At 42.6% G+C, this 144,179-nt stretch overlaps 1 protein-coding gene across 1 annotated transcript; it reads left to right on the top strand.

Moving 5' to 3' along the window:
• Window positions 1-28,729: 28,729 nt before the first annotated feature.
• Window positions 28,730-108,360, top strand: LOC117365117 (matrix metalloproteinase-21-like). Its single transcript, XM_033955096.1, has 9 exons — window positions 28,730-28,824; window positions 28,978-29,002; window positions 41,891-42,290; window positions 56,312-57,086; window positions 71,206-71,345; window positions 76,282-76,423; window positions 90,765-91,022; window positions 102,126-102,298; window positions 106,382-108,360. The coding sequence occupies exons 3-9, from the start codon at window positions 42,126-42,128 to the stop codon at window positions 106,706-106,708; spliced, it is 1,980 nt and encodes a 659-aa protein (XP_033810987.1). The 5' UTR covers window positions 28,730-28,824; window positions 28,978-29,002; window positions 41,891-42,125; the 3' UTR covers window positions 106,709-108,360.
• The last annotated feature ends 35,819 nt before the right edge of the window (window positions 108,361-144,179 follow it).

The following is a 144,179-nucleotide window of genomic DNA, read 5'->3' as shown; positions in this document are numbered from 1 at the left end:
AGGGAAATCTATCTGACCAAGTCAAAAACAGTCAAAACAGCAGTTAGGGAGGCCAAATTCCGAATGGAGGAGTCTTTAGCAAGGAACATAAAGAGAGGAGATAAATCCTTTTTCAGGTATATCAGTGACAGGAACAAGAACTCAGGTGGGATAGTACGCCTCAGGAAACCAGGGGGAGACTATGCAGAAACGGACTCGGAGAAAGCCCAACTGTTAAATGAATACTTCTGCTCAGTCTTCACCCGTGAGGCGCCGGGACTTGGTCCTCAGCTGCAGACAAGGGTTGACTCAGCTGATCCATTTAGTAATTTCGAGTTTACGCCCAGCAGTGTCTACTGCGAGCTGTCAAAGCTCAAGGTTAACAAGGCAATGGGGCCTGACAACCTACACCCCAGGGTGCTCAGGGAGTTGTGTGATGTCTTGGCGGAACCGCTATCCGCACTCTTCAATCTCTCCCTTAGTACAGGTGACGTCCCGTTGGACTGGAAAATGGCTAACGTCATCCCACTCCATAAGAAAGGCTCCAAGATGGAAACAGCAAACTACAGACCGGTGAGTCTCACATCAATAGTGAGCAAACTAATGGAAACTCTAATCAAATGCCAATTGGATACGATCATGAACGAGGAGAATCTACGTGATCCCCGTCAACATGGATTTACTAAGGGGAGATCCTGCCAATCCAACCTGATCGGCTTCTTTGACTGGGTGACGAGAAAGCTGGATATTGGGGAGTCCCTGGACATCGTATACCTGGACTTCAGCAAAGCATTCGATAGCGTACCACACCGCAGGTTGCTGAGCAAAATGAGTTCTATAGGATTGGGTGACACGCTGACGAAATGGATTGGGAACTGGCTTGAGGGTAGGCTTCAGAGGGTAATGGTGAATGGCACCCCCTCCGAAACGACGCAGGTGATCAGTGGAGTGCCACAGGGCTCCGTCCTGGGCCCGATCCTGTTCAACATCTACATAAGAGACTTGGCAGAAGGTCTCCGAGGTAAAATAACATTATTCGCTGATGACGCCAAACTAAGCAATGTAGTGGCCAAGAGTACAACAGACAAAAACTCAATGCCCGACAACATGATGCACGACCTACTACTACTGGAGCGCTGGTCTAGGTCCTGGCAACTCAGCTTCAATGCCAAAAAATGCAAAGTCATGCACCTAGGCAGCCATAATCCATGCAAGACTTACTCCCTAAATGGCGAGATCCTAACAAGAACTGAAGCAGAGCGTGACCTAGGGGTGATCGTCAGTGAGGACATGAAGGCTGCCAATCAAGTGGAGCAAGCTTCCTCCAAAGCAAGGCAAATCATAGGTTGCATACGCAGGGTGCCGCGTGCAGGAGAAGGAGGCAGCAGCGCTTGGTAGCCAGATCAAGCAGGGGAGAGCCTGAGAGACCGAGTTTGAAGTAGGAGAAGAAGGCAGGAAGAAGCACAGGGCTCGGGGAACCGGCGAGAATAAGCTCCGCCCACCCCCACCGCATCAGAGGCAGCGTCGGACTCCCCCTTGAAAAGGGGGGCGGAGTCAACGCGGCGAACTCTGCATCGGGTGCCGCGTGCAGGAGAAGGAGGCAGCAGCGCTTGGTAGCCAGATCAAGCAGGGGAGAGCCTGAGAGACCGAGTTTGAAGTAGGAGAAGAAGGCAGGAAGAAGCACAGGGCTCGGGGAACCGGCGAGAATAAGCTCCGCCCACCCCCACCGCATCAGAGGCAGCGTCGGACTCCCCCTTGAAAAGGGGGCGGAGTCAACGCGGCGAACTCTGCATCGGGTGCCGCGTGCAGGAGAAGGAGGCAGCAGCGCTTGGTAGCCAGATCAAGCAGGGGAGAGCCTGAGAGACCGAGTTTGAAGTAGGAGAAGAAGGCAGGAAGAAGCACAGGGCTCGGGGAACCGGCGAGAGTAAGCTCCGCCCACCCCCAGCACATAAAGGAAAGAAAGAGACAGACACAAAGGGCCAAGCCATTCACACAAGTATACCAAGGAGGCAGCAAGCAGGCAGAGGGAGAGAGGACACAAGCAACATAAGGAAGCAGCAGGCAAGGGACACAAGCACACACGAGGGAAGCAAGAAATGGAAGCCCAAGGAAGTCAGAAGGTGAGCTTTCCGGTCTTCTGTATCGGCTGCAATATGTATGACTACCTCCCTTCGGGGATCCAGGCATACATTTGCAATCGATGTATGGAGATGGATAGCTTGAAATGTCAGGTAAGACTATTGGAAGGAACAGTGATGGAGCTCGAAGACAGAATCCGAGCACAGGAGAAGATTCTAGTGGAATACAGCCCAAACGACGAGGTCAAGGAACTAGAAATGTTCATAGAGGAAGCTCATCAGCACCACGTAGAGATCCCAGGGCTGGAAAACTGTACTCAGGAAACCCATGTGAGGAAAGAAGACACCCATGCAAACACAGAAGAAACCGAAGACGAGGTAGGAGACAACCGCACACCAGGAGTAATAGTGAGAGCACAGGAAGACATCGCCCCACCCAAAGAACAGGAAAAAATTTCAAGAGTATCATTGGAGGAAGAAGACTGGCCCTACTCCAAGGACGTGGACCTACGCCCCCCAAGGAACTCCCGAATAAAGAAGATGGGGATCATCGTAGGCGACTCCATTATACGACATGTGGACAGCCACACCGCAGGAGGAAGAGAGGACAGAGTCGTCACCTGTCTGCCTGGAGCAAGAGTGAAGGATGTGACCAACAGGATCTCCAGGATCATAGATGGCGCAGGGGGAGAGGACACCGCTGTGCTTATCCACGTGGGAACAAATGATGTGAGGCGGGCGGAAGTATGACAGGGAAGAGCTGAAGGGCCAGCTCCGCTCACTCGGAAGACAACTGAAGATCAGGGAGGTGAAGGTGGCCTTCTCTGAGATCCTCCCAGTACCAAGAGCGGATGGAAAGAGACAAGGGGAATTGCAAGTAATCAACGCCTGGATGAGACGATGGTGCGAAGAAGAAGGCTTCGACTTCGTGCGCAACTGGACGGCGTTCTGGGGAAAAAGAAAGTACTACAGAAGGGACGGACTACACCTCAACAAGGAAGGAGCAAGAGTTTTGGCAGACAACATGAAGAAGGCAATCGAGAAGGCTTTAAACTGAAAGATAGGGGAAAGCCGACAGTCGACCACCGGTCGATGGCACGGATAGCGGGATGCCCCGAGGAAGAAGCCAAGGACTACTACTCCTACACAAGAGAAGACGACCTCACAGCCAATAAGGGAGAAAAAGCAGGAAGGGACAACTCAGACACAGGAGGGGATGACCACACAGCAAACAAGGGTGATAACACAGGAGCAGTAAAGGATACCGTAATTGAAACTATAGGAATGGCCAAGAGTAGAAGGTCCAAAAAGGTAACACGAAGGGAACTTAGATGTATGTATACGAATGCTAGAAGTCTAGGTAACAAAATGGGGGAACTAGAGACAATAGCAAGACATGACATATTGGATATCATTGGCATAACAGAAACATGGTGGAATGAAGAAAACAAATGGGACACAGTACTACAGGGATACAAACTGTATAGAAGAGATCGAGTAGGGCAGAAAGGTGGAGGTATTGCTCTATATGTTAAGGAGGAAATAGATTCTGCTGAAATGGTTACAACAGAAATGAAAGAGAAGCTTGAGTCACTCTGGATCAAAATTCCTGGTAAATATGGAGCAGACACGAAAATTGGCCTTTACTATCGTCCCCCAGGACAGGCGGAGGAAACTGACTCAGAAATGATGGAAGAAATCAAACAAGAATGCAAGACAGGCAATGTAATTATATTGGGAGACTTCAATTTCCCAGGGATAGACTGGAAACTAGCAACCTCCAACTGCGGCAAGGAGGCCAAGTTCCTGGAGGTGCTAGGGGATTGCTTCCTGGAACAAATGGTAAAAGAGCCGACAAGAGGCAACGCCACCTTGGACTTGGTCCTAAATGGCCTCACGGGACCGATAACAGAAGTGGAAGTCATGGTTCCACTGGGAACGAGTGATCACAATGTAATCAACTTTAAACTTAACATCGGAAAAGGGAAACATGCCAAAACCTTAACCACCACCTTAAACTTTAAAAAGGGTAAATACGATCGCATGAGAGCCATGGTAGAAAAACGACTCGAGAAGATGGTGGACAAACTTGAAACGGTAGATCAGGCATGGTCCCTACTGAAAAATACTATCACAGAAGCACAAGATCTCTACATTCCGAGGATTCCCAAAGATCGGAGAACAAAGAGCAAAAGAGAACCGGCATGGCTTACCATACAGGTGAAGGAAGCCATAAAAGAAAAGAAGGACTCTTTCAAAAAATGGAAATGCATAAAGACAACCGAAGCCTGGAACAAACATAAAGATGATCAGAAGAAATGTCACAAGGCGGTGAGGGATGCAAAACAGGAATATGAGGAAAAAATAGCCCAGGAGGCCAAAAACTTCAAGCCCTTCTTTAGATACGTGAAAGGGAAAAAACCTGCAAAAGAGGCAGTGGGACCCCTGGATGACCAGGGAAGAAAAGGGTACATCAAGGAAGATAAACAAATCGCAGACAAACTAAATTCCTTCTTTGCGTCCGTCTTTACGAAGGAGGACACCTCAACAATACCTGAAGCGGAGAAAGTGTTTGCAGGAGAAATAGAAGATAGCCTCACCACAGTTGAAGTGGACTTAGACCAGATATACTATCAGATCGACAAACTTAAAAGTGACAAATCCCCTGGACCGGATGGAATTCACCCGAGAGTCTTAAAGGAATTGAAGGTTGAAATCGGAGAGTTATTGCAAAAACTTGCAAACCTGACAATCAGAACTGGACAGATACCGGACGACTGGAGGATAGCGAACGTCACGCCAATTTTTAAAAAAGGATCGAGAGGGGAACCGGGCAACTATAGGCCTGTGAGTCTTACGTCTGTCACCGGCAAGATGGTTGAAGCACTGATCAAAGATAGCATAGTCCGGCACTTGGACGCACACGACTTGATGAAACCCAGTCAACATGGATTCAGGAAAGGGAAATCATGTTTGACGAATTTACTCCAATTTTTTGAGACCGTGAACGAGCAAATTGATAGTGGGAAGCCAGTGGACATAATATACTTGGACTTCCAGAAAGCGTTCGACAAAGTTCCACACGAAAGACTTCTCAGGAAACTACAAAGCCATGGCATAGAGGGAGATATACAAAGATGGATAGGAAAATGGCTGGAAAACCGAAAGCAGAGAGTGGGCATAAATGGGAAGTTCTCCGACTGGGAGAAAGTGACTAGTGGTGTACCCCAGGGCTCGGTACTTGGGCCGATCCTTTTTAATGTTTATATCAATGACCTGGAGGAAGGAACATCCAGTGAGATCATCAAGTTTGCAGACGATACAAAACTGTGCCGGGCAATAAGATCGCAGGAGGATAGAGAGGAACTCCAGAGCGACTTGTGTCGGTTAGAAACATGGGCGGAGAAATGGCAGATGAAGTTCAATGTGGAGAAATGCAAGGTAATGCATTTAGGCAATAAGAATAAGGAATACGAGTATACAATGTCAGGTGCAACTCTGGGGAAGAGTGAACAAGAAAAGGACCTGGGTGTACTGATAGATAGGACCCTGAAGCCGTCGGCACAATGCGCGGCAGCGGCAAAGAAGGCAAATAGAATGTTGGGCATGATAAAGAAAGGAATCTCGAGTAGATCGGAGAAAGTTATAATGCCGCTTTATAGGGCAATGGTCAGACCGCACTTGGAATACTGCGTTCAACATTGGTCTCCCTACCTAAAGAAGGATATAAAACTGCTGGAGAGGGTGCAGAGACGAGCAACAAAACTGGTGAAGGGTATGGAGAAACTGGAATACGAGGATAGACTTATAACACTAGGATTGTTCTCACTTGAGAAAAGGAGACTGCGTGGGGATATGATCGAGACCTTCAAAATACTGAAAGGAATCGACAAAATAGAGCAGAGAAGATTATTTACATTGTCCAATTTGACACGGACTAGAGGACATGAAATGAAGCTAAGGGGGGACAGATTCAGGACTAATGTCAGGAAGTTCTGCTTCACTCAGAGAGTGGTTGACACCTGGAATGCCCTCCCAGAGGAGATTATTGCGGAATCGACCGTCCTAGGCTTCAAGAGCAAACTAGATGCATATCTCCTTAAGAGAGGCATATAAAGATATGGTGGACTATAAATTACGCCAGGTGTACACCTGGCAGGGCCTCCGCGTGTGCGGATCGCCGGACTTGATGGACCGAAGGTCTGATCCGGAGATGGCAGTTCTTATGTTCTTATGTTCTTATGAGTTTCGTCAGCCGTAAGCCTGAAGTCATTATGCCATTGTATAGATCCATGGTGAGACCACACCTGGAGTACTGTGTGCAATTTTGGAGGCCGCATTACCGAAAAGATGTGCTGAGACTAGAGTCGGTGCAGAGAATGGCAACCCGGATGATCGCGGGTCTCAAGGATCTCCCTTACGAGGAAAGGCTGGATAAGTTACAGCTCTACTCACTCGAGGAACGCAGAGAGAGGGGAGACATGATCGAGACGTTCAAGTATCTCACGGGTCGCATCGAAGTGGAAGAAGATATCTTCCTTCTCATGGGTCCCACGGCAACCAGGGGGCACCCGTGGAAAATCAGGGGAGGGAAACTGCACAGTGACACCAGGAAATTCTTTTTCACTGAGAGAGTGGTTGATCGCTGGAATAATCTTCCACTTCAGGTCACTGAGGCCAGCAGCGTGCCTGATTTTAAGGCCAAATGGGATAGATACGTGGGATCTATTCACTGAGTTAGGTGGGGAAGGGTCATTGCGGTGGGCAGACTGGATGGGCCGTGGCCCTTATCTGCCGTCTATTTCTATGTTTCTATGTTTCTATGACTTTGCACACAGTACACCACAAGAGAAATAGAAAGAAATGCATTTCAGCATGTGCAGTATTTTTCACCCCTGCCCACTACGCTCATACACAACTTTTCTCCTTGTATCACCTCTCTCCAACACCATGCCACATCTCTCTCTCAATGCCTCCACTACTATGTCCAACATTCTTCCCTTCTTCCCACCATGCTGCCTGCGGCTAACCTGGAAGCCTTCCCTCTGAGCAACACTTTTCCTCTCCCAAAGTCTGATCCTAGTATTCTTCCCACCTTCTCCACCTCCTTGAGGCCCCTCTTGCATCACTTTCCATCCATCCCACTGTTCCCTCTCCACCACCACATCCAACATTTCTCCCTCTCAGTGACCTAGCAAGGGTAGGGAGCGCCCAGGGCAGAAGCATACTCCATGCCCTCTCTTCCGCCTTCCACTTAGCCATCTCGCTCCCCTCCAATCCATCCAGAATTCAGCTGCACAACTCATATTGCGGGAGAGCCGCTTTACTCATGTTACTCCTGTCCTAAAGTCACTTCATTGGCTTCCCATCCATTTCTGAATACAATTCAAACTCATGACATGACAATGAAGCCGACAGCACACTGCGCAGCAGCCGCTAAGAAGGCAAACAAGAATGCTAGGCATAATCAAGAAGGGTAATAATAATAATAATAATAATAATAATAACTTTATTCTTGTATACCGCAATACCACAAGCAGTTCAGAGCGGTTTACAGGGTAAGAGACTGTACATTTACAGCGAAGTTACATCGAAGTTACAGCATATTGGAAACAGTTACAGCATATTGGAAACAGTTCAGAGCGATTTATACAATGCAGGTGTAGAGAATTAATTAACAATTATATGGTACAACCAGAACAAAAGACGTTATCCTGCCATTGTATTGGGCGATGGTGCATCCGCATCTGGAGTACTGCGTCCAATATTGGTCGCAGTACCTTAAGAAGGACATGGCGTTACTCGAGAGGGTTCAGAGGAGAGCGACGCGTCTGATAAAGGGGATGGAAAACCTTTCATATGCTGAGAGATTGGAGAAACTGGGTCTCTTTTCCCTGGAGAAGAGGAGACTTAGAGAGGATATGATAGAGACTTATAAGATCATGAAGGGCATAGAGAGAGTAGAGAGGGACAGATTCTTCAAACTTTTGAATAATAAAAGAACAAGAGGGCATTCAGAAAAGTTGAAAGGGGACAGATTCAAAATGAATGCTTGGAAGTTCTTCTTTACCCAACATGTGGTGGACACCTGGAATGCACTTCCAGAGAGCGTAATAGGGCAGAGTACGGTACTGGGGTTCAAGAAAGGACTGGACAATTTCCTACTGGAAAAGGTGATAGAAGGGTACAGATAGAGGATTACTGTACAGGTCCTGGACCTGTTGGGCCGCCGCATGAGCGGACTGCTGGGCACGATGGACCTCATGTCTGACCCAACAGAGGCATTGCTTATGTTCCTCTTGCTGACCTACAAATTCAGTCACTCATCTTCCTCTCACTACCTCTCTTCACTTATCTCCTGCTATGATCCCCCCCCATGAGCTCTGCTCAGCTGATAAGTCCCTCCTATCTGTGCCCTTCTATTCAACTGCCAACTCCAGACTCTGTCCCTTCTGCCTTGTTGCACCTTAATTAAAACTGGAAAATAAAAGCATGCAAAGTGATACAAGGTGATTAACTTTGAAAATATTTGGGGTAAACGAAACAGGTGAATTGTGGAACAATCTGTAAATGGTAATCAAACTGAATAAAAATATAGACATTTTGTAAGCTGAAGTTCTCAGAAAAAGTAGCCCAAAGTTAGAGAGTAAAAAACATGCTGATATGCACAAAGCTAAAACAAAGGAAAAGCTTATGTTAAGAACTTTTAGGGGTGAATTTGTCTTTGGTATATGGAAAGATTGAAATAATAAGAACCCATATTGGGAGATGGAGCCCATTTTGACAATGCTTTTGGCCAATCTGTTCAAGTCTTCCAGCCTTGCTTGAACAGTACAAGATGGGTAGTATAGAGTCCTTAGGGATAAACAGATGGGAGGCTAAACTCAAGTAAGTTGAAAATACAGTTAAACAAAATATAAGGAATTGATTTAGTTATAGTGTGGAGATGCTGCTCATGCCGGTGAAGAGCCAAAGAGGTACGGGAAGGCGGAAAGTTGCCAGTGTCCCCACCATGATGGCCAACATTTCTCCCTCTCAGTGATGTAGCAAGGGTAGGGAGCGCCCGGGGCGGAAGCACACTTCCATGCCCCCTCTACCGACTTTCACTTAGCTATCTTGCTCCCCTCCAATCCTTCCAGAATTCAGCTGCATGACTCATATTCCGGGAGAGCCGCTTTACTCTGTTTCTCTTGTCCTAAAGTCACTTCATTGGTTTCCCATCCATTTCTGAATACAATTCAAACTCCTCTTACTGATCTACAAATGCACTTCCATGCCCCCTCTATCACACAAGCACCCCCTGCCTTCCGATCACCCCTCCCCCTCAAATAAAATCCTGGTGGACTGGGGAGCTTTGGATCAGAACCTGCCAGCTCAAGAACCCGCAACCCATGACACCGCTTACCCCATACCCACTCCCTCCTGCCTTGAAGGGCTACCTTTTCATAATGGGGCCCTTCCCCCATCCCGGTACATTCTGGATACACTGGAAGGGGCCTAAGGTACTGATTGAGGAGGAGTGTGGCGCAGTGGTTGGATCTACAGCCTCAGCACTCTGGGGTTGTGGGTTCAAACCCCGCGCTGCTCCTTGTGACCCTGGGCAAGTCACTTAATCCTCCATAACCCCAGGTACGTTAGATAGATTGTGAGCTCACCGGGACAGAGAGGGAAAATGCTTGAGTACCTGATTGTAAAAACCGCTTAGATAACCTCGATAGGCGGTATATAAAATCCTAATAAACTTAAACTTAAACTTATTGCCTTTGGCACCTAAGGTCACTCCCCTAGGGGTCAGAGGGAAGGAGAGGTGCCGGTGCCCCCACCAAGTTGGCACCTGGGGTAGTCTGGGGAAAATGAAGGTCGGCATCTACTACCGACCCCCAGGGCAGTCCAAAGAAATTGATGAAGAAATGATGGACGAGATTAAACACAACTTCAAGGGAGGCAACGCAGTTATCACAGGCGACTTCAATTATCCAGGGATAGATTGGAACCTAGGCACCTCCGGCTGCAGTAGGGAGACCAAGTTCCTGGATACTGTAGGCGATTGCTTCCTGGAACAACTCGTCAAGGAAAATACGAGAGGAAATGCAATTCTGGAGTTAATTCTAAATGGACTACGAAGACTGGCGCAAGGCATAGAAGTAGAAGGGATGCTGGAAAGCAGTGATCACAATATGATCAGCTTCGACCTGGATACAGGGGCAAAACATCGATCCAGGACGATGGCTACAGCACTGAACTTATGAAAAGGAAATTATGAAGCAATGAGACTCATAGTGGGGAAGAAGATTAAAAAGAGGATAAGCATTGTAAAATTGCTAGAGCAAGCATGGTCCCTTTATAAGGACACAATCATTGAAGCACAAAATCTATATATACCAGTTATCAACAAGGGATCCAAGAGAAAAAAGAACAAGGAACCAGCGTGGCTCACTGTAGCGGTGAAGGAAGCGATCAGAGACATGAAGACTTCGTTTAAGGAATGGAAAAGGTCAAAAATGGACGAAAACTAGAAAAAGTACAGACAACATCTAAGAAGGTGCCATAAGGCGGTAAGATGGGCCAAAAGAGACTATGAGGAAAAAATAGCCAAGGAGGCAAAAAACTTCAAGCCGCTCTTTCGATATATTAAGGGGAAATGACATGCGAAAGAAGCGGTGGGGCCGTTGGATGACCATGGAATATAGGGAGTGCTATAGAAGGAAAAAGCCATCACCGACAAACTAAACACATTTTTTGCATCTGTATTTACCGAACAGGATATACACAACATACCGGAAGCTGACAGGCTATGCACAGGAAACAGACGGGAAACTGACAGGGTTGACGGTCAGCCTAGAAGAGGTATGTAATGTAATGTAATGTAATTTATTTCTTATATACCGCTACATCCGTTAGGTTCTAAGCGGTTTACAGAAAATATACATTAAGATTAGAAATAAGAAAGGTACTTGAAAAATTCCCTTACTGTCCCGAAGACTCACAATCTAACTAAAGTACCTGGAGGGTAATAGAGAAGTGAAAAGTAGAGTTAGAGGAAAAATAAAAATAAAATAAACATTTTAACAAGACAGCATGGATCTAAATACTTTTGAAGGTAGAAGAGAGGAGAGAAAGGAATAGAAGCAGAAGGGGGAGCCGTTGAACAGTAGAATTCTGGAGAAATTTAAATGATAGAAATAGAACAAAACAGATTGATAGGTTTAAAATTGATAAATCTCCAGGACCAGATGGCATCCATTCGAGGGTAATCAAGGAACTGAAAGGGACTATAGCTGAACTCCTCCAACTAATAGTCAATCTGTCAATCAAATCGGGAAGGATTCCAGAAGACTAGAAAGTGGCGAATGTTAAACTACAGACCAGTGAGTCTGACCTCAGTACTAGGAAAGATGATAAAGGTGCTGATAAAGGACCGCATCATTGATCACCTAGACAGACACAATCTGATGAGGACCAGCCAGCACAGCTTCAGCAAAAGAAGATCTTGCTTGACAAACTTACTGCACTTCTTCGAGGGAGTACAAAGGCAGATAGACAAGGGTGATCCAGTTGACATTGTATATCTGGATTTTCAGAAGGCATTCGACAAGGTCCCGCATGAATGACTACTTTGAAAAATTGCAAGCCATGGAATCGAGGGTGAAATACTCACATGGATTAAAAATGGTTGGCAGATAGGAAACAGAGAGTGGGGGTAAATGGATAATACTCGTGGAAAAGTGTCACGAGTCGAGTGCTGCAGGGTTCGGTGCTTGGACCCGTGCTCTTCAACATATTTATAAACAACCTGGAAATTGGTACGACGAGCGAGGTGATTAAATTTGCGGACGATACAAAGTTATTCAGAGTAGTGAGGACGCAGGATAGCGAAGACCTGTTCGAGAAATGGGCCGCGACATGGCAAATGAGGTTTAACGTGGATAATGTGATGCATGTCGGTAACAAAAATCTTATACATGAATACAGGATGTCCGGTGCAGTACTTGGAGAGACCCCCCAGGAAAGAGACTTGGGGAGTACTGGTCGACAAGTCAATGAAGCCATCTGTGCAATGTGCGGCGGCGGCAAAAAGGGTGAACAGAATGGTAGGAATAATTAAGAAGGGGATCGCAAACAGATTGGAAAAGGTTATCATGCCGCTGAACTGAGTCATGGTATACCCCCACATGGAATACTGCGTCCAGCACTGGTCGCAGTACATGAAGAAGGACACAGTACTACTCGAGAGGATCCAGAGAAGAGCGACTAAAATGGTTAAGGGACTGGAAGAGTTGCCGTACAGTGAGAGATTAGAGAAACTGGGCCTCTTCTCCATTGAAAAGAGGAGACTGAGAGGGGACATGATCGAAACATTCAAGATAATGAAGGGAATAGACTTAGTAGATAAAGACAGGTTGTTCATTCTCTCCAAAGTAGGGCGAACGAGAGGGCACTCTCTGAAGTTAAAAGGGGATAGATTCCATACAAACGTAAGGAAGTTCTTCTTCACCAAGAGAGTGGTAGAAAACTGGAACACTCTTCCGGAGGCTGTTATAGGGGAAAACACCCTCCAGGGATCCAAGACAAAGTTGGACAAGTTCCTGCTGAACCAGAACGTACACAGGTAAGGCTAGACTCAGGGCATTGGTCTTTGACCTAAGGGCCGCCGCATGAGCGGACTGCTGGGCATGATGGACCACTGGTCTGACCCAGCAGTGGCAATTCTTATGTTCTTATGCCCCCGCCCCCTAACTACGCCACTACTCCCACATCGCTCTTCCCCATGCATCTGTGCTTCACTTCTCTCCCTCTACCATATCCAATGATTCTCTCTCCCTCACTATACCCACCAATTCTCTTTCTTCATTTTCCCATTTGCACCATCTCTTTCCCTCTCACTCAGACACTCATGCCCAACAATTCTCCCTTTCTATTCCCTTCCCCACCTCAGCATCTCTTTCCCTCATTCCCTCCATTCTTCCATCCTATGTTCCAATCTCATGCCCCCTCCCCTCATTCCTTCCTTCCTTCCTTCTTTCCATCCTTTGTCGGAAGTTTGTGTTCCCTCCTTTCCTTCTGTATTCCAATGTGCCCCTCATCATCCTTCCCGCTCTCTGTTCTGTGTCCCAAGTTTGTGTCTCACGCCCGGGGGTGTTTACCTGTTCTGACCAGCTCCCTCCTCCCAGCCGCACATCTCTTCACAAAGCTGCTGCCACGCTTCCTACACACGGCCTGTGGCTGTCCCGGAAGGCTAGATGGCCTAGAGGGTGTAGGAACTGCTGCTAGCAGCTTTGTGAGGAGAAATGTGGCTGGAAGGAGGGAGCCAGCTAGGACCTGGGAACTGCCTATAGTGTAAAAAATAAAATAAAGGTTTCTGTGTGGCCCAGTTTGGCACAGACCATGGTCCACTACTGGTCTGCGGCCCTGTGGTTGGGGACCCATGCCTTAAAGGCACCTCAGTAAAAAAATAAAATACCTCCTGCTGTTAGGGCTTAGTGACGCCTGGGTCACATAATCACCAAAAGTATACATAAGCATCACATTTAAATTTCAATTTGTATAATTCATACTCCTGAAGGATTTTTTTTCCCCCAAAATATTTAACTCCCCCCACCCTTTTTACGAAGCCACAGTAGAGGTTTCTACCATGGGCCAGAATGCTAAATGCTCTAATACTGCACCAATGCTCATAGGACTTCTATGAGCACTGGAGCAGCATCAAAGCATTTAGTTCTCCGGGTTGTGGTAGAAACCTCTACCATAGCATAGTAAAAGAGGGAGTTAACTAGCTTCAGGCATAAAAATAAAAAGTCAAGTAGAATGCAGAAGAAATGATAAGAAATAGATAAAAAGAAACCCCATCATACCCATCTTCAATCTAAAAGTTGCTTGAACAGCTGTAATCTTTAACTTTCTAACACATGATATCAACAGAACACATGACCATTAATGAAAACAAAATTCTAAAGATACTCTTTCAACCATCCTTCTCTCTTTCCAATATTTCTAATTATAGTATCCAAGCCCATTCATCTGAAAAAAACCCAAAAAACATAGTTAATCTTGGATGGAGGGAGAGAACATACTTCTGCTCCTATCTGGCAATCTTTCCACCTCATCTGTCATCGCCAAGGACCCAAGGGCTGTGCCTGTGTAGATAAAAATATTAAAGATAAAAATAAAAGCTGATAATATTTATAGAATACTTAATAAAAACAGCATATCAAAGCTCTAAATCCATGCCAAGCCACAAAGGATTATTTTGCAAGTACGGTGGGGGATGGAAACCAGTATGGAAGCCAGTAAAGGAGCTGTTGCAGTGCTTCAGACTACAGCAACACAAGGATTGAAATGCAGCAACAGAGATGTCTAGAGCAGTGGTTCCCAACCCTCTCCTGGAGGACCACTAGGCCAGTCGGGTTTTCAGGATAGCCCTCATGAATATGCATGAGAGAGATCTGCATATAGTGGAGGTGCCAAGCATGCAAATCTACACCATGCATATTCATTAGGATTATCCTGAAAACCCGACTGGCCTAGTGGTCCTCCAGGACAGGGTTGGGAACCACTGGTCTAGAGGGATCCCAGTACTGGAAGAACAGTGGATATTGCAGTTAAACATATACATGCTTTAGTAGCAAAGCTGTGTGGGGTGTTGGTACTTGAATACTTGGGAGGGGGGGGGACATAAATGATAGGTTTCATAAGCTTTAGTGAAGTGGTATGTTTTTGTAAGCTCACGTTCAAATAGCATGAGATCTTGCAATAATAATAATAATAATAATTTTAAAAAAGTACTGCTTGTCATCTTTCAGCTGCACTAACAGACTGATTTGCTGAACTAGTGCTACAAATGACACAGTGACAAAAGTCATCACTGTTCTCGTCCCTGCAGATAATTGCAGGAACATTTTGAACACGGTGCGCTGAAGTCCTGCATGGGATTGTTGGCATGTGATTGTCGGCGCACCAATGTCCCGTGTGCTTTCATTACGGAACCGGGCAGAATGGAATGGGACTGGTGGCAGAACAGGCTGGGGTCGGGGTGGAATGGGAGGGGCCACATTTCTCTCTTTTTCGAGGCAAAATATGGTAACCCTACATAATGGAAGATTTTGAGGGCCACAAGCAGCCCTGGGTCTGAATGTTGGAGACTACAGGCATTAGACTATATCTTCAAATCTACAAGCATTATTTCCCCCCCAGAAAAAAAAAAAAATAAATAAATAAAATAAAATTACCCAAACAGAAAGCATGTACAAAAGTCTGTACTTGTGACAGTTTTCAAAGGAAAAGTTTTGGGTGTACAAAGTACCCACAAACTCAGCACCAGGCCTGTAAATTGCCCACTTAGAGGTTTTAGCATTCAGTTTATCTATCTATGGCCCAGCTGTGTTTATGAGAAAAATGTTTAGGATATCTGACCCTTTGTGCTCAGTTTGGCAACTCGTTCACGTCTTATCAAGATTTTATATCAGTGTTTTGAAGCAACACATTGAACAGAGCTGTGAGGATTCAGTAGTTCTGCCACCAGCCAGACTGCTCCTACAGCACTGTAAACAGCTCCAAGTTTTCATATAAACACAATGGTGGTGCTCAGGATATAACACAAATTCATAAAAAAGAGAGTTCAAGATCACACTGCTGTCTACGCAAACCATGTTGGAGTGTAGTTACACCGGCTGCATCCCAGCTTTCAATATGCAGCCACATTTCTTGCAACTCACTTTGGGGTCCTTTTACTTTACTTTGCAGAAAATGCCTTTTACAGCTCAGGGTGGTTAACAATATGATAAACCAGATATTTCTGAGTATATTCAGTGCTAATATATTTATTTTTATTATTTATATACTACTTATAGCCTAAACAGTTTACATTCAGGTGCTCAAGCATTTTCCCTATCGGGCCCGGTGGGCTCTTGGAGAGGCACTTTCGATAGTACACCTAAGTCTGAATTTGGACATTTTGGGAAAGATATCCAGAAATCCAGAAGAGAAAAATGTCCATTCTCAAAACAGTAAGACATCTTTTTTTTTTTTTTTTTTTTAGAATGACCTATGTAGACGTTTTGGTCCTTAGTACGTCTATCTATTTTGGCCATTCTCAAATATAAAGATGTCCACATGAAAAATGCATAAAAGTAAGTTTGTTGGACGTTCAAGCAGTTAGCATTTTTAGCAAACTGTTCACAGATAGCTGAGCATTCATCAGCACAGCGAGATTAAAAGTCCCAGGTACAGATATCACTATAACTTGCTATAACTATACGTATTATATGGTGAGCCCTCCAAAACCCACCCAAAACTTACTGTACCCACCTGTACACCAGAACAATAGCACTTATGCCTGCAGGTGCCATCTTAATGTGGATACAGTAGGTTTTGGAGGGCTCATCATATAATAGAAGCAAGTTAAAGTGACATCTATATCTGGAACTTTTAATGTGAAATTCACTACAGTACTTCTTAGAAGAGCCCCTCTGCTCTCTGGGCTCAAATGTCTGTGTTAACATCTGAAGCTGCTTGGGCTGAGAACTTTTCAATATCTCCTGCTAATGCAGGCTAGAACAAACTGTTTTTTAAACATCTTTGTTTGGTGAGAGGGGGGTCGGTGACCACTGGGAGAATAAGGTCTAGCTCCAAACATAAAAAAAAAAAGCTAAAGACCTTTTGTTAAAGGTTTCATCATGCCTAACGAGCAACCAAAAAGACATCTAGAAAATTTGTTTTGAGAATGCCCACTTGGATGTTTTGACTAGTATGATATCTAGGCTGGTTTATGCTGTCTTTTGGATGTCTATCTTTTTTGAAAATGAGCCCCATAGTCTATCTAATGTACTTGGGACAGTGGTGGATTAAGTGACTTGCCCAGGGTCACAAGGAGCAGCACAGGATTTGAACTGAGGCTGTAGCTCTATCTACTACGCCACACTCTCCTCCTTAGTAATTAAATATAATCAACAATTAGATAATATCTATTTCAGAAATATGTAAGTAGCAATTTTCAAAATTTCGTATGATCTAATAGCCAAAAGGTTTCCAACCCTTTATTTATTCAATTTTCTATACCATTCTCCCAGGGGAGCTCAGAATGGTTTACATGAATTTATTCAGGCACTCAAGCATTTTTCCCTATCTGTCCCAGCGGGCTCACAAACTATCTAATGTACCTGGGGCAATGGGGGGATTAAGTGACTTGCCCAGGGTCATAAGGAGCAGCGTGGGTTTGAACCCACAACCTCAGGGTGCTGAGGCTGTAGTTTTAACCACTATGCCACACTCTCCCCCTTGAGGTATGTAAGATATATACCAGGGGGTAAGTGGCACCTCTTCAACATGCACCAAGCTGGCATCTCTTCGCCCTCCTTCCTTCTCTCCCTGGTTCCAGCAGCACTTCTCCTCTGTCCTCTTTCTTGCAGTCCACCTTTATCATTGATCTTGACAGTCGCAAGTGGCAGTGGCAGCATAGCAATTCAATCAGGCAACCCTGGGGCCCCGCAGGTCCAAACTCCACCACCTCTTATGCAACTTCCTGTTTCTGTGGAGCACTAACAAATTTAATTCATGCTAATGATTAGTGCGCGCTAAATGCTAAGACACCCATAAGAATATAATGGGCAGCTAAGCATTTAGAAGGCTTGGAGGAGATTAAATTACAACTTCTGGTGGAATTCTTTATGTCATATCTACAAAATGGAAAGGTTTATTGCATTACAATGGGGATATTTTAAGAAATTTCAGGATGTGTGGAAACCATTAACAAAATATTGTAAAGATTAATTGAAATTGTTTCCCTTATATTTATCAATTTAAGGTGTAGGTGCGGGGGAATTCTCTTAATACATGTTTTATATCATAATGGAATATATGGGTGGGAGGGATGGGAAAGGGGAAGGGATAAGAATTTATATGATGTACCAATGATTATTTGTAAGTGATGTACTTATTGTTAATGTGAATGAATATATTTAACACTTAATTTAATTTTGAAAATGAATAAAGAATTAAAAAAATAAAATAAAATAACCTAATCATTAGAGTGCATTAAATTAATTAGCACACCTTAGTAAAAGCACCTCTTTGTGCTGTGTGCTATTAATCATTATGGGGTCCTTTTTTACTAAACTGCGGGATGTGTGTTGGTGTCCCATGGTAATTTTGCCTCTCTGCACATGTACACTGCGTGCTACAAAAAGTATTTTAAATTTTCTTCTAAGGAGGCGTGTTAGGGCGTGGAGAGTGGGCATGACAGTGCTAATCAGTGCGTGAGGCATTGTTGTGCGCTAATTGATTAGTGTGGGGTTAGCACGTGGGCCCGTAGGGGCTGATTCTATAAAGGATGCCTAACTTACCCCCCTCCTTTACAAAGCCCCACTAGCATTTTTAGCGCCGGCTACGGTAGTAACATCTTGAATGCTCATAGGAATTTTATGAGCATTGGAGCCGCGGTGCTAAAACATTAGCGCAGCTTTGTAAAGGAGGGAGATAATTGGCAAGATACTCTTAATAGCCTCAATAATTGGGAAAAATTTTTTATTGGATAATAGGCACCAATCTGATTCTATAAAAGTAGGCTTCTATTGCATGGCGCTTTACAGCACCTCATGCCTAAATGGGCATTTCTATGAATGGAGTGTGACAGGTGCCACTAAGCACAATTCTCAAAAAAACTTAGGCACTGAGGAAGGGAGGAGAACTCCTGTGTAGTAGAAACCAGGTGAAGACCCCTGAGATTTCCCCCATTTAAGCAAAAAACAGGCCAATACAGCTAAAGACCTAAAATGGTTGCTGAAAAAGCAAAAAGACACTCTGACTAAGAAACTGTCAACTCTAAAAGACACTTCTGCTTTTCTTGAAAGTAGGCTCAAAAAGAAAGCACAGCTGGAGAGAAAAACAATTCTAGTGAAAAGGAGATCTTAGCTCTACAGTGACATGATAAGCTTATGAGAGCTTATCAAGAAGAAGGGCGATACTACACAAGAAACAAGGGACATAAAGATGCAAGAGCTATCCACAGAGCTGAAAAACCGTTAGGCCCAGGTGCTCTAAAGAGGAACTTGGTATATTAACAGGACATTTACGGGGAAGCAGTGGCATACCAAAGGGGGGAGGGGGGGATGTCCGCCCCGGGTGCAGCCTTAGGGGGGGGTGCACAGCCGGACAGGTCCGGAAAATTCCTGGGCTGCGATGGCACTGAGCGGCAACTGCACTCCCCCCTCCAAAACGATACTCAGTGGCATCGGTGCCCTCCCTGCCCCGCAACAGAACTCAAGTTCGGCCTCCTTCTCCCGGCATCAGCAGAACTTCAGATCGGCAACAGGTGCTCAGTCAAAAGCTTCCCCTGACTCAGCTTCCTGTTTCCGCCCAGACAGTTCAGTCAGGGGAAGCTTTTCACTGAGCACCTGTTGCCGATCTGAAGTTCTGCTGATGCCAGGAGAAGGAGGCCGAACTTGAGTGCTGTCATGGGGCAGGGGGGGCGCCAATGCCGCTGAGTGCCGTCGCGGAGGGAGGGCACCGATGCCGCTCAGTGCTGTCGTGGGGGGTGGCCTTGCCGATCTTGTTGCCAAAATTGGAAAGGTGAGGGAGAAAGATGGGCCTGTGGTGGATGGAGAGATTGAGAGAAGGGGACAGATGATGGAAGTGGGGGAAAGAGAGAGAAGGGGCAGATGATGGAAGTGGGGAGAAGAGGCAGATGATGGAAGTGGGGTGAGAGAAGAGGGCAGATGATGAAAGGAGGGGGGAAAGAGAGAGAAGGGGAAGATGATGGAAGTGGGGAGAAGGGTCAGATGATGGAAGTGCGAGAGAGAAGAGGGCAGATGATGAAAGGAGGGGGAAGAGAGAGAAGAGGAAGATGATGGAAGTGGAGAGAAGGGGAAGAGAGAAGAGGGCAGATGATGGAAGTGGGGGGGAAACAGAGAGAAGGGGCAGATGATGGAAATGGAGAGAAGGGGGAGAGAGAAAAGGGCAGATGAAGGAATTGGGGGAAAGAGAGAACATAAGAACATAAGCAATGCCTCTGCTGGGTCAGACCTGAGGTCCATTGTGACCAGCAGTCCGCTCACGCGGTGGCCCAACAAGTCCAGGACTTGTGCAATAATCCCCTTTTCCAGCAGGAAATTGTCCAATCCTTTCTTGAACCCCAGTACCGTACTCTGCCCTATTACGTCCTCTGGAAGCGCATTCCAGGTGTCCACCACACATTGGGTAAAAAAGAATTTCCTAGCATTCGTTTTGAATCTGTCCCCTTTCAACTTTTCTGAATGCCCTCTTGTTCTTTTATTTTTTGAAAGTTTGAAGAATCTGTCCCTCTCTACTCTCTCTATGCCCTTCATGATCTTGTAAGTCTATATCATGTCCCCTCTAAGTCTCCTCTTCTCCAGGGAAAAGAGTCCCAGTTTCTTCAATCTCTCAGCGTATGAAAGGTTTTCCATACCTTTTATCAGACGTGTTGCTCTCCTCTGAACTCTCTTGAGTAATGCCATATCCTTCCTAAGGGGCAGATGATGGAAGTGGGGATAGAGAAGAGGGCAGATGATGGAAGGAGGGGAGAAAGAGAGAGAAGGGGCAGATGATGGAAGTGGGGAGAGAGAAGAGGGCAGATGATAGAAGGAGGGGGAAAGAGAGAGAAGGGGTAGATGATGGAAGTGGAGAGAAGGGTGAGAAAGAAGAGAGCAGATGATAGAAGTGGGGGAAAGAGAGAAGGGGCAGATGATGGAAGTGGAGAGAAGGGAGAGAGAGAAGAGGACAGAGGATGGAAGGAGGGGATAAATAAAAGGAGGGCACATGATGGGGGAAAGGATTGAGTTAGGGAAATATCGGAGGGGGTGAGGGAAAGAGGTGGCGAGTTGTAGGTAGACAGTAAAAAAGGAAATTGATGAGGGTAGTAAGAACGTAATCTAGATAGATGCAGAAAATAAATTGAAAAGGATAATGAGGGAAGAAAGGGATTGCAGAAGAGAGATGTGGGAGAGGGAAGGAGAGGAGAGAGATGCCAGACCAATGGGGGTGAAAGGAGAGATGGAAGGGGGAGGCATACAGTTTCTGGAAGGGGCATAGAAGGAGAGAAGATGCCATATAGGGGCAGAGAGATGGCAGACAGTGGATGAAAAGAAGAGAGTAACAAGAAGATGAGGAAAACAGAAAACAGAGAAGACAAAGGTAGAACAAAAATTTTCTATTTATTTGTTGCTTTAGGAGACATGTGTCACTGTTTCTGTGGTGTTGCATTGTATGCAGAGTCCAGCTTCTTGCTGGTTCAATTTAACCTTTGTCAATGTATTTCTATTTTATCCCCCCTTTTACAAAACTGTGGAGTGTTTTTTAGCACCAGCCGTGGTGGTAGCAGCTCTGATGCTCAGAATTCTATGAGCGTCTGAGCTGTTACCACCGTGGCTAAAATCCACACTATAGTTTTGTAAAAGAGGGAGGGGTTAGTTTGTGATGACATATTCCATACTAGGCGAAGATATTTTCTGTGTTCTGTGTGTTCAAAAGACATGGTTTTCTGTTACGATTGACAGTGTAGGATTGATCTGTACTAGTCTGGCTTGTTTAGTTTTACAATGGGTGTATTGATGTTGTATTGCTCACTGCATATGTAAGATGCTGCCTTTTCCTAGGTACTCATGTGTGACATGTGGCTTGTTACTAAAAATCATGTGTTTCATACAGATGGGGGGGTGCCAAAAAATGATGGGCCCCGGATGTCACATATGCTAGGTACGCCACTGCGGGGAAGTAAGGGAGAAGTAGATGAAAAAAAGCGTGATACAGGATCACTCAATTATGTTAACCAATCCATAGATTAATAAATGAGATAATGAATATGATTAACCAATGAAAGTGTGAAATGTAACATGCACCAACATGGGCTAGAGCTGTCAGAATCATATAAAAGAAAGCTCTTTGAACCAAGGAGTCAGAACTCATCGGAAGTTCTCCATCAGTCTGGCCAGTCTGGTGTATGCTCTATCACTCTGTATGCTGTGTGATTTGTTCCTGTAAGCTATTGCTATTTGATTATTAAATTCATATTATTTGAACCAGGATAGAGAGAGTTGAGTGGTCTGTCTGTGAAGGCCTTCATTGGGGGGCTCTTCAGCACCTGAAATGTAGGCCTTTAAAACCCTCACCTATATTTCAGGCACCTAAGGTTTTACATAGGTGTCGCTAACCGCAATTCTGTAAATGGTGCCTAAGTATGATTGATATGTGGCAAGCACCATTTTTCTAGGCGCCAGCTGATATAGGCACAATTTATAGAATCAGCTCAATACTGCCTACAAAATAGTTGTTGGTAGGGGCTCATGTGATAACATTTTTTAATGGCCGTGCACTGATGGCAAAATCAGTGCATGGCCATTAATACAGAAAATGGGAAAATGTGCTATTTTCAGGCCATGACACAAGTGAACTTAGAACAAACAAAACAAAGTGGGATCAGGCAATGAACACTCCAAGAGCAAAAAAATTAAAACATCTTGTTTATTTCATAAAAGGACGAATATCAACTGTGGACCCAACATCCTTTATAGGAATCAAATAAGTACAAAGGAGAGAAGGGGCACAGGATAGACAGTTTATGGAAGGAACATAGAAAAAGGGAAGATGCCATATGGAACGGGGAGAGGGCAAACTGGATGGAAGGGGCAGAGAGAGAGGGCAGACAGTGGATGGAAGGGGCTGATGCTGCATGGAAGACAGAGAGAGGACAGATACTGGCTAGAAAGAAGAGAGTGAAGACAAGATGATTAAAGCAGAAACGACAAAAGGTAGAAAAAAGATTTTTTGTTGCTTTAGAATAAAATAGTATTGTAGTTGTATTGCTAAAACTTTCATAAACAGAAAATATGGTAATATTTTTATTGAACTAATTTTAATACTTTTTTTTTTTTTACTAACTTTTAGAGACCAAAACCCTCTTTCTCAGGTCAGGACAGTATAATGTAACAGCAGAATACTATATTGACCTGAAGAAGGAGGCTATGGCCTCTGAAAGTTAATTGAAAAATGAATTAATCCAATAAAATGGTATATTCTTATTTTCAATTTTTGTTTTATATCTATTTGTTAATTTGTAAAGTGGTGATTGTCAGTATTTTCAAATTTACACCTGCTATATTTTTTATTTTGAAGAGTATTAGTGGGTTATGTGTCATTGTTTCTGTGGTGTTTCACTGTATGCAGTTTGGCTTCTTGGCAGTTCAGTTTAACCTTTATCTACATATTTCTATTTTTAGATTGTGATTACTTATTCCATACTGGGTGAGGGTGTATCTGTGTTCTGTGTGTATGAAAGACATGGTTTTCTGTTAGTGTTGACTAGCCTTGTTTGGCGAAATACATTGGGCATGGTTCTTGGGAGCACCTTGAATAAATCTGACTTGAATCTCCTTATTTTCTGCCGATCTTCTTTTGTTTCATGTTGGATTCTTTGGTGGACTGCTTGCCTTGTTACAAGTTAACATATATGGAGTAGAACGTACTAGAGGAGTTACAAATTTGGTTGTCTATTACATAGTTATGGGTTACAGCTGGTCGACATAGAGTGAGACAGTTGAGAGGCGTTGTAAACTTGGTTATTAATATAGACTTATATTTCGGATAGTATTACTGCTTGACATTATATTTGAACACTTTTATATATGTATGGAAAGGGTTCAGGGAGTTAAAGTCCTGGGTAAGTAGGTGGGAAGGGAGATTTGTTCATAGATGTTTGGGGGTTGCAATGATGAAAAACTGTGCACTGGTTTGCTAATCTTTGTTTTGAATTTAAAAAAAAGAAAAGAAATAGAAGTGAATAAGAAAACAAATAAATGGGGCGGGGCAGGGCCAGGGGGCCCCAGTATACTTTTGTGCCTAGGGGCCCTCAAAGAATTAGAACATAAGAAATGGCTTCGCCGGATCAGACTCTAGGTCCATCCAATCCGGCGACCCGCACCCGCGGAGGCCAAGCTAGGTGTTCTCTGCTGAGAAACCTTGTTTACTCGTATCCCCCAATGTGATTTGCAAGAAGGTGTGCATCCAACTTGCTCTTGAATCCCAGAATGTTGGTCTCCATCACGACCTCCTCAGGGAGAGCGTTCCAAGCGTCCACCACTCGTTGTGCGAAACAGAACTTCCTAATATTTGTCCTGGGCCTTGTGCCCCTCAGTTTCAGCCCATGACCTGCCCTGGAGGGAGGGGGCTGGGGTGACCTGATATCCTCTTATGCAGGTCCTGGAATATATTCAGCCTAGGTCTGCCTAAGTATCTTAGGCAGGTCCCAGCAGAATATCAGCTGGAATCTGCATAAGAGCAAGAGACCAGCTCAAGTCTGCATAGCCATGAGTATTCAGTGCTGGTACCCACACCATCAGTTCTTTAAAAAATGTTGACCGCTGCTGGCTGACCAGTTAATAGTTAAAGTGCTGGTAAGTCTTTTTTTAATAACAGGAAAAGACCTAAAAAATGACTAAATTGAAGGTTATCAAAAAATGATATTGTGTTACTCTTTAATCATAAGCCAAACCCTCCAGTTTATTACTTTTTCACAGTGAATATTGAAAACATTCTTCTGGTATTGTATGATGTCATCAACAATCCAACTTGCTTACCTTAAAAATGCAAATTCAACTTATCTCATTGAACATGTTTCAAAAAAGATTTAAAGTTGATATTTTCCAACTTCATGCTGACAGCATTTTGCCGAAACACATAGATCAAGGGTGTCAAACTCAATCACATTAAGAAGCCAAAATCCAAAACACAGGCTAAGTCGTGGGCCAGACCCCGCCCAATATCCGCCCTAGACCCCACCCCCATAATAGTACTAATTGTAACACCATTTTTTCCATTCATTTTCATATATATACACAGCAAAACATAAAAAGGAGGCAAATGAGATGTCAAAAATCAACCAAAACTTTTTAAAAGGATAACCTAAAAACAATGAAAAACTAAAAGTATATTCTGCAATCTATAAAAACATATGTATCAACAAATGGCAAACAAGTCAATGTATAATGATTGAAGCTGTAATATAAAAAAGCAAATAATATGACCTGTGGTATGAAAGGCACCTATACAAAAACGGAAGCACCCAAGTGAAAATGAATGCATTAGAGCAGGAAAACAACTAAAAGCATGGGACGTATACAGGCAAGACGGGAGAAAACGAAACCAACAGTGAGCCAGCAGATATAATGAAGTTGAAAGGCAACATGTAGTGCATATAAAGTAGCATATAACTGAAGCACAAAGTTGTGTAATAGTAAAACAGCTGTACACCGGGAGAGAACAAAATACCTGCCGTTGATGACGACAATATAAAACAGCAGATGGGAGCTGCAGTGTGCACAAAGCTGTGGGCGGCAGCTCCTCGCGCGTCCTGTGCCTGAACCGGAAGCCTTATATCTGATGTCGCAACATCAGAGGGAATGCTTATGGATGAGGCGCGGGACACGTGAGGGGCCGCCGCCCACGGCTTTGTGCAAACTGTGGCAGTGAGGAGGGAGCCGGCCAGAAGATAACACCGGGGGCATCGCATAGCAGGCCGCATAAAATGGCCAGCCGGGCCGGATATGGCCCGCGGGCCTTGAGTTTGACACCTGTGACATAGATGATAATTTTATAACTGGTCACCAGGCTGGTCAAGCAAAAAAAAAAAGGGTCTTTTGCAGGTCCTGGATGAATATCAGCTGGGACCCACACAATCCCTGGTTGGAGCATGAAAGATGACATAGCAAATCATCAAGCAATTTATCAGAGCTCAGTTAATCCATTAACTGGAGCTCCATTTCTTACTGTCCTGGTCAGGGTTGTAAAAACAGGCAGGAAAAATGCTTACATATCTCAGCCCCTCTTCAGCCTCCTACTTGAATCAGAATGTACCGTAATTCTCACATAAGTGGAAGGCACTGTTGCTATAATTCAAAAACATTTTCAGGTCATGTAGGGACATGCTTCATCCTTATTCTACCTTTCTCTCTGTACAGTTTTTTTTAAAAAATAACAGTCTTTCATTATGGCATGAACAGGTACCCTGTATTTCTCCTGTTTCTATGACGTTAAATATTTGAAATGTCGTCTGTAAGAATGTGAATTCATTAATACACATTCACAGGCTCCTTTACAAAACTGCAGAGTGCACTAATGTGTGCTGACAGCAACAACAACAAAAAAAAGGCATCCTGCGGTAATTTCGGGATGTGCTAAAAAAAACAAAATTCATGTTTCCATGCTGGGAGCATGTCTGGGGGTGGGGAGTAGTCATTTTCTACAATAATTGGTGACCATATTGCCACATGCTAACCAATTAGCAAGTGAACTCTTTCCTATGCTAGAGTGCATAAGGAGAGGTATGGCCAGTAGGAAAAAGGAGGTATTGATACCCCTGTATAAGACTCTGGTGAGACCTCATTTAGAATATTGTGTACAGTTCTGGAGGTCGCACCTACAAAAAGATATAATAAGGATCGAGTCGGTCCAGAGGCAGGCTACTAAAATGGTGCGTAGTCTTCGTCATAAGGCGTATGGGGACAGACTTAAAGATCTCAATCTGTATACTTTGGAGGAAAGACAGGATGAGGGGAGACACAGTCTCTGTCTCTACCACCTCTTCTTGGAGACTGTTCCACACATCTACCATCCTTTCTGTAAAAAAGTATTTCCTTAGATTACTCCGGAGCCTATCACCTCTTTACTTCATCCTATGCCCTCTCATTGCAGAGTTTCCTTTCAAATGAAAGAGATTTGACTCATGTGTATTTATATTACATAGGTATTTAAACGTCTCTATCATATCTCCCCTCTCCCGCCTTTCCTCCTAAGTATACAGGGGGCGTGAAACCTCCCGGAAATTCACCATCGAATATTGTCTCCTGGAAATTCTCCATCGGATATTCATCCATCAGTCTCCCAGAAATTCACCATTGGATAGTGACTCAGTATGGACATAGAACCATGAATCAATGAAAGGTTTATGAGTGGGGAAAAGGTTTGAAGCAGGAAGAACAGGTGTAACTGATGAAGGTCACTCATCAACATCGTGCACACAAAAGCACATTGACAGGGCGGATGCCTTGATTAGAGAAGAACAATAGATAACGGTGTCTCAATTGGCTACAAATTTGGATATGAGCTATGAATCTGATTTGCCATAATGTATGATGTCTTGGGATACAGGAAAGGCTGCGTTTGATGGGTTCTCAAACAGCTTACTGATCTGCACAAGCAACAGCGTGTGAAGGTTGCAACCCAGTTCCTGAGACGGTATGAAGAAGATCCAAGTATTCTGGAGAGAATTGTTGCCAGTTACAAGATATGGGTGCATCACTGCGACCCAGAAAGCACAAGACAAAGCATGATGAAGTAAAGGAAGTGGTACTCACCTGGCCCATAGAAGGGGGCCATAGATGCCTGAACAATCAAAGCCTTAGGCCCCTCCCCAGAAGCCAATCTGGGCCTTAGGACCCTCCTGGTACATCCCAGGGAGTGGCCTAAGGCCTTGATCGGCTTAGGCACCTATGGTCCCTCCCAGGGGGCACCCCTCCTGCCTCTATATTTTTGTTCTGGGGGTTCATCGAGGGGGCCTTAACTTTTTTTATGGGGCAGATATTGTGCATGTGTAACATACACACACACACACACAAAATACAGCAGACCTGTCAGTAATCTTGGGCCCTTAACAGCTGTCGCTAAATTTAAGGCATGCTCTAGTGATGTTATGGGCATAGATCTGAGGGCTTGTTTTAATATTAATGACCTCATTTTAATATTAATAAGGTTATTTGCATGGCAGAGTCAGAGAACATGGGAGCGCACAGAAATGCATGCAGTGAGCCATTATGTACATCGGGTTAGCAAATTAGGTTGCCACTAAACCAGTTAACCAATTTAGTGACAATAGTTAGATGATCAGAGAGTTTAGTTCATCCAGGACTTATTCAGTTATATTCTTTGAATATTCAGTTAAAGGTAACCCGATAAATTATCCAGTTATCTTTAATTAGCTATCTTAACCCCCCTTTTTCTAAACCGCAATTGCGGTTATTAGCACAGGGAGCCGCACTGAATGTTCCGTGCTGCTTCCGACGCTCATAGGAACTCTATGAACATTGGAAGCAGCACGGAGCATTCAGCGTGGCTCCCTGCACTAATAACCGCTATCGCGGTTTAGTAAAAATGGGGGGGGGGGGGGTTAGGGCTGAATATAGACCTCAAAGAAATCTGTTTAACAGGCAGAGAAGTCCTGCAAATTCTGGTTTTTAAAATGTTAAAAGGCATTGGCTTAGGAAATATCTTTTTCACGTACTTTTAAGTTGACAGTGCAGCTTCCTATAGTTTCTTTATACCCCATCAAGGCAAGTATGATGACGAGGCTATGTGGGGCAATTTTTTAGCAGAATATTTTCAACTATTTCAGAGGCAAAGGTCAGAAATCCCTGTAGCACAGTAATGTCACTTTAACCATCTCACAAATTTTAACACATCAGTTCTTAAAGTGATCCACCTTATTGGCAGGTATATAAGAAAAATATTTTGAGGTTCAATTAATTAAGCCATGCAGGTGTCCATTCAGTATTATAAAGCTTAAGCAAAAGGCAGTTCCCCCTGTTCCCTTGCCGATTGGCTTGATACAAGCTCCCTCCCCTATGAGTCAGTGTAAAATGTATTTGCCAGAGCTGAATTCCCAGTAAATGAGTTCCACTGCTAAACTTCTCTAGGACAGGGGCTGAAATCCATTCCAGCCTTCAGCGCAGGTAGAGGGACCACGTGAGGACGCAGCAGCACTTAGGGGAAGGTAAGCTTAATGGAACTGAGGAAATAAACCCCCCGAAGCTGTCATTTTCTCACTGCTTCACTCATTTAAACTTTCCCTGCTGGTATTGTATGTATTTCTGGCAACCCATCTTTACATATTATTATATATTCTTTTGTCTTTTTTTTTTTGTAGATCTGCTAAGAATTGAAAGAAACTGGTAAGAGAAACCTGGTCTTTCTGTGGTTAATGTACGGTGACCTTTTTGTTCATTAAATGTGTACATGAGTTGTAAGTGACATCTTTTTCTTGGACTTAAATCATCTGTGACTGGCTTAAGTCTCTACATCCAGTTCTGTTGGTACTGTATTAAGTAGTGGCATTCTAGGATAAAAAGTCTGCCTCCTGTTGTACCTCTTCCTTCTCTCATTCTCTTTCTTGTTCTCTCTCATTCTTCTCTTCTGTCCCAGTCTCCTGTTTCTCCTATTCTCTTTTTTTTTGTTGTTGTTCCTTTTTCAGTTCCTTTTTAAAATCTTGTCTCTTTTATCACTGTACCATTTCCCCCATTTCTGTCACACTCTTGTTTGCTCACACTTTCTCTTTTTTGTGTGTTTCTTTCTTTTCCACTCTCTTTTCACTCAGATTCTGGTAACATTCAGATTCAGGAAACCTTGTATGCATACTTGTAGATATGCTGGAAAGGATGTTAAGTGGCAAAAATATTAGTACTAACAATATGATAAAATTGTACATTAGAAAAATGGTAATAATAACAAGGACAATTCCAGAATTCTGGTGATGTTCCATATTGGTAATCAGTCAACTTCTCTCATTGTCTTTCACACATATACTCTTGATCATCTCTCTCTTTCTTTCTCCATATCGGTCTAGCCCAGGGGTAGGCAATTCCGGTCCTCGAGAGCCAGAGCCAGGTCAGGTTTTCAAGATATCCACAATGAATATGTATGAGATGAATTTGCATGCACTGCCTCCTTGAGATCTCATGCATATTTATTGTGGATATTTTGAAAACCTGACCTGGCTCCGGCTCTCGAGGACCGGAATTGCCTATCCCTGGTCTAGCCCTTTCTTTCCATTTTTTTTCTCTCTCCTCTTTTTCACTCCTCCATTAGTCTGTACCTCAGATCTTCCTTTGTTACACTTGTCTATGTTTTTGGCTTTCATTTTTTTCTTTCACCTAGTTGTTGTTGATGATTTTTGTTTTTGTTATTTTGGGGGTTTCACATCTGCTAGTGGATCCCAGAATCCTGCATGGTTTTCATCCTTGTTCCCCTGTTCTCTATCTTACCAATATGGCATTTTTTCTTAATCCTTTGATTGAGTCCATTAGTTGCAAGCACTGGAGTATGATTATCTTATCTCTGTTCATGATATACATCTTCGGTTTTATAGGCTTTCGAGCTAGTCAAATAATTTTGTTTTTGACATGAGGGAAGCAGATGGTTGGCATCAGCATGCATATCAGTGACTGGTGTGCGATCTAGAAAGCTAAACAATTTTAATATGCTCCTTAGTTTGTCTATGTAGGAGGATTTGAAAACAAACAGTGGAAAGATCCCCTGTGCCAGGAGAGAGCAAATAGCCATCAATCCATCTCTGAAACAGAAAGATAGAATGGAACTGGCAAACAGTCGGCATAGCTAAGCACTTGTGAAATCCTCTCTTTTCTTTCACGAGTTGTCTTGCATTGCTAAACTTCTCTTTCAATGTGAAACATTGCAAAAAAAAAAATTGAGTATATCCAGCTCAGGGATAGTGCTGCATGGTGCTATCACGGGGATGTGGGTTCAATTCCCAAGTCTGGTATCTGCTCCTCAGGGACAGAATGGGTTTCAGAAGAATCCGGGATTGAGTGAGTCTAAGGGCTCCTTTTACTAAGCTAGCGGTTTTAGCATGTGCTTAGCACGCGCTACAATGCCGCGTGCACTAGATTCTAATGCCTACATAGAACTGGCTTCAGTTTTTCTGCATAGCGCAGGGGTTAGCGTGCGCTAATCTTCAGCGCGTGCTAAAAATGCTACCGCAGCTTAGTTAAAGGCCTAAGTCATTTCATAGTGGTGTAAAGCCCAGTTACTTGGCTCAGTATGTATCTACTGGGAACTATGATTTAAGATCTCTGGCTGTGGATTGTGGTATAATGCCTGGGAGAAAAAAGGAGAAAGTTTTCTGTATAATCATGAAGACTTATGATACCATTACTCCAGCAGAGACTGGAAGTGCAAAGCCACAGGTGCTACGATATGTCCTGAGGGGGTTTTCCGAGGGTTTTATATGGAAAATTGTATTGAGCACCTCTTGTTCCTGAGACATCTGATCTTGGTTGTGTTTGTGACCTTTGCTCTCTGTATGCCCGGTAGGGCGTTTTTTTCTGGATTGATGGATGTCCCTTTACTCTGTTATGTTATGTGTGTACTGGTTTGCTCAATAAAGAAATATATATAAAAAAAAAAAAAGAAGAAAACCTCAGACTGTTCCATCTCTCGCTCACTATGACACAATGAATGGAGAAATGGCATTTCAACTCCCTCTTCTCATTAAACTCAGTATTCAATGAGCCAGCAAATAGGTAAATTTTCTAGATAACTCTACCCAGACATTCAGAGAGGCTGATTTCAGATAAATCTGCTGCTGAAAATATTCCCATAAAGCAAGGATGTCAAAGTCCCTCCTTGAGGGCCGCAATCCAGTCGGGTTTTTAGGATTTCCTCAATGAATATGCATGAGATCTATTAGCATACAATGAAAGCAGTGCATGCAAATAGATCTCATGAATATTCATTGGGGAAATCCTGAAAACCCGACTGGATTGCAGCCCTCGAGGAGGGACTTTGACACCCCTGCCATAGAGCTATCCAGATAACTTTTACACTTTTAACTTTCTCAGGCCATCACTAAATATCAGAATAGACCAGATGGGCTTAACTTTATTACGGTTCCAGAGCAGGCTTTTACATTTGTCTGGGAGTGTACACATGCATACACTGCTATCACATTACACATACTTTTTTGTGATATACTCATAAGTGTAGACATTCCAGGAAGTGGAAAAAAGCAAAGCTGGGACAGCATGGGTACTTATGTGTGTATATTAAAAGCAGTGCATTTTTTCTAGCTAAAAAGGTGCTAGTACTCAAATACCAGGTCATTCTTTGGGAGCAGGGTGGTCACAGATTGACCCATCCCACAGTAGCTAGCCCCCCACCCCCCCTCCAACCAGCCTCAGAATCCATGAAAAGGCAGCACTGAATGCACTGAACCGGAGCTTTTTTATCAACAATGGAAAAGGTGCTGGAACTCAGTACCCCTGAGAACCCCTTCGATAAAAGCCCTTGTTATAAAACATGTCTGCCCATTTTAACCAGAACACAATGCACAGTTGAGCAAGTGTTAACTTTTTTGTATCACACAATACAAAGGAAAGAACAACCCCCACATGTAGGATATGACAACGAAAAAGAAGTAGGGACAGGACACAGAGGACAATCAATTTATTAAAACATCATATATTCATATCATATATATATGTCCTGTACATAAAATACGACAGGCATCTAATATAATAAAACCCTAAGCGTGCATGCGCGCACTTACCCACGTGCTTCCGTGATCTCTGATCCATGATCAGTAGGTCCTTGGCGGCAGGAGTGCGTATGCGCGCTTACCAGTGCCAGCGGCTGGAAGAGAAATTGTAAAGCGCCGGCCTCCCTGCTCTATAGGTCCTCCATCCAGTCCACCAAAGCGGCCCGAGCAAAATGGCCTGGCAGGATTTGAATTTCATTTTGTCAGCCCATGTCGGCGCTTTCCCCCTCCGACTGCAGTTCCTGTTTCCGGTTTGGGGGAAGCGGGTGTGCGGCCAGAAGAATGGCCGGAGCAGGATTTGGATTTCATTTTGTCAGCCCACGTTGGCGCCTTCCTGCCTCCAATTGCGGTTCCTGTTTCCGGTTTGGGGGAAAAGGGCATGCGGCCGGAAGAATGGCTGGTGGGCATATGCCCTGAATGAAGAATTGGCGCCCTGGAGACTAGGTAGCTCACAAAAAAAAAATTAGGAAAAAGCGCTGGTAATTTTGTACTTTTACAGAATCTATCCCCCCCTAATATACTCCAGCAGACCCTACAAGCATTCAAGGCTGCCTGTCTGTACAGCAGGAGCAGGAGAGAGAGAGATGGCCTTGGGGAAGGATGGAGGGGACAGGAAAGGGAAATATGGCAAAAGGGGTGCAATAGGGTCAGAGAGGGTGTACCGCTACTGCTTTGGGACACTGAGGGAGGAAAGGTTGGTACATCAGGACCGCCTCGGGTAAGTAATGGGGGTCCAGGAGGCCAGATGGAGGGCCATGGGTGGGGTCAGGATATAGGTGAGGCTATTCTAGCACCCGTTACTGTAACACTAGTAAAAATATAAATGTAATGTAATGTAATGTAATTTATTTCTTATATACCGCTACATCGGTTAGGTTCTAAGCGGTTTGAAGAAAATATACATTAAGATTATAAATGAGAAGTAAGAAGGTACTTAAAAAATTCCCTTACTGTCCCGAAGGCTCACAATCTAACTAAAGTACCTGGAAATTAATAAAGAAGAGAAAATAAAGATGGTTGAAAAAAGAAAAATTCTATGTGAACTTATAGGATGGAAATTAAACTGACAGTGAAGAACTGTATGAAAAATACATATGGAATGCAGTTAGAGAGGGTAGGTTACAATCTATTTATGGTATTTGTTTAATTGGAAGGTGTTAAGGTGGGTCATTTGGGGGAAGGTTATCTGAAGGTAGGTGAATCTTCTGGAGGTAAAAGAGGAGGGGTTAAGATATTTGGATGAATTTTTTGAAAAGCAGGGTTTTGATTTCTTTTCTGAATGTTTTGAAGTTGTCTGATATTGTCATAAGATTGGAGATGGAATGGTTGATTTTTGCTGCTTGTGTTGCCAGAAGGTTGTCAAACATTTTCTTGCGTTGTGTGCCTTTGAGTGGGGGGAAGGCGAAAAGGTTCGAGGTTCTTCTGTGTCTTGAGGTGGAGATTTGGTTTAAGTGGTTGTTTAGATAGGAGGGGGAAGAGCCGTGTAATGCTTTGAATATCAGGTAGTGGAATTTGAATTGGATTCGTGCTTGTATGGGTAACCAGTGAGAGTCTAAGAAGGCAGTTGTTATGTGATCATATTTTTTGAGTGAGTAGATCAATCTGAGGGCGGTGTTTTGTATGGTCTGGAGTTGTTTTATCATAGTGGCTGGACAAGGAAGATATAGGGAGTTGCAATAATCCAGCAGACCTAAGACTAGGGATTGGAAGATTAGTCTAAATTGTGCTTGGTCAAAGAATTTTCTGATTTTACGGAGATTTCTCATGGTTAGAAAAGCTTTCTGGGTTGTTTTGTTGATTTGGGGCTGTATTGTGCAACATCTGTCTATCGTAACTCCTAGTAGTTTTAGTTCGGGTTGTATTGGGTATTTGGTATTTTTGATTTTCAGTTCAGTGATGGTAGAAGTTTGGGCTTTTTCGAGCAAAAGGAATTTTGTTTTTTCAGAATTTAGTTTTAGTTTGTGATCCATCATCCATTTTTCTACTGTGTCTAAGGTTGTTTCTAGCTTTGTTGTGGTGGTGGTCTCTGATGGGTCGAAGGGGAGGATTATGGTGATGTCATCAGCATAGCTGAAAGATGTGACATCTAGGGTATCTAAAGTGGCTCCTAGGGAGGAGATAAAGAGGTTGAAGAGCGTAGGTGAGAGAGGTGATCCTTGTGGAACTCCGCAGGGATTTGTCCATGTATAAATGTATAAACTGGAACTCTTTTTCGTTGTCATTAACTTTTTTGTGACAGAATTTGTATGCTGTTGGTGATGAATCTCGGTGTCTATGTTCAGAAAGTGCAGAACACACATAGCCCCAGATTCTATAAAGGTCCCCAAAAGAATTAATGGGTGCAAATGATTTAATTACTGGCGCTAACAAGCACTTAACAACCCTCTTATTCGACAAATTTATCTGATCCTTCAATTCCGCCAATCTTTTACCTTTTCTTATATGCTCCGTCTTCTTTCCCTACCACCCCATTCATTCAGCTGTCTTCCACACCTTCCCAAATCTAACTGATGTAACCTCGCTATCCTTACAGCATCTCTTGTTGTTCTTGTTGTATACCGTCTTGAACTGAAAGGTATGATGGGATATAAATAAATAAAGCTATTAAAGCTGTCTTTTCTTGATTTTAACTGGAATTGCGGTTCAAATGATCACAACAAACTGGAAAAATCATGACAGGTTAAATTATACATTTTGGTGGACAAATGTATGTAATACATATAAATATGAGAGAATGAACGCAGAATGTTTAGGGTTTAGTGTTTTATTTATCAAAATATGGAGTCCATTGGCTTTATTTGCTGTTTCACATTAAAAAATAATATGTTCCCTTCTGAGTTTTTTCATTACACATCTGGGATGGGATGGGGGGGAGTAGGGTAGGGAAAGGTAATGAAAATATAGATATTAATTCTTCATATTAAAGATTTTTGAGATAGTGTATTCTTTGTTATATTTTGTTATTTTCAATCTAAATAGTCACACTACTGTAACTAAATAAAATAATAAAAATGTAAAAAAAATAAATAAAGCTAATATTATTAATAATAATTGGCATTAATTATGATTTGGGCGCCAATCTGGTGCCTAAGTTGAACAGAAAAGAAAGCATGGCTATGGGAGGGGTTGGGGAATGGGCGGGTCAGGGGTGCTCATAAAAGATGCACCCGGTGTTATAGAATAGCACTAGCCAGATTGGCACACAAATCACAATTAGTGCCAATTAAGTGTTTGCTAGTGCCAATAATTAAATCATTGGAGCCCATTAACTAATTTGTGCACCAGAATTTACAACAGGTTTCAGTGGGCATTAAGGGCATGACCCTGTAAATGGTGCCTAACGGTGCCTAAGTTGCGGGCACCTCTCTGCACGGTTGTCAATCAACTGCATGGCGCCATTTATAGAATCACAACTAGCAGCGCCTAGGCAGAGTTAGGTGTTGCCTGGTGTCCTATATCAGGTATATCAGGCCAGGTTTTATTCTCCACTCCTAATCACACTTACTTTTCAGGTAGGCGTCGGAGAGCGCCTCGACTTAGGCATTGCTAGGTGCCATGCAGATATTCACACAAGACCGATCAACTAAAAAATGTTTTTTTAATGAGTTGCTAATGGTATGATCAATTCCCATACCATTTAACTCATTAAAATCCAATTAAGTTGTGCATGAATTTTCGTTAGGCGTCACTAGACAGTTGCAATTAGGGCACCTTGCAGTGTCCAATGTAGGAACTGTTTAAAGAATCAGGTCCTTAGTCCTCATGCCCAAAATAGAAACCAAATTCAGATCCCACTTCAATGCCACTGCTTTTAAAATTTTAGTCCAGACACTACTTCTGAGTATACTGGACTATTGCAGTATTGTATATTTAACAAGTACCAAGAAAAATGTGGATAGATTGACCCTGGTTCAGAATACAGCAGTAAGAATGATTGATGGTCTGAAGAAGTATGACCACGTTACTCCCTATTATTGTGAGCTGCATTGTCTTCCGGTGGAAGCCCAGGTGATCTTTAAATTGGGATGTATATATTATAAAGTTGCTTTTGGTGTTGCCCCATTATATCTTGTCAACAGATTTGTTATTCTGACGCATGAGAATAGTAGAAATTCTCATGCCCTAGTTACGTTCCCTTCAGTTAAGGGTTGTAAAAGTAAGAAACACCATGGGCACTGTCTTTCCTACCAAGCGGTTTACTATGACAAAGATTTCCGTCCATTATTGATTACATCTACATCTTATGAACATTTCAGAAAACTCTTGAAGACTTCTTTTTTCCAAATTCTTGATTAATTAGATTTCTGTATATCATATTATTCCTGTATTTTCTCATAGCATAATCTTTTGTTAACCGAATTGAACTTATGGCTATGCGGTCTAGAAATTTGCCATTATGTTATGTTATGTTATAAACACCAGATTTGGCACTCAAAGGCTAATCTATAGCATGCTCATCCTGGAGCACCCTACAGAAAATCATTGTGTGCCGAATTATTAAGTCAGCTAGGTTGTGGCTGAAAATTAGCTTGACTTGGCTTTCCAATGGCACAATTCTGCAACTGGGCACTCCCATTTAAGTGCTCTCAAGGATGCATGATAATAACTTATTTTATAATGGCACCCAGGCACCCATGTTCCATTATCTATCTGCAGTTATGCCAATCATAGACGTCATAACTGGAGGCCTCTAAATGTGGCAGGGGTGTGCATAACTTACAGTATTATATGTTATATCCGTAAACGTGAGCCTTATCTATCCTGCCCACTCTCCACCCACATATATGCCTCCTAATTCTATTTATATAGTGCTCAAAATAGTTTGCAAAATTTGGGCACGCACCCAAACTGTGCATGCTATTTAACTGCTTAATGAGCCAACTAGTGCTGATAATTTGGTGCTATCAATTATTGGTGATAATTAACAATAATTAGAATTTACATGTGCATCTTTATATTTGCAATTCTATTTTAAAAAATGTGCATGTAAACTTTTCCATATGGCTCCTAAAAGGGGGGTGGCCAAGGGAAGGCATGGGTGGGTCAGCTGCATTTCTAGGTTTTGCATACAGTGTTATAGAATTCAGAGGATCAGCACCTAATTTAGGCATGGAGATTTACACCAGGGTTCAGTTGGTGTAAATCCTGGGTAGAGATCCTGGCGCTAGGTGCTCCTCTATAAACAGCACCCAACTTTATAGAATAGCACTTAGCTTGCTTTTATGGGACCCAAAATTTGGATCCATTTACAGAATTGAGTCCATGGTGTGTGAAGGAGTAGCCTAATAGCTAGAGCAGCGGGCTGAGAACCTGGGGAGCTGGGTTTGATTTCTACTGCAGCTACTACTGACATTGGGCAAGTCAGTTACCATTGCCTCTGGTACAAAAATTTAGATTATGAGCTCACTAGGGAAAGAGAAACTACCTGTATACACTGTGTAAGCCACTTTGGTTTTATCATAAAAAAGCAGTATAACAAATCCCATTACCCTTCCCCTTATATGCTCCCCTTGCATTTCTGTGCTATGTGAATTAAGTGTACCATTACAGAACAGCACTTAAGCAGCTTGCTCACACCTTTGTGAATAAGTATACACTTTCCCCTCCCGATTCACGGTTATAGGACTCGCGATTTCTATTATTCGCGATTTCCTGAAACCGGAATCACCACCACCTCCTTCCCACCTCCAGGACCTCCCCAGACCTTACCTGGTGGTCTAGCGGTCTTTCGGGGCAGGAACAATCTTCCTACGCTCCTGCCCCATGCAGATCACTCATACAAAATGGCTGCCGTGAGTTCCCGTCGTAGTCTCGAGAGACTAAGGGAACTCACAGCAGCCATTTTGTATGAGTGATCTGCACAGGGCAGGAGAGTAGAAAGATCGCTCCTGCTCTGAAAGACCGCTAGACCACCAGGTAAGATCTGGGGTGCTGGGGGAAGGCGGCAGGGAGGCGGGGGGGGGGGGGGGCATGGGCAGGGGGTAGCCGGCCCAAAAGTTATTCGTGAATTTTCAATATTCGCGGCCGGTTCTGCCCCTAAGCCCCGCGAATATTGAAGGAGGAGTGAACATTCACACATGTAAATATTAGTATTCTAACAATTTCTGCACACAAGGGGCAATGTAAATGCAGGGTCCAAGTTATAGAATTGACCCCTAAATCTTTGACAGCTAATGTGAGCCTCTAGTACCCGTTTAAAAATCCGCCTTTTAGTAGCCAAGGCCCCTTTCTCGCTCAAGGGATGGGAAAGCTACTTGTCTTTTCTTTTAAAGCAGACATGTCTCCTGGAAAAAAAGAATTTGATTTAAAAAGAAAATAATTTAAAAGGAGAGCCAAGCTAGTTAAATAGTAACAGAATTTAAATGGAAGAAAGAATTTGACTGCCTTGTTCAATCTTGCTTGACATGTTCTGGTTGGTTAAGCCTTGATTTCCAAGACATTTTTAGCATTGTTCCCCCCACCCCTCTTTTTTGACTAAATCTTTGTTTCTTTGCTACAGAATGTTTGTTCCTTATAACATTACTTCTTGGATATACCAGATCTAAGTTGATGTTTACTTAAACAATAGGAAAAAAAACCTTGAATTTATAGGATTAAGATTCAAAATAATGTAACTGGTCAGAAATGACTGCTAGCCAGTTAAATTGCTTGTTCAGGGCTCAACAATCATTTTCAGTGGCAGTTATCCAGTTAGGGGGGATATTCTATAAATGGTGCCAAAATTCAGGCAGTGGTAGGCGCCTTACCAGCGCTTAAGTTGAGAAACCCCATTAAAATAGTGAAAAATGGTAACAATAAAGTGCTTACTGTCAGTGGCGTAGCAAGGGTGTGAGGCACCCAGGGCAGTGGTGCCCTTCTCCCACCCTCTTCTCTGCCCCCCCCACCTCCACACACTCCTTCCCCATCCTTCCTGCCACATGCGCATCACTTCCCTCCATCCTTCCCTCTGTAACAGTCCTGGCATGCAGCGTCAACTCTTCCTCTGATGTCACTTTCTAGGCGTGGATACAGGAAATGATGTCAGAGGAAGAGGAAACACTGGTGCAACAGCAGGTTGGAGGTTGCTGCTTGCACCAGGAACATTACAGAGGTACGGGGAAGGGAAGCGGTGCGCAAATGCATCAGTGGGGGGAGGAGAGGTGGAGTGGGGGACAGAGAGGAGGATGGATACCTGCGCCCTCATCAAGACAGCACCAGGAGCGGACTGCCCCCTCCTACTATGCCACTGCCTACTGGTGCCTAAATAAAAGGCAGCAGAATCACACCTATGTAGGCGCTATATGGTGCATAAAACCACTATGGGCATAAAACACAGCATAGAAGACACAGAACAGGCATGTGTGGCAGACATGGTATGAGGGGTCGTAGCATGGTAGACAGTGTGGCAGACGTAATATGGTAAATATGGCATATAGTATAGTAGGACAAAGATGGTGAATAGTATGGCAGAGTATGGAAGAACATTGTTTGAGAAAACATGGCCAGATATCAGATGAAACACATGGCATTTTAGATTTGAGAAATGGAGGGTTGGGCACTTTGTCCCATATTCAGTGGCACTTTACTGGATAGCACCACTGAATGTCAGATCTAAATGGATGGAGAGGGGCATTCCAAGGGCAGAGTCCCTGGATTCAAGCAATTGGGCAGAGCACTTAGAAGAGAGGGTCATGAGCAGCCTATGGTCACTTATTTGACAGCCAACAAAGTCATAATAAAACACAAGAAAGACTCATGCATTGGTTCTTGAGACCTAGGATCTATAAAGAGGACCAGAAGTACTTCCTCTACTGCCATGAATGTCAGTTCGCCATCCCCAAAACATGCCTTAAATATCTTTCACTTTTATCAAGAAGCTCTGCAAAGCATTACCATGGACCTCATGGATCCACTAACTAAGTCAGGATAATACATAGTATTCTAACCAGTGGTTCTTTAAATCTGTCCTGGGGGACCCCCAACTAGTTGGGTTTTCAAGATATCCCTAATGAATATGTATGAGGCAGATTTGCATAATTCAGAGGTGACAGGTATGCAAATCTCCCTCATGCATAGAGAGGCATTTTCAATAGTGCATCTAAGTCTGACTTTGGACATTTCCCGTAAGATATTCAAAGGTTTGGGGTGAGGAAACATCCATTTTTAAAACTGCTAGACGTCCAAATATATATATATATATATATATATATTTTGGGGGGGGGCTATTTGGATGTCTTGGTCCTTAGGACATCTAACTTTTTTTGGCCTTTTCTGAATACAAAAACGTCCATATTCTAAATGTCAAACCAAGCCAATTTGGACATGGGAGAGACCAGCATCTTAATGGACTGGCCACACAGACATCCCAACAGGGCAGTGAGGCACCCTTAGAGGGCACCTCTGTGAACTTCCCATAAAGGGTGCCAGATACATATTTCACCAGAACCCCCCTTTTAGTGTATGATGAGCCAAAACTTCCCCAAAACCTACAGTATCTACCTGTCTACCACCCCAATAGTCCTTAGCTGCAGGTGTCACCTATATTGCAGTACAATAGGTTTTGGTTGTGTTTTGGTGGGCTTACAGTTTCCACAATAAATGTAGTGGTTATAGTGGCTATTGGACTTGCTACTCCTCTCTATGGTTTAATAGCCCACCCACCAGGCTACTTAAGACCCCTGTGTGTAGGTCTGCTAGGCTGTCCTATACCAGGTGCTGCTGTTCTGGAGGCAAGTTTGTACTTTTGTATTCTGATCTTTGTGTCATGTGAGGGAGTCAGTGAGCAGTGGGGAAGTGTGTGGGGGTCTTTATTTTATCTCTGCAGTGGTTATCTGGCCACTTTGGGATTCCTTTTTAACACATACCCTTTTAAAACAGGTCTAACTCAAAACGTATAAGTTCCATCCAGGACGTCTGCCAAAACATTTGATTATCCCTGCAGGATGTCTAAGTCTAAACCTGCCCAGAGCCTGTGCCTACCCAAACGCCACCCATAACACTTCTTCCAACAGACCCCTAAGAGTTCTGGATGCACAGTGGGAGAAATGTCTCACTAGATGTCAAGGAAAGGGGTTTTTGATTATCGTCCTGTCAATTAGGATGGTGAAGTGCCAGCTTAGGCATGTTTTTGGATGTCTTGATGTTTTGATTATGAGCCCGTATTCATTAGGGGTATCTTGAAAACCTGACTAACTGGGGGTCCCCCAGGACAGGTTTAAGAACCACTGTGCTAGACTATGCATTTTGCTACCCGAGGCTATTCCTTTATGTTAAATGGATAGTAAAACCATTATCAGGTCTTCCTGAGAGCTCATATGCCACCAGAAATCCTTACTAGTGAATTAAATCACTATATAATAACCTGCCAGATTTAACACAACTTAGTACAGAGGCCCCTTAGTGATATTATTGTGTCAGTATTGCATATTTCACATTTATTAAAATTGTATTTTAGAAAATAGCCAGTTTAGGCTGGTTGAGTATTAGAAAATGAGGTCAATATTAACTGTACGCAAATTCTTCCTTATAGGCTAATAAACAACTGAAACTGACAACACTATTCTCCTGACCATCCTACTCTTTCTCACATCGAGAAACAGAGACAGACGGAGGCTAGTAGCATCTCTTCAAATAACGAAAGGACAGAAGGGGCCCAGGCTATCCTCCAAGCCCCTTGTTTTCCTGAAGACGACTGTGTTTTTCCATCATTTAATTTTTTCCATTTAAGGTGGCCTGTTGACATTTTGGTTGAATTCAGAAGTAGAATGATCCTCCACAGCGGGATCATGACAGTTTTCCTGCTCAGCCACCTGCTCATCTCTTGGCATTTGACAGAAGGCGAGAAGGTCTACCATAATCGAGATCGCTCGAATATCCAACAAAGGCCCAAGAAGCAGGTGGAGATTGTTGTCACCCCTAAATTTGCCCTGGTGAGTTCATCAACACAAAGCTCCTAAAAGGGATTTCATCTTCCTTTAACTAGGATCCCTCGTGTGATTTTTTATGTGGTGGCTTCTGTTTTATAGGCGTGTTTTGATCACCCTCTGGAAGCAAAAAATAAAATGATTTATTAAGGATTTAGAGTAAACTAGCTGATGCCCCGGCGTTGCATGGGTATTTCATTATAGCAATAACACTGTAAATGGATTCAAATAAAGATACTTTATAGTGGTGAATGAAATTATTGTTTTACAGCTTAATAAAAAGTACAATATTCAAATTATAATGTGAAATATTTGACAAAATGATTACAATACAACTAACGCAAAACGTGATTATAAACAACATTTTTAGTGTCACCTCCAGGAGCAAGAACATATAAATTCTTGGGTGAAGAGACCCCCAGAACATATCACCCCAGGTAGTGAGGGATCAGCATACCAAGTTTCGTTCTAATCGGTCAAGCCGTTTTTGAATTACTGTGAGAATGGCAGCTTTTTACTTTTTTTCCATTGACATGAATGGGTGAAATCTGATGTTCTGTTTGTAGCTCCGCCCACGTGTGCAGGTGGGCCGCGAGACCCCCAGAACATATCACCCCAGGTAGTTGGAATTACTGTGAGAATGGCAGCTTTTTACATTTTTTCCATTGACATGAATGGGTGAAATCTGATTTTCTGTTTGTAGCTCTGCCCACGTGTGCAGGTGGGCCACGAGACCCCCAGAACATATCACCCCAGGTAGCGAGGGATCTGCATACCAAGGTTCGTTCAAATCGGTCAAGCCGTTTTTGAATTACTGTGAGAATGGAAGCTTTTTAAATTTTTTCCATTGACATGAATGGGTGAAATCTGATGCTCTGTTTGTAGCTCCGCCCACGTGTGCAGGTGGGCCGCGAGACCCCCAGAACATATCACCCCAGGTAGTGAGGGATCTGCATACCAAGTTTCGTTCAAATCGGTCAAGCCGTTTTTGAATTACTGTGAGAATGGCAGCTTTTTACTTTTTTTCCATTGACATGAATGGGTGAAATCTGATGTTCTGTTTGTAGCTCCGGCCACGTGTGCAGGTGGGCCGCGAGACCCCCAGAACATATCACCCCAGGTAGTTGGAATTACTGTGAGAATGGCAGCTTTTTACATTTTTTCCATTGACATGAATGGGTGAAATCTGATTTTCTGTTTGTAGCTCCGCCCACGTGTGCAGGTGGGCCGCGAGACCCCCAGAACATATCACCCCAGGTAGTGAGGGATCTGCATACCAAGTTTCGTTCAAATCGGTCAAGCCGTTTTTGAATTACTGTGAGAATGGCAGCTTTTTACATTTTTTCCATTGACATGAATGGGTGAAATCTGATTTTATGTTTGTAGCTCCTCCCACGTGTGCAGGTGGGCCGCGAGACCCCCAGAACATATCATCCCAGGTAGTGAGGGATCTGCATACCAAGTTTCGTTCAAATCGGTCAAGCCGTTTTTGCGTGATCGCGGCACATACACACACACACACATACATACATACCTCCGATTTTATATATATAGATTGTATAAAGTTCTTGATCTCCACTCGATCACCTCCCGCCTTTCTCCCCAAAATTCCCTAAATGCTATTATTTTTAAGAAAGTTATAAGCTATGGGGTTGACATTCAAATGGAGTTTAAGAAAGCAAGAGAGGCTCCTACCTGCTTAACCCCAGTCAACAGGTTTTTCAATTGTACACAGTGCACTTATTTTGCAGTGTGAGTACTGTACCTCTGTCCAGATAGTTCTGGGAAGGTCTGTGGGTAGAGTCAGCAGCCAGCAGTTATGCAGGCATATACTTCTGCCTCAAAAACAAACTGGACAGAAAGGACCACACAAAAGGCAATCCTATCTTTGTCCTATTAACTAAGCTCCAAGACCACAGCTGACAAAGATATTCAGAATCTGTCTGTAGCAGTCAGCAGTTTAAAAACATTGCCCCCATGTGGAGCTTTATATGCATTAAGCCAGTGTTTTTCAACCGGTGTTCCGCGGCACACTAGTGTGCCGCGAGATGTTGCCTGATGTGCCGCAGGGCCGCCGGGCCCGGAGCTGACAGGGGGCCCGAGGCAGGGGCGCCAGTAGCTCGCCAAGGCAAAGTGAGTCGATCACCCAGGACTCACTTTGTCTTGGCGATCTAATCTATCGAGCCGATAAGTCTTCTTCTCCCCGACGTCAATTCTGTAGTTGGAGAGGAAGTTCGGGCCAGCCAATCGCTGCCTGGCTGGGCGGAACTTCCTCTCCGATTGCACAATTGACGTCAGGGAGAGCATGCGTCCGCGTCGGCTTTGGGGCCTGTTATCCATTGGTGGGTCCTGTTCCCCGATGGCAGCGGCAGTGGCAGTGGCTTGGGGAACGGCAGGGAGAAAGAAAGAAAGGGGGCAGGCAGGGAAACAGAAGGAAAGAAGAGAAAAAGAAAGAAAGGTCAGGGAGAGAGGAAGAAAAAGTTGGGGGAGGGAATGAGGTGTGGAGGAGAGAAAGCATACAGGCTGATAGAAGGGAAGAAAGATTGGATGCACAGTCAGAAGAAGAAAGTGCAACCAGAAATCACCAGACAAGGTAGGAAAAATGATTTTATTTTAAATTTAGCAAAGTGGAGGCAGTATTACCACAGTTTTCAAAGGAATTTGCCCAAATAACTTAATAGTTAACTGGGTAAATTCCCAGAGATGAAAACTTCCCTTCACTTACTATGCACAGTTCTGAATTTATATCTGCTGTCTATATTTTACAATATGGTCACCTTTTACTAAACCGCAATAGTGGTTTTTAGCGCAGGGAGCCTATGAGCGTCAAGAGCAGCGCTGGACATTCAGCGCAGCTCCCTGCGCTAAAAACTGCTATTGTGGTTTAATAAAAAGGATGGAGGGTATATTTGTCTATTTTTGTATGCTATAAAAACCAAATACAGAGAGAGACTGAGAGCTGTTGACGAAGAGCTACGTGTGTGTCTTTCTTCGATTCCAGCCAGAATATCAGCTTTGTGTTCAGCCAAACAGGCCCAGGTTTCGCACTGAATAAAGTATTTTATAATTTTTATAATTTTTATTTCGTAATAAAGTAATTATAAAATACTTTCTTTGTGTTTATTTGATTCCTATTCAAGAGAATTACTTTATATATAGTCAATATAAGCAGAGAGTTAAATTTTTTAACATTTTCTAATGGTGGTGTGCCTCGTGATTTTTTTCATGAAACAAGTGTGCCTTTGCCCAAAAAAGGTTGAAAAACACTGCATTAAGCAATCAGATTTTATGTTTATAGTTTTACTCTCTGTGAGCTCTGACTAAGGGACATTTTCTCTTTAAATTAATTAACAGTGATAGATTTTTTTTAAACATCTTGGGGGGGGGGGGAGAAGGGGGTGAACACTGCTCAGAGGTTAGTTCTACCCTTAACTTAGATGATAACAAAAAAAATTTTCAAATCCCATAATTTGTTTAGATAGATATAATATGGATCTTTTCTTGGATTTTTTAAAGCTTTTTCTCAATTGTAAGGTGATAATTACAGATGTTTTAATTTAAATAATTTTGATGCGCATTCTAGCTTTTTAATATGTGCCAATCAATTTTAAACATATTAATTTATAGGTTAATGGGCACAAAATCGATTTTGCATGCACAAAGGGAGTAATTCTGTAAGTGGGCATCCCTTGCAGGTGCTTCAATGTTATGTAGTAGGAACTGATTTCATAATGACATCTGATCAACCAGATTCTATTATAGAATGCTTGGGTAATCCAGCATTGGCATGCCAAAAATCTAGGCCTTGCAGTTACACCAGCTAAAGACCTGCTGTAACTGTGAATGCCTAAATGCAGCAATGGCACATGCACCCAGTGGCGTAATGAGGACAAGAAGCACCCGGGGCAATGGCGCCCCTACCCCGCCTTCATCTTTGCCTCCCCCAGGTCCTTCCCTGATCCACCTTGCTGTATTCACCCCCCTTCCCTTCCCCTGTACCTCTAGTTGTTCACCGTTGCGAGCAACAAGAACTTAAACATGCTCCTTGCAACCCCATCATCTCTCCTGCTGATGTTCACTTCCTATGTGCGGCACCCGGAAGTGACATCAGTGGGAGAAATATCACAGTTGCAAGGAGCATGCGGCGGTGAACATCTAGAGGTACGGGGGGAGGGGGGCATGCGTGAGGCGAGGGAAGGAGTGGGAAGAGGCAGGAGTGGAGAGGAAGAGGGGAACCAGCACCCCCACCAACATGGCACCTGGGGCAGACCGCCTCCCCGACCCCCCTTACTACACCACTGCATGTATAATAGCTTACTGTCTTCTGTAAGTGGTGCCTGTGCCCCTCCCATTCTCTTTACATTTATTGCTCTTCCTCTGCAGTTCATCACTATGCCACTTAGGCAGGCCCTTGCAGAATAGCACTTAGTTGCTTTGCAGTCACTTGTACAGATTAAGGGGGAAATTCTATAAGTGGTGCCAGAAAATCAGTGCCAGAAAAAATTGTTACTAAGGGCCAGATTCTATAAATGGCATCCTAATTGCAGCCGCCTAGCGACACCTAAGTTCAGGATCTGCGCCTAATTTTTATATTTTTAATTGTCTCAATCCACGTGGTAATTGACCGCACTGGTTTTCAGCCAATAAAAGAAAAAAAAAAAATTAAAACAATTTAAGAGTTCATTGCCGAACTTTTAGGACGCCTAGTGACGCCTAATTGGAGGTACCCTTCCACGCCTAAGGACGCCTAAGGACACCTATGTTAAAAAAGTAGGTGTAGTTATAGGCCTGGTTGACTTAGTTGTCATTAAGGGTTCCTTTACTAAGGTGCGCTAGCGGTTTTAGCATGCGCGTAGCGCATGCTACAATACCACACGCGCTAAATGCTAATGTCTTCATAGAGCTTGCGTTAGTATTTTTCATTTAGCGCGTGGTTAGCGCGCACTAAAAATGCTAGCGCACCTTAGTAAAAGGAGCCCTAAGTGTCCGACATAGGCGTTGCCTAATTAGATGAGTGAAAATCACTAAGCACTTTTCCATAAGGGGTGCTTAGGTTGAGCACTCATTATAGAATAGCGCTTAGTGCCTATTACTGCACCCAAAGTTGGGTGCCGGTATTTATGCCAGCTGGAACCTGGTATAAATGCCAGCACCCAACTCATAGCCACACACACAAATATGTCCTACTGTACCAACTTAAATGCTCTTTTTAAGGACTTCTCAGATGTGACCATTGTCAGTAAAAGTTCATACAGACAAACCTGGTCAATTATCACTTCCTCCTACGTCCAAAAAGCATTGTGAGTTCATCTTAGCCAAGTACATTTTGTTTATCAAAAATTAGTTTTATAATTCTTGTGTTTTAAACTGAAATATTCAAAAATAGCAGAACTTAACTTATTTCAGCATGGAAGAGCCATTTGCCGACATAGCTATGTTTCGAATACTGCGTCAGGGCAAACAAACTCCTGAAAAAAAGAAAAGAAAAATGCCACCTTAACAAAAATGCAAGGCACTAAGCATGCTCCTATAATATGGAAATGAAGATCTTAAAAAGTATATCACTTGATTAAACTCACAAAAATCCCCCTCACTGTTATCTTCAGCTCTGAGTTAATCTCCTCAGCTCCTTCAAAAGAACTAGCATTTGGATGTGAAAATGGTACTATTCTGTAAAACCACATACAATTTTTCCAGAACCTTCCTACCCCTATCCCTACCCTGGCCATGGCTCCTGTTGAGGTGTGCGCTAGGGGATTCAGGTACCCAGACTTATACAATGCAATAAACAAGCAACGTAATACACACTATTTATTTCATTCAATAAACTTTACATTTAGGAAGAATTTGTGCTCAGAGACATGGAGGAAAAGGGGGAATAAAATTCCCCCCAAAACCTTTTTCCTCCATGTCTCTGAGCACAAATTCTTCCTAAATGTAAAGTTTATTAAATGAAATGAATTGTGTGTATTACTCTGGGAAGTACGTTGTTTGTTTATTGCATTATTGAGTTTTCACACTTCCATATTAAGAAGTATTTAGTATTTCTTCCTTTTGTTGTGTTTGACTCAGTCTCATACAATAGCACACAGACAGATGTGTATGAAAATTGGCAATAATTGGGATTAACTGCATTAATTAATCAACATCAATTAATTGCTTGGTAATGGCTCGTTAATTTATTTGCATGCACATCTTCTCTCTGTGCTGAAATTTGGCAAAACAATTCTATTAACAAAGAAAGGCACATGCAAATTAGGCATCCTTCTCTGCCTATGCAAATTAAGTAATGCCTCTCCCCCAACACTCTCAATCTAAGGGCTCCTTTTACGAAGGTGCGCTAGCGTTTTTAGCGCACGCACCGGCTTAGCTTGCGCTAGCCGAAAAACTACCGCCTGCTCAAGAGGAGGCGGTAGCGGCTAGCGCACGTGGCAATTTAGCGCACACTTGGTGTCGCCATGAAATTTTCCGCCCCTGAGTTTGAGCAGGTGCCCTCTTGTGGCCGAGGGTCCCTTGAGAAAGAAAATATCATCTTCCACTTCGACACGTCCCGTGAGGTACTTAAATGTTTCGATCATGTCTCCCCTCTCCCTACGTTCCTCGAGAGTGTAGAGCTGCAATTTGTTCAGTCTCTCTTCATACGAGAGACCCTTGGGCCCCGAGATCATCCTGGTGGCCGTCCGCTGAACCGATTCAATTCTGCGCACATCTTTACTGTAATGTGGCCTCCAGAATTGCACACAGTACTCCAGATGAGGTCTCACCATGGCCCTGTACAACGGCTGACGAAACTTCTATTGATACAACCCAATATCTGCCTTGCCTTGGATGAAGCCTTCTCCACTTGATTGGCAGTTTTCATGTCTGCACTGATGATTTCTCCTAAATCTCGTTCTGCTGAAGTCCTAGTTAAAGTTTCTCCGTTCAAGAAGGTTGTCCTGCATGGATTTCCGCTTCTGAGATGCATGACCTTACATTTCTTAGCATTGAAGCCTAGCTGCCAGGTTGAGGACCAACTTTCCAATGTAAGCAGGTCCTGCGCCATATAATTCTGTAAACTGCATTCACTTACTATATTACATAGTTTGGCGTCATCGGCGAATAGTGTTATTTTACCTTGAAGCCCTTGAGTCAGATCCCCTATGAATATGTTGAAAAGGAGTCAACCTCCTCTCAATAGTTTTCCAATTAAAGAAAGAAAGAAAAAACCCCCAGAACTATCTAAGCTTTCCTTTGTTAAAACCCTTTTTCTGCACATGGAACATAAGCAAGAAAAAGGGAGGAAGGCCATCACCTACTTGCTTTCACAACCAGTTGCCTCCGCAGCTGGCCTTTTGGGGAAGGTGTGGCTCACTGATAGAGCTGCTGCCTCTGCACCCAGAGGTTGTGCGATCAAATCCCAGTGATGCTCCTTGAGACCCTGGGAAAGTCACTTAATCCTCCAGTGCCCACCGCTTTGAATGTCAGCTTTGAATGCCCAACCCATAAAAAGGCAGTGTACAAGTCCCCATTCCTTTTCCCACACAATTTTCACCAAAGACAAAAAACAAAACTAGTTTATACTTCCCAAGTCTGTACTCCATTTCTTCTTGGTTGTCCAAGTCAGTGATAGCCATAGGTTCATCCTCTTCGGCCTCCTCAAACCATCTCTGACTCTTCTGAAAGCTCTACCATTTCTTCCTTCCACCTGGGGTAAGAACCCTTAAAAGCACTGTTTGCTGACAATCTCCCTGATTGGTTCCCCCTTTCAAGGTTTTCCATTGGACAAAAAAGTTTTACACAACCCCTCCCTAAGTTCTATGGGACCTCCCAGATGCTTCCCTTTTGTCTGTTCTGAAGGAAGTTTCTTCCCTTCCCCCTTCCCCAGGGTAAACAAACGTACTTCATTTTTTTTCAGTGCTTCCCGTGGATTATATGGGCTCATCCTCTTTTCTAAAGCCTTATATCTCCTAGGCCTATTGTATTAACCTGGCCTCCCTATATATTCTAAGGATTTTGGTATAGGTGGACTTCTTACCTCCCTGTCCTTGAGCTGGGGTCCCTTTTCTCTGGCACAATATTTATATGTGCATGTCTGTGACACAGAAACACTGTGCCCAGTTACAGAATTCCCCTATAAATTCCTAATACATGCTAACGAACCTAATGCAGGCTAATGAATGCACATTCTTAGGAGAAGTCATAGGCATCATTCGCTGGCCGTGCCAGGGGCAAGACTTAAGATTCACATTAGCCAGATTCCAGAGGCAGTTGCATTTATGGCATCTGATTAAATGAAGGCTTATGGAGCCAAGACCAAAACAAGCCAACTGAGCTGGAAACCCAAAACAAAACTTCTGGTAAAATATTGTAACATCCTCTCTCAAACACTATTTTGACTCTTACAGGGAAATTATATGAGGTGTATAAAGATAGGCAATTAACTTAGGCCCCCTTTTATGAAGCCGCTTTAGGCTCTTTTTAATCACCAGTCATGGCGATATTAACTCTGATGCTTTAATAAACTCATAACTGAAAAAAAAAATAATTGAATGATAGGTGCCTGTCTTAGGCATGATTCTACAAAAGACTGGCGCCTATCGCATGGCACCTAACAGTGGCAAACTCCAAAGTAGCTGTATTTAGGGGTGGAGAAATACTTAGGCGCCGATAAGCCCCATTTTCTAAAGGACTTAGGTGCCTATAATGTAGGCCTTTAAATGCCTGCCCTATATTACAGGTGTCTAAGTTTTAAGTTAGCCATGATTTTGTAATAGGTGCCTAAGGGCTCCTTTTACTAAGCTACGATAGCGTTTTTAGCATGCGCAGAATTTTAGCGTGTGCTAAACCCACACTACGCAGCTAGAACTAACGCCAGCTCAATGCTGTCATTAGCGTTTAGTGCGCACGGCAATTTAGCACGCGCTAAGCATGTGCTAAAACCGCTAGCGCAGCATGGTAAAAGGAGCCCTAAGTGTGATTGACAAGAGATAGGTGCTTCTATTATAAGTGCCTATCTTTTTAAACACTTTATACAGAATTTTCCTTTTACTGTCTACGTGCTACGTAAATTATCTAAATGCTTCACATATCTAATTGCTTTATAATCATGAAAAAACATTATTTATTGCTCTGTGTAATAGAATAGTCTGTTCTTCTGTCAGAGGAGTTATACAAAACTAGATGACTTCTGAGATAACAGTTTCTTTAGTGGGAGAGCCTGCGAACTTCACTAAGCTAATTTTCCAGGCTGAACCTAGTATATTAAACATTGACAATCAAAAGCCTCATTCACAGTCTCCTTCATTTATTTTTACTTACTGAGACATTTTTGTCTCCTGCTAATTCACTTTCTAGTGGCTGCTGTCCAATTGTCTTTTCTCCTTTCTTCTGTCTTCTCCTATCTTGTTCTATTTCCTTCCAACATCTATCTCTGTCAGACTGATCATTCCCTTTTAACTTTTTACTCCCTTTTCTTTAGAGAATGACAAGGTGATAAAATTCATCACTATTCCCATTCATGCGGATAACCGTGGGAAACCTTCTCCATGTCATTTCTTAAGGAGAAAGGGTAGAATCAGATATGAATGGGCACCACCACTGACCCTCAAGCCTTGCATTGAAGAATGCTGATGTAGAAAGACTGAGGTTGAGGTAGACACTAAAGGATGACATGGGATTGCTTCCTGAGGTTATCCACAGGAACGGGAACGTTTTTCTTTACTACCTCTGTCCACTCAGATTTCACTCTTTTTTCATGTTTTACCTTCTTTTTACTTTGTAGCTACCTATCAACTTTCCCTCTCCTTCTTCCTTACCCTAGCTCTCCCATTTCCTATCTCATTCCTTCCCCAGTCTCCTCTTCCCTTCCATCTTTCATCCACTCCACATTACTACATTTCTACCCTCTGTACTTACTATTCTCCTCTCATCTTAAATTTGGCAGCTATGAAGTAATGCTAAGAAATGCAAGGTCATGCATCTGGGCTGCAGAAACCCTAGGGAACAGTATAGATTAGGGAGTGAAGAAATTTTGTGCATGAAAGAGGAGCGAGACTTGGGTGTGATATTATGTGATGATCTTAAGGTGGTCAAACAGGTTGAAAAGATGACGGCAAAAGATAGAAGGATGCTTGGATGTATAGGGAGAGGAATGGCCAGTAGAAAAAAAAGGAGGCATTAATGCCCCTGAATAAGACTCTGGTAAGACCTCATTTAGAATATTGTGTACAATTCTGAAGACTGCACTTCAAAAAGATATAAACCAGAAGGAGTTGGTCCAGAGGAAGGCTGCTACAATGGTTGGTGGTCTTCATCATAAGACATATGGGGATAGACTTAGACTTAAAGATCTTAGTATGTATACTTTGGAGGAAAGGTGGGAGAGGGGGAGATATGATAGATACATTTAAATATCTATATGGCATAAATACGGATGAGGTGAGTCTCTTTCAACTGAAAGGAAATTGCAGAATGCGAGGGCATAGAATAAAGTTAAGAGCTGATAGACTCAGGAGTAATCTAAGGAAATACTTTATTTGTACGGAAAGAGTGGTGGATGTGTAGAATACAGGTTGTAGAGACAAAGACTGTGTCTGACTTCAAGAAAGCATGGGACATGCCCGTGAGATCTCTTAGGGAGAGGAGATAGTGGATGCTACTTATGGGCAGACTGATAGTTGGCCTTTATCTGCCATCATGTTTCTATGTCTATCTCTTTTGTTCTACTTCCCCCCCTCCCCCCAGCCTCTCCCACATGGTTCTAGCATTTTTAGCATATCTCCTTTCTCTCTTCCTTTATTATTGTAGCCCAGCATTTCCTCCCTTAACCTTAACCCTTGTTGCATAGCATCCTTCCTCTCTCTCCTTCATCCTTGTAACTTGATATCTATTTGTCCATTCCTTCCCCTCTCCCCAGCATCTTCCTATCTTATCTCTCTTCATTCCCACTCACAGCATTTTTCTTTCCCTCTCCCCTCCCCCATGCTTTAGCATATCTCTCTTCCCTCCCTCCTTGCCCCTATGGTTCCACATCTCTCCCTCTCTCTTCTCTCCATTCATCTAATTCTCAATTATCTCGCTCTCCTTTCCCTCCACCCTAAATTCAGCATCACTACACCTACGCTAATCCCTTCCTCCCATAGTCCAGCATATCTTTCTCCTTCCCCTTCATCCATTAAAAGCCCATTAATTTCTCCTATATTCTCTTCTCATCCCCATGCACATGGTCTGGCATGGTCTCTCTCTCTTTCTCAAATCCTCCCCTCTTTTATCCTGCTATATCTTAAAACACATCTTTCCTCACAGGGGTCACCAGCAATGGCAGCAATTCTTTTATACTTATTTATTTATTTACTTTGATTTCTATCCCATTCTCCCGGGAGCTCAAAACAGGTTACAAGAGCACATTCATAGTAAATTACAAGACATTCACAGCAGCAAGAACATGTAAGGATGTAGAAAGGCATTCACAGCAGTTGCAGATGAAATTACAGAAGTTTGAGAAAAAAATTTGTTGCAGAAAAGGAGTGCATAGGAAAGAAAGAATGGTAGTCTGTTGGTTAGAGCTGTTTAGTTGAAGAGGAAAGTCTTCACTGCTTTTCAGAAGGCCATCAACAAGTCTTACAATCTTATCTGAGCAGGCAGTTGGTTCCATAGTTGGAGGTTAACGTGGTTATACAAGCGTTTACATGCCGTTTCCAGTTGGAGAGATCTTCCTGGGTGATGCATAGTCATCTCTCAGCTTTGGAGTGGAGAGAGCGGCTGAGGATGTACTAATGTAGTTTTGTACGCCATTACAAGGGCTTTGAATGTACAGTTTTTGTTGACAAGTAGTCGGTGTTCTGCATGAAGGGCTGGGGAGATGGGGGTCATGGTAGCTGAGATAGTATAGGAGATAGATTGTGGAGTTTTGGACTTGCTGGAGGCATTTGAGTTCTTTGGTGGTTATTCCATTGAATATGGAGTTACAGTAGTCTATCCTGGAAAGTACGCTGGCATAGAGGAGCTGGGACAGGTCAGGTTTAGAGATGTATGGTTTGATCCTTGTTAGTTGGCACAGATAGTGGAAGGAGGTGGATACACCTGCGAGACGTGGGCTGAGAGGGACAGGTGGCCATCCAGTATTACCCCAAGGCTGCACACTTGTTCCTTTGCTGTTAGGAATATAGAATCCCAAGATAGTGTTGGGCAGGTGAGGCTGGTGTTTTTGCTTTCTGATCCAAAGGAGTTCAGTTTTGGCAACATTCAGCTGGTGTTTGTTGTCTGTCATCCAGTTTTTCATGTCAGAGAGGCAGTGTTGGAGTTTGGTGAGTTGGGCAGATCTGTTTTCACCTAGCGGGAGGAGTAGTTGAATGTCATCTGCATAGGAGTGGATTTTGATGTTATATTTCTAGACAATATCACTAACTGGTATGATGTACAGGTTAAATAGGAGCGGGGACAGCAGGGCACCCCGGAGGACTCCATATTTAATGGGTTTGGCATTAGATTTGGTTGGGCCTAGCAGTACTGTTTGCGTTCTCTACTATAGGAAGAAGGTGAACCATTGAAGAGCAGAGTCCTTGATTCCTAGGTCAGTGAGTCTGTGCAGTAGAAGTTGCTGATCATTGGTGTCAAAGGCATGAAGGTCCAGTAGTACTAGCCTGGTGCCAGCCCTAGATCTTTCCCTCTGCCATGTTCTGCTTAGGTGGAAACTGGAAGTTGTGTCAGAGAGGAAACCACATGCAGATGGAAAGTGCCAAATCCAGCCATTGGTAGCATAATGGAATTGCTGCCACTGCAGTTGAACTCTGTGAAGATAGTGTATGTTTTAAGGTAGACTAGAGAGGGGAAGGGGAGGAGATGTTGGACAAAAGGCAAAGGAGAAGAGATGCTAGACCATGGTGGCTCCTATAGCTGTAGGGCCCAGGGCAGCTGCCCTGTTTGCTCCTCCTTCCCAACTCTAGCCATGATGCTTATTGAGCATTTTTATGGCATTGGCACAAATTATGGCCATCAAAAAGAAACCCATAGACTCAGTAATCTAAAAGGAATATGTCACAGTTTCCTGCAAGGGACCATGGAAATGACTTGGAGTCTATTTTACAAATGAAAATCAGCCCCTACTTTCCTTTAGAGTAGAGAATGACATGGAACTGGATACCCATGGTTAACCGCAAGGTGGGGACAGGAACAGAGCCTGCGTGGATGGGGACAGAGCCCAAGGGATGGGTTGGGGATGGGGACAAGGACATATTTTGTCCCCATGTCATTCTCTAAAAACTTGAGACTACATTTAATATGTACAAACTTAATACATCTTTGATAATTAGCAACTGAATTAAATGATTAAAGAACTGAAGAAGCTGCTTTTAGATTTAAATGAACTACACTTCCCCCTCCATATTTGCAGGTTTAGGATTCACAGATTCAGTTATTCATGAATCTCTACCACCTCACCTCCCTTTTGGGCCTCCTACCTGACTCCCTTCCACCTCATGGTTCCCTCCACAGATTACTTTTAAAGCCATGGTGGTCTAGCGGTGAAGCAGGGCAGGAATGATCTTCCTAAGCTCCTGCCCTGTGAAGATCCGCTATTAAAAATGGCTCCCTCAAGTTTCTGCATCAGTCTCATGAGTTCCCGCAGTCATGCAAGACCAACACAGGAACTTGAAGCAGCCATTTTTGATAGCGTATCTGGACAGGGCAGGAGTATAGGGAGATCACATCTGCCCTGCTTCAGTGCTAGACCACCAAGGCTTTAAAGGTAAGCTGTGGAGGGGACCATGGGGTGGGAGGGGGTAAGGGTGGAGGCCCAAAAGTTATTTGCAATTTTTTTTTAATATTCACGAGACAGCTGTGGTCTCAACCCCCGCAAATATGAAGGGAGACCTGTAGTGTTAAATGACAGCAAATGAATTTGTATCTTGAGAATTCTGATAAAAATCTCCAGCTGGAGGGGGAAGGGGAAATAGGCTGGATTTTTTATATCACCAATGCATTTCATTCATCTCTAGTTGTGCTTTCATGAAAAGCAAACATATAATTAAAGATACTTTCTCACACAGAGATACCTCTGGAAGTATGGTTGGATAGAGCCTATGAAATGGGAGTCCTTTCGATATGAGGGTGTGATACAACCTGAAAAGAAAGATGTGGCCCCTACAGATGCTTCTACTGTGCTCACAGAAGGCCAGTCTAAGAATGGGTATGTTGAAAAATCTCAAGCTGCAGAACCCACTGAAAGCCCACAGTTTATCAGTGCCCTAAAACGCTTTCAAGAAGCCAAGGGACTCCCTATTACTGGCATCTTGGATGAGGCCACCAAAAAGATCATGATCACGCCCCGCTGTGGAGTTCCTGACCACAAAGTTCCTGAGACAAAAGAAGGGACCAGCATGCCAAATGCCAATGGGAACAGTAAAAATGTCAACAGTAACAGCACTGGGAATACAACTGACATTTCCAATTTTTCTGATAACACCATCATGAGCACCATAGCACAAAGTAACATAACTGACAGCACAGGAGTAACCAATTCCACAAATGCTACTAGCAGAGGGCAAATAGCACAGGGACGTTTACTCCAGAGACTGGTGGAGCACACACGGAAGAAAAGAAGTGATTCCTTGCGAAATTACACCAAAACAGTGGCATTCCCCAAGCCCAAAGTAAAATGGCGCCTGCTGGGGGAAGGATACAGTGAATGGTTACCCACTGATCAACAGAGGAATATCTTGAAATGGGCCTTCCGTATGTGGAGTGAGGTAGTGCCACTGATCTTTGAAGAGGACATCATCTCCCCAGCGCATGAGATCGATATTAAACTAGGCTTTGGAACAGGTAAGTCACAACTAATTTGAAAAACAAAAGACATGGGGTGGAGGGTGGAATTCTATACATTTGATGCTGGGAAAAAAATCAGTGCTAAGCGCAATTTAATACAGGGCACACGCCCTTTATAGAATCATTTATAGTGCCGAGTCCAATGCCTAACTTTGGGGACCAGACTCATGCCTTCTGAAAGCTGGTGTAAATGTTGGCACCCAAGCAAGGCATGCTGAAGCAGTAATCTATAACAATGTGCTTAACTTTTGGATACCTTCCTGACATGTATGTGACCACGCCCCCTTTTGAGTTACGCATAGAAACATCCCTGACATGTCTGTGGCCCTGCCCCCTTTTGAGTTATGCACTATTAGAGTTAGGTGTCATGCCTTATAGAATAATGCGTAACTGCATTCATATGCAAACTTTAATGGGTGCCAATTAACATCAATAATTGGTTGTTAGCACCAGTTTATTAAAATTAATTGGCTTGCTTAGCCAATTAACTTGCATGTGCATCTTGGAGCATGCCCAAATTTTGGTTCACAAATCTAGGTGCCATATACAGAATCTGGAGGATATAGGACAATTCTGTAACTAAGAGGCCACAGTTAAATGCCCCTTGCTTGCATAAATGCAGAGAAAAGTGAGCACTTACACCCCTAAGTGCCCTAATCACTAATATAATGGGTACATGTAGGCTATAGCACATAAATACTGATTCATAAGTCATGGCAACTATTCCTTTTTTCTCTCTCAAAAATGCACCAACATTGAAAATCTAATATATATACATTTGAAAGTGTGTGACATGGACTTCTTAATGTTGCCAACAGATGAGAGATGAGTGCAGCGTTCTCTGGTAGGGGAGAAACAACAAACAGGATATTTAAAATTATCATTTTAGTATGGCATACAGTGTACAACATGAACAACAAAGTACAAGTACAAACTGTTTAACTGTTAATATCTTTCAAAGTAGTCTCCCAGGTTGTCCATGTCCATGTTTTGCAAACATGTGCAGATCTTTGATAGTATGTAGCTTTGCAGGCGGCCAATCATATGTGGCGAGTCTAGGTGAGGCCAGAGCAGGATTAATTAATCGAGGGCCCCTAGGTACACGTCCACTGGGCCCCCTGCCCCACCCCACCATGCTCCGCCCCCATTTATTTACCCATTTTCTTATTTACTTCTTTATTTCCACTTTATTTCTGCTATTTTAAAATTCAAAACAAACAACAAAGATGACCCTACCAGTGCCAGTGTACAGTTTTTCTTCTATGCAACTTCCAAACATCTCGGAACAAATCTCCTCTTCTTTCCTAGAGGAAGAGATCTTCATCTGGCAGGGCTTTGGGAAGCCCACCAATTTATATTTTGCATTTGGGTAGGAGGCATGGGGCATGGCGGGAAGAAAATTTAGTGCACGTCATTTTATTGGACTAATACATTTCTCAATTAGCTTTCAGAGGTTAAAACCTCTTTCTTCAGTAATGAGCTGATTGGAGCACTGTTTAGTCAGAAAAAAAGGGTAGCTTTTTAGCAAGAAACCTAAAGCTGTGTTTTTTTCATAAGTTCTGCTTCAGTTAATGGATGTTTTCCTCTAATTAGCAAATAACATTTCTGTCTGTCCATAAAAATAAAAGGTTTTGCATGCAATATATTTGTTTTGATGTGCCCTGTTTATGTTGTGGCTTACTAAATGTATTTTGAGCTTAATAAAGCAAAAATAAAAACCCAGAAAACTATTTAGCAGATCACATTAAGGATGTCCAAACTGTGCCTAAGTTCCATCCATAGAACTCATGTCTATCTGAAACCCAAACTACGCTCAAAAGTAGACCTCCTTTACAATGCCTAAAGGACCTACTTTTACAATTGCTATGCAGCTTGCTAGCACATTATGTGGCACAGTGGTTAAACCTACAACTTTCTACCCTATTGTTGCTGGTTCAAATCCCTGTCACTCTCTCTGATAGAAGAGAAATAAATAAAAGCATTAAACAGATCCAACTCCCAGTATCACAATTATAATGAAAAACACCATAAAAATGACATTCTAATAACATCATAATAATAAAATATTATAACATTAAGGACATTTTTTGGACGTCTAACTCTCGCCGAAAACCCAATTCTCTAAAGGATGTCTCACAATTTGGATCTCTAAACAGTGCTGAGTGTCGCTGAGTGCGATTCTACAAAGGACACCTATCTTGGACATCCAAACTGCACCTAACTTTAGACGCACTTTGCAGAATCTTTTATCAAAGTTACATTAGTTTCTTGGAGATCTTTAACCTTGGCCTCCAGAGAGTCCAGCTTAGTTGTGAGTTGAACCAGCTCTTGAGAATTGATTTCTACTGTACTTTTAAAATTATGGTAGATAACTCCCACCCCCACCCCCAATTTTTTTTTTTTTTTTTACCACAGAACATAGAGAAGAATTATGGAGCTGCATAGCATTCCATAAATTGTCCGAAGTGACTATGTATTTATTCAATTTTCTATACCATTCTCCCAAGGGAGCTCAGAACGGTTTACATGAATTTATTTAGACTATTCCTGGCTTTTGCAGCCATTGCACACACAGCACTGAGGACCCAAAATCTCTTCAGGAAGAGGAACTATTCACAGTTGGCTGCAATTGCTGGTTAAGCTTTGCTTCATTTCTTTGTATCTGGGGGTAAGATACTGCAAGTGGAGATCCCTCCAACAGAGAGAGGGAGCTTGCAGAGAAATTCCTTCTCCCTCTCCCATTTCTCTAGGAGAGACTCTCGACGGTAGAGGAACTACCCCCTGCAGGGGACTCAGAGGCCCTGCTCCCACTGCCCCCAGAGATGTTCACTGCTGGCATAGTCACAGGTGAAGTCCTTGCTGTGGTTGTTGGAGCACAAAACAACTGTAACGTCATCTGCCTCAGCAAGTGATTCAAAGCCGGCATCGTAGGGAATTGTCATACTGTTCCCTTCCTCTTCCTAATGCTTGATATATTAATGTAATAAAATTATGAATTTACAAATGAGCATAAAGAGTATAAACATATATGTTTGCCAGGCTTATTGGCTTCTACAATACTTTATGATGAGGTGATCAGTAAACAATTGGCTAAAACAAAACATATTGTATAAAGCAGTGTTTCGCAAATTTTGTCAAGCTGTGGCACACTTAACTTAGTGTCCACGGCTCCAGGCATCCAGAAGTGCACGGATGTCGACACAATGGCATCATGCACATGTGTGACATCATCATGTTGACATCTGTGCATGCACAAAGGCCCTCCAGACAGGCACCGCCAGTGGGGTTGCTGGAAGGGAAGATGCGCGGAGAGAAGGAGAGGCATTATGAAAATCAAATGGAAGAACACCACATTGATTTCATAATGGAACAATAACACTTTTAAAATCAATAACATCGCCTTGAATTGGCCTATTTGGAAAAAATGTGATATCTGAACACTGCAAGATCTTTTATGTAATAATCGATGGTTGGCTTTTGAAGAAGTACGTGATAAATGTAATCTACCAGCCAATCAATATATTAATTGACTTCAATTAAAACTTGTTGTGTGTGCTTCAATTCTGGAACTTCTAAAATTGAAATCAATACCTGATCTCCTTCAAAATATTTAGAGGTGTTGCCTCTAAATGGTACACTTTATTGAGGCAAATTTCACCTGTGTCTATATCACTAATGATGAGTGCATGGCATCCGGCTTTAGACATTTCCGCTGTTGATGAGCTTTGGCAGAAAGTGTGGACCAGAGTATTCAGATCTATTAGATTGGCTCCAGTCCTTAAATCAATATACTTTCTACTATATCGATCCCACTGGACGCTGCATAAACTTGCTAAATTTTCCAAAGAAGGCTCTAACCTATGCAGGAATTTGAAGGTACATTGCCACACATGTTATACCAATGCTCACATATTAAATTGTATTGGGATAAAGTCTAGAACACGGAGAGGGTAGTGGATGCCTGGAATGCGCTCCCAAGAGAGGTGGTGGAGAGTAAAACTGTGACGAGTTCAAAGAAGCGTGGGATGAACACAGAGGATTTAGAATCAGAAAATAATCTAATATAATAAAATGGTAAGCCGCGCATGCGCACTTCCTAAGCGTGCATCCGTTTTCTGTGAGCTGTAGCGACCCATAGGAAGTGCGCATACGCGGCTTACGGTCTGGCCTCACACGAGACAAGACAACTGCGCGCCCTTCTCTGCTCTCCACCTGCAGAGCTGCGGCTGCCGCCTGCTAGCACACCCTGCCCTCTCCAAGCCGGGACCGCAGCCAGCCAACGATCGCCTGCACAGCGCGGAACAAGTCGACGACTCCCCCCTCCCGCACCAACCGCTGCCGCTCCTGTTTGAAGCGGCCTGATGAGGTTCGCGGCCGGCTGTAGCGAACCTCGCAGGCCGCTCTCCACATGAAGCACGTTCCCTCTGACGTGATCGTGTCAGAAGGAACATGCTACCATATGGAGAGCGGCCTGCGAGGTTCAAAACAGCCGCCCATGAACCTAAGCAGGCCGCTTTGAACAGGAACAGGAGCGGCAGCCGCGGCATTCCCCCCTCCTTTCAGCGGCCAGCAAACAACATGGAGGACTGCTTCCGGGAGGAATCGGCTTCCAGCCTCATATCTCAGGCCTGACCCGCGACTCAAAGGGGAGAGGATATGCTGGATGGAGGGAGCAAGACAGATACTGGTTAGAAGACTGAAAATAAAGGGGGAAGAGAGAGAAAGAGAAGATGCTGGAAGGGAGGAGTTAGCAAAAAAAAAACCAAAAAAGAAAAAAAACCTCCCAAAAAAACAAACAACTGGATAAATAGAAGCAGATAGAGATGCAGAAAAATAAATGGAGGAAAAATGAAAGATAAGGTTAAAGTCTGAGATGGATGTAGGAGAGGAAGTGAAGACAGGAATGAGAGAAGAGCCAGATAGATTGCAAACCCTGGTAAGAAAATTGAGAGAAGAGAGCAGAAACTGGGATAAATATGAATAAAATGGCCAGACAATAAAAGAAGAAAAAAATAATTTTATTTTTAATTTCATTAACAGAAAATGCAGTTTTACTGTAAATTTGCACTGCTTTCTTTTTATATTCCAAAGTGTATAGTGTTTTTTCTCTTTCTCTGGTGTTGAACTGCATATTGCTGGACAGAGGGAGCAGGAAGAGGTGCTGATGGACAAGGGGGGGATGAAGGGAGGCCTACTGCTGGACAGGGGGAGCAGGAACAGGTGCTGATGGACGAGGGAGCAGGAAGAGGGGTGAGGTAAAATAAAGGGAGAAGGGCTGCTGTTGGATAAGGTGAGCAGTGATGGGGTGGGGGAGGACACAGGGGAGGTAAAAGGAAGGGAGAATGAACAGGGGGAGCAGACAAGAGGTGGTGGTGGACAGCCAAGGAAAAAAAAAAAAGAAAGATAGAAATACAGAAAGCGGCTAAGGACAGATAAAAAAAAATAAAGACAGACACACACACACATATTCTAGCACCCGTTAATTTAACGGGCTATAAGACTAGTATTAAATATTGAACTAAGGCCAGTACTGGGCAGACTTGCATGATCTGTGTCTGTATATGGCCGTTTGGTGGAGGATGGGCTGGGGAGGGCTTCAATGGCTGGGAGGGTGTAGATGGGCTGGAGTAAGTCTTAACAGAGATTTCGGCAGTTGGAACCCAAGCACAGTATCGGGTAAAGCTTTGGATTCTTGCCCAGAAATAGCTAAGAAGAAAAAATTAAAAAATTTAAATTGAATCAGGTTGGGCAGACTGGATGGACCATTCAGGTCTTTATCTGCCGTCATCTACTATGTTACTATGTTACCATAGCCACCATTCTAAATATTAATGAACCCTTACATCTTAAAATTATTATTCTTGGACAACATGGTCTCACATACTCTATGCCCGAGCCCAATGCTTGTTTATTTAACATCTTATTATTCTTGGCTATTAAAAACATCTTGCACTGTTGGAAGGGCTTATCTAAGGTAGAATACATTGTATGGTGGAACATTGTATACATAACCAACAAATCTGAAAGTGTAATAGCTGAAAAACATAATTCTATTAGTTCTTTTCTCAAAGTATGGAGACCTGTTCAACTTTATTATGACTTGGACCGTTGACATAAATTATCTCAATGTAATATCAATGTAATATTTATAAAATATAGAGAGAGCCACTTCTTGTCAGTTAATTAAGTCGCTTGGGATGCTCAGTGGGAACTCTCTTCTATGCTTTACACATATACTCTAATCTGAAATTATATGTACTGTCCCTGCTGGATTTGGTTGACATGAGACACTGGTTGTATTGGCTTATAATTACTACTATCTTCCCGCTTATTAACTGTGATATGTACAACTAGTCTGTTTCATGTTTGAGTTATCTATTGTATATTTGCATATATGTATATTTGCATATTTATAATAAAAATAAAAATAAACTAATTCCTACATATTTAATGAAAGCTAAAAAAAACAAACAAATACAAAACAGTACATATACTTCTCCCTCTGTATTCGCAGTTTCAGCAATCGCGGTTTGGACTATTCACGGTTTTTAGCTTGCTGGCTCCTCCCCCCAAGTTACGTCAGCTTGCATAGAGAAATCACTGATTCCAAGTGTTTACAGAGAAAATTGCTGATTCCCAGTACTTTCTTCACCATGTTTTGCCTCTCCTTCAGGAACAGGCCAGGTCTCCCACCATGTTATTCGCGGTTTCACCATATTTACGATGGTTTTTAATAGAAAACAGCGAATACTATATGAAAAAGTTATTTGTGGTTTTTCTGTATTCGTGGGTCTGTTAATCCCCTATCACAGCGAATACGGAGGGAGAAATGTACCCTGTTCTCATTCTAAATGCTCTCAATCTAAATGCATTGTATCAGTGTCAGTGGAGAGTATGCAACACAACAGAAGAAAGATTTAGAGACTTATTTTGAAATCTTATGTTAAGATGGTATCTGTTTGTACGCAAATGTAAAATTATAAAAAGAGAATGAATACTTATACTTACTTATAAGCGTAAATATCTTTCTCTAGATCTAATAGTCTTGGTTCAACTACCACTTTAATAAAGCAATGAACAGAAGATAGCTGCATGACGAGAAAACATTAGGAAATCAAAACGCTGTGGGAAGTGGGTCTCGGCACAAAGACAATATATAATTCCTACCCAAAAGGAAATTTATAAAATTTGAACTAGATTTAAAATGAATCATAGATATGCTTTAAAAAAAAAAAAAAAACTTCACTCCTGAAATATGTGTACAGAAAGGCTAAGTTACCTAGTTCTAAGCTGGAGATTTTGGGATAGTCCAGGATCATCTCATCCTGGTGCATTGTCTTGCAGCACTGATTTCACTGGGTAGGATGAAGCACTACAAATCACATACTGCTTTGGAATATAAGTTCAAAGCCAGGACTGGCCAAAACGTTTTGAGCCTGGAACAAAGTAACTTGGCAGTTCTGATGTACAGTATATCAAAAACCCATTGAACATGCTGCACTTACTAAGCAAGACCCTTAAAAGCTACTTTTTGTGCTGATACCTGTTCTTAAAACCATCATGTACAAGAGTGAACTAACCAAGGAGCTAAAATTTTTGAAATTTTAAAATTTAGAAAATAAACTTTGTAATTATGTTATTCAAAAAGCTTCACCTTTAAGCTGTAGCTCACAGAGAACTGCTGAAGAGCTGTGTCCACAGAAAACAGTGTACATGCTCACTAAAGGCCTCTTTCATGAAGACAATCAGAGCAGGTCGCTATGGTAACTGCCCCAAAGCCCATGAGATTTAAAGGGCTCCTGGGCTTTTGCCGCATGGCACTCACTAGTGCAGCTTCATAATTTGACTATAAGGACTTCTTTTGGAAATGTAAACATGATGATCTTTATTCTGATTTGGACCTGGTGCAATTTTGAAACTGTAAATTTATTCAATTCAATTTTCTATACCGTTCTCCCAGGGGAGCTCAGAATGGTTTACATGCATTTATTCAGGTACTCAAGCAGTTTTCCCTCTCTGTCTCAGCGGGCTCACAATCTATCTAAGGTACCTGGGGAAATGGGGAGGATTAAGTAACTTGCCCAGAGTCACTAGGAGCAGCGTGGGCTTAAACCTACAACCTCAGGGTGCTGAGGCTGTAGCTTTGACCACTGCGCCACACTCTCCCCTACAATGATCAGGTTAAGAAGCTATGTGATAAACTTGGACAAAAAAGATGCATTCTTGATCCTTTTCCTTCTTATATTTTTTGAAATATTCAGGCATTTAAATATTCAGGTATTTAAAGTTTGGTTAACATCTTTTATAAACTACATCCTGGATAATGGTTGCTTTTCAAATAGCATGGGACATATTGCTCTAATGCCATTGCTGAAAAGTGTGGATTTAGACCCAGATATTCCATCTTATTACAACCCTATCACTGTTAACAAAGATGATAGAGACCATTATTTCTAGACAACTTTCTAGTTATTTCGATAAATTCTCAATACTTTTGCCATTTCAACATGGCGTTAGATATAATTTTAGTACAGAAACTCTGTTACTATCTCTAATTCCAAGATCCAAAGTTTACTATCACAAAATCGTTTTGCTATTCTGTTGTAGTTTGATCTTTCTGCAGCTTTTGATGTTGTTCATCAAGAAACATTAATCCAACTACTTTCAGACATAGATTTAGATCAAAAAGTATTGAGCTGGTTTGTAAGATTTCTAACTTTGCATTCATAAAAAGTTAATATTGGAGGTAAAACCTTAGCAACATGGAAGCCTGTCTGTGGTGTTCCACAGAGCTCTCCATTGTCCCTTCTTTATAACGTCTATATGACCACCATAAAGAAATATGTCAACTGCTTTTGAGACAATATTCATATATGCTGATGACATCTTCATCTTATTAGAAGTAGACCCAATGCTGATCAACTTTGAATCAAATATTAACTCTTGTATTTCCAGATTACAAACCTGGGCTACATCTGTTCAAATGAAGCTTAATGCAGCAAAAATGAAATTATTGTGGTTTGGCCCAAAAATTGATCTTTTACCTTCTTTGATAATTACTGCACTGATTGAACCAATTGAACCAATTAAAACAATTAAGTTAGGCGGCAGTATGGCAACTATCGCCACCTAACTAATGGCGCCATTTTAAGAATTTGTTTCCAAATGCTTACTGCATAAAAAATCTTAAAATATTACTAGATACACCTACTTTGTCTAAATACGAAAATAATTAATGCAGTTATGTCTGTTTAATTGAAATCGGTGGAGCCCAAGTTCTGTAGTAACTAATCAAACCATGAAATTCCATGAGATAAATATAAATTATAAGGTATTAAGTATGTTTGTATAAAAAGAAGAAAAGACACAAAAAAGAAAAAATAAGTAAAATTGAGAAGAAAAGCAAGAAGAAAAATCCTCTATAATAAAACCCTAAGCGCACATGCACAACGCCGAGTTCCCTGACAGCGTGATGTGTGCCTCCATGCCAAATTTTATTTCAGGTGCGTGGGGCAGCTTACGACGGCTTGCAGCACGTGCAGCGATTTCATCGGTGGTGGTGGTTTGACTCCTGCGCTGCTGGGACGCCTCTTCTCACCCCTGGACCAGCAAACGCAGAAGCCGCGGGGCATTTGCTAGGCCGGCCCACTTCAAAAATGCGAGATGGGCCGGCCTAGCAAAAGCTCCGAGGCTGCCCGGGCTAGTGGATGCTGGACAGGGGGAGCAGGGAAAGGAGAAGGCTTACTGCTGGACAGGGGGATCAGGTAAGAGGTGCTGCTGGACAGGGGGAGCAGGGAAGAAGTGCTGAAGGAGAGGGGGGAGGTAAAACGAAGGGAGAAGGGGTGCTGCTGGATAGGGGGAGCAGGGAAGGGATTCTGCTGGACAGGGGCGGAGATAAAAGGAAGGGAGAAGGCCTATTGCTGGACAGAGGAGCAGGAAAGAGGTGCTGCTGGACAGGGGGGAGGTAAAACGAAGGGAGAAGGGCTGCTGCTGGACAGGGGGAGCAGGGAAGATGTGCTACTGGACAGGGGGGGTAAAAATAAGGGAGAAGGGCTACTGCTGGACAGGGGGAGCAGGCAAGGGGTGGTGGTGGACAGTAGAGGAAAGAGAGAAAAAGAAAGAAAGAAAGACAGACACAAACATCTATTCTAACACCAGTTAATGTAACGGGCTTAAAGACTAGTAGAAAAATAAAATTAAGATCAATAACTTGTTCAAAAAGAAAAGATTCCTCATGCTCAGCTGTAATTAAGTGCCTCTGAAATGACCGATTAGCCTCAAACAAGCAATTTAACTGGCGAGTTAAATTGTTTTGAATATTGGCCACTTTGGCTTATTTACACATGTGAGTGTGAGGGGCTGGTGAAGTATTATAAATCATATTGTTGGATTTATAGAAACCAGACATGCTTCTTAACTGCCCTTAATGAAATTTAAATTAATTTGCTATAAGATCCTAGAATCTGTAAGAAGCATGCTGGATGGTTTAAGGCTATGCTTTCAATTTAAATCTTTCTTTTATTGAATTTTGAATACACAACACTTAAAACCCACACACAATTACATAAAGCTGTCAACTACTGTTGCATCTCATTTGAACAAATATAATATCCCCAAATAAACATATCATATAAATTCACTAGTGTTTAAGCCCGTTAGATTAACGGGTGCTAGATGACCGCCTCTCCTGCTTTTGAACCTGGGCAGGGGCAGAGGCAGAGCCGGGGCGGGAGGGAGTGACGGTGGGAGAGCAATTTCAAAGCCTCAGAAGCGGCGGCTCCTTGACCAATCCGTGCTTACAACGTCCCCACACTCGCGGTCTGGCTGGCTCCCCCACCAAAGCCCTTCGCAGTGGCAGCCCCTCCCGCATCCATCCCCGCGTCCCAAGCCTCTCCGAAGGCCAGCTCCCACGAAAATGGTACCCCTCTGTCCAAAGCCACGGCGGCAGCCTCCCTCAAGACACATTTCAAATCTGACATATTGTAATCACAAAACAGAAAATAAAATTATTTTTCTTACCTTTTGTTGTCTGGTCATTATTCATATCATGTAGGGGTCCCAGGCTATGGTTGGCTTTTGATAACTCGCTTGCCAGGGCCCCTTCTTTCTTCTTCCCTCCCTCCATCCCGGCAGCTGAAGACAGGCACCTCCCCCCAGTGGTCTGAGACAGGAGGGAGCAGTTAGGAGAGGTCTGAGGGCAAAGAGGGGCTCAACAGCGCCCAACCACCTTTCCTTCCCTCCCTCCATGAGGTGCAGTGAATCCACCAATGTTAAAAGGAGCCGCGTTGAAATCGGAGGCCTGCCACTGCCGTAGCACGTTTCCCTCTGCCTTGGTCCCGCCCCTTCTCTGACATATTGGACCGCGACAGAGGGAACGTGTTACGGTGGCGGCAGGGCTCCAATTTCAAAGCAGCTGCTTTTAACATAGACGGAGCTGAACTGACCTGATGGAGGAAGGGAAGGAACGGTGGGGCAAATTTCGGCAACGGCAGGAATTGTTTGGCGGGCCAAGCACCGGTTTCTTTAGGCAGCCCCGGTTGTTTACTTGGATTCAATGTGAGCCGGTTGAGGAAGGCCGCCGCAGCCTCGGGGGACAACAATGGCGCTTATGCTCAAGCCCCCGCCGCAGCTCCTCTCTGGATCCTGGTGCGGTTCGAGAGAGGAGTTCGAGAGAGAGAGAGTGGCGGCGGCTTGAGCATAAGCGCGATTGTTGTCCCCCTACCTAGCGGCGAGGCTGCGGCGGCCTTCCTCTCACGGCTGGCGGCCGGCGAACCCTAATGCTGACATTGAATCCAAGTAAACAACCGGGGCTGCCTAAAGAAACATGGTAATCATATTCTGTTCTGAAAGCCCCCGCCGCAGCTCCTAGGCGGTTGAGGGGGGAAGGTTGTGGTCGGAGTTGCTAGGCTGCAGCGGATGTGTGAGTTGCGAGTGTGGGGCCTGTAGCGGCGCGAGGTGGAGAGCAGGCTGTGGTGACGTAGTAGGCGCGCATGCGCACTCGTGTTTCCGCGACGGGACCAGGGAACACGATTTTTTTAGTGCGCATGCGCGTCCTACCATTTTATTATATTAGATGTGGGTTGTAGAAGGTTTAAGGAGTCTGAGTAGTGGGATATATATAGAGGGTGTCAGTTTGAGGGGAGGGGGTTGGGGAGAGTCTGTTTGGGAGAGGAGTATGTTTAAGGTGTGAGGGCAATGTGTGTAGAGGGAGTATGTTTGTATTTTAAACCCTGGAATTATTCACTGACAACCACGATGCACTTAAGAGTGTTTATGATTTGCATTTATTTCTATGCCATCACTACCAATTCAAAATAGAAGTTATTGTGCAAATTCATTCAGCTGAGTGTTGTGTCCTGTGGATTAATTTGAAGGATTTGATGAATTCTATACCCATACAAAGGGGTCCATACTCTCTCCCATCTTATGTAATATCTACTTTAAGCCTCTGACTGAGCTGCTTTGGTCAGTGAATACAAAATTCTATATCTATGCCGATTAAACCAGTTCTACCCACAACTTTTAAATTGGGCAAATAACTAAGTTTCCAAGTTTCCAAGTTTATTAGTTTTTAATATCCCGATCATAAAACAAATATCTGACCGGTTAACAGTAACTGACTTCAAAATATTTTATGGGAAGTATGAACTTCCGCTGAAGTCACAGGTCATGGGACATGAGGAGGGACGTGATTTCCTGCCAGATGGCCGGAGAGTGATTGGCTGTGAGAGGGGAAGCAGGGCATGATGGGTGGGGATATATAGTCTTCATGCCTCCGAGGAACAGTATGCTTCCCGGTCCCTCAGAGACAACTTTCCCTCCCACCCTCCCCTTGTGATTATCGGGTTCACTTGGGAGATTCAGGGTTTTAGGGTTGTTGCAGCAGTGGTAATCTCGAGTTACAAGGTTTTGGCTCATCAAAAGATGAGCAGGTATTTGGTAGTCAGCTCAGTTGAGTGGCGATGCCGAGGGTCAGGTGAAATGGGGGCATAGAGGTCCATGCCTACACCCTAGGCTCATCAAGGGATGAGCACTTAAGGGAAATGAGCTCAGGTGAGCGAATCTGCCTTGATACAGGTGGCACAGAATGGGGCATGGAGGTCCATGCCACCCCTTAGGCTCTTGCTGATGTGGCAGAGTCAGGGGTATACAATTTTGAGTTCTTGTCAAATTGCAATGTTTTGTAGCTCAGGAGCTGAAGCAATTGTTGATTGCTTATTGGTTGTCCCCAATAAATAAAGCTGCGGCCTGGTTTTACCATCAATAAAGTGTCTGTGGTTTATTTATTGTCCACATTATTGTTGTGAATATATGAACTTTGGTAAGCATGTATAGCGAAGGGCTTTGTGATACGGGGTGTAAGGAGCAACAACTTGGCCATTCCAGATCCATATGTTAACTGTACATTGTGATATCCACCAGCAAGGAGTAGCACCCACACTCTGGAATTTATTCCCAGAAGGGCTACGTCTAACTCCAGACTACCTCTACTTCAGGAAGCAGGTGAAAGCCTGGCTTTTCATCCAAGCCTTTAATACATAGAGTGACTGACTATACACTCATTCTGCACTAGGACTAGATCACCACACATATTAACTAAATCATTATACTTTGTTTAACTGTATAAACAACTTGACTTGAGTTTAACCTCTCATTTGTTTATCCCAACTCACTCAGTACCACCCATTTTGTCCCCATCTAGGCATTTGATCCCTTGGCTATAGGATAATTTGTATTATAGAAAAGCATTAGCGTTATATCTATTTATTTTAATGTTCTGATTTTTTATTAGATGTTTCCTAAGTATTATGTCTCCCTTTTAGTATGTATTATATCTCTCTAATTTGAATTTCAATTCTGTTAATAAGTATATTTTTGAAACTATTTCCCGGTAGTCCTTTTATTAAGTTTAAATTTACTGATTTTAACTGTTCCTCATTCACTCTATTTATGTTTATATTTGGTCTTTTTACTACGGTTATGCTGTTAACATAATTATAAGCTTTAAGTTGAATTATACCTGCTGTACACCACCTTGGGTGAATCTCTTCATAGCGGCGGTTAATATATCTCAATAAATAATTAATGAAACTGTGGGTTTCTCTTCTTCCTTTAGGCCGTCACCTGGGCTGTTCACAGGTCTTTGATGGAATGGGGCAGGAGTTTGCTCATGCCTGGCACCTGGGAGACATTCATTTTGACGACGATGAACACTTTGTGCCTCCCAACAGTGAAGAGGGCATCAGTCTCCTTAAGGTTGGTGAAAACCAAACGCAGTTTTACATTACATTATCCAAAATTTTTATTTTACCCATACCAATCCACGGCAGATTACACTGAAATAATCTTTCTAGGAATTACAAGACTAATTTACAAATTAAAACCAGTCTTTAAATTTACCTCATACTGAACCAATCCCCCCTTTTACAAAACTACAAAAGCGTTTTTTAGTGCAAGCTGGCATGCTGAATGCTTTGCGCTGCTCCTGACGCTCCTAGGGCGATGGCCTTTGCTAAAAAACACTTTCACGGTTTTGTAAAAGGGGGGCAAAAGAAGCACCTTAAAATTCAGTTTTTTAGATAACATGTTTCCTGAACAGCATAGACTTAGGGCTCCTTTTACAAAGCCACACTAGGGCTTTAATGCGCAGAATAGCGCCCGCTAAATTGCTGTGCGCGCTAGCCACTACCACCTCCTTTTGAGCAGGCAGTAGATTTTCAGCTAGCAAGCGCTAATCCGGTTCATGCGCTAAAACCGCTAGCGCACCTTTGTAAAAGGAAACCTTAATAAAAGACCAAAAAGTATTATAATTCACCAACTTAGATGCCTGATAGCAGAAATTGGCTGAAAATATCCTATTAGAGTTTATATTTTTACAAAAAGGAAATGTCAATTTTAGCTTGAGTTTCATATTTTAAATGTAACGTTTTAATCAGTCCTAACATGTAAGGTGGAGCCATACGAGGAGGTGCTGAAAAATTCTCAGCCCAACCAACCAACTTCCTAGATTCTGAGTGTTATTTTGCCACAGTAGCTGGAAAAAGTGTTATCTTATTTCATTATGTGCCAATCTGCAGAAATTAAATTCTATGTTTTGACATTGCTTTAGATCATTGATTGAACCATATCCACGTCATTCTCTTCTTGGATGGGCTATGAAATTTTCAGCACCACCTCATAGTGTGAAGAGTTTCAGTCTTTGGTAACCAGAGATGAGATTGTGATGTCATGATGCTTCATTCCACCAATAAGAGCCAATCTGACAGTGATGTCACAATGGCTTGATTGTCCTATACTTGGCTCACTTTTATTACATATGATGGGGTGTTGAAAAGTTCTCAGCCCAACTAACCAACTTCCTAAATTCTAAGCTTTATGTTGCCACTGTAGCTAAAAAAAAGTGTTATCTTATTTCGTTACATGCCAATTTGCAGAAATGAAATTCTATATTTTGACATTCTCGTTTTTGTTAGGCTGAGAACTTTATAGCACCCACTTGTACAATGAATTAGCTTTTTTAAAAAAACAAGACTATATAATTTTAAATGGATTCTGGATTCTATTGGCAGCAATGGAGCTTTATGTAGCATAGTGTGACTCTGTCAAACTTACCAAGTGAGCAAACCAGCCGAATGGCTATACAGTATTTTGTAACATTTGTGGCCTTCTCATCAAGTAACAGCCCAAATAAGCAATATTGCAATAATCTATTACGGATAACAATAATGCCTGAACAACAATTTAAAATTTATCCAACTGAAAATATTTCCTACCTCGTTGAATATTACGCATAACCCCAACACAACTTTTTCCAAGGTTGAAAACCTGAGATACCATGGTAATATTCTGGTGATGCCCAAATTTTTCAATAAAGTCTCCAATTCATAGCTCAGGTTATTTATCGAGAAGTACCATGTATTAACTTTTCCATTTCTAATATATAGCCATTTCTTGAATAGCTACTCTCTTACTCTATAACAGGTTGCCCAAATTTAGGCACTAGGGTCCGGATTCTCTAAACAGTGCCGGTTTTTTTTAGGCGCCAGTAGGTACTCAAACTAAGCAAAAAATGCCACTTAAATGCCATTTTAAACTGATTTTCAAGGCATCTACTGGAACTGTGCCCAATGCCACTGTAGGTGTGGCTAATGCCAGCAGTGGCATTAGGTACTGTAAAACACCTACCTAGGCGTGATTCACATTAAAGGTAGGGACTGGAAATGTCGGCCTGGAAAACCCTGGACTACATTTCCAGTGCCTATCTTTGCCAGAGGTGTGGATTCTCTAAATGGCACCGTTGCATGATTGACACATGATCGTCGGCTACTTTTAAGGCAGCCGCCAACAATGGCACTGGTTAGAGAATCCAGGCCCAACTGTGCACACAAGTTATAGAATGCTAGCTCTTAAACACATAACCATAACAGTTATGCACATAAATACGTACCTTGCACTCAGTGGTATTCTGTAACATACACGCACAACTGCCTTAGCATGTAAATGCAAGAAGGCATTTACAAGGGGAGAAGCCTGGGCATGGCCAACATTTCTGAGCTTAACTTACAGAATACTGTACATTATGGGCCTCTTCTATCAAAATGCGCTAGCAGTTTTTAGTACAGAGAGCTGCACTGAATGGCCAGTGCTGCTCCCGATTCGAGCAGCGCAGGCCATGTAGCACGGCTCACCGCGCTACAAACTGCTGGCGCAGCTTGATAGAAGAGGCCCAATGTTTGTAACTGTTGCATTTAGGTGTGAACATTTCTTTCTGCTTTTGACATGATGTAAACTCATCAACTAGGCCATAACGCTAAGTTCCTCACCAAAGCATCAAAACCACTTCGCCGTCCTCGTCCAATCTACCATCCTTTCCAGATTGGACTATTGCAATTCTATCTACTTAAGCCTAACAAAGAAAAGCCTCCATAGACTCCAACTAATCCAGAATACCGCTGCTAAGCTTATCTTCTCAAAAAGTAAATTTGACCATGTCTCACCACTCCTGTCCAAGCTCCACTGGCTTCCTGTAATCTCCAGGGTCCACTTTAAATGTGCATGCTTAACCTTCAAGATTCTGCACGACATCCTCCCTCCTTTTATTCCATTATCCTGGAATTCCTCAAATCCAAATTCCACTAGATCCGCCCATAAACTAAAATTATCCTTCCCCTCTTTAAAAAGCATATCCCATGTTGGTAAACTAGGATCTTCCCTCCCCTTCAGAATCACGGAGCTCTGGAATAATCTTACCTCCCCACTTTGTAACTTGAGCTCCCTTCAACTATTCCGTAAGCATCTGAAAACTTGGCTATTCTCTAAAATGTAACTTTTCTTTCCCTCTCTGGTACACTAAGCCCTCTAAACCTCGCTTCATACTTATTTCTATAATTCCATTGGAGTTCCGTTTCTTTCCCAATTCCTGTAACCGTGCCAAGCTCCACGTTGCGGAGAAGATGCGGTATATAAACCCAAGGTTTAGTTGAGTTGAGTTTAGTTAATTAGAGTATTTCGGATGTTTATGTCTACTATAGTTAAATAGTGTAGCTCTGAGGTTTATATCTACTAAAGCATGTATGGGTAATTAATATATCTCAGCTGTTTATTTCTACTATAACATGTATAGTCACCGACTGTATCTCACATGTTCTCTATTTACCATAACCCAGTCATTCTACCACTAGCTTTACGAATACGTTTTGTTCATATTTGTCTTGACTATACTGTACTGTGTATGTACTCCTGTAACCTATTCTGGGTTCTTTTGGGAGGATGGGCTAAATAAATAAATACACTTCTCCCTTGGAATTCGCGGGGGTTAGGGGCAGAACCGGACCGCGAAGTGTGAAAAATTGCGAATAACTTTGTGCCGGCTCTGACCCACCCCCGGACCTTACCTGGTGGTCTAGCGGGCTTTCAGGGCAGGAGCGATCTTCCTATGCTCCTGCCCTGTGCAGATCACCAATAGGAAATGGCTGCCGTGAGTTTCCGTAGTCTCTCGAGACTACGACAGGAGCTCACGGCAGCTATTTCCTATTGGCGATCTGCAAGGGGCAGGAGTGTAGGAAGATTGCTCCTGCCCTGAAAGCCCGCTAGACCACCAGGTAAGGCCTTGATGCTGGGGGGAAGTTGGGAGGGAAGTGGGGAAGGTCCGAAATAAAGTTGTTGGGTTCTTTTCCACCTTAAAAAAAAATTGCGCATAACCAAATCCGCAGATGCTGAAACCGCGGATTCGGAGGGGGAAGTGTAAAATGCCTAAATTTAGGTGCGCTGTTACAGACTTATGCTAGTATTGTGTAAGCACACTTATAGAATAGGTTCACAGCCTGTGTAACTTCAGAACTTAAAGTTGTGGCACCCAGTTATAGAATTACCCTCTATTATCTGCATTTTTTCATCACTTTTGGCTTCCCATTGTCGACGCCTCAAATTCCTGCCTTTCTGAAACCTGCTCTACTTACTATTGCTTACTGTCAGTTGAGGCAGAAAGATCCAAAAGTGATAACATCATGCAGCTGCAGCGGAGGTTTCCTGAAAATGCCCTACCCTCCATATCCTAAGCATGACAGTGAGAGGCTTATGGCTTTGATATGCATATATCCAGGATTCAGCAACACCATGTCACTGTTGGGCATTTCTGGGACTCTCTTAACCCAGAGGCTGTGATATCCGCTTCTGCCCATCAATATGGTTTAGGAATAACAAGCTGATATGCTAAAGTATGTAGAGAGCAAAGTTATTCATACAGCCATACCCCTCATTGCAAGTAGCTTTGCAAAAAAAAGAAAGAAAGAAAGAAATATCAAATACTGTATATACTAATTAACGAGAAGGAAGAGAAAAGGGCAAAGAAGAGTCAAAGACAAATTAAGAGAATAATGAAAATAAGATGAGAGGAAAACAAGAAAGTTAAAAGGAACTGAAGAGAGGAGAAGGCAAAGAGCAATAGAATGGATGAAACTAGAAAAAGAGTAGAAATTGACCATGTCGAGACTGTACTGTAATATAGATGAGGCTGGAAAAGATTTGAGCCCTGACATTGAATGGGAAATAAGCCATAGAGAACCAGTCCCTATGAATGACTGGACTTAGATGCATGATTCTGTCACGAAGAGCAGTCTTCTTAATCTGGAGCTTTGAGAGGATTAAGTGGCATGACATAGACTTTAATTATTGCTCTGTTTTGTACACTCAGGTAGCACTTCATGAAATTGGACATGTCTTGGGGTTGAGCCACATGAACCAAATGGGCTCCGTTATGCAGCCCAACTATATCCCAGCAAACACAAAGGAGGAACTGGATTGGATGGATAGGAAGGCCATTCAGAAGATTTACGGTAAGAAGACAGGACTACAGTCCAATTCTTTCTCTTTAGCTTCACACATTTTTACAACAGATCAATGCAAAGCTTAGTGGTAAGGAATCTGGTGGGAGGCTGCTTGAGTGTCAGCCACATATCATCAGATGCACCATTCCACATTAACTCAGAAAAAAGAACGCAGAACGCAGAAAAAAGAGTGTATCCAAGCCTTAAAGACTTTAGTTGAATTCATCATCAGCATAAAAACTTCCAATAAACAATATTGAAAGAGTCTTAAATTCTCATATTCTATGTTAAAATGTGCAGCACTGCGTACGCCTTTCAGCGCTATAGAAATAATAAATAGTAGTAGTAGTATAGTACTTATATTGAAATATTTTATCATAACTATAACTATATATATATTTTTTTTTATTTTTTTTTTAACATATCTGAAAAATTCTTCCCTCTCAGTGGCTTAACTGCAATCCATATGTCTTGAAGGTCTGAGGTCTCAGCTTTCAAAAACTGCCCATGTCCAATGAAAAATAACAAAACCGAAATTGCATAACGGTCAAAATCCAACAAGTGGTCAGCTTCGTATGGCTAGAAGCAGAACTGCCCCAAAGATATATGATGCTCTAGTCAAACCTTTGCTGTGCCCCCATTCCTAATGGGCACCAGCCCATGGTGAACAACACCCCCCCCCACCTCCCGCCACTGTGAAACCTCACCCATCCCCTGCCTTCCTCCATTAATTTTTTGAAAATTAGTATGAAATTAATAAATTACAATATAACAAATTTATGACTGAGCCCAGGATCTCATCCCCTCTCTCCCTCCCTATCTGATCACTCTCTCTCTTTCTATCTGTCCTCTACATTTATAGTTTGGCATCTCCGTGTCCCCTTATTCTTATCCTCCCCCAACAGTGTAGCTTCTCCCTCTTTCTTTCCTTCTTCTCCTTCCCACCCATGGTCACATCTCTCTATCTCTCCCTTCTTTTCCCCCTAGTCAGTACCTTCCCACTCACTCTTTCCAACTTCTTGTTAGAATCCTCCTGTCTGTACCCCTCACTCATCTTTATTTTCCCTCTCCTCTCTATCCAGCATCTATATTTCTCCTTCCCTCCCCCCCTCCCTCAAACACACACACACACACACACACACACACACTCCAGGAGTCCAATATCTCTCCCTTTCTTCCCTCCTTCCCATTGTCCATCATCCTTCCCTCCTCTCCCCTCCTTCCTGCCCATGGACAGGCATCTCTTCTTTTTCTCTTATGCGGAGGGGGGGTACCATAGCAGGAGGGAATGGACATCCCTCCTTCCATTTTTTTATTGCTTGGGGATGGGGTTGGCATGACAGGAGGGAGTGGGCATCCCTTCTGCCATTTTGGCTGCCGTGGGGTGGGGGTGGGGGTTGGTTCCTGGTTCTAGTGGCAGTTTGTCAGGGGGTACATTGGGGAGGGCCATGATCAACGGGGGTAGAGTGTTTTTTTTTTCTTTTTTTGGGGGGGCAGATATTGTTCAGTTGTTGGAAAAATAATGGAAGTTTTGCTGAAAGGATAGTGTACTTCCTTGAATCTAAAGGGTTACAGGATCTGAGGCAACATGGCTTTACAAAAGGTAAATCATGCCAAACGAACCTGATTGAATTTTTTGATTGGGTGACCAGAGAGCTGGATCGAGGACATATGCTAGATGTAATTTACTTGGATTTCAGCAAAGCCTTTGATATAGGAGGCTGTTGAACAAACTTGAAGGGCTGAAGTTAGGACCCAAAGTGGTGAACTGGGTAAGAAACTGGCTGTCGGATAGACGCCAGAGGGTGGTGGTTAATGGAAGTCGCTCGAAGGAAGGAAAGGTGAGTAGTGGAGTCCCTCAGGGATCAGTGCTGGGGCCAATCCTGTTCAATATGTTTGTGAGTGACATTGCTGAAGGGTTAGAAGGAAAAGTGTGCATTTTTGCAGATGATACCAAGATTTGTAACAGAGTAGACACCGAAGAGGGAGTGGAAAATATGAAAAAGGATCTGCAAAAGTTAGAGGAATGGTCTAATGCCTGGCAACTAAAATTCAATGCAAAGAAATGCAGAGTAATGCATTTGGGGATTAATAATAAAAAGGAACCGTATATGCTGGGAGGAGTGAAGCTGATATGCACGGACGGGGAGAGGGACCTTGGGGTGATAGTGTCCGAAGATCTAAAGGCGAAAAAACAGTGTGACAAGGCAGTGGCTGCTGCCAGAAGGATTCTGGGCTGTATAAAGAGAGGCGTAGTCAGTAGAAGGAAGAAGGTGTTGATGCCCCTGTACAGGTCATTGGTAAGGCTCCACTTGGAGTATTGTGTTCAATTTTGGAGACCGTATCTGGCGAAGGACATAAGAAGACTTGAGGCGGTCCAGAGGAGGGCGACGAAAATGATAGGAGGCTTGCGCCAGAAGACGTATGAGGAGAGACTAGAAGCCCTGAATATGTATACCCTAGAGGAAAGGAGAGACATGGGAGATATGATTCAGACATTCAAATACTTGAAGGGTATTAATGTAGAACAAAATCTTTTTCAGAGAAAGGAAAATGGTAAAACCAGAGGACATAATTTGAGGTTGAGGGGTGGTAGATTCAAAGGCAATGTTAGGAAATTCTACTTTAAGGAGAGGGTGGTGGATGCCTGGAATGCGCTCCCGAGAGAGGTGGTGGAGAGTAAAACTGTGACTGAGTTCAAAGAAGCGTGGGATGAACACAAAGGATCTATAATCAGAAAATAAGATTAAATATTGAACAAAGGCCAGTACTGGGCAGACTTGCACGGTCTGTGTCTGTATATAGCCGTTTGGTGGAGGATGGGCTAGGGAGGGCTTCAATGGCTGGGAGGGTTTAGATGGGCTAGAGTAAGTCTTAACAGAGATTTCGGCAGTTGGAACCAAACCACAGTACAGGGTAAAGCTTTGGATTCTTGCCCAGAAATAGCTAAGAAGAAAAAATTTAAAAATTTAAATTGAATTAGGTTGGGCAGACTGGATGGACCATTCGGGTCTTTATCTGCCGTCATCTACTATGTTACTATGTTATGTTTAACATGTACAACATCTGGTCCTATTAAAAAAAAGGGCTAAAGGCTCTGTCCTGGGCCCTCTCCTCTTTTCCATATATACCCGCTCTCTTGGTACGCTGATTTCTTCTCATGGTTTTCAATATCACCTCTATGCTGATGACTCCCAGATATACCTCTCCATGCCGGATGCTATGGGAGTTCAGGCCCGAATTTCAGCCTGCCGGTCCGACATTGCCGCTTGGATGTCTCGCCGTCATCTCAATCTGAATATGGCTAAAACTGAACTCCTTATCTTTTGACTTAAACTCACCTCCCTCCTCCCACTGTTCTCTATTTAGGTGGATAACACTATCCTCTTCCCTGTCTTGTCGGCTCGCAACCTTGGGGTGATCTTTGACTCCTCTCTCTCCTTCTCTTCTAAGATCCAACAAACCGCTTCCTTCTCTATAATATTACCAAAATCCGTCCTCTTCTCTCTGAACATATGACCAAAACCCTTGTCCATCCTCTCGTCACCTTGTGCTTAGACTACTGCAACATACTTCTCACAGGCCTCCCACGTGTCCATCTCTCACCTCTTCAATCCATTCAAAATTCTGCTATGCAACTCAGGGGTCGGTGCTGGGACTGTTGCTGTTCAATATATTCATTAATGACCTGGAAACAGGGATGAAGTGCGAAGTTATAAAATTCGCGGACGACACAAAACTCTCCAGTAGAACTATTGAGGAATGCAAGGATCTACAAAGTGATCTGAACAAGCTGGGGGAGTGGGCAAATAGATGGCAGATGAGCTTCAATGTAGAGAAATGTAAAGTCTTGCACATAGGGAAAGGGAACCCGATTTACAGCTATACGATGGGAGGGAGGGTATTGGGGGAAAGCAACCTTAAAAAAGACTTGGGGGTATTGGTAGATACAATGATGAAGCCAGCGGCACAATGTGCAGTGGCCTCAAAAAAGGCGAACAGAATGTTGGGTGTTATCAAAAGAGGTATCACTACCAGAATGAGGGAAGTTATCCTGCCGCTGTATCGAGAGATGGTGCGCCCGCATCTGGAGTACTGCGTCCAATACTAGTTGCCGCACCTTAAGAAGGTTATAGTGATGCTCGAGAGGGTCCAGAGAAGAGCAACAAAAATGATTAAGGGCATGGAAAACCTTGCATATATCGAAAGGCTGGAGAGGCTGGGGCTCTTTACCCTGGAAAAGCGGAGACTTAGAGGGGACATGAGAGATACCTATAAAATCATGAAAGGTATAGATAAGGTAGAGAGGGACAGATTCTTCAGGCTAGCAGGGACATCAAAAACAAGAGGGCACTCAGAAAAACTGAAAGGAGACAGATTCAAGACGAATGCTCGGAAGTACTTCTTCACTCAGAGGGTGGTGGACACCTGGAATGCGCTTCCAGGAGAGGTGATAGCACAAAGTACAATAATGGGTTTCAAAAAGTGCTTGGATGACTTCTTAAAGGAGAAAGGGATTACAGGGTATAGATAGAGGGGTACTGTACAATGTACTTCAGGATTAGGGCATAAACAAGTCAAGTGGAGGGAACTTACAGGTCAAGGACCTGGAAGGCCGCCGCGGGAGCGGACTGCAGGGCGCGATGGACCCCTGGTCTGACCCGGCAGAGGCAATATTTATGTTCTTATGTTATATTCCGTGAGAGCCACTATTCTTACATTACTCCTCTCCTCAAGTCACTTCATTGGCTCCCTGTCCATCTCCGAATACAATTTAAACTCCTCTTGCTGACTTACAAGTGCATTCGCTCTGAAACCCCCCAATATCTCTCTTCACTTATCTCCCCCTATGCTCCTCCCCGTGATCTCCGTTCATCGGGCAAGCCCCTCTTTTCTGTACCCTTCTCTTTCACTGCCAACTCCAGACTCTTTCCCTTCTTTCTTGCAGGGCCGTATGCCTGGAACAGGCTGCCTAAATCAATACATCATGCTCCCTCCATAGCAGGGTTCAGATCCAAGCTAAAAGCCCACTTTTTTGAATCTGTTTCAACTCCTAACTCCCACTCACTGCTGTCAGATACCTATACCCACTGTATCATTTCCTTTACCATAATCTTCCCAACCCCAAAATGTCCTGTCTAAATTAGATTGTAAGCTTTTCTGAGCAGGGACCATCTATTGTATGTTAAAATGTACAGCGCTGCTTATGCCTTTCAGCACTTTAGAGATACAGTGGTACCTTGGTTTACGAGCATAATTCATTCCAGAAGCATGCTTGTAAACCAAAATACTCATATATCAAAGCAAGTTTCCCCATAGGAATTAAGGGAAACTCACTTGATACGTTCCTACCCCTCTCCCCCCCCCCCCGAGGCCAGTGGCGCAGCTCTACACCCCCCTCCCCACGAAAACCAGCATTGCTCCCCCCGAAACCCCCCCGAAGCCCCCCGTGTGATCTGCCCCCCCCCCCCATGATCTGGCACCCTCTCCCCTGTGATCCGGCATCCCCCTGCTCGCGTCGCCCTCCCCGCTGCGATCTGATATCCCCCAGCACCCACCCGAACATGCTGCTTACCCCCATCTGGCCACCGGCACCGGCACCAACGCACAGGACATGCCGGTGCCGGTGCCCGAAGATCTGCGTCCTTTTCTTTGCTGGGCCTTGAGCATCTGCGCATGCTCAAGGCCTGCGAGTTCACGCTCTCTCCGAGATCTACTATTGAGCCAGACATGGGGGAAAGCACTGCTTGCCCTGGAATCTGTAGCTCTCCTTCCTAACCTCATAATTATGTTGTTTTGTGGTTTTATGATTTTATTGTAAACTTGTTACCAAATTCTAGATTGTAAGCAGCCCAGAATGTTTACCATTGGCGCGGGATAGTAAGATTTTTTTTTTTTGTAAGTGTTTATTTATAACAAAGAACCTCAAATTTTAATAAACTTGGAAACTTAGAATGTTGCTATTATTTGGGTGTCTGCCAGGTACTTGTGATATGAATTGGCCACTGTGGAAACAGGATACTGGGCACTGGTCTAACCCAGTATGGCAATTCTTAAGTAATTCAAAGCAATTTTGTGTTGTTGCATGATACTTTGTGAAAATGAAGAGTACACTAAAACTGCCCAGTGTAACTAATTAAAAGTAATATTAATATTAATATTGGGTGTTTCATATAACTTTTAGTGATCGTGTACGACTCAACACCACATTAAGCTCTTAAATTAAAAATTCCTATTAAGTGGTTTGGTATGGACTGGAGATGAGTGAAGACTGTGCCTTGCAGTAATTGTGAAGGTCATTACCACATGCAACCGCAAACATATCCTCATTTCTGACCATACCATTAGCATTTCTCTGCATGAATTGTGCAGCTGCCTTTCCCAAGGTGTTGAGGATGCCTCCAAGTTAACAGAGGTTTGACTGTATCTTGGCTGCAGCTGTTAAAATGCATTAATTGCAAAGCCTTCGTGCAAGTTAATATATAGGCCCTAAGAACCTCACACTTGCTGAACTTCAGAATTTGTTCTTTTGCTTACAAAATAATCAGACATTGACAGACACCAGATGTTGGCCAGGAGACCACGAGATCAGCTGAACAATTCACTTTTACTGGCCTATAGATAACCCCTGTAGCTCAGCCTGAGAGTTGCTATCTTGAAATGCAATGGATGACAGCTTGAAACGTAGGGAGATTTCAAGGAAGGTGAAAAGTCAGTAGTACTCAAAATCGTTATTCAAAAGGAGGGAATTAGGAGGTCAGTATTGAAATCCAAATCCTCCTCCTCCCACTAACACTGTCTGTAACACTGGCCAAGTCACTTTGGTTGCAATTGTACAAAAGGGCACACCTTCATTTAGATGCCCCATTGCAGCATGGGGAGCACCTATTCTACTATATAATAGCTTTAAGGCACCACAGTTCCGTTCTAGAATGTTACCTTAAACTTGCATTGACATGTTATCTGTAGTCACAACCATTTAATCCTGGTCTAAGGCTGGCATAAATAGGTGTGCCTAAGAGTGTCATGCAATGTGCGAAGCTTATAGTATCCTGTAAATTGTGTACATATGTTGGAGACACGCCCATGTGTACGCCCCTTGCAGTACTCGTAGGGCTTCTTTATTTGCAACTATAGCTCCTACAATTTGGAACTTGTTACCTTCACATTTAAGGTCTGAGAAAAATTTAGATAAATTTAAGGGAAATCTTAAATGTTTCCTCTTTAAAGAAGCATATGAATGCTAAAGGATCTCTGGGTCCACCCTACCGATTTCTGTAGTAATCACACTCAATACTGATATGATTTCTCCCATTGCCCTCTTGTTTTTAACCTTAATTGTACTCTTTTCTTTTTAAAATTGTATTTCCCCCTACTATCCTTTTTTTCCATGTAAGTTACATCTTGTCATTAATAAGTATGTTAATTGTTCCCCATTTTAAATTTTTATTAAACGCTTAGAATTTTGATTAGCATTTTATCAAATTTTAATAAACTTGAAACTTATACAATGCACGTAAGTGCTGCTTTTCTGTGCGCTTAGGCACGCAAACCCCCCCTAGTCTATAAAAATTGCCACAAATTGTGTGCACAATTTTGGTTGTCCAAATTGTGTGTGCAATTTAATTGAATAACAAGTTAATTAGCACTGATAATTAGCATTTAAACATGGAGTAATTGGTGTTAATTAGAATTAATTAAGGGTTAATGGCTTGATTCTATATAGTGTAACAAAGTTATGTGCACAAATTTACACACACAACTTAACAAACTGATCAATGCTGGTAATTGGCAATTAATATGTAATAATTGGCATTAATTGGCACTAATTAGATGCTACACACATAGCTTTGTAAGTGTATTTTATAAAGTGGCGTGAATCACTTCTAGTGCACGAATCTCAAAGGGGGACATGACCAGGGGAGGATCAAGGGCATTCCTAAAAGTTAGGCGCACTTCCCTCAAAGGGAAGTCGTCCCATTCCTTTTATCATTTTCATTGCCCATCTCTGTACCTTTTCTAATTCCGCTATATCTCTTTTAAGATACGGTGACCAGAATTGCACAGAACATCAAGGTGGAATCATAACATACAAGTTTCAAGTTTATTAGGTTTTTATATACCGCCTATCAAGATTATCTAAGCAGTTTTACAATCAGGTACTCAAGCATTTTCCCTATCTGTCCCAGTGGGCTCACTATTTATCTAACGTACCTGGGATTATGGAGGACTGAGTGACTTGCCCTGGGTCACAAGGAGCAGCATGGGGTTTGGGGTAGTTCCAACCACTACACCACACACTCATCTTTGTTTTCCATTCATTTCCTGATAATTCCTATCATTCTATTTAGCCGCCACTGCACATTGAGCTGAGGGTTTCAACTAGGGTTACCAGACGTCCAGAAAAACCTGGCCATGTCCTCTTTTTAGAGGACTGTCCGGGTTCCTGAACGGACTTTCCAAACCCCAGCAGTTTGTCCGGGTTTTGGAAAGCCACGATGAGCTCCAGCTGCATCTGGAGGGCCTCTGAGCATGCGCGGATGACCAGAACTCAGGGAAGAAGACAAGGCTTTGAGGAGGTGGAGCATGGGCAGAACAGGGTGGTACTTGAGGCAGAACTGAGCGGGGCTGGAGGCGGAACAAGGCAGTGATGGGGGCAGAAAGGGGTGGGGGCCATGCATCCGGGTTTATAAGGCTCCAAATATGGTAACCTTAGTTTCAACGAATCTATCCTCAATGATGACAACTATTTTAGGTGGGTCTTTACTATTAATTGATGGCATTCTTTTCTTTTCTTCTTCTTCTTTGTTTTTTATATATTGGACACTGCTTATGCATCCTTGTATAGTGAAATGACAGATTATAAAAAAAAAAATAATAAACCTGTAAATCTGTAGTTTAGCTTCCTCTTTCTCACATGCACCAATTTGCAATTGCTAACATTAAACATCATCTGCCAGTTTGATGCCCAGTCTCCCAGTCTCACAAGATCCTCTTGCAATTTTTCACAATCTTCTTGTGATTTAACAACTGGGTATGCATGTTCAGTTTAACCATATAATTCACCAAGCGTTGCAGTTCTGTTGGCATCTCTGAATAAAAAGTTATCTTAGCCTGCTATATCTGCATCAGAAAGAACTACATAAAGTTAACCAGATAGCTGCTGAATATTACTTTCCTCCAGCTTACTCAGTGACATAGCTATGGCTTGGCACCCATTATTGGCTCAGGACCGCCCAACGACAGCATCACACTGTCCCTTCCTCTTCCTCCTATCTCTGAACCCTGACCCTCCCTGGTGTACCTTACAGGCACCAACACCAATTCATTTTTGCTGCTGGCGCCACCCCTCAGACTTCTCTCTGCCATGTCCTGATGGACAGGAAACAGGAAGTGACATCAGCAAGGGTTGGATGGCAGAGGAAAACCTAAGGGTCCAACGATGGCAGTGAAAGTGAATTGCTGCTGGCTCCAAGGATGCCTGTAAGGTACACCAGGGAGGGATGGGGTTCGAAGATAGGAGGACAGAGGCCAGGAGACTGCAGAATTGAGAGAGTAGTGATGTTGGATGTGTGGTAGATATAAAAACCTATATTTTTTTCATATATGTAGGGGGGAAGGGTGGAAGGGCCCATCCAAGTTAATTTGGATTTAATCTCACAACCTCTAGGTGGAGAGGCAGCAGTTCTAATTTTAAAACCAATAGGAGGAAATATTTTTTTCACTCAGAGAATAGTTGGGCTCTGGGACGTATTGCCAGAGGTTGTGGTAAAAGCAGATAGCGTAGTTGGTTTTAAGAAAGGTTTGGACAAGTTCCTGGAGGAAAAGTCCATAGTCTGTTATTGAGAAATACATGGGGGAAGCCACTGCTTGCCCTGGATCGGTAGCATGGATTATTGCTACTCCTTGGGTTTTGGCCAAGTACTAGTGATCTGGATTGGCCACCATGAGAACAGGCTACTGGGCTTGATGGACCACTGGTCTGACCCAGTAAGGCTATATGTTCTTATGAGCCACACCTTCCCACCTATATGATACAGCTGTTTGATTCTTTGCAAGCTGATGAAACATAATTGAAGTTTTCATGGTAATATTCCATAATAATTCAAATAAATAGAAACAAGCATATTGATATATTACCATTAAAAATATCACAAACAATTACAAAGTTTCCTATAGTATGACAGTCTATTCCGGAGTTCCACTTTGTTCGTGATTTGCAATCCAGGTTTTCTGATATTAGATTTATAGCACAATTAATTAGATCATTACTTTGCTCAACCTGTAATATACTCCTTTTTTTTTTTACATTGTGATTTGCCTTCATTATGTTAATTGTGGTTAATGAAAGTATATAAAATTTACAATAGATCTGTATGATAGTTTGTTACTGCTGCCAGTGGGGGTTACTACATAAATTTTGTGGGCCCGATATTCAGCTGGCTTCGCTTTTGCTGTCCACCAACAGCTTTAAACCTGAATATTCAATCCTGGGCTGTTTCAAGCGACTGGCTTTGAAAATCCAAGGTATTTTTTAACCGCCGGAAAGTTAACCAGTTATGCCAATATTCAGCTCTAATTGGTTAACCTTTTAGTGGTTAAAAATGGGACAGCTTTCTATGTGGTCCCATTTGACAGCTAAACTCAACCCATTGTCTCCCACTGAATATCCATGCCAGTGGTGTAGTAAGGGGGGGAGGGGTGGTCCATCCCAGGCGTCATGTTGGTAGGGGCGCTGGCACCCCTCCTCCTCTCTGCCCACCCACCTCTTCCCATTCCTCCCCTCACCCCTCCCTCCTCTCCCCTTCCCTTCCCCCACACCTCTAGTTGTTCACTGCCGCGAGCAACAATTTCAACGGGCTCGTCGCGACTGTGTTGTCTTTCTTGCCGAGGTCACTTCTGGGTGCTGCACTTAGGAAGTGCCATCAGAGGGAGAGCCAACAAGGTCGCGCAAAAAGCACATTGAAGTTCTTATTGCTCACAGTGGTGAACAACTAGAGGTACAGGGGAAGGGAAAGGGGCACTTGTGCACAGCAAGGGGGATCGGGGAAGGTGCGGAGGCAGAGAGGAGGGCGGGGAGGTGCACCTCTCACCCTCTCTATGCCACTGATCCATGCTTAGACACTAAAATGCTATTTAACTAGCCAGGAGCTGTTCCTGACCAGTTACATAGTTTTGAATATCAGCTAGACCAGACATGGGCAATTCCGGTCCTCGAGGGCCGGAATCCAGTCAGGTTTTCAGGATTTCCTCAATGAATATGCATGAGATCTATTTGCATGCACTGCTTTCAATGCATATTCATTGAGGAAATCCTGAAAACCCGATTGGATTCCGGCCCTCGAGAACCGGAGTTGCCCATGTCAGAGCTAGACCTTTCTCAATTGCAAGGGACAGGGAGCTTGCCTGTCTCTCACTATTGAAATATGATAGTGAAGCATTACCCCCAACTGGCAGGACTATGAGTAGAAGAGTCCTGCTTAGCAAAGAGCAGGGGTCAGCAGCCCATGACTCGCGAGCCACATGTGGATCTTCTCAGAAAGACAGACGCCATCGCCCCTGCCAATCATTTTACCTCCTACGTTGAGCTCCCACAATCTCTGTACCTCCCGCACTTCTTTGCTTCAATGGTTCGGCGGCAGCAAGTCCTACAGCTGCCTGCCACTAACCTGAAAGCCTCCTCCTCCTCCTCTGCTGTGTCCTGCCCGAACTGAAAGAGAGTTTCAATTTATTTAATTTATAACTTTTTATTGAAGGAATCAAATAAATATGCAATAATATGATACAAAGAGATATTCATTACAATTAAATTCCATCCATAAATTACAATTAATATTTCTATACATATTTTTATCATTCCTCCAAAATATATTTCCATATACCTAATCCATTCCTTTCTATATCCCCCTTGATCCCTTCCTCTTCAGTTTCAGTTTATTTATTTTATAAATGTATATACCGCCTGTTACCAAGCGGTTTTCAATTATCATTATGAAGAACATCTTCCTTTACATCTTCATGACTAACTGCTAAGATATATTACATAAATGCATTAACAAATAACTGTATTTTCAGCAACGTCTTGAAATTTACACGATCAGCACAGTTGCAAGTTCCCAGTTAATGCATTCCAAATTTTCACTCCAGCTACTGGAGCATAGTGCACTCCCAATTCCCTAGTCACTGTCACTGCGATAGAGCTAACATAATTGCTTGAACCATAAGGTGTATGGGGACAGACTTAAAGATCTCAATCTGTATACTTTGGAGGAAAGGTGGGAGAGGGGAGATATGATAAAGACGTTTAAAATACCTACCTAATATAAATGCCCATGAGTCAAGTCTCTTTCACTGGAAAGGAAACTGTGGAATGAGAGGGTATAGGATGAAGTTAAGAGGTGATAGGCTCCGAAATAATCTAAGGAAATACTTTTTTACAGAAAGGGTGGTAGATGCATGGAACAGTCTCCTAGAAGAGGTGGTGGAGACAGAGACTGTGTCTGAATTTAAAAGGGCCTGGGATAGGCACGTGGGATCTCTCAGAGAGAGAAAGAGATAATGGTTATTGTGGATGGGCAGACTAGATGGGCCATTTGGCCTTTATTTGCCATCGTGTTTCTATGTTCCTATGTAACCTAAAGCTACAGACATAAATTCAGACTTAAGTTAATATGCTATATCAGCAATTATCTTGAAACCAAAGAGTCACAGAGTCCACAGACTAATAAACCCAAAAAATTAGTATATTAAGAGGTCCGAAAGGGGTATCAGACAGCCCTACAAACCAATGAAGTTTGAGGGAGATACACTCTTCATATACCCCACGGTACCTCCTCCTCTGTGTTAATTCTTTTTCTGTTTTATTTAATTTTATCTTATTATCTTTTTATCTTTTTCTTTGTTACTTTGTTATTTATTTGACATTATTACTGCTGGAGCTATATTATAAATACTTAGCTTTCAGCCTTGATGTCATTCCCCTGAACGCCAACGCGTTTCATGTTCTTTGTCAAGGCGACATGGGGAAAGCTGAAACCCAGAAAAACATCATAATTAGCATTCCACTAAAGAATTTTTTACTACTAAAATCATAACTCTCCTATTGCTTCAATATCTTAGCTTACCTACTAAGGTGAACATACTCTGCATACCGCCGCTAAGCTTATCAAAAGACAAGCCGCGGCGTCCAAACTCTGGACTTAAAAACCCCCGCCTGAATGACGACATATCCGGGAGGAACTCATCAGATCATACTAAAAACTGATTAGCCTGCATTTAAAGAGACAGCACGAAGTTAAAGGTCCGATTGAGCTAGCCAATCGGAAGACTCATTAAGCCCCTTAGGGGACATAGTGTCTAAAGTGAACATCCACCGGAGTTCACATCGATTTAACCTCCGGGCAGTGTTCCCACCCTCCCACCCTACAATAATACGATCTAGAACACGCCACTTCAAGTCCTTTAATGTGTGGCCACAACTTATCCAGTGACGGACAAGCGGGGAGGATTCATTACGAGTATAAACTCTGGATTTGTGCTCTGTAAGACGAACCCGTATAGGACGGGTCGTTCTGCCTACGTATAGCTTGGGGCAGGGGCACTGAATTACATATATAACATTATCAGAGTTACAGGTGGTATTATGTTTGATTTTAAATATCTCCCCCGTTCTAGGATGGGTCCAATTTTGGACGCCGCGGCTTGTCTTTTGATAAGCTTAGCGGCGGTATGCAGAGTATGTTCACCTTAGTAGGTAAGCTAAGATATTGAAGCAATAGGAGAGTTATGATTTTAGTAGTAAAAAATTCTTTAGTGGAATGCTAATTATGATGTTTTTCTGGGTTTCAGCTTTCCCCATGTCGCCTTGACAAAGAACACGAAACGCGTTGGCGTTCAGGGGAATGACATCAAGGCTGAAAGCTAAGTATTTATAATATAGCTCCAGCAGTAATAATGTCAAATAAGTAACAAAGTAACAAAGAAAAAGATAATAAGATAAAATTAAATAAAACAGAAAAAGAATTAACACGGAGGAGGAGGTACCGTGGGGTATATGAAGAGTGTATCTCCCTCAAACTTCATTGGTTTGTAGGGCTGTCTGATACCCCTTTCGGACCTCTTAATATACTCATTTTTTGGGTTTATTAGTCTGTGGACTCTGTGACTCTTTGGTTTCAAGATATTTCAAGCTATTATTAAGAGGAATTGGTTTGTTAGTTATCATCAATTAAGCATTTAATTGCTGTTATAAAATTTGTACATAGTTCATTGAGGTTCTTGAGCTAGCAGTTCTTTTCTCATATTTGTTGTTCAATTCAAATATCATTCTTGTCCTGGCCGGGGGAAGCAGGAAAGTGCGAGGGTCGCTTCAACACTGTGTTCGACTGGGTGCGGAAAGAGACGAAAGAGAATGGAATTCTGGTATATAGTTTCTACACCTACTTCTTCCGAAGCAGTTGGTACTGGATGTATGAAAACCAAAACAACAGAACCCGCTATGGTGATCCCAACCTGCTTTCCGATGGTTGGCGTGGCATTCCACAGTCGGACATTGATGCCTTTATCCAAATACAGACATGGAACAAAGATTATACCTTCTTCTTTAAAGGTTAGTGCTGGTGAAAAGAGCATTAGCATGTAATGTCTTGTAAAGGGTGCATGTTTCTGTTTCAGAGATTCCTGCAAATGCAAGAAAAATACAGCGTGTCACTTGCCTCCTTTGTTGGAGCCTTTCTAGTAGAGAAGGAACTCTGATTTTAGTATGAATTTGACCTGTTTTTATATCGTTAGTCCCTACAACTCTTTCTGTTACCTTGGTTACCTCAGCGCACTGTCTGTCCCACACGTAGAGCTCCTTTAACAAACATGCGTTAGGGCCTTAAAGCGTGGAATAGCGCGCGCTAAAATGCCCCACGCGCTAGCTGCTACCGTCTCCTCTTGAGCAGGTGGTAGTTTTTCAGGTAGCGCGTGCTAATCCGGTGCGTGCGTTAAAAACGCTAGCGCACCTTTGTAAAAGGAGCCCTTAGATGTGCTGTCTCGACGTCACAAGAGAAAGAAGTCATTTTTCTTTATATATTCAATTCCTCAGAACTTACACTTAGTAACCTATAGCTAAAATGGCATCATTTGAGTATGCACCCTACAGTCTAAACACATGATAGATTGAATAACATAAACTCAAACATATATGCAGTGGCGTACCTAGGGGGGGGCGGGGGGGGCGGGCCGCCCCGGGTACCAGCCCTGAGGGGGTGTTCCCGGCCTTGCCGCTCAGTCCCCCCCCACGCCCGAAGGACCGCTCGCCCCACTGACCTTCCAGCACACCTATGAAGCAGCCCGCAGCAGGATCGCGACGTCAGCAATCCCTCAGCTGCTTGGGCGCTGCTTCCTCTGACGTCAGAGGAGGGGGCGGGACCGCGACGCAGGAAGCAGCTCCTAAGTAGCGCAAATATAGCTGACGTCGCGATCCTGCTGCGGCTGCTTCATAGGTAGTGCGGGGAGGCCAGGGGGGCGAATGGTCCTTCGGGGTGGGTCGGGGATCTGACCCAGTTCTAATACCTCTCCGTCTCCGTGCCGACCGACCCCCTCAAGGACCGACCCTTGGAAACATGTTTTCAGGCTTGGAATCCAGTTAAAAGGCAATAGACGCTCTGTCTATACCTGGGACCAAACTGAAAGAAATTTGTCCAGCCCTGGCAAGTTCAAACCCAACTCAAACCAAATTCTGCACTCCTGGGGAAGGGGGAGGTTTTGCTTCTGAGAAAGTGCTCCTTAGTACATCAGAATCTCTGTCTGCTTCTTGGCACCAGCACTGGAGAAATAATGAGACGCCCTACTTTCTTTCTGCATGTGAAGCCATCTGGAGGGGGGGGGGGGTGTTTGTGAGTACCAGAAGGCACTGCGAGGAAGGAACGGGGTATATTAGTAGATCTGTGTGTGATGGAGGGCACTAGGGCCAGCAGGAGTGAGGTACATAGTTAGAGCTGTAGAGGGGGGGGGGGAGAAGGAGGGTGTCCCTATTGCAAGGGAGGAGTGAGGTTTTCCCTCGCCTTTTCTTCAGTCCTAAAGTTCACATTTTCTGGCTTTGGCTGCCTTCAGCAGTCATGCGACCGGGTAACAAAGCCCCCCTGACCCTGCACGCTGTCTGATTCGGCTGCTGTTGAACAGTTTGCGTGCCGGAACCCTTCTCAGGCTGAGTGGAATTTGGGTTATGAGCTGCAGGGAGTGGTTGTGAATTTCTCCGTGAGAACCTTGTGCATCCTCCTCCAGCTTGAGTCCGCACTAGACGCCCGCACTAGACGTCCCCACGTAGACGTCCGCACTAGACGCCCGCACTAGACGTCCCCACTAGACGCCCGCACTAGACGTCCCCACTAGACGTCCGCAATAGACGTCCCCACTAGACGTCCGCAATAGACGTCCCCACTAGACGTCCGCAATAGACGTCCCCACTAGACGCCCGCACTAGACGTCCCCACTAGACGTCCCCACTAGACGTCCCCACTAGACGTCCGCACTAGACGTCCGCAATAGACGTCCCCACTAGACGTCCGCAATAGACGTCCGCACTAGACGTCCCCACTAGACGTCCGCAATAGACGTCCGCAATAGACGTCCCCACTAGACGTCCGCAATAGACGTCCGCACTAGACGTCCCCACTAGACGTCCGCAATAGACGTCCGCACTAGACGTCCCCACTAGACGTCCGCACTAGACGCCCGCACTAGACGTCCCCACTAGACGTCCCCACTAGACGTCCCCACTAGACGTCCCCACGTAGACGCCCGCACTAGACGTCCCCACTAGACGTCCGCACTAGACGTCCCCACGTAGACGTCCGCACTAGACGCCCGCACTAGACCTTTAAGGGGGGACAGGCCTACAAGGGGGTGGGACAGGCAGACCTTTAAGGGGGGATAGGCCTTCAAGGGGGGACAAGCAGGCAGGCCTTCAAGGGGGGGTCAGGCCTTCAAGGGGGGGGACAGGCCTTCGGGGGTGCAGGCCTTCGGGGTGGGTGCAGGCCTTCGGGGTGGGTGCAGGCATTCGGGGTGGGTGCAGGCCTTCGGGATGGGTGCAGGCCTTCAGGGAGGGACAGACCTTCGGGTGGGGGGTACAATCCTTCGGGGGGGGTGCAGGCCTTCAGGGGTGGGGTTTAGGCCTTCAGAGGGGGACAGACCTTCGGGTGGGAGGTAAAGTCCTTCGGGGGGTGCAGGTCTTCAGGGGTGGGGTGTAGCCCTTCGGAGGGGGGACAGACCTTCGGGGGAGGGGGGTCCTGGTGTAAAAGTACACAGAGGGAGAGAGGGAAGGGGGGGTTCAAAGATACATGCATATGCCAGACTTTGGGGGTTAGAAATAATGGGTCTAAAAACAGAGGAGTGGGAGAGAGATGGTGCATAATGGGATTTAGGGAGGGAAGGAACAGAAAGGGAGAGAACTTGGAAACAGGGGATGGTGTGGAGGGGGGATAGAGATACTGGATAGGAGGATAGTTGGGAACAGAAAGGGAGAGATGGTGGATCCTGGGGTGGTGGGGAGTTGAGAAAAGGTGAATCTGTGGATGGAGACAAAAAAAAGGAAAGATGCCAGATCTCCGGGAGAGGGAAGGGAAACGGAAGGGGAGAACAGAGATGGCAGACGGATGGTTAGCACGGAGAAAGGAGACCCTGGCAAGCAAGACAACAAGAGCCTGGGACCAACAAGATTTGAATATTGATCAGAGAACAAAAGGTAGAAAAAATAATTTTATTTTCTGTTTTGTGATTACAATATGTTAGATTTGAAAAGTGTACATGAGACAGCTTGAAATGGGAACTTTTCTATTTTTGTGAATGGCAAGGCTGAGTTCAGTTAAAATATATGCTTTATAAGAAAATATAATAATGTGTTTTATAAAGTTTATAAGCATTGCTGGCATACTCGGTGAGGTGTTCCTAGTGTTGGTGGTGGTGGTAGCATGTCAGTGTGTTGAGAGGAAGAGGTAGTCTGGGAAATTCTGCTGAGCAAACTCTGGGCCCATTTCCACCCCCAGTTAGTCCACTCCACTCAACTGGTTCACACACTGAGTGGGTCTTTGGGTGTTATTTCTGGGTAGTTGTTTTAGAATCTCTTCCAGTGGTTTGTCAGTATCTCCTTCTGGTCCAAGGAAGGAAACTTTGTCAACCTTAGCATTGACCTTCAGAATATGTTTGTAACAGCGCTGCTTGTGTGGCATTAGGCTATGTAGTGATCGAAAGAAAAAAACAGACCTTTGCACATTTTTGCACTATATGGTGGGTGTATGAGGAGATTCATTTCCTGCACAGTTAAGTCCATGTGAAGTTACCTTGTGCTGTATTTGACATCTAGCAAGGTCTCTGTTTGGAAGGAAAGATCTAAGCTTAAAAATGAAGTGGCCAGAAGTTATGTTAAAAGTAGATAGCGTAGCTGGTTTTAAGAAAGGTTTGGACAAATTCCTGGAGGAAAAGTCCATTGTCTGTTATTAAGACATGGGGGAAGCGTCTGCTTGCCCTGGATTGGTGCACTCAGTTGTTCCCACTTGGAGAACCTATTGACTTTTACTGCTTTTCTGTGTGGCTTTAACATTTTTGCTATTCAGTATACCTAAACTATTATTCAGTAGAAAAAATTTGTTTGTTCAATCAAATCCTGTGTGGACATTGGACTTCTATGAGTGAATGTTCTGCTTGATTGAACAAACTAAATTTTTTCTACTGAATAATAGTCTAGGTACAATGAAAGTAAATAGCAAAAATGTTTGAGTAGATAATTAAGGAAATCTTTTTCATATTGCTTGCTTATGGACTGGGAAAAAAGACTGTTCAAGCAAATGTCTCCAGAACTGCTTTAATGGAAAAATGTGATTTTTTTTTTTTAAAGTACTTTGTGAAATTTATTGTTGTTGTGAAATTTATTGTTATACTTTGTTTAAACTTAAAAAGCGGTGTCATTAACAGTGAATCTAATCGAAAAATCGATTCAACAGGGTGAATCGGATCGAATGAAATATTTTTCTCTGAATCAGGCAGCACTATGAGAATGGGCTACTGGGCATGATGGACCATTGGTGTGACCCAGTTAGGCTATTCTTATGTTATGTTCTCATCTGTAGGGGCCTTTGTTTTCACTTCTTATTTTAATGTATTTTTTTCCTGGGAACTTATCAGTGTTTTTTTATAATGGGAACAAAAATGGAAGAGAATTAATGTGTGTGGAATGGGGGGGGTAACTAATTTCTTCAGCTAAATAATTCAATCCACTTCAAACAGACATAGGAGAACTCACGCACCATTCACACACCCTCCAACCAAAAACGTCAAAAGAAAAAAACTGTTCGACAACCTCCTAGCCATTCGAGCTGCAACACTTGACCCCCAACTCTACAACCTATTGACCTCGACCACAAACTACAAAACCTTAAAAAAAGAAATAAAAACCCTTCTATTAAAAAAACACATAAAACCAAACTAACATAATCAGAACTGTCCCAAGCATCACCTGCAACTACTCCATATGTACTTCTGATGTCATGACAATTCAGACATAATTTATGTTATGTTATGTTTGGAATAATGGTTACATAAATGAGGTTCAATAAAAGAAAATTTTCTGTGGGAGCATTTGTTGGAACTTCTGTTATCCTGATTTCTTCTATCTGTGGGCTTTCTTTAGCTAACCTACTTATCTGGGGCTTTCCACTTCTGCAGCTGCCCTTTTCACGGTCCACTTTGCGCTTGCACTCTCTGGGGAGGGGGGGTTGGGTCTGGGCTTGGTGGGGTAGGTGTGTCTGGTAGTTTTGTCTGGGTGGTGGCTGGGTGTTTCTTGGGTGCTTGTTGTGCGGATTGGTGTGTCTGGTGAGCGGTCTGGGTGTTGTTGCTTGTGGGGGTTTTTTTCATTATAAAATATGGCTGAGGGTCTAGTCCGGCTTATTATTCTTGTGGGTTCTGGGGTGGGATTTGTTTGCTTGCCCCAAGTTTTGGCCTTTTGTTGTGTATTGCTATGCCTCTCATTGGCAATTTTCTCTTGGGAGAGGCTTGTTCATGCTTGTTGTTGCTGTTACTCTCATTCTGTGTTCTTTTTGATAATGTATAAGTTTCTGTACAGACCATGGTTGCTTGTCTGGACCTTTTGCCATTCTCAATAAAAATACTTTGAAAAAAAAAAAGAAAATTTTCACTGCCTGTTTCTATTCTGACCATTTATTCCATTTCATGGTTATTGCAAAAAAAAAAAAAAAATAAAATAAATTTTACATGAGGGGGGGGGGGGGGGTGTCAAAAAATGATGGGCCCCGGGTGCCACATACCCTAGGTACGCCACTGCATATATGTAATCCCACTAAAAACATAATGTAATCCCACTAAAAGGTATCTAGAATGGATAAGGAGGTAAGAGTCTCAGAAACCCACTTGAGATTGAATAACATCCCAGGGAGCAGATGTACCTGTACTGGCTTAAACTCCATAGTATATCTTTGAAATTTGATCTCTAGAAGGGTGTCTGTAAGTGAGCATCTCCACTTACAGTACCCCCCTCCCTCCCCCCCCCCCCCCCCCCACACACATACGCCACAGTGACAGCCAATGCTATTACGGCATCCTGGTGCCCAGATTCTGTTATCGAATAGTAGACTGTGCACAGCTGCACTAATTGTGTCCAGCTCGTGCTTTGCCCACCCCCTTGTGTTTATATGCACAATTAGAGAATACTGCTCAGAAGCCCAGCTGGCAATTTTGCAGGTAAGTGCACAGTTATCTACAAAAGTGCTAGTATTTTGTAATTTATGCCCACACGGGGCATGTAAACACAGGCACCCAGTTACAGAATTGCTCTTCATGGGGGTCATTTTATAATAGGGCAGGAAGGCACTTTTTTGCCTGCCTTGTAAAGACACATGAGGATCCAGTTTACATAGAATTGAGAAGTCCAGGTCGGAACTCTGCTGACACCAAACCTTTTCTAAAATGCCTGCAGGATTGCCTCTCTGTTTTCTGGCATGCGCAGCAGGAGCAGTCCTTTTAGAAATATGCAAGTTAATAAAATGAACAGCATGAACCTAGCAGCTTCCGCATGGAAAGGCTGGAAGTAGCACCCCTCCCAAATGCAGCTGCCCTATTTTACCAATCTGCATGTGGAAGTGTTGACAATGAAAGAGTGAGGCTGCAGTTTTCATTTGGTTTCATTATGTAGGGAGCCAGACTTCCTCTATGAAAAAAGAGAACACCTGGTCCTGCACCGTTACGCCCCAGCCCCTCCCCATTATGCCTCCAGCTCCACCCATTCCACTTCCCACCCTGCTTCCCCATGACCCTCCCTGAGCTTTGGACTGCGTCTGCGTGGACATTGAAATGATGACATCACGCGCATGCATATGACATCATTGTGTCAACATCTGCACATGTGCAGATGTCCTCCAGATGCGGCTCTAAGGTTGGGGGCTTCCAAAACTCGGACAAACTTGTGGGTTTTGGAAATATCTCCAGGCACCCAGACAGCCCTCTAAAAAGAGGACATGTCTGGGTTTTCCCAGATGTCTGATAATCCTGTCATTATGGGAACAGAAATAAACAACAGGGAATTCAGAAGAATGACTCTATTAATCCCTCATGTAAAGCTCTAGTTAAAATAACCACTGTTGTAAAATCTGTGTGTGTCTCTCAGCTGGTGTAAACCTGACAAGAGATATTTTGGCCCAGAACTATTCCTTTATTAGAATGGGTAATATAGATTTTTTACCCTATCCTTGCTCCACCCAAATCACGCTCAACATTGAAATCTCTCCAGGTGTAAATAATGTGATCTATGAATGCAAATGCTGCTATTTACACATGGAGCGGCTTCTAAAATACATGACATAAGTGTCTATGAGTCTGTATGATACTAGTCCAATTCAGGGGTGTAGCCAGAACTTGTTTTAGGGGGGAACCCAGGAATGGATGGGTAAACCAAACATTTCCTGTCAGTTGACTCCTCCCCTTGCTGATGTCAATGCCAAATCCTGCTTTTTCTGGCTGGGATGCTGAGCAAGGGACATTGACGCCATTTGTGAAAGCTTCAGGTTTGAAAATAATTCTACATGCAAAATGACACCAGCGCAAGGTTTTAAAATTATAACCAGGATTTATTGAATTATCGGTTCTATTTTTCCATTATTAGATCAAAAGAACAGCATAATTGCTTACGTTGCGCTCATGGGAGATCATTATTGTGGCCAAAGGCTGGCCTTCTCACAATGGTCTCGTTTTTCTATCTCATTACATTCTATTAGGGAAAATGCTTGAGTACTTGATTGTAAACCGCTTAGATAACCTTGATAGGCGGTATATAAAATCCTAATAAACTTAAAAAAACTTAAAACTTAAACTTATTATATAACTTTTGGTTTAGTGACATCATCAAGTTTGACGACCAATAACATTTCTATGGGTGGTCTTAAAGTTTAGACAAAGAAACATTCCTCCATGTTTAAAAGTTATACAAAGTTTTCAGAAAATTACTTTTGATTTCTGAATTAACATTATAACATTCAAGAGAATCTATAATTATTAACATGGTGCTGAGAAATTCTCAGCCGTAAAGGAAAAAACTCTTCCTAAGCTGACAGATTCAAATTGCATGGCCTTACACAGAAACCTTACTCTGGAGGAAGGGGGGGGGGTAAATCCCCCTCTCCTCTCCCTGAAGCGTGGGCTTCCAATGCCCCCCTTCTTCCTATTCTTGAGACTGACTCTAATTACTTCCAGATGTTGTGCTCAGGATTTTTCCTTAGTGTTTCTTCTTATAAACCATTTATATCACCACATATCACATTCAGGGGCCCCAAACATTCATAATTTCATTCATATCTTGGCCATTCATACTTCATACATTTTATATCTCAGTTTGGAATATGGAGTCTAATATGCTCTTCCTAACTGGCCTAAGCACATCTGTTATCAATTAGAACCACGAGGCTAAGGCGGGAAGCTGAACAAAGAACAGAAACTATTCACTGGCACAAGATGGTGGCCGAAGACAGGACAGTTATAGTACACACAAAGAACCTAAACTGGACTCCATGTAATCATGTAATCATGATTTCCACCATGATTTAGCTCAACAGCAAAGTACACAAGAAAACACCATTCTTTTCCTTATATTAATCTTTAGTGTGTTTTTTCTTCTGGCCTTAGCTACATTATATTTAAATGTTTTATTCACCTGTTTTTCGTACACTTCTATTTGGGCGTGGTCCTTAACTAACACAGATGTTTGTCTAACTAGAATTACCCAGAATCATACGAAAAACTGGCGCTACAAAAATACTGCACTATCATGCTTCTGACATCCATTCCAATATCGTCCCATAAACAGCGCTAGCCACGAGCCACGACAATGCTCATGTGCCACCAGCAATAGAATCTCTGCTGGAACCAGAGACATACCAGGGGCAGGGCAGGAGGGGCGGTCTGCCCCAAGTGCATGCCCTAAGGGGGTGCACAGCTGAAATACCAAGTCTGGAACCTCCCACCCTACTCTGCCGCTGCTGCTTTCCTGAAACAGCAGCGGCAATAAATTTGAAATTCAGTTATCATGGGATCTTGCTGCACCTCCCTGTGGCTACCGATCCACCCCCTCCAATGTCACTTACTTGTTCCGGAGCAAAGTCGGCAGTCGTGGGGAGTTTTGGAAATCTCCCACCCTACTCTGCCGCTGCTGCTTTCCTGAAACAGCAGCGGCAATAAATTTGAAATTCAGTTATCATGGGATCTTGCTGCACCTCCCTGTGGCTGCCGATCCACCCCCTCCAATGTCACTTACTTGTTCCGGAGCAAAGTCGGCAGTCGTGGGGAGTTTTGGAAATCTCCCACCCTACTCTGCCGCTGCTGCTTTCCTGAAACAGCAGCGGCAATAAATTTGAAATTCAGTTATCATGGGATCTTGCTGCACCTCCCTGTGGCTGCCGATCCACCCCCTCCAATATCACTTACTTGTTCCGGAGCAAAGTCGGCAGTCGTGGGGAGGTGTAGCAAGGTCCCGCAATGACTGTGACTGCTGGCTCTGCTCCAGAACAAGTAAGTGACGTCGGAGGGGTGGACAGCAGCTGCAGTCATTCCGTGTCCTTGCTGCACCTACCCACGGCTGTCGGTCCACCCCCCTCTGATGCCACCTACTTGTTCCATTGCAGAGCCGGCAGCCAGGGAGATGCAGTAAGGTCCCGGGATGACTACATTTAAAAGTTTTACTGCCGCTGCTGCTGGTTCGAGAAACAAATAGCAGTGGTGGTGAGGTGAGGGGGCAAGATACTGGATGGCTTTGGGATGGAGGGAGATAGAAAGGAGCAGGATACTTATATGGAAGGGTGATGAAGGGAGAAGGAAGTGGGGTGGAGAGAGAGAGAAGGGAGCAGTATACTGGTATGGTGGAGGAAGAGAAAGGGGACAGATGCTGATTGAATTGGTGTGCAGGGAAAGGGGAGGGAGACATAATGGGGAAGGATACTGGATAGATTTGGGTTAGAGGGAAAGAAAGGGGGCAGATGCTGATGGAAGTGGGGAAAGGGAGAGACAAGGGGCAGATGGTGATTGAAGAGGGGTGGATGGAGAGAGAAAAAGGGCAGACATTGGATATTAGTGCAGGAAGGGAGGAGCGAAAGAGGGGTGTAGGCACTGAATGGAGTGGAGAGAGGGGGCAGGTGTTGGATGGAAGTGGACAGAAAGAGGAGAAGATGTTGGATGGAAGGGGTAGAGAAAGAGGGCACATGATGGAAGGAGGGGATAAATAGGGCACATGATGAGGTGAAGAGGACTGAGTTAGTGAAATACTGAAGAGGGTGAGAGAAAGAGATAGCAAGCTGTAGATAGACAATGAAAGGGAAATTGATGACAGAGTAATAAGAACTTAATCTAGACAGATGCAGAAAATATATTGAGAAGGAAGATGAGGAAAGAAAAGGGAAGGGAAAGGAAAGGAGAGATTTAAATGCATGACCATGGGGGGTGTGGGAGAGGGAAAGGAAGGAGATAGAGATGCCAGGCCATTGGAGGAGGGGAGGGAAGGGAAGAAGATGGATGCCAGACCAATGGGGGTGAAGAGAGAGATGGAAGGGGGAGACATACAGTTTCTGGAAGGGGCATAGAAAGAGAGATGCCATATGGAAGGGGCAGAGAGAGAGGGCAGACAGTGGATAAATGCAAGTGGCATAGGAAGAAGTTGAAATGGGATAGACTTGGGAGTAATCTAAAGAAATATTTCTTGTCAGAATAGTTGGTGGATGCTTGGAACAGTTTCCCAGTGAGAGTGGTGGACACAAGGATCTTATCTGAATTCAAGAAAACATGGGTCAAGTACAGAGCGTCTCTGAACCAAGCAAAGGAATAATAAAGGATATAGATGGGAAGATTGACTAGGCCATATGGCCTTTATCTGCCATCATGTATTATGTTTCTATGGACTATAATTTTATAATGATGAGAGAATTAACAATATTTATTACATTGTTTTGACTTGTTTTCCACTCAATATGACACAAACTATGAAATATTATTTTGTCATTTTCATTAGTCTAGTCTTTCATTTTTACATGTGATCCTTTACTTAAGTAAATAAAAAATATAATAGCTCTAAATGTTAGACCAGATGCAAGATTTGAATTTTTGTGAGAGCTTTTTCTGATTCAGCTGAAGGTCCATATCTTTAAACGGTTCTAATGAGTCAATTTTCTTTTTTGGCTAGGTACCCAGTACTGGCGCTATGATAATGAAAAACGCAAGGCATACACCATGGATCCAGAAGGGAATAAGTACCCTCGTCTGATATCTGAGGGTTTTGCTGGAGTCTTTAGCATCATCGATACTGCCTTTTTTGACAGACGGGACAGCAACATTTATTTCTTCAGGGAATACAACGTAAGCATCTTCCCATCTGATAACAGACATATGTAAATATTTCCCACTAAAACTCCTTCATTTGGAATGTGGATTCTGTTCCTCTGTGTCATATAATTGATAAAATTCTCATTTATTGACCAGGGAATGCAATTTTACAGACATCTTGGTAAACATTTTTCCTATAAATCTCATATTATCTTTTGTATAAAGGTTAAAAACAGGAGGCAACCTTCTCATGCTGTACTATCTCAACTGGTGCACAAATTATTCTTAAATAAGAGATATTATGAGTTGGACAGCCTGAAATCGGGTAAACTCTGGAGTACTGAAATTGAATGGACAGATTAGATTGGTCTCGTAGCCCTTAACTGCTGCCAATTTTTATGTTTCTATAGTTCATTAACTTCTTGCTAGGCAATGCCCCCAAGTACCTAACAAAGCTGGCCATCCTACTCCAAGGTGCCTCTAACAGATAGTCTGTGGTTATGGCTGATTTGAAAGTGACTACGCTTAATGTGAATGGAGTCAAGTCTCCCATTAAGCGTTCACGGATATTGACTCATTTCAGGAAGCTTGGTATTGATATAGCATATTTGTAAGAGACCCACCTTTCTCAGATCGAGCATGCCAAGCTGCTGAGGGGTTGGGTGGGGGAAGTCTACTCTTCTTCCTTCAGTGGGAGGCAAAGGGGTATTGCCATCTTAATGCATAAGAGATTGCCGTTTACTCTACATCAGTGGTCGGCAAACCACGGCTCGCAAACCGCATGTGGCTCTTTATCCACTTTAGTGCGGCTCATGGCTCAGCTTCAACCGCCGGTCCACAGAAATTTTCTACCGGTCCACAGGGCCGGCACCTCCATCAGGCCCAAGAGATTGTTCAGTAGCCGCCGGTCTTCGGTGCGATCAATGCGGCATCTTTGGGCTGGCTCCCTGAGTGCTGCAATGCACAAAGCCATGGGAAAAGGCTTCTACCCGCAGCCTGCGCCTGACCCGGAAGCCTTCTCTCTGAGGTCGCAAAGTCAGAAGGAAGGCGTCCAGATGAGGTGTGTGACGCGCACGAGGAGCCGCTTGAAGCTAACACCGGGGGGAGGGGGGCGGGGGGCAGGCCAGGAAGCAAGACACATGTAGGGAGAGAGACAACAACAGTAGAGGAAATGCTTTTATTTAGTGATTTTGCATCTGCTGTTTGTTCAGGAAGAAATGCACTTGTTTGGTTTTCTCTGGGGGTTGTACTGCTTGAAGAGTCTTGCATCTTAGGGTTTGTTTGAAAATTAGTACTTTTAGTTTTTGGTCCTGCATTTGCATGGGATTATCTGTTTTCTGGTAGAAATGAATGTTGAAAAGCATACAGTATGCTTTCTGTATTTTAATTTTGTGGTTAACCATTATGTGTAGTTAATACAATTATATTGTATGCGTGTATATATGAAAAATGGATCGAAAAAATGGTGTTACAATTAGTACTATTATGGGGTCTGGGGTCTGGGGTGGAGATGGGAAGATTGGTCAGCCCAGCGCTTCAGCATCCTCTTTACGGGGAAGGGAAGCAGGGAGAGCTCAGAACTTGGCGGCGGCCTGTTCCCCAATTGCGGCAGCAGTGGCAGCCTGTTCCCTGGCGGTGGCGGCCTGTTCCCCATGGCGGTGGCTTGGGGGAGGGCAGGGAGAAAGAAAGAAATGGGGGCAGGGAGAGAGAAAGAAAGGGGCAGGGTGAAAGAAAGAAAAAGTTGGGGAAGGAAATGAAGTCTGGACCAACTTTATGGAAAAATAAGTCTCCAGACAACAAAGGTAAAAAACGGAATTTAATGACTAAAATATGTTAGCTTTGGGAAATGTATATAGCAGATGTCTTTTTTTGTGTTCAAAAGAAAAGGAAATGCATTTCTGGTTTTATTTCTACAGTGTTGAAGTACTTGCTGACCTTTGCTGTGACTGGTGGGGATCCCCAAGCACTGCCAGTAGAGGACCTCCTCTATAGACGGCCAGAGCTCCCCTCCACCAAGCACAGCAGTCACTGGCAGCATTCATGAGCCGCTGAGGTGCCAGCATCTGTGACTCAGGGACGCTACTGATGCCTGCCAAGCTTGGCAAAAGGGACCCCCGGCCAACTGCAAAGGAAGTCTTCAGCTGACAGCTTGGGGGTTCTCATCAGCTGAGTATTTATATTTTATATTTACATTAGAGGCTCTAGTAGAAACCGTTTACAAAGTATGTATTCTTCCCAATTAATATTTTCAAATTAATAAAGTCTTTTTGCTTATTTGTAAATGGGTTTCTACAAGATCCTTTAATTCAGTAGCATAATTCAATGAAATAACTATTTCTGAAGTTTATAGGGACGGGCGGGGACGGAGGGGATTCCTCACGGGGACGGGTGGGGACGGAGGGGATTCCTCACGGGGACGGGTGGGGACGGAGGGGATTCCTCGCAGGGACGGGTGGGGACGGAGGGATTCCTCGTGGGGATGGGTGGGGACGGGTGGGATTCCTCACGGGGACGGGTGGGGACGGGTGGCATTTTGGCGGGGACGGGTGGTATTTCTGTCCCCGCGCAACTCTCTACCTCATATTTCGCCAGTCAGCTATGAACAACCTGCTTCAACTAGTTCCAATCTCCAACTGGCTACTGCAACTGCCTCTTGACAACTGACTTCTGCTTCTGAATACTGCAACTCACTTCTGACAACTGACTACTTTTCAAAAGCCAACATTTACTTAGAACTTGTTCAGATAATATTCCATGGATTAGCCATTCATCTCTCCTACACATGCATACTCTTCACTAACTGCATGCATACTTATCAAAAATATATGCATTACCTACCCACATTTTAGTTATTTAAACACCCAAAATGTATTTAATTTTGCAAGTAATCTGAATTTAAGTAATTAAACAGCTTTTCACCTGCTTGCTTTCCTGTCTCATGTCAGAAGTAATGGATGGAAACCAATCAAAACACTCCATTTTCCCTGCCATGAGCTTCAGAACTCTCTCCTGCTCTTATGCAGATTCCATGCACATGCACACTAACGTGCACGTGCCTAACTGGCACTTTCTCGGAATGCTCACATTCACATTATCTCCTGGAATTCTCACAGGCACTCTCTAAGTGTTCCATGACCTGTTCAAGCCTGAATAAACTTTTTCAGTTTTAAAAATAATAAATTTTTAAACTGGTTACATTAGCAAATTACCTTATCCATCTAATATCAATTAGCAAAATGCTGGAACCAACTACCACTTACACTATGATCTTGTGACTACTATCTCAGGTTCAGAAAACTTTTTAAAAACATTTCTGTACCAAGACTTGGAGCCAGCCCTGAAGTAACTGAAACAATAATTGAAAAATCCCATTTCTAAAGTGTCTAATGCAACTCCCGAGGCATAACGATGAACCAATGATGACCTACTTGAACTTGTAATTCTGTATTTGTAACTATGACCTAAATGTATTAACTGTACTGGTCTACTCTATTGAGGGCTCCTTTTAGTAAGCTGTGTTAGCGATTTTATCGCACGCACTAGACGCTAACGCCAGCATTGAGCTGGCATTAGTTCTTGGTGCATAGCACGGGGTTAGTGCGCTTGGCAATGCAGCGTGTGCTATAAACGCTAGCGCACCTTAGTAAAAGGAGTCCCTAACGTTTGTGTCAAACTGTCAATTGTAATTTCCTGGGTAACTGACCCAACCTCTTATAATATAATCCGACCTTGAACTGAATAAGTAAAGGCAGAATAGAAAACCTGATTAACATAACATCACATATTCCCTGCTGTGGTTCTTTATCCTGATATCTGTGCTGTACAGTGACTCATTGACACTGTGGCGCTTCTGATTCTCGTTGGATTTTTGGCAGTCTTACACGTTGTGACCTATAGGGTTGGTGACAGCGCTATATACTCAGGTTTGTTCTACTATAATACATTTTGTGGTGATCCTGTGGTTGGATCTTGAAAGCTGAGACCACTAAATCCATTTCACGAGTAGAATTTGTCAAAATTTGAAAGTAAATTTCCACTTTTAGAAAAGTCTGTGTTTGATTTTTCAGCTCCTCTTTATTTTTGAATTTTTTTTTCTCCTCTTTGTTCTGGCTCTAGGTTACTGCCTTCAATGTGGAAACAAATCATATAGTGGAAGGATACCCCAAACCAATTAAAGCTGTCTTTCCATCTGTGTTCGCTGATGATCACCCTATGGGGAACCTGGATGCAGTCTACTTCTCTTATGCACATGACGACATCTTCTTCATCAAGGACAAATATGCTTGGAGAGTGGTGAATGAAAAGGATCGTCAGTCTAACTCTACTCTACCACAGAATGGGCTTTTATTCCGACACCAGCTCAATGAACTGTGGTATGACATCTGTGATGTTCATCCATCCATGTTGTCAATGCCCATCCCCACAGGTAATCCTGACAACTAACATTCACTCAAGTCACTTTTATATTTTTGGTTGAGGGCATGCGTTTGAGAATAGACATCTCCAATTCACTTTCCACAACACAAAAATAGCCCTCTTCTGAGGAAAACGGGAACCTCATGCCTTATGTAGGCTGAAACATCTTTAATGGAATGGCATTGATAATAGAAGTGTCAGAGCCATGTGATAATTCAATGCATTATGTGTAGAGAGAGATTTCAAGTACCAAGAAATGCAACCAGAGACCAAGAACATTTGGCAGAAATATTTCCCATTGTATTGGGTGCCACAGGCCTCATTAAAAGCAATTTCCAAGCAAACCTTGACATGTTTCCTATACGTATTACATCCTATGAACTCCAGAAGGAAGTTATCTTTAGCATGATGAAAGTACTACAGAATGAGTTGGCAGTCAATTTTGAGAGACAGATCATAACCTACATACTTAGGGGTGAGGCTCATGGCTGTCATAGTATTTGCTAAAGCTAAACTAACTCTTTAGGAGACATTGCACTCTCTCTACCGAGCCAGAGAAAATAAAATAGAAGAATAACAATGGATTTAAAACTGGACAGAAAGACTTTGAGATAAAAAATCTTTTGGCCACTTAACAGCAACCATTCAGAGCCCCTGTGAAGGCATTCAAGATGCTTTAAGGAAAGGACTGCTCTCTTTTACCTCATAATTCATTTCAAATATAAATATGGAGAAAAACACCTTAAGTATCCACACACCTAAAAGACCTTGGGATTTATTTTATGTTTTGCAATTTGGAATGAATCCTTCAAAATACATTATTTTATCAGAAATAGATTGCTGGTAGTCTTACAGCCTCAGTTGATGGCAGAAAACTCGCAAGAGGAGGATGATGAGAAAATTCATCAACAGGGCAGACTGGATGAACCATTCAGGTCTTTATCTGCTGTCATGTACTATGTCGCTATCACTCATCATGCTAGAGACTGATATTCAAAGACCATACACTGGACAGCCTGCACTTTATTGGTGTTTCTTTTTATTTTTACACCAACAGCAATTGACTGACATTGAAGACATTAAAATATCTGTTAAATGCTTTTGATTAGCCTACTTCACTTTCCCCCTTTTTATAAAACTGCAAAAGCAGTTTTTAGTGCAGGCCAGCGTGATAAATGCTCTGCGCTGCTTCTGACACTCTTAGAGTATCTACGAGTGTCGGGAGCAGCGCAGAGCATTCAGCACGCCTGCCTGTGCTAAAAACCGCTTCTGCAGTTTTGTAAAGGGGAGGGTTGTTAGGTACACTTTCATCACACGCCTGTCTCCAGCTGAATTTGACCCTGAAAAGCGAATAAGCTAGAAATACATTGCTTTCACATATCCGCTAAACTATGGATGAACCACTTGGAAAGAAAGAGGTTCAAACATGCTGATATGAAATATTTACATACCTATAGTAGATGACATTGTTTGGGGTGTATTACTGGACTGTAGGGCAAGTTCTACTTTAGATATTAATGGCATCAGAATAAAGCTGTTCCTGTTGTTTGGGGACAGTGTTAGAAGAGGTCAGCGTTTTCATGCCTCACTTTCTGATTATGAATGTATGAAAAGTTCTCAGCCCAACCAAGAAGAGAATGATGTGGAGCCATGAACCGTACAAATTATTTCACACTTTTCTTGACACTTTTCATTTCAATGATATGAAATGAAAAGAGTCAAGAAAGGTGCGGAGTAACTTGTAAGTTTTGTGGCTCCACATCATATTCTTCTTGGGCTGAGAACTTTTCAGCAGCCCCTCATAAGCACACTCCGCAATGAGAAGAACTGTTGCACAAGAAAACCCAAAACACTCCAGGACCTGTGTTCATATTCTAATGTACTTCAAAATGTTTGCTTGTCTAGCAGCCTGAAAGTATCATGTTAATGGATTCACCATTCATGGATAATTGTTATATACCAAGTCATAAGTCAAGGCAACTATTTTTTTCTATCGAAAATATGCCAACACTGGAAATCTAATATATAACCTTTTGGATGTGGGTGGAGTCAGCAAAGTGATGGACTGGACACCCAGACATGGCAACAGAGTAGTGGGGCACCTTACAGGGCACTGCTGTGAACTTCATAAAAAGGGTGCCGCATAAACATTTCACCACAACTTCCTTGCAGGTCATGGTGAGTCCCCCAAAACCCACTAATACCACCTGTCTACCTCCCCAATAGCCCTTATGGCTGCAGGTGCCACCTATATGGCAGTACAAAAGGGTTTTGAGGGATGCACATATTTCACCATGAATGCAATGATTAGAGTGGCTTCTGGGCCTGAGTTCTCCTCTCTATGGTTCACTAGCGCACCCCCCAGACCACTTAAGCTACCTCTGTACAACTCTACTAAGCTTTCCTATGCCAAATGCTGATGTTCTGGAGGCAGATGTGTGTGTTTTTATTCCGATTTTTATGGCGGGGGGGGGGGGTGACAGTTATCACTGGGGGAGTGTGTGGGGGTCTGTACTTTGTGTCTGCAGTAATTATCTGGTCACTTTGAATACCTTTTTGCCACTTAGACCTGTTTTTAGATGGCCTAAGTCACTACGCATAAGTTCTGTCTAGACAGTCTCGTTAAACTTTTGGTTATACTTGCAGTGCGACTAAGTCTAGGTCAGCCCACGTCATGCCCAAATCCCGCCCTCACCACTCCTCCTAAAATGCCCCTTTCAGCTCTGGGTGTACAGCAGCACTGAAAAGGCCTAAGCTGTTTTTAGATATGTCTAAAACCCATTTTGGTTATCGACACTTGGACAAATTGTCTTTTAGATCGTCCAAGTACCGATTTAGGCGGGTTTTTAGATGTATTTGTTTTTTGATTATGAGCCCCTTATCTTTCTCACTTGCACTCAGACATCCACACGTGGCTGTATCTCATGAATTTTTCCATTGGCTCTTGAATATTTCTCAGCTTTGCAAACTATTTCTTTTTTCAGTGGAAAGCTGTCATGCATTTCTACAATTCTACAATTTAGCCTTTACAATGTTAGTTGCTATACTGAAGCCTTTAACAATGCAAGTGATATCTCCCCCTATGTATGACTTTCATGAACACTTCCTTCAACTCTGCACATTGTGACATCATCAGCTGCAGTGAATTTTGAGAGTTCCTGGAATTGAGACATCAAAATGGCTACCCCCTGGTCACCATTTTACTGTTCATTCAGTTATATAGTTTAATCAAATTATGAATTAGAATATGTTCAAAATACCTAATGCTTTGGAGTTAGTGATACATCTTTAAAATGAAATATAAGTTTTTTTAAAATCAGTATTTTGCTTTGTGTGAGAGACATATGGTCCTTAATCCTTAATTGTGAAATACATCTGGGTGGAAATAGGGATTGATTTCAGATTATTATATATTGTTCTTGTTAATCCTTTTCTGTAAAACTGACAAGAAGCACATTTCTGCTTGGATTTGTAATTATAGTTGTAGTACATATTTATGCAAGTAAAATGCTCATTCATTAGCAGAGAAACTGGTTTACAGTGATCAGCAGGAAAAATGTCAAATAATTGTGCAATAGGGACAGTAATTCTATAATCCATGGAATTTGCCAATTATTTCCTGTTGTGTCAGCAATACTGTTTTTTCTAATAAGTATGCAAGCTATTCTAGAGATTGTGTTTAAGTCAAAAATTAACTGCAGTGTGGCTGTATCTGACCTAGATTTGATAAAATAACTCTGTTGTATTAACCAGACCACCTCAAGGAGAACATCCCTCCGCTTTGATTTTTCAGAATATCTAAATACATTAGATAGATTTGCATGCACTGCTTTCTATCTCATGCATATTCATCATGGAATATTAAAAATCAGACTGGATGGGAGATACTATAGAAGTGGCTTGAGAAACAGCGACTTAAAACACTACGTTGGCTAGGGTGGACACTCATATATTGGCTATGAGAGTAGGGGAAGATATACTACAAAAAGGAATTTATTTATTAATTTAGACATTTATATCGCACTTATCCGAAATCTATGTGGGTAATAACATCACATTCATAAGTAAAACAATTCAGACACATGATACCATGTTATTAATATAATATAATCAGAGAAATATGATGGCAGATAAAGACCAAATGGCCCATCTATTCTGTAACTTTAAATAATATAACCCACAAAAGAAGAATAATGTAGATAAACAAAATAAAGCAAAAATTTCCTATAATGTTTTATTGCCACTGGGAAGTCAAGCGTGCCAAATGGATTAATACTGAAAAATTGTTAAAGGCCCTCAGTATTCACTCCTCTTTGGGCAGGACAAGCCTGTAAAAAGAGTCGTGAGCCAATGTTACCCAATGGGATACTCAAGCGTGAACATCCTCGGACCTTGTGCAAACAATGTAAAGTCCAGTGAAAATTAATACTAAGTGCTCTAATTGCAACTTAAATTTTTTTTTCTTTTTGTCTTTTTTCTACTGAATCTTTTTCTTTTTAAATAATAATACAATCACTCCCAATGTGCAATAATGAATTTTAAAAAAAGCATACGATGAGATCAAACATTAGGTACAGAATCACATTGGGAATGATTGTGTTATTATTATTATTTAAAAAGAAAAAGATTCAGAAATAGAAAAAGACAAAATAAAAAAATAAACAAATTTGAGTTGCAATTAGAGCACTTAGTATTAATTTTTACTAGACTTTGCATTGTTTGCACAAGGTCCATCTATTCTGCCCATCCACAGCATCCACTATCTCCTCTTCTCCCACGTGGGAGATCCCACGTGCTTGTCCCATACTTTCTTGAATTCATAGTCTTTGTGTCCACCACATCTGCCAGGAGCCTATTCCACACATCTATCACCCTTTCTATAAAAAAGAGTGAGCCCTTACTGCAGCTTGATGAATCTCCCCTAAATGCAGTTTAGTTAAATTTTGTGTAAATATGTTATGCCCTCAATCCCAGTAGGTTTTTAAAGAGGCCAATTTATGAGCAAAAATTTCAAAATTAAGAGCATAAATTCTTTGAATATCAGGCTCAGGGTTATTAGATGACAGAAGAAAGCAGGTAGAAAGAAAGTGTGAAATTTTCAGCAACATGATTGGCAGAAAAATATTTCCCTCATCGAATCACTGTATTTCTTTTTTGGTTTCTTTCCTTTTTGCCAAGTGGGGAGGAACCCCTTTTGTGTAGTCTTTTTCATTTGAAAGGAAACTCTGCAATGAGGTCATAGGATGAAATTAAGCGGTGATAGGCTCCGGAGTAATCTAAGGAAATACTTTTTTTACAGAAAGGGTAGTAGATGCGTGGAACAGTCTCCTGGAAGAGGTGGTGGAGAAACAGACTGTGTCCGAATTAAAGAGGGCCTGGGATAGGCACGTGGGATCTCTTGGAGAGTGAAAGAGATAATGGTTACTGCGGATGGGCCGACTAGATGGGCCATTTGGCCTTTATCTGCCATCATGTTTCTCTGTTTCTATGTATTCAGCTAGAAGAAACACTGTCCTGATTGTTTAAATGATCTATGCATTATAAATAGGGGCAGAGTTTCTCCTTTTTAAAAACCAGAGTATGGTAATCCAGTATCATGGAGCAAACTGTACCTCAAGGACGTAAGCAAGCACACATTTACTCTTCCAAGTGACGCTTTTCCTCACAGAGAGCTTACAGGAAAGCAAATAGCACACTCAGGAATCAAACCCAGCGATTGCTAGCCCCAGCACCAAATTCTCTGAGTTTGGTAAGTTATTTGATGATTTCATTCACTGCTGATTATCTAGGGTGTGATACAACCATATGTGCCTATTTATTTTTGTTTTGTTATCATATTTATGGCTTGGAACATCATTCCTTTGTTATTTTTATTACTTTTAATTCAAATGTCCTTTTTCGAAATGATATACTTTGGATTGGATTTTGTGTTCAGTACTTAAAAGAAAAAATATCCACCCTCGCACACCTCTCTATCTCTGTCTCAGATCCTGCCTGCTTAAACCACACTGGACTGGCAGGGTATTGATATTTGGTGGCATTTAACTGAGCAATGCCACTAAATGTTAGTTCTGACTGCCCAGGCACAATCCAGGCAGTGTGGCACAGTTTAGGTACAGACTCAATGCAGAGCCAGGACTTATTTGGGCAACAGTGATATCCAGTGCCATACCTGCATACCTAATTGAGCAGGCTGGATTGCAGAAAAGGCCATCCTACATTTGCCTGGTTAGATATCCAGGTATGGGCACTGAATATTGTCCATTCCCACATAACTGCCACAGACCTGGATATTAAGTGCAATGCCTGGACGTAGCCTGGCCTTGAATATCGAGGTCTATTTTAGCTGACCCTGGTCATCGTTCAGAAAAGTGCTTACCACTGCCAACTGAACACTAACCAGTTTATTTTTTACAGAGGACAAAAAAAAAATCTTACAACAGTAGCAGTGGAATTATCAGTTTATGCAGATCATTCTACACAGGTTGATTCAGTCCTGGTTGGTCCCCTCCGCTGGCCTGGAATTGTGCACGTTAGTTGCTTAGGAAAGCAGGGCTAGAACTCCATACATAGAAACATGATGGCAGATAAAGGCCAAATGGCCCATCTAGTCTGCCCATCCGCATTAACCCTTATTTCTTTCTCTCTCCGAGAGATCCCACGTGCAATGGGGAACAAACTAGGTTGACCTGAGTGAGATGGCATGCAGTTTCCCTTTGAAAAGCAGAGTCTGGCAGGGACTGAATCTGCTCACCAGATGATAAAGTATGCATGGGGATTTCAAAATATACCTGGGCCTTCCTTTTTCAGTTACAGAGAGGAGAGCAGGAATGTACATGGGTGTCTCCATTCTTACCTGAGCAAGTTCCTTTGAATATTGTATGCATGTTCCCTCATTCATGACCATATAAGACAGGTAGCAGATGCTTTTTCTTCACATTCATCCCTAGAGGACTGAATTAATGAAGCATTTCTTCAATATAAAGGAGTATGTAAGAACTGAGAAGCAGTACTAAACTAAACCTTGGGTTTGTATACTGCACCATCTCCATAGTTGTGGAGCTCGGCACGGTTTACAGGAATTGTAATGAGAAAGGAACTCCATGGAAGGGCTAAATGAAGATCAGAGGGGAGAAGAATGTCAGAAGAGGGAGGAGTGTTAGGTTTTGGAGAAGAGCCAGGTTACGGAAGGGTTGAAGAGCACTCAGGTTTAGGTAAGGTTGTTCCAGAGCTCGATGAATCTGAAGGAGAGGGAAGTCCCCAGTTTTCCTGGGTGGGAAATGCCTTTTAATGAGGGGAAGGATAATTTCAATTTTTGGGTAGATCTGGTGGTATTAAGATTTGAGGAATTCCAAGAAAGTGGAATTAAAGGAGGAAGGATGCTGTGGAGGATCTTGAAAGTTAGGCAGATGCATTTGAAGTGAACTCTGGAAATTATCGGGAGCCAATGAAGCTTGGAAAGGAGCGGTGAGACGTGATCGAATTTACTTTTTGCAAAGATAAGCTTGGCCGCGGCATTTTGGATCCGTTGGAGTCTGTGAAGGTTTTTCTTTGTTAGGCTTATGAAGATAAAATTACAGTAGTCCAGTCTGGAGAGGATGATGGATTGGACGAGAACGGCAAAATGTTTTTGGTGGAAGCAGGATCTTACTTTCCTCAGCATGTGTAGGCTGAAGTAGCATTTTTTTACCAGGGAGTTGAGGTGGTCATGAGTTCTGGGCTCTTACATCCTGCTTGCCTAATAAAATGTATTTCTGATTCTGTGCCAGCCTGTTGCTGATTCATCCAAAAGTCACTGCATGTATCCAGGTTGGAGTCAATACCACCAGTTACTAAAAGGAGTCAGGATACCAATAAGTTGCCAGTCTTAAGACCGTCTTTTGTAGATACGAGGGGGTGCTGAAAAGTTCTCAGCTCGATCAAGAAGAGAATGACGTGGATATGGTTCAATCAATGATCTGAAACAATGTCAAAACATAGAATTTCATTTCTGTAAATTGGCACTTTACAAAATAACTCTCTTTTCACCTACAGTGGCAAAATAATGCTCAGAATTTAGGAAGTTGGTTGCTTGGGCTGAGAACTTTTCAGCACGCTCTCGTCACATTAGGCAACCTGAGATGATAATAACAATCTCGTAATATGAGAAACTTAGGAAAGAAGAGTACCGGTTGGTAAATCATCCTAAAATTTGTATGCAACAATTTTTACTTTGACAGCATTTAAGCTTTTCTTATTTATCAATAAACATGTTATATTTTACCAAGGGAACAGAAAAAAAAAAACTGAGGTGGATGATGATACATGCTTTATTTTTATACCTTGAATGTGTGATGTTAATTTTAGCTGATTTTTGTACATAAAGGACAAATGGCAACAAGCCACGCATTGATCTCTTTCTTTTGCTGGAATAAATTTAATTTTTAGCATTTTTTTTTTTTGCATGGTGTGGTCTCTAAGATTTCATTTCATTGCTTTGTATGTGGTGTTTGGTTCATAGACAACGGCGCGAAAGACAAAGGCGCGCCCGGACAATTGAGCGCAGCGCGGAGGTGTGCGCCGCTCAAAATTACTGGGTTTTTTTGGGGGAACCCCTCCACTTTACTTAATAGACATCGCGTCGGCGTTATGGAGGGTTTGGGGGGTTGTAACCCTCCACATTTTACTGTAAACGTAACTTTTTCCCTAAAAACAGGGAAAAAGTGGTTTTCAGTAAAATGTGGGGGTTACAACCCCCCAAGCCCCCCACAACGCCCCCACAACGCGGCGCGATGTCTATTAAGTAAAGTGGGGGGGTTCCCCTCCACGCCCCCCCCCCGTCGGAGCCCTAAAAACAGTAATTTTGAGCGGTGCACGCCTCCGCGCTGCGCTCAATTGTCTGGGCGCGCCTTTGTCCCGGCGCACTTTTGACCTGACACCGTGGTGTTTGTATAAGAATGGAACTGTCACTGAATTCATGAATGTTAGAACTTTAATAGTATTTATCTCAAGCTTAAAGTTCAGTTTTTGAAGGGTATGCCCTCTATATATCTGCTCCATACCCTGAAACTGGTCTTCTGCTTTAATCTGGTCATTAATGTCTGGACAGTTATGTTCCTAGCACCCTATACCCCCTCTTTTACTAAGCTGTGATAGAGGTTTCTACCATGGCCCAGAGCACTAAATGCTCCGATGCAGCTCCAACGCTGATAGAATTCCTATGAGTACCAAAAGCAACGTCAGAGCATTTAGCAGCCCTGGTTATGGAAGAAACCACAGCTTAGTAAAAGAGTGTGTGGTGCAGTAATTAGAGCTGCAGCCTCGGCACCCTGAGGTTGTGGGTTTAAATCCCACACGGCTCCTTGTGACCCTGGGCAAGACATTGCCCCAATTACATTAGATAGAGTGGAAGCCCACCAGGACAGAGCGGGAAAAACGCTTGAGTACCTGAATAATTTGTAAACCGCATAGAATGGTAGGATATGCGGAATATAGATTATTTTAAAATTTGCAGGCATTTTTTAAAAAGTTTTTTATAGCTCTCATGAGATGGGTGAGGTTCTATGACTGTCTAAAGTCCTTAAGGGCTTGAGATTCAAAGGATTTAAGGGGGAAATTCATTGATGGGCACTAGCGATTAGCATGCACTAAATGCTAAAGATGCCCCTTAAATTCCTATTGCCATTTTTAGCATTTAGTGCGTGCTCATTATTAGCGTGCGCTAACATAGTAGTGCCTAGTCATGATTTCCCCCTCTTACGCTCCTAATTTTGAGAGTAATGTTCATAAAATGGCCTCTTTGGGCTCCTGTTACATAGCGGTGCTACTGATCAGCGTGCACTGAATGTGAAGAAGCTCAAAGGAACTGAATGGGCTTCTTTGTATTCAGTGCGCTACTAATCAGTAGCGTTGCTTTGTAAAAGGAGCCTTTTGAAAATTTCACTGCACTCCTATATTTATACCTCAATTGATGAAACAATCACTTATTGATCCACCAGTAGCTCTCATTTAAATAATTTCCAGTCAATTCAATTCAATTGATCCTCAACAACACCACCTCGGACTCCTATAATTCATAGTCCCAAGCTTTATGTGTTAAATCCTCATTGGATCACAATAATTTCATAATAATAATTTAATTTAATTGTTATAAATAGTTTAGCTTAGGTTAATAATATGAACTTATCTCCTATATTTATAAGTATAAAGTGCGAGTGGTAAAAGAGTAGAAAGTTTCTTACTTTCTTTCTGTCTGTCTCCCTGTTCTGCCTCCCTGTCTTTCTTTCTGTCTCCCTGTTCTGCCTCCCTGTCTTTCTGTCTCACCAAGCCACTGCTGGGGCTGTCATCTGGAAACAGACCCCCAAACTACTGCCGACATCTGGGAACAGGCCCCCAAGCCACCGCTGACGTCTGGGAACAGGCCCCCAAGCTGCTGTTGCTGCCAAGTTTTCCTGTTTCCCAACGCCGCAACAGGCCAGCAGCCTTCTCCCCGACATCAATTCTGACGTCAGAGAGGAAGTTCCAGGCCAGCCAGGCAGCCTGCCCAAAACATGCCCCTAACACGCCCCTTTACTAGGTAGACATTCTGGAGGGAAAATGTCTCACAAATGTCTTTTTGTTTCAAAAATCAGCACTTGGGCGTTCTAGCAAGTAAACATCCAAGTACCAACTTATTTGGGTTTTTGGATGTTTTGCAGTTTTGAAAATACCCCATAACAGAGTCTTTTATAGAATCAAACTAAGCACCATGCTGATTGGCACTGATTTTTTTGGGGCGCCATAAAGAGAATTTGGCTCTAAGCTCATAAAGTAGGCCCATAATTTATAAATATAGGGACTGAAATTTACAGTGATATAACCAGTCAATGAACAGATTGCTTGGTTGTGTCTAGTCACTAATATTCAGCTGAATCTGATTTACCACTTTCTATTGTAAGTTTTAAAGTGTTTTACAGCAAAAATGTGATATTATTAAAAATGCATTGCAATGAAAAAAAACACATACACATTAAATTCCACTTAAAAATATAATATTAAAACTTAACACAAGCCATCAAATTATACGACTTATAAACTGCTGAAAGCCTTTTCAAAAATCCAAATTTCAAATGTTTTTCAAAATCCAAAATAATTGGACAGATAGCTGACCAATGTTGGCATAGAATTCCATAGAAAAGGTCCAATACAATATTGTGGCTAGTATTGAACGCAAAGCTGGCTATATTGGAGTTGTGTCAGGGGCAAAGTCAGCACTTAGCTACTTAAGTACTGATATTCAGCTTTTAAGAGACCAGGTTTACTACATAAATGGGATCGCATAAAAGTCTGTCCTATTTTTATGTAGTAACCCATGGCCGCCTATGAATATCAACTTAAAGGGCTATTATAAATAACTGGATATTCAAAGTCAAAGCCTGCACAAGTCCCAGCTTTGAATATCTGGGAATAACTAGGGTTGCCAGATTTCCTCTTTGAAAAAAAGAGGACGGCTGGCCCTGCTCCGTTCCGCCTCCAGCTCCACCCCATTCCTCCCCAGCCCTGCCCCCAAATGAACCTCCTCAAGCTCAAAGGCAAGATTTAGAAGCCTTCACGCATGCACAGACATTGACACAATGTTACATGCATGTGCGCGTGCATATGATGTCATCACGGTGACAGCTGCACAAGCGCAAAGGCTTCCAGATGCGGCCTCCAAGCTCAGGATTTCAAAAACCTGGACAAATTGCCAAGTTACGGAAATCCCTCCGGATGCCCGGACAGTCCTCTAAAAAGAGGACATGTCTGGATTTTCCTGGATGTATGGTAACCCTATGAATAACACCATCAGGGTCAATATTCAAAGTGATTTAAAAGGGCAGAAGAGGCTTCAGCCCATTTAAATCACCTGTATGGGACTTTCCAGGAGATATTTAGCAGGATTTAACTGGAAAATGCTTGTGAATGTCCCCCTCTAACCACCTAAGCCGAAACCAATTATGGGATAGATTCACAAAGCAAACCGTTTGTGTACTGATCGGTTTGCGACCCCTTAGCAACCCCGACCCGATTCATTTACCTGTCTTCCGACCATCCTCCAATCCGCACATGCAAATGAGGGCAACTGCGATTCACTAAATAAAACCCTACAACACCGACTGGGCTGGCCGATCCAAAAAAAAGCGACTGCTGAGGACCAGTCGCTGAAGCCCTTTCCGAATGCTCTGCCTTCTGCCACCCTGCTCTCTGCCCTGTCAGCCCCTGTCAGCTCCTGTTGCCCCGAATGCCTCCTGCGCCCCGAACGTGCCTGCCTTCCAGCCCCAAACCCGAACACCTTGCCTGCCTGCTCTGACTCTCCCACCCTTCCCCGCACTACAAGCCCATGGTTTTAACCCGCAGGCTTAAATGGGTTAAAATCACAGGCTCCAAAAAGTTTCTCGATCGCCTATTTAAAAAAATCTAGCCAAAGCGCATTTCCCCTATACATTCAGTGAAGATTTAAAAGTGAAGAAGAAAAAAAAAACCTCAGATGGCCTGGAGGTCCAACGCATGCTCAGACAAGATGGTGTGCACATGTGCGGGGATCGCTATAGAGCGATTCGTGCCTGCAGATGGGGGTGTTCCTCCGATCGCCCTCATTTGCATGTTGGAATTTGCTGAATTCGTCGGACCTGTCTGAATTGGGCCCAATTGGGCAGGTTAGTGAATCTGGCCCTATGTTGTGGGTGGACCAGGGTAGGAGAACAGAGTTAGGCCAGAGCTGTCACTTATCCAGTTGACAATAAAACATAGTCCTATCTTTCTAGTTTCACTTTTCTGATTAAGGGCTGAATATTGGCTCTTAAATAGATAAGTACTGGCTCTCTTTGCACATACCTGGATATTCAATGCCAGAGCACTGAATATCTGGACATAAAACCGGCAGTAACTAAAATATCATTGACTGCTGCTGGCTGAATATTTGCCCCATAACTTTTAAGGTCCTGAAAACATAAGCTCTTAAGTTTGGCTGAAAACAGGGCACAAATTTAGAAGCATAACTTGGGGGCACAAAATTTGCAGCTTGGGTTTCTGTTTATATCATGCCCTAAGTTTTTAAAAGAATCATTTTGAAAGTCCAGTTGAAAAATTGCTGGAATTCAGTAGGTCAAGTTGCTTTGTAGTATTTTCAGGCATAATTATTTTCACAAAAATGAATGTCATCAAGATGCTCATTTTCAAAGCACTTAGATGCACAAAGTACCATAGATTTCTAAGTGCCCTGAAAATGAGTCCCTAATCAGTCTATCTGGCTGTTTACTATATTGTACTTTCAACACATTTCATTGCAGTGATAGTGCCTATTGTGGAGGATCTATCCATCTATGTTTGTCTGTACATATAGGTTTGCTTATGCTTGACACCCCCCCCCCCCAAAAAAAAAAAAAAAGAAGAAAAATCAGGTGAAGATCTCAAAGCAAACAAGGTGGCAAGGAAGTCGGCCTTACCATCAGACGAATAACCATTGTCATGGGACGCTCAAATTTAAGGGTACAGAAAATGAAAGCCCACTCCCCATGATACTGATGGGAACGCCCACCAGCAAAAGAAAAGCTACGCATACTGGCTGCAGTATCTACTACTGGAGGAGGAAAGGAGAAGAAGGGCTGCCACTGCAACCATGAAATGTGGAGTAGATGCATAGGATTAAAATCCCAGTAACAGAAGATGAGAAGGGCTGCGGCCACAGAATGTGGTGTAGTCTGAGTCTGAACTCAATTCCCAGCATCAGAAGAATGGCAAAAGGGCCAAGGCTGTGCCCAGAAAAATGGAAGAGCAACTGCCACCACCAGGGCCCACCTCTAGCAACAGAAGAAAAGGGGAGAGAGAAGGGAGAAGGACTCAGGGGCATAGCCGTGGGTGGACCCATATGCTTGAGCTGGTAACTAGCACATGCTCACTTATGAGTATTACATGTGTAAAAACGGAGCATATGCTAGGTGTTTTCTTGGGCTCAGGAATGCTGCTTGGCACTCTATGCACCTTTGGAGGATTTAGAGGAGGTCTTCATCTGGTGTGTTTTGGGGATCCCTGCTAGCTCAGGTATTTACAGTATATTGTGAGTTGGGAGATGGCATGCTGGGGGGGAGGGGGAGCCAGGGAGAGGATAAAATGGGGGGCAGAAGCAAACAGAACATTTTGGCCTAGATTCTGTAAAAGATGTCTAACTTTAGGCGTGGTTTAGATGTCCAGCTGAGCGCGATTCTATAATGCACATTCACCTAACTAGCGTCTACCTAGCGCCCAGCTTATGCTCAAAAGTAGACTTGGTTTTGCAATGTTTACATTGTAGGCATTAAATAGACGCCTTCAGGCGCTGAGAAACATAGGATTCTACATCGAAGCCACTCCCATGCCATGCCCACACCTACTTTTTCTGATGGATGTCCACAAAATTGTGGACATCTATTTGTAGAATCGCGTTCAGCATTTAGAAGTCTAAGTTCTAATTTATGCTTGTTAAAGTCATTAATTGACCTTATAATCCACTTTATTTGGACGCCTATATCGGTAGACGTCCATAAAGTTAGACGTCCTTTATAGAATCTAGGCCTCTGTGTTCACCCATTCTGCCTTTATGTCTAAAATATATATACTGCTTTGAGTATAACTACACACAGAAAATGCAGTATATAAAGTCCCATCCCTTTAAACACTCCTAGTATTTTGGTATGGAAATGGGGCTGTTCTCTAAGTCTACCAATCTCTAAAGGAGATGAAACATTGCAATCAGAAATTCTTATATACAAAAACATACCATAGACCACAGTGGGATTCCATAGCTGCACTTTCCCTGACACCCCCCTCCCCCTTGAGTGTGCACACAGGGTTATAGAATAAAACGCAGGCAGAAGTGTATGTAAAATCCAATTATTGCCAGTTAACTGCAAAATTGTTATCATATATTAATTATTAATTAATGGCTCATTAGCTAAGTAAGATATGCATGCTTCTTGTATCCATGCTGTTTTCAGCCCTGAAATCTCAGCACCATATATAGAATGTGGGATGTGTTTAAGATGTTGATGCAGCTTCCTGAAAAGGTCAGCAGAGGGCAGTATAACATCAATTCTGTACAAAGTGTAACTGCAGGCTAAGCATACGGAACATTGATTATTTTATGTTACACTTATTGTGAGTTTTTAAAATGAATAAAGATTAATTTAAAAAAAAAAGATTACTGTTATTAGGGTTCCCAAAATTGTTGAAGCAAAAAAGAGGACATGTGGCCCCGCCCCATTCTGCCCCCACATAAACCTCGTCTCTTCTTCCTGTGCTCGGGGCCACATCTGGAGGGCCTCCGGGCATATGTGGATGCGATGCAATGATGTCAGAAGCATGCACACATGAACGTGATGTCATCATGTTGCATCCACCCATTCTTGGAGGCCTTCCAGATGCGGGCCTGAGCTCTTGTCAGAGCCAGGGCCTTTCAAAACCCAGAAAAACTGCTGGGTTTTTTAAAGTCTGTCTGGACACTGGACAGTCCTCTAAAAAGAGGATGTGTCCAGGTAAATCTGAACATCTGGTAACCCTAACTGTTATGATGGTAGAACAATGCTTTTTATTAACAGATAAAAGGAGGAATGTTGACACACACCAAAACATGCAGCCAGTAAGAACATATTCATGAGTACGGAAGCCCAAATAGCTCCAAACAATTCAGCATAGTGACATGAAATATGTTTCCAACAATAAAGGAGCCCTTTTACTAAGCTGTACTAAAAAGTGGTTAGTCCTATCTCCAGCTCAGGTCTTTCCGGCATAGGATTACCAGATGTTCGGATATAGCTGGACATGTCCTCTTTGTAGAGGACATGTCCGAGCATCCGGACGGCGGAAAAGCTTCCAGCTCGAGCCATTGTTGGGAGAGCGTCTGCGCATGCCCTCCTGACGCAACTTCTGAGCACATGAAGGGGGCGAGGCTTGGGCAGAGTGGGGCGTGATGTGGGCAGAACAGGGCATGACGCGGGCATGATGGAGCAGGGCTGGGTAGAACTGGGTGGGCCTAAGGCTGCTGCCACTTTTAGCGTGGCAGTGAAATGCCCCCATTTTCCATTATTCTCATTAATGGCCACATGCTAATTTCCTTATTAGTGCTTGGCCGTTAGTGCCTGAAGTTTCAAGTTTATTTAGAATTTATTATACCGCCCACTCTAACCTTCTAGGTGGTGGTATCAAAAATGCCATAACAATATACCAATGAAAATATAATTTAATATAAAACAAACCAAGGGAAAAAACGATTTAAGAACACAGATGAACGGGAACAGAAGGGAAGAAGGGATTGGAACTACAATTGATAGAAAGAAAAGAAAACCCTTAAGGGGAAGAACAAGAGGTTGGGGAACTGAAAGTAGAAATATTTCTTAAAACTAAGTCGTCCTTAAAAGGACAGTTTAGGTTACAAAGGCATCGCGGAAAAGGAATGGCTTTAGCATCACCTTCAATTTGATAAGTGTTGTATTTTCCCGCAAGTAGTTGGGGATACTGTTCCAGAGAAAAGGAGCATTAACAGAAAAAATAGTGGTCCTCGTTGTATTGATATGTTTCAATGAGGGAACAGTAAGGAGATTATGTGCAGTAGATCGTAGGGTCCTAGTTTGATTATAGGGGATAAGCAAATTATTAATGAATTCTGGCTGGCTATTTACTTTAGTTTTGAAGGTTAGTAGTAGAATTTTATAAGTGACATGATCATATTTCTTTGCATTAAATAAAATTTATACTGCAGTGTTTTGAACGGAGCCTTTTTATTTCTTTTTTTGTAATGCCCTTGAACACTTGCCAACACCTATTTTCTAGGCAGTAAGGCCCAGATTCTATAAATGGCTCTGGCGGCAGCCACTGCTTAAAAAACAGCCACGGATCACACGTCAATCATGTAATGGCGCCGTTTATAGAATCACGGTTTTGTGAAAGGTAACTTAAGGCGCCATTTATGGATCTAAGGGCTCAAATGCTAACATACGCTAATTGATGATAATACAGGGATGCAGCTGCGCTAGCTGATTATAGCAGAATAGAGCTATTCTCTGCCCCCAGCGCTAAAAATTAATTCTATTCTTCAGCACGTGGGAAGCGTGCACTGATCCCAAAATTACCGCAGGATGCTTGAGCGCACCCTGCAGTGAGGCTTTTTATTTTTACCACAGCTTAATAAAAAGGTCCCAGGTTTCTAGATCTAAATGAAAATAAAGTGCCCAAATTCCAATTTGGGCCTGAAAATAAGTAAACTTTTATACCTTTTTTATAACTTTTCAAATGAAGCATATATGTTACAAAAGATGGAGCAGTGACTCACGCCATGAGCATTTTTTAATTTGAAGAAGCTGAATCTGGAAGGAGCAGTGGGGTACTCCAGGTACAGCAGTACACGTGATCTATCCACTCTACCAGGAGATAGTATCCAAGTGACCCCCCCCCAATACATAATGTTCAGCTGACAACGGGATATAAAGGCTGAGCACAAACCTATTAGTCACCAGAGAGAGGATTTATTTATGGGATGGAAAATATGTCTTTCCAGAAACCTCAAGAGGCCCACTAAACAAGCAGAAGCAGTTTTTTTAAAATGACACCCATTTACACTGAGCCGAGGGGCACAGTTTCATGTTAGATTTCCTTATAAATGTCTTTTGAAGCTTCAGGACATGAGATATTGTTTAATCCAAATAAAATTATATAGTTTTGAACAGTTTAAAATAAATGTTCAATGCAGGAGTATTGGTCCAGGTCAGCAATTACACTTGTAGCTGCCATAATGGAGGGGGAGGGGAGTGATATAGGGTTCCTTTTACTAAGGCACACTAACGAATTTAGAGTGCATTAACAATTATCATACAATAAATGCCAAACAGCCCATTGTATGACTACTTCGGAAAATCGAGAGCCATGGAATCGAGGGTGAAATACTCACGTGGATTAAAAACTGGCTGGAGCATAGGAAACAGAGAGTGGGGAGTAAATGGACAATACTCAGACTGGAAGAGCATCACCAGTGGGGTGCCACAAGGCTCGGTGCTTGGACCCGTGTTCTTTAACATCTTTATAAACGATCTGGTCATAGGTACGACAAGCAAAGTGATTATATTTGCGGACGATAAGAAGTTATTCAGAGTAGTAAAGACGCAGGGGGATTGCGAAGATCTGCAACGTGACATAATCAGGCTCGAGGAATGGGCATCGACATGGCAGATGAGGTTCAACGTGGATAAGTGTAGAGTGATGCATGTCGGTAACAAAAATCTCATGCACGAATACAGGATGTCCCGGGCGGTACTTGGAGAGACCTCCCAGGAAAGGGACTTGGGAGTTCTGATCGACAAGTTGATGAAGCCATCCACGCAATGTGCGGCAGCGGCAAAAAGGGCAAGCAGAATGCTAGGAATGATAAAGAAGGGGATCACGAACAGATCAGAGAAGGTTATCATGCCACTGTACCGGGCCATGGTGTGCCCACACCTGGAGTTCTGTGTCCAGCACTGGTCACCGTACATGAAAAAGGACACGGTACTACTCAAAAGGGTCCAGAGAAGAGCGACTAAGATGGTTAAGGGGTTGGAGAAGCTGCTGTACAGCGAAAGATTAGAGAAACTGGACCTCTTCTCTCTCGAACAGGGGGAGAGGGGACATGATCGAAACATTCAAGAAACTGAAGGGGATAGACTTAGTAGATAAGGACAGGTTGTTCACCCTCTCCAAGATAGGGAGAACGAGAGGGCACTCTCTAAAGTTAAAAGGGGATAGATTCCGTACAAATGTAAGGAAGTTCTTCTTCACCCAGAGAGTGGTAGAAAGCTGGAACGCTCTTCCGGAGTCTGTTATAGGAGAAAGTACCTTCCAGGGATTCAAGACAAAGTTAGACAAGTTCCTGCTGAACAAGAATGGACGCTGGTAGGGCTAGTCTCAGTTAGGGCGTTGACCAGAGGGCCGCCGTGTGAGCGGACTGCTGGGCATGACGGACCACTGGTCTGACCCAGCAGCGGCAGTTCTTATGTTCTTATAGCATTTACACACACATTTGCTAGCGTGCACTAAATCCGTTAGTGCACCTTAGTAAAAGAGCCCCATAATTTCCTAATAATAACATGTGGTCATTTATTATGTTTTCTGCCAATAAGTTTCCAGTCTTAAGGACAAGTCTTTTGTAGATACGAGGGGGTGCTGAAACGTTCTCAACCCAATCAAGAAAAGAACGACGTGGTTCAATCAATGATCTGAAAATATGTCAAAAAGACAGGATTTCATTTCTGTAAATTGGCACTTAACAAAATAACACTTTTTTTTTTCAGCTACAGTGGTAAAATAATGGTAAATAGGATTTAGGAAGTCGGTTGGTTGGGCTGGGAACTTTTCAGCACCCCCTCGTACCATTCGGCAACCTGAGATGATAAAAACAATCTACTATGAGAAACTTAGGAATGAAGAGAATTGTTTGGCGAATCATAAGACCATAAGAACATAAGAAATGTCTCTGCTGAGTCAGACCCGAGGTCCATCGTGCCCAGCAGTCAGCTCACGCGGTGGCCCAACAGGTCCAGGACCTGTGCAGTAATCCTCTATCTATACCCCTCTATCCCCTTTTCCAGTAGGAATTTGTCCAATCCTTTCTTGAACCCCAGTACCGTAAAATTTGTATGCAACAATTATGACTTTGACAGCATTTAAGGTTTTCTTATTTATCAATAAACATATGTTATATTTTACCAAGGGAACAGAAAAAAAAACTGAGGTGGATGACACATGCTTTATTTTTATACCTTGAATGTGTGATGTTAATTTTAGCTGATTTTTATACATAAAGGACAACTGGCAACATGCCGGGCATTGTTCTTTCTTTTGCTAGAATAAATGTAATTTTTAGCATATATTTTTATGCATGGTGTAGTCTCTAAGATAGTACAAAAGGAAGTGGGAACGGACAATGAGCACTCCACTGAAGAACACTGATGTAAAACCAACTTGTTTATTTCATAAAAGGACACAAGCAATCTCTAAGACTTCATTTCATTGCTTTGTACGTGGTGTACATTTTTCTTTTTGTCAGACAAGCCATAGGAATTGGGACTTGTATACTGTCTTTTTTGTAGTTATACAACCACACTCAAAGCAGTTTACAAACAGGCACTTCAAGTATTGTCCCGATGGACTCACAGTCTAGCTATCTAATGTACCTGGGACAGTTGAAGATTGAGTGACTTGTGCAAGGTTACAGGGAGCAGTATGGAGGTTGAACCCCAAACCTCAGGGTACTGTGGCTGTAGCTGAGTCTAAACCAAGAAAAGCAAGCCTGATAAAAAAGAAATTGTTCGGTGAGGCTATAATAATGATCTTTGTAGAAAAACCTGCCCTGTGTCTCTTTAATTAATATATAGTTGAACTGTTATGCAGTCTTCAAATGATATCTGCACATATTCCACTGTACTATACAATGTGGATATAATCAGTTATCAGCAGGGCAGGATTAATTCGTCGAGGGCCCCTAGGCACACAAGTACACTGGGCCCCCTGCCCCGCCCCACCCCACCATGCGCCCAGGCGGAAACAGGAAGCTGCGTCAGAGGGAAGCTTTGGGCAAGCAGCACCGCTTGCACAATTACAGTTCCCGTTGCCTTTCTTACCCACGTTGCTTGCTTGTCTTACTTTCCGTTGATGGGGGGGGGGGGGGCTGCGTTGCCGATTGGTGTGGGACCCGCATTGCCGATCGGGAGGGAGGGGCCCATCGCCGTTTGGAAAAAACAATGTTGATGCCCTCCTTCATCGGGCCCCCCTGACCATTTCGGGCCCTAGGCACGTACCTACTTAGCCTATTGGTTAATCCTGCCCTGGTTATCAGGGGACCTTGTAAAATAAGTTTCAAGTTTATTAAAATGTGATATACGGTACCACTTATATAAATGTCTAAGTGGTATACATAGTTAAAAAGTCTTTAAAAACCTCAAAAAGTATATAAAATTACTTGGGATATCACAATTTTGCGGACACACAGGCAATGTCTAGGGGAGGAGGGGGATGAAATACAATATTACATAGGAAAGTAAGACATAAAAGGGAAACACAAGAGGGAAGGCATTAGAGTCCTTTCTTGTGAGATTGACAATCCTTAAACAAAAATGGTTTTATGTTAGATTTAAATTTAGAAATAAGACTTGCCCCTTCTTCTACTAAACTGTGCTAGCAGTTTTAGTGCAGAGAGCTGCACTGAATGGCCCGCGCTGCTCCCGATGCCCATAGAGTTGCTATGAGCGTCGGGAGCAGCATGAGCCATTCAGCGCGGCTCTCTGCGCTAAAACCGCTAGCGCGGTTTAGTAGAAGAGGGGGTCGGGCTTCCTTAGATGAATTTTATAAGGAATTGAGCACTAATCTTTCATAACTTCATTATACTGTACGGGTATTATGCAGCTTATTATGATGTATTATAGTATTGTTTATAGGTATAATGTTGCTTTTGCTAAAAAATTGAATAACATGTTGGCAAAAAATAAAGAAAGAAAGAAATGTAAGAAATAGAGAAATCTTTGCAGAGATATGATGGCATGCTGTTCCATAGCGTTAGAGCAGTTATGGAGAAAATTGATTTCCTGGTGGTATCCTATGAGCGTCGGGAACAGCGCGGGCCATTCAGCGCAGCTCTCTGTGCTAAAAACTGCTAGCGCAGTTTGATAGAAGAGGCCCTATGCGACATGTTGATGGAATCTTTAGTAAATTATGATTGCTGGAACGTACAGATCGCAAAGGAATATAAGGAGCAAGATATCTGTATATAAAACTAGGGGATTGTGTCGTTTTTGTTTTGAAAGTAAGAAGAAGAATTTTATAAGTGATAGCAAAGTAAAGTCCACCAGAGTTGTAGGATATAACCCCGGTGTACTTGGTTATTTTACAAGGTCCCCTGATAACTGATTATATTCACGTTGTATAGGAAGTACCGTCTAAGAAACTTGTGAAGCTAGCTAGTTTTCGGCACTCTATTATGACTGTGCAGGGAAAAACATTGTGGAATGTATTGCCTTTCAAAATAAGTGCATCTAGCCTACTGCAATTTGGGAAGATAGTTAAAACTATTCCCCTCTTTTACTAAGGCGCTAGCAAGAGTGACCGGACTGAAATGGTATTAATAGTGATCAAAGAATGTTGTTTATGGTAGGAGTTGGGCGTAGAGAATGACACAGGGACAAATTTAATCCCCGTCCCCACGGGAACTCATTTTCCTGTCCCCGCAAGTTCTTTTCCTGTTTCTGCTCCATTTCTGCGAGCTCCATCCTCATCTGCACAAGCCTCAAACATTTTAAAATCATAAGTGTTTGAGGCTTGCGTGGTTAAGGCAGCACTTACAAGAATGAGGCGGGGATAGGGACAGCGATAAAACTCACGGAGACGGGATGGGAAAATTGAGTTCCTGCGGGGACAGGGGCAAATTTGTCCCCGTGTCATTCTGAAGCAAGAAACAACAGTTATTAATGACTCCAATAACATTTTCCGCGCCACTGCATTCAGGGGGGTAGCATCAACAGTTCACAGTGGAGCATGTGCACCCCAATTTGAAGAGGAGCATCTCCAAGTGTTTGGTTTTCACCACCATCCCAAGCAGTCACCCAAGGCTACTGGCTGTACTCCGTTTCAACCTGAACCAATCAAACTTAGGCACAGTAAAACCACATCTCCATGATAATGCTGTAATAATTTTATTTAGGTGCTTTTGTTAATGACAACAGTATGATAAATAAATATCCTTCAGACAGGATTTTAAACCAAACATTGGATTTTCCAATCATGATCTGAAATAATAAAAAAATAGTTGATAATACTGGCCCCAGTCCCTCTCTTTACCTTACAGTACACTGAGACAGATGAGCATTGTCTAGTAGTCTCAAAGCTCTGTACTCGGATTGCTGGTTTAGGTGACTGTACATGAATTGTGAACCCTTAAAATCATTACTGCCTCCTCTGGTGTGTCTTGAAAAACCTACATAAATCTGTGAGTTCTATGAGTTTGTTAATAAGCACAGTGCTTTCTGAAGTCATCTCAGCTCTTGTTTTCAGAATATTTTTCCTCAACAAATCAAGGGGCCATTTTACTGAAAAGCGTTAAGCCTTAACATGTGCTTAAGGGATAGGGACTTGTACGCTGCCTTTTCTGGTTACACATTCAAAGCAGTTTTCCTATATACAGGTACTTATTTTGTACCTGGAGTAACGGAGGATTAAGTGACTTGCCCAGGATCACAAGAAGCAGCAGCACTGGGTTTTGATCTCACAAACTCAGGTTGCTGAGGCAGCAGCTTTACCACTAGGCCACTCCTCACCTCCTTAGCACATGAGAAAATGCTTACCACACAATGCAATATAGCTTTTTTTGTGATTATATCTTTTCAGTGTGCTAGCCGCATGTTATTTATTTTTGGGAAAGGGGAGGTGGGGGCTGTCACAGGACATGGACATGGAAGTTAACGCTTCCATGTCCATTAACCCATGCTAACTGGATAATGCTGAGCTCTGGAACAACCTTACCTCCCCTCTTCGGAACTTGAGCTCTCTCCAAGTTTTCCGCAAACATCTGAAAACCTGGCTTTTCTCAAAAAATGTAAGTCTCCCTCCAACTTAGGAATCAAGGAAACTCTTATATCTTGGCATCCCAAGTCCTCTAAATTTTCTTCACACTTCTACCTCTAACCCTCTGTTGTAGTTCCTTCCTATTTCTCCTACTGTAAACCGCGTCGAGCTCTATGAATGTGGAGATGATGCGGTATACAAACCTAAGGATTAGATTAGATTAGATTAACACGGAAGTACTTAGATTAGGGCAGGACCTGCAAAAAATAAAAATGCCCTAAATACTGCCACACTGAATCTTGGCTTAGTGCACAGGAAAGTCCCTGTGTGTTAAGCCCACAACCTTTAGTAAAGAAGGCCCAACATAAAACTAGATCTTACTGTCTACAATTTGGAGAAGCAAGTTTGTCACTTGGCAAAAAGTCTTTCCCTGTGTTGTTTTTGCTGGAAGAAAGTGATAGAGCTGCTGGAAATGAGGGACAGATCTAGAGCATTCCTGTCCACGAGTCTCACAGCTAGGTCTTGTTTTCAGGAAATTCAAATTGTGCTAATGAACCTGGTCCTTAGAGTAGATTTATCCAGATATTTCTCATGGGCATTTATAGAGGAAAATTCTTAAAAACAATTGGACCTGTTTGTCGTGCTCAAGGATCCAAATTCAAATTTCTGACCCACAGAAACTATTTGGTTTATTTATAAAATACTTGAAGATTGCATTAAACTGGGACCACTTGAGCAGCTTTGGTAAGTGCTGGTGAAATAGGTTGTGGTTCTATGAGTTTCACTAAGGGCTCCTTTTACTAAGGTGTGTTAGGGCCTTAACGCGCGGAATAGTGTGCGCTAAATTGCCGCGTGCGCTGGACCTTAACGCCAGCATTGAGCTGGCGTTATTCTAGAAGCGTACCGCGCGGTTTAGCGTGAGGTAATTTCGTACGTACGCTTAAAAACGCTAGCGCACCTTAGTAAAAGGAGCCCTAAATGGTCCTTCACAATTGTCTCTATATATCACACTTGCCAGCAACTTCAATTAAGATCATGGGATTGAATGGGGATAGTGCCTGAATGATCCTCTGAGCTTTTCAAGTAATTCCTCTAGAAAGGTCCCACACACACTGGCAAGCTGGCAGGCATGCTTGCTACCAGGTCTGTATCTAACTTTTGAATAAAATGGAAGATGCTTGTTTACAGGGATGAGAATCTGGCAAATTTCACCTACACCTTATTCTGTACAAAAAGGGGCAAATTCTGGACGTCCAGCAACTTAGGCGTCCAAATAAATTGGATAATAAGCCCAATTAACAACTTTAACAAGTGATAATTGGAAATTAGACGCCTAAAGGCTGCGCGCGATTCACAAAATAGGCGCCCACAATTTTGTGGACGCTCATCAGAAAAAGCTGTACCTAACAGGCTAGGGATGGATGTGGCTTTGATTTAGAGGGCCAATTACAGAACTGCATGCTGCTCAGCATCCTAACGCATCTACATTCTCACCTAAAATGTAGGCACTGTAAAAGCAGGTCTACATTCGGGTGTTAGTTGGGCATGAGTTAGGTGGATGCAACTTAGGCATCCTTTAGGTGTGCCGGGGGTGTCCGCATATAGGTGAACGGGGCTTCTATTTTTGGGGTATAGAGGACTCCAGTTTGATATTAAGGTCAAAAGATGTTTAATAATGCATTACTTAAACAAAGCACATGAATATATATATATATATTGCATACTAAACCTTCTATTGGGGGGGTGTAAAGAGGACTCCTCTTTGATAATAATAATAAAGAAAGATGTTTAATAATACATTACTTAAGCAAAGCATATGAAATATATATATATTGCAAATTGAACCTCATTTCCAAAAGGTTAAGAAAATAAAAGGAGAAACCCTTCTCACAATGGCTGTGATGCAGAGCAAGTGGACATGTCTGATGCACAATCTTGACATCTTTATGACATCATCAATATGCACCTAGATGACAGAATGTCACAAAAAAATAATAGGAACACCTGTCTAAAAGGAAGTTCCTGAAGCTCAGTAGTTAAAGGTACTTCTTCCATCTTCCACAGGTCATGGGTTCAAATCCACACAACCACCCCCCACCCCCAGTAACTCAACAACTTCTTTTTGGTCTCATAAAAAAGTATGAGTTGTGGACTATGCCATTTATATTTGCACGCTGCCCTTTCTAGGGTCCAGAGGGAAACTTATTTTTGCCCTGAGATGGCTATGATCTCCAACGATATCATCTCACATGGCAGGAACCCCTGACTAAAAGGAAGCACATGTGGCTCAATAGTAAAGAACATGGGTTCAGATCCTTAGTATGGTCAGGTACCCCAGCACATATTCCTATTTTTTTTTTTTTTAGTGACAATCTGCCATCTAGGTGCATATTGATAATGTCACAATGATGTCAAGATTGTGCATCAGACATGTCTACTTGCTCTGAACCACAGCCACTGTGAGTAGGATTTTTCTTCTTATTTTCTTAAACTTTGGGAGTGAGATTTAATATGCAATATATTTTATAATGTGCTTTGCTTGAGAAATGCTGTATATATATTTGAGTAATGCAATATACTATATATATATCGTGTTTTGCTTGAGTAATGCAATACATATATATATTTTTTTTTTTTCATGTAATGCATTATTAAACATCTTTTTCCATTTTTATTAAAGATGAGTCCTCTATATCCCCAAAAATAGAAGACCGGTTCACCTATATGTGGATGCCTCCGGCATGCCTAAATGACACCTAAGTCACGTCCACCTAACTTGAGCCCAACTAATGCCCAAAAGTAAACCTGGTTTTGCAAAGGAGTTCTCTTTATACCAAAAAAATAGAAGGTTTAGGATGCAATGTATATTTATTTTATTTTTTTATTTTATGTGCTTTGATTGAGGAACACAGAGGCCTAAAGAGGAACTGGACAAGTGTTGAAGGTACATGTTTGATATTTATCCTAGAAAAATGACTGCTTATTAATCAAGAGAATATACTGTAAGCTTGGCTTTTAAATTGACATTTGGTTTACTATCTGAGTGTGTGTGGTGCAGTGGTTAGAGCTACAGCCTTAGTACCCTTAGAAGTTGTGGGTTCAAACCCTTCACTGCTCCTTGTGATCCTGGGCAAGTCACTTAATCCCCTTGAGCCCACCAGGACAGAAGGGAAATATGATAAAGTAGATGAATATAAAATTGGGATGCCTTCTGCATGCCATTTTACTACATACAATTTTATGTAAAAAAAAAATCAGCAGAAAATTGCTGTTCTACTGATGTCATAATGCGATAATTTTATAGACATTGTGAAGACGTCTATGATACGCCTAAAAGGCGATTCTATAAAGTATACCTAACTACATAGATGTGCTTACATTAGCTGATCACTGCTGAGCGCGATTCTCTATTGTGTGTCTATACTTAACAGAATCACGCTCAGCCTTGTCCTGCTGGACGTCTAAACAACACCTAACTTTTAGACGTCTTTTACAGAATTTGCCCCTAAATGTTTAATTATACCTTATTTACCCCCTTTTACAAACCCATGAAAGCATTTTTTTAGTGCAGGCTGGCACACTGAATGCTCTGCGCAGCTCCTGATGCTCATAGAGTTCTGAGCATCGGGAGCAATGCAGAGCATTCAGTGCGCCAGCCTATGCTAAAAATCACTTTTACGGTTTTGTAAAAGAGGTGGTGGAAGTTAATGCTAGAGACTTAATAAGATGGTTTGTTTTTAATCTAGCAGAAGTCACATTTTGTACTTTCTTCCCTTGCCCCTGTTCATTGAGAATATTTTGGAATAGCTATTTTTTCTTATTATTTAAAGGTAGAAAAACTGGCCTGTGTGAAGGATTGTGCTATCTCACAATATTTAGTTACAGCTAATTTTAAATTAACTTAATATAAAGGGCTCCTTTTACAAAGGTGCGCTAAGCGTTTTAGCGCATGCACCGGATTAGTGCGCACTATTGCGCATGCTAGCCGAAAATCTACCACCTGCTCAAAAGGAGGCGGTAACAGCTAGTACGTGTAGCAATTTAGCGTGCGCTATTCTGTGCGTTAAGGCCCTAACGCACCTTCATAAAAGGAGCCCAAAATTTTATATTACACCTTTCTCCTGGCCACCCAGGTTCAGTATGGAACACAATAAAATACATCAAATCAAACCATAGAAATAGCTTAACAATTCAATTCAATTCAAAATTAAGGCCCTGATTTACTAAACTGCAGTAGAGGTTTTTAATGCTGCCCAGAGTGCTAAATGCTCCGACGCTGCTCTGACGTTCATAGGAATTATGCTCTGGGCTGCGGTAGAAATCTCTACTGCAGCTTAGTAAAAATGGGGGTAAATTATTAGGAAAAAAAGATATCCTATTACACAACAATCTATATAATAGAAAACCAAACTATACATATCCAAAACTTCTATGCACAATATACAGTATAACATAAAACAATAGAAAAAACACAGTTCTCAAATAGCCAAGTTTTCAGCTTTTCCTAAAGATTATCATCTATATGTAATTGACTTAGGTCTTCAAAACAGATGGGGAAGAGTTTCATAAACCCAAGTAGAAACTAGCCAAGTCTGATTTAGGTGCTGACACAGATAAAGAACATCCTGGGATGGACAGAGAATGCAAGAAGGAACATATAGAGTGGACAAAATACGCTGAATTAATGCCCCGGCAGCTGGCTGCTGGTGCCGACTTATACCCCAGCAGACTGGATCCTCCTCTGGGCTGCTAGTGCCAATCCACACCCCAGCAGCCTGGCTCCTGCACTGGGTTGCTAGTGCTGATTCTAACTCTCCAAGGACACCCCCAAGTGATCCACTTTTGCCAGCACCCAGCATACTAGCTCTGAAAATAGCTCTGTGGTACCAAAACTTTCCATCTAGGATATCATCTCCCTACTGAACAAAATGCACAGCTAATATAGGGACTACAGCTAACACACTCCAGCTCTTTAAAGCTCCTTTCTTGAGCAAACCAGTCACTCTGGCTCACCTTGCCCCAATGGTTCTTCTCTCCTTCAGACTCGAGGTGAATGGATTTCCATCTCCCTTATTATTGATTCAGCTTTTTTTGGTTTATATCCTCCCACTCATCTGAACCTCAAAGCTTTATTTCCACCCAAGAACTTCTTTTAAACAAGTCACAACATCCCTCAAAAAATGGCAGTGTTTTCATCCTTTAGTGCCTTATTTGCATGGTTACATAACCTTCCCATCTGTTGCATAACCAAAGTGGGCTGAATGCAGTTGCAACTGTTCCCTTTTAGTTACAGTGCAAAACAGATTAACACTGGTTTAACTTCAAGCTAAGTGTAAAGACTGTTTCCTTTTCAGTTTTATCAGAAACCCACTGCCTGGGGGTTTCACATGTAAGACATCATGATGCAAGTTATACCAGTACATATCACAGGTCCTTAGAGCAACAGGAAAGACATTCAAAATAAAATTTTAAAAACCCATCAAATAAAGTTTCTCCTCCATACTAAAAGCAGAACCAATCAAAACTCATTTTCTGAGAAAGAGCAAGACCCATATTATTTGCTTATGAAGAAGAATGTACAGGAGGAATGGGCCAGCTTCACAACCATACCAATCCTAATTTTTAATCAATTGGTTGACATGCACTCATTAACAATTTCAACTGCATCTTTCAGCTTTCTAAAAGGGTGATTTCTAAAGGATCAGAGAGGGATTAAAAAATGCAAAAGTCATGACTAAAACTATAATGCGTAAAACTCATATTTTTAATCATTCCACCTACAGCTGATATAAAAATATTAGAAATAGATGAAATAGGTAATTCTGTGGCACACCACAGAGACCAAGCTCTCGACTTTTGCACACCCATTCTCATTCTATCCACCCTACCTAAAAAGAAAACCACTTATACTCCCCTCCCTGCCCCTAACCCCCCCTTCCCCCCACACACAAGGGTATTCTTGCCCCTACCACCAACAAAAACTGAAGACGAAGAAAATCTTCTGGTACCTAACTTAAGTATTTTAATTGATTTTAAGTTTGCGCCATTAAAAATCAATTTAAAACATGTTAAAAAAAATTAGATGCTGCTAGGCATCATTCCAGGACCAGCGCTTGGTTTCATGGCACCTAACGGTGCCTAGTGACATTGAAGCCTGGAAGTGGGTGTGTTTAGGGGGTGGCACCAGACTTCAGCATCACTAAGCCCCACTAGTCACAATTCTGCAAGGATCTTAGGCATTGGAAATGTAGGCCTGTAGGCTAGCCATGATTCTGCATGTGGTGCCTGTCCATGACTGACACGCGGCAGGCACCCATTTTCTAGGCACCTGCTGAGGTAGGCGCCACTTAAAGAATCAGTCCCAAAACAAAACATTTTCATTTCAGGGGCAATATTGTTAAAAGTTAATCCTCTTTGAAAATAGTGTGCCCTCTTTGGAAATAGTGCACCTCCTTAACAAAATTCTGTATATGCACTATTATTGACTACCACACAAAATATGTTTTTCTGCTAATTTTTGTTTGGTTTATGAAGTGAAACAACATAGGATATGTTATTGACAGATCCTATTCTATTACAAATCACAGCTCATCCCTAATACAGTAGAGTCTCACTTATCTAATATTTTGAATTATCTGACATGTAGGGCCATTCCTGCACTGCCTTTTAGGCCAGTGGCCTAACTTAGACCAAGAACCATTTTCTTTCTTGCTTGCAGCTTCATGAAATTTTATAAGCTGTTTGTGCTCAGACAAAGTCATCTTTACCAGCACTGGGTCCCCTCACTTCCCAGGAGAATGTATGGAGAGAGACTACATCTGCATAATTTGGACAATTCGAGCCTGGTACCTTATCTTTATGGCATAATTTGTGGTTCCATCTGACATAGGCAAGCAGGCTTTATCATTCTGCTATGTGACTGAAGAATGCTCCTGCAGGATGGGCACCAATTGGTCCAGGGGGGAGAACTCGTGGCCAAGGAGGAAGGAAAAGAGGGGCACTTTTGGTCAGACAGAGAGAGGTGCTGAACCTTAGATCTATGTGACTTCGTGTGCTGCCCCAGAAACAAGATTACCCAGAAGTCTCCTTGTGCCATGCTGCTTTAAGAAGAGAGTGAGAGACTGCCTGAATTCAGTCTCTGTGTGAACTTTTCCTCTGAATGACAAAAGAAAGTCTGACAGCTATTGTGTTGGCATTTACCATCTGGCAAGACCTGGTACCTCAGCAGTGCTGTAATTTGTCAAAGACCAGCAGAACTTGGGCATGCCTCTGGCTAGCTACCTGGGAATTCTTCACACACCGTAGAGATGCCTCTCTACAAACTAATGGTGAGAGCAGGAATTTTTCTACTGTTCAGCTGGTTAGATAGAGATACAGGACATTTTCCTGAAAGGAAAAGGTTTACGGGACATGTTAATTAGCTCTGTTAGACCTTAGCTGTGGTGTTTTTCTGTCTCTAAGAAATCTGAGTATTCTGTGTCTGATCCAGATTGTAAAGTATTTGCGCATGTTGTCTAGTGGTGTTTATATATATATACATACATGTATGTAATCTTAGCATTGTTGTATGCCACAATTTTATTTTTCTATGAAATGCTAAAATTCTGAATAAAAACATTCTTTGCCTCATTTGGTTGGGCTTACCCAAGCAAAAAAGTTTGTTCCATGGATTTGTAATTTAGTGCTTTTCCCTAGACCCACGAGAGCCATATAACAGCACTAATTACTACCTACAGACATACTCGGTGAATTCACTGCATTGGCATTAATAGCTGTACGAAGCACTGTCCTTGCAGAATATTGGTCCAAATACTAAACTTCACAGTAAGTTTAAAAACAAGGATATACTGTAGAACATTACTATAAGAAGTCTAAAAACTCCTGAACCAAAATCTTCTTTAATGAAATAATCAAACAAGAAAATAACTTACAGTTCAGATGTGCTAGACAAGAGTTATTGCCTTGCAAACTGGAAGTCTGTTCTCAACCAGATCTCTTTGGGCACGAGAGACTGGGAATTTCAGCAATAAGCTGAGAAGTAATGCTGTTTATACTTTTTCACTGGTAAAATCTTGATGAAATCACAATGGACTTGAAGGCCTCATGCAATTCTAATGCAGCATGGCAACTTCAGTTAAAAAAAAAGAACCATGCTTGCAGACTGACTTTCTATAGATACAATGGAGAAAGAAGAGGGCTACTTGCCCAGCATGTTTAGGGAATAAGCAAACCAATAGAAAGAGTCCCATAAGATACAGTAAGCTGTACATGTGCTCTGAGAGAGCCTATTACAGGGAATTACAAGATTACAGGGACTTGTAGTCACTGTTTTGCACCTTTTCATTCAATAGATCATCACTTGATGCCAAATTAAGTGTAGTGGGTGTAGGTAGAAAGGTGCTGAGATGGTTCTCAGATTTTATTTGTATCACGTAAGACTTTAAGCAAGATACTCTTAGACCCATCTCTTCTTTTCCGGGATATAATATTCTTCATGCCACTCAAGGTGGTCTTTTCCTCCACATAAATTCAAATATTCTCTTTTGGAGAGCTCTAATCATCATACATCAAGTTTCAAGTTTCAAGTTTTATTTAAATTTGATGGTTCGCTTAATATTTCTAAGCGAATTACATAAAATATACAATTGGGGTAAAAACATTAAAAATATTAATAAAATTTCTACAATAAATAACACAGGGCAATTTCAAACTGACAATACTGACAAATACTACAAAACAGGAGTGAATTGGAGAGAACGTGAGGGAAAAAGTTACAAAATTTAGATTCCTAGTGCGGAGAAAAAGAAGGTTGAAGGGGGGAGGGTAAAAACATTAGGATTTGGGTATAAGAAACTGGAATTAAAATTTACATGGAAGGATAAGAATTTAGAGGTTAAATGCAGCTTTAAAGAGGAATGTTTTTAAATTATTTTTAAATGAGTTGAGATCTTTAGTATTTCTTATATACAAAGGAAGGGTATTCCAAACAAGCAGTGCCTTAACTGAGAAGATGTCGTGGCGTCTAGTTCCTATTGTTTTTAATGAGGGGACCATTAATAGATCTTGTGTATTAGATCGGAGAAAACGATTTGAGGTTTGTGGAATTAGAAGGCGGTCAATGAACTGTGGTTCATTGGTAGTTGTTGTTTTAAATACTAATAAAGCTATTTTATATGTTTATATGTACATGACATCTCTATCAGTAGTATCATAAAATATAAAGTAGTCTGGGTAAAATATTCATCTTAGCTATAATATTAGACCATGATATAGCAAACCTTTCCATTTGGCTACGTCTTACTGAAACACGGTCAGCTTTTTTTAGCCTTCAAATATCTGATGAATTCCTTAGCCCACATAATAATGAAGGAGTACCAGCATGAAACCTCCAGCTGTTCTCTCAAATTTAATTTTAAAGCCATTGATCTTTTCTTTATTTTATGACCTGAGACCTTACTATAAAGTTGTCTCATGCTCCTTACATCTATCAGACGTAATTACATCATTAAATCCTTCAGTCAGCTCATCTTGTACGCATTGCCCCATCCCATGAATTGTCTACTTTGGAGTCCAATATTAAGTTATAATCACCTCTTGCAATAAAGGGACCCCACTCATTCCCAACAATATCTCCTAAATGTCATCAAAAAAACTGCCCTTGTGCATTAGGGGCATCCATACAAGCCAGTAACACTTCTATTCTGCTAGTACTACTTTAATATTTACCCCTTGCATTTTTTAAAACTTGCTTTCCTTCTTTAGAGTGCTGGTCTGATATCAGTCTTCTCTTTTAACTTCCTTTCATTTTTAAAGATGTTTCCTGCACAAAAAACATAACATCTAAGTGCAATCTCTGTTCTTTAAACAAATATCATCTTTTATTACTCAAGTGTAGCACCTTAGCATTAAGTGTAGTGGATCTGCACTCACGCCTTTCATCTGATTTGCTACTCCATGTGGTCTCTGCTTATTATATGCATTCCCTTCTTGTATCTGTTTTCCCCATCCTTCCCTTCTCCCCCTCTATCAACATCAACAGGTCACTAAACCTGCTCTTACCTTGAGAACAAGTGACCTACTCATCCAACTAGCCCCCTCTTCCCACATTCCATCATCAATCTTCCAATTCTTCATTCCACCTCATCTTCCTTTTATGCCCTACTGTACTTATCCTCACTCATTCACCTCTCATCCCCAACCATACACATGCAATGTCATACCAATCTCCAATCCCTTCCTCCATTTAACTTCAGCCATATTTGTTCACTGTTTCCCTTCTTTCTTCATTTTTGTCAGTCTCTTCTGGGAGTCTATCCTCAACACTCAGGAAACCCATTTGGCAATTCTTTCTTCATTATTAGGGACTATTTTTCACTCTGCCACTACATTGGCTCCTTGTTTACTCGTTTCCCAACTGATTCAGGGATCCTGATTCATTCAAAGCCTGGTTATTGGTCTTTCTTGCTGCCTATTCCAATGTTTTGGCCTTGTACCACTCACAGTAAATACAGTCCCAAAGGGAAGAGGCCTTTATAGTACACATTGCCCCCCACAACTTTGTGATTATGCATTTGAGCTCTCTTCTCTGATGGACTTCCCAATCTATCTGCTGCATCATCCTCAACTTTTCTCCTATTTGTTTTAAACGTGCCTCTATGCAACTTCATGGAGGATCTCTTAGTCTTTGTACTTTTTAAGAGGGAAACAATCAATTCACATTCACCCCTCCCTCTGGTTATGAGCAATTTGAAGATTTCCCCTTTCCCCTCCCCATCTGCTGGTTAAATTACTTCCTGTTTCTTCTCTGAATTTGTGCAATGTCAGGATCTATTCTTTTGCTTTGATTCTAGCTGCTCCTTGCTACCCCTCCAGAAGCTGGTGTGCTAGGTGACTACCTAAGTTGCCTAATGGCTGGGCCATCCCCTAGTTTGTCCATCTTCATTTTTTTCTATAGATTACGATGCTGCCCATAAATCTTCAGAACTGTAGGAACGAGACCACTGGGCTGTACCCACTTCAGCCTATTCTGCAATTCAGAAGTCTTTCTCCTCTAAGGGATTTGGCATCTTTACATTTGTTTATACTTGTCAAGGGTCTCTGGTTTGTTTTTATGAATTTATATCATTTATTTGGGAGACCAAAAATATAAGCCACTAACTGATGCAGGTGCATCACAAGTATGAGATGTAAGATGACAGCAGATCAAGGAGCAATACATTACTAATTCACCTTTGCAGCTGAGGAGAAGAAGATAGATGAGCCAGTGATAAGACAATGAACCAAGGACAGATGATACACTATAACACATGAAGACTCTCAGTGCTTTTTTTCTAGAAAGAAAAGTGCCGGTACTCAGGCAAGTCCCAAGGTTAATAACACAGGAACTCAATTTCCCCATCCAATCCCCGTGGAGTTTTGACGCTTTCGATGTCCCTGCCCCCAGCCCTGTAACCTCTGCCTTAACTGCACAAGCCTCGAACACTTATGATTTTGAAGTGTTTGAGGCTTGTGCAGATGAGGATGGAGCTTGCAGGAATGGGGGAGGGACAGAAAAAGAACTCATGGGGACAGGAAAATCAGTTCCCATGGGGAACGAGGAAAAATTTGTCCCCATGTCATTCTGTAATATATTACATTACATTATATGAATTTTTATATACCGCAACTCCCTCATGGTTCTGTGCAGTTAACAACTAAAAGATACTGACCATTCGTAGTATGATCACAATAAATTAGTCAAAAATATTTACCAAACAAGTGAGTTTTCAATGATTTTATAAAGACTAGATAAGAAATAGAGGTTGATATATAGATACTAGATGGGAGGAGGGGGGAAGAAAAACACACACATGACCCCTCACCTATCTCTTCTCCTTCTTTGCCCCTCTTTTTCCTCTTTTCACTCTCTCCATTGCCCTAATGCCTGCAGACCCACCCACCTTGCCAGCCCAACCCCTGCACTTTCCCCCTCCATATCCATCCCTGACCTCAGCACATGTCCCTGCTTTCCTGATACTAGAACTGTCTGCTCTCCTCAGCCCAGCATCAGTTTTCGTCACCTTTCCCACATTTTACTTCTGAGGTTGCCTTGGCCCAAGAGTGCCATAGAATGGATATTTTCTTCCACAGGCCCTTTGCAGGTTGCAGCCTCTACCACCTACCTGCAGGAGAGTACATCTGGAAGAGCACCAGAGTAATCTAGGACTTTGCTAGTCTGGGGTTAACAGCAAATTATCCAAGAGGACAGGAGAGAACCAGTTTGATCGACTACTCTGGCCTGATCAGTAGCTTCTGCAGTCAGTGTCAGTGACAATCAGCTGGGCTGGGCTGCAGCAGTAAATGAATAATATCACCAGCTGTTCCCTATAGCCAGAAAGCAACAGCATTATTTGGGCAGGTTGTTAAGGACTGTGGCAGTGACAGCTGTGCCCTCGCAAAAGCGATAAGTACCAAAAGTTAAGTAAAATCCTTCCTAGTCCGCGACTGCCTCTGCTATAAACAAAAGGTGTTATTACTAGGTTCCGGCACATGCAAGCAGAAAAAAAGCCCTGAGGAATCTATGGCTGAATAAATAACAAAAGAATAAATGATATATTTCAGAAAAAAAAATGGTTGCCTGATTAAACAAAGGATACATCCCAATGACAGACAGATGACGGTTGTATTCCACTTGACAGATGAAGCTGGTCTGTAACGCTGAGAAGGTTATTGCTCAGCGATAAAGGATATTTCACAACATCTGATGATATAAATTATTCAGTAGCAGATGAATGATATACCCAAGAGCAGATGAAAACCTTCTGGGTTAGGAACCAGTGGATAATAAAGGTAAAATATATGCCATGTTTTGATCCAGATATAGATTCCGTGACTCACAGATCAATGCATTAAAAAAAAAGGAACCTGCTGTCTGGGTTTCGAAGCAATGGAAAACGAGACATATTTTAGTCTGCACTTCTTCCAATCCAGTGCCAGATACAGATTCTGTGGATCAAAACACAACAGAATTTGTGAGTTATGCATTAGCATTAATGAAAACCTTTAGATTAGGAACCTTTAGAGGACAACCATTACTCAGGCATATGGTCGTATAAAGGAGATGGAAATCATAAATTGCAAGCATGATTAATGGCAATGAATTTTGGGCTGCTAAGATAAATGTAACATACGTTTGGTCGCATGCAACAAGAATAGATGCTCACCTTTTGAAAAATGTGACAGATTTTGATGTGGGATAGTGTTCCTACTCCCTGCATGACAGCACTCATTATTCTAGTGTCAAAAGTGTTCTAGTATCAAAAGAAAATGTATCTGCAGTGATCTGTGTTTTCTGTGGGTCATTTTTCTAATCAAAACTGCATAATTTTAACCCCTTCCTGGGAACTCCTCTTCTACAATGCAGATATAAGCATGCACACTGTGGAACAAAGGATATTTTTACTTGCACACATGGGAAAAACACTTTTGCTGATAGAAATCCCTTGAGACTGTCCTCGTGGGAATAATTTTGCAAATGTGTGCACAAGTAATAAGTTACACATGTACTTTTCTCTTTACTTCCGTTCTGAAAATTATTCCAAAAACTCAATGGACCTGATATTTTCAGCCCATGGCAGTCTGCAATTATTGAAGGCATTGTCTGCTGTGGGCAGAATTTGATCTGGATGCTTAATGCCAAGTCTAATCCCAGCACTGGCACAGAATATCTGGAATTTACTATGTTACCCAGATGCCGATGCATGGATAATGACCAGACAGCCTTTTTTCTATCTTAACTTCTTCCGGGCACTTACACTGTCAGCACACTGAAAATGGCGTCTAACTGGGTAACACCTGGCTCCCTCCAGCACACTCCAGCACTAACCAGAAAGTGTCACAGCAGTCTCTCTGGATTTTGGTGGTACTATCCAGCTATGTGGCACTAAAAAAAATCCAGGAATCACTCGGT

Source organism: Geotrypetes seraphini, chromosome 1 (genome assembly GCF_902459505.1).
Source record: "Geotrypetes seraphini chromosome 1, aGeoSer1.1, whole genome shotgun sequence".
Taxonomy (NCBI): domain Eukaryota; kingdom Metazoa; phylum Chordata; class Amphibia; order Gymnophiona; family Dermophiidae; genus Geotrypetes; species Geotrypetes seraphini.
Note: the sequence above shows the minus strand (reverse complement) of the source record. Positions and strands in the feature narration are given on the sequence as shown.

Excerpts from the sequence above, each read along its gene's own strand:
- LOC117365117 (XM_033955096.1), top strand. The coding sequence starts at position 42,126 with ATGATCCTCCACAGCGGGATCATGACAGTTTTCCTGCTCAGCCACCTG. Across the intron at positions 42,291-56,311 it reads TCACCCCTAAATTTGCCCTG|AGATACCTCTGGAAGTATGG; the intron begins GTGAGTTCATCA and ends TTTCTCACACAG. Across the intron at positions 91,023-102,125 it reads TTATACCTTCTTCTTTAAAG|GTACCCAGTACTGGCGCTAT; the intron begins GTTAGTGCTGGT and ends TTTTTTGGCTAG.